Here is a 144,179-nt window from a genome sequence, read left to right on the forward strand (position 1 = left end):
CTGAGACCGGGGAATTGTGAGTTCAAAGCCAACCTCAGGAACTGCAAGGCACTAAGCAACTCAGTAAGACCCCATCTCTAAATAAAATACAAAATAGGGCTGGAGATGTGGTTGAGTGCCCCTGAGTTCAATCCCTGGTACAAACAACAACAACAACAAAATGATGTAAAATAGGCATTGAAAAAGTACAAAAACCATTGGTCAAAATCTATTCAGAACAGACATTGAAAATAGCACCAAGGCTCTGGAACAAAGGAGTTGTTTCCACAGGTGAGCATCATTTTTTTTTATATTTGAAGAAGGCCTTAATGATGCCCATTAATCCCTTTATCAGTTAGCTTCCTGTAGTGGTTGAATGACGCCCATTATCCTGACAGCCTGATCATTCTACTATCTATTCTATCCTCATTCAATACTAATGCTGTTCTTCCAGGAATCACACTGGCAAGAACTACTTCCCAGTGGCTTGTCTTGGAGGCACAGGACTCAGGGATATGTTTCATTTATTCATCACTTTGAGGACAGATGGTCAGCCCTGAGAAGTAGTAATTAGGTTTTCATCTGACATCAAGAGAAGGGTCAAGCGTCAACAAAGAAATTTATTCCAGAATAAATCTAAAAGAAAATAAAGCTTTATGTTTTAACACAGAGGTAGCCACAGTTTCCCAATACTAGATGACCATCTTCAAGACAATGATATACAGACCTTGGGAGCTTGTTTTCTAGAACTATGTTGATGCCAAAAGCATTCTCCTTAGGGTCCAGGTATTGGCTGAGACTCCAGTACAAGTGCAGTGCCTCTGAAGCTTCTCTTCAAGTCTGTTCCTGTTGTCATAGATCTTCCCTAATGTTCTAGTTGTGTGCTAGTTTTAGTAAAAATAAAACTGGGCTGCTCAAATTTATAGAATGAATTCCATTTGGCATCAGTCATAATTATCAATTCATCTATTCAGTCAAATATCTATCTAGTGGTTATTGTCTGTCAATGTCTTAGGTGTTGGGGATACAGCAGTGAAGTCACTATCCTCATTGTGTTTCATTCAAAGAGGAGAGACAGAAAACAGATTGAATGTATATTAAGTATTGAATAAGAATAGTGAATGGGGGCTGGGGATGTGGCTCAGGCCGGTAGCACGCTCGCCTGGCATGCGTGTGGCTGGGGTTCGATCCTCAGCACCACATACAAACAAAGATGTTGTGTTCGCTGAGAACTAAAAAATAAATATTAAAATTCTCTTTAAAAAACTAAAATAAATAAAAAAAAGAATAGTGAATGGTCAGCAATAAGAAGTGCTGGGTCCAGATTGAGGTTTTCTTCAAATGCAGAAACCACACTCTGAGCCTAAGCAGTAGAAATGTTAATGAGCATCTTCAAGGCCTATTTCAAATGTAAAAGATCTTGAGGCTCACCTGTGGGAAAACTCCTGCCAACTCCTTTGTCCCAGATGGGAGGGGGAAGAACCCAGAAGGGAATTACAGGAAGGAGTAAACCTCAGGCTAAAGGACACAATTGAATCTTGAAACTTTTTCAATGACTGTTTAACATAGATTTTGCTCCAAGCTCTTCCCAAAACAATATAGCCCCTAAACCAGCACACCAAAAAGGGTTTTTCTGCTACCAGTCCCCTCCTGCTCTTCTTTAAGTAAATCCTACTCACTTTACTCTTCCCTTCTGTTATTGTCCATGGATTTTATTCTTCAAATTTGGGAGACAAGACCCCAGAACAAAATTGGCAAAGCTATGAATCTAGTCTCATCTCAAAACTCTGGTTTCAGTATGAAACAAAGTATTGATATGGGGAGAATTGTGCTGGATTGCTGCTCAAGTTGCTTTTATTTAAGGTGTTAGGAAAATCCTTTCTAAGGAGGTTACATTTCACCAGTAACCAGCCAGAAGGAAGAGATCCACACCTGACACTCCCTGAGGCTTAAGGCAAACTTTAAAGAAAGATGGGTGGTTACTCACTTTTGTATACTGATGTGAATTAAACCATGTTTATAATTGGGCATACTTATGACCCACTTCTAGGAATTATCTTAAGGACAAACCAGAAATGTGAGCAAAAAGATTCATGCCCAAAGATGTTCATGGCAGATTTACTTATAAAAGAAAAAAAAAATCAAAATTATTGAAAAATGCCCTTTCTTCCTTCCTGAACCTTTCCACCCTCATGGCTCCACTGGGCACCTCCCCCCTCTGATTCCAAAGCCTTAAAAAACTTCTCTGTGATCATGTTTTCATTTACAAAGACTTGCCTGTTTACTCAACTACTCAACTACTTCTCCCTTCTTGGCTCTGAGCTCGGAGAGCAAGCCTACCTTGCTATGAAGCATTTAGTACCTATCATGCATTTGGCACATCATAAGAACTCTATACCTAAAAAAAAGAACTCTATACATGCTTGATCAAAGATTGGCTTAATATCATCTGACATATCTATAGGTGGAATACTATATAGCCATCAGAAATCTTATTACTGAAAAAGGACAATGAGAAGCTAATATCACGCATAAAAATAAAACTATATATACCGAATGACCTTGATTATTAGAGACCCAAACAGTTAAAGGCAGTTTCTGACTGAGATTGGGATCATTCCTGCCTTCTCTTTATATTTTCTGTTTTGTACTTTGGGCACAATATAATAGTAGCTTCACAATCAGAAAAAAATTGAACAAGTGACTGTGTTCTACATTTGAACTTTCTGTATACATCACTCTGGTCAACTAGATGTTTTTAAAAGATGAGAGATTCATTGGTAAGGCTCTTGTTAATAGGCCCATCCTCAGCAATGTGAGGTGTCTGCTATTGACATGAAAGTTGTCACTCTGTTTTGTCTTATCATCCTATCCCAGATTCTCAACACTAGATATATTGCTATGAGAGTAGATAAAATCTACCTCCAGGCCTGAAGCTCCCTTTGATATGGCTCCCTCTTTCAATCCAGGTCCTTCTCATTTCAGATTCACTTCCTCCAAGGAGATCACCCTGATTGAGAAAAAACAATAACATTTTCCAAGTCCCCCTCCCAGGACTCAGGCAGGGGGATGGGTGGCCCTTTCATACAAGTATCTAAAATACCTATTCATCTGTCTCCTTTCAGTATTCAATGGCAGAGCTTCAGCCCCAGCTAAATTATTGGTTCTCCAATTGAGTCTAAGAAATAATCATGAAGCTTAAAAAGAATTATTCCCATTTCTTAAGACAGCTGTTTTTCTTTGGGGGAAATAATCCTAGAAATGTTATTATTTCTTCATGGTTTTTGTTTGTAATCCCAGTGGCTCAAGAGGATGAGGCAGGAGGATCACAAGTTCAAAACCATCCTCAGCAACTTAGTGATGCCCTGAGCAGCTTAATGAGACCCTGTTTCAAAATAAAAAGTATTAAGGCTGGGGATGTAGCTCAATGGGTAAAGCACCCCTGAGTTCATCCTCAGTACCAAAAGAATTGGTTTGCAAACCCCTTAAAACTTATGAAAATATAAACAAAATTTGCACTTTCAAGGCACCATTCTATCACAGAGCTCAAAGCTTGCTAATAAAATTTAATTTTCTGGAGAACTAGGGACATAGATGAAGGTTATTCTATAAGTTAATTAAACTTATTATATTACCCTTTAAAGAAATGGCATCATGAAACTGGTTCATCAGGAATTTAGCTTTTCTTTTTTTCCTCCTCAGAAAACTCTATCTATGACCTACTAGACCACCTTGTTCTATTATTTGGTTGAAATAAGTCATCACCTATTGCTCTAACAAGAAAAAAGGAACAGCACATTTTACTTTGAATTCCAAATTCATGAACATGATAAATACATACTGCTGTTTGCATGAAGGGGCTGCCTCTGTGACCACTTCGCTTTGTAAAAGAGTGAAAAGGCATGAAATAAACCCCCCTCTGGGAAACCTGCATGCTCTGCATGGGTTCTTGTTGGCTTCAGGAGTCACCTAAGCTGCATGGGTTGGGAACCAAGCCTCAGTGACCCTAAGGACGGAACAAGGAAACAGGCAAGGTTCATCCCTTTAAGAGACTTGATCCCCCTTTCAGTCCTTTTGCCACTGACATTTATTTATGGATGGGAGGGTTTTCTCTGCCTTAGCCCTTAACAAACCAAGTTTGGGAATAGCAGCTCAGTTCCCAGCCCTGGTCCTAAGAACCTAGCTTTCCCTCTGTTGGATGCCAAAATCAACCATGCTGAACATCCATCACCCATGCATGTGTCTCTTTGTTCTGTTTCTCATTTGTACAAAATCAAAGGGAAATGCTTTTCACCAAGCCCTCTTGGTGCTGAAACATCTTAATATTAATCTGTGAAAGAAACAACTAGAGGAACAAACCTTAATCTTGGTGTGTGTGTGGGGGTTAGGACCATAATGACCCCAGGTTACAATAAAAAGCCTCTGTGACACCTGAGGATTATTTTTATACAGACCATGGCAACTCTGAACAATAAATTATACACCCTGCAGTTTTCCCATCAAGGAGCTGCTTATGAAAAGAAATAAACCTTGCCATTACTAACCAGAGATACACATGTGATGATAGATACAGGATGTCCTTATGGCAGAAAATGAATCATGTACTTGTGTGTGCTCCCTAGAGGGCCTTACATGAATAAAAGTGGCTTTACACAATTATTTGAATAATGATAATTTAATGATTTTTTACACTAAAAAAGAATGAAAACCTAACTAGCATTTTCTGCTTAGATAGGAATGTAAAATTGAACAATTTAAAAAATGGAATTCATAGGCACAGATTTTAATGGGTTATTTCATGTCTTCTAAGGACATTTCTATAAGAGTAATCAAATTGTGTAAAATGGAGAAAAAGGGTTTATGTTCCAAGAAACCATTCCTCTTGGGCCATGACAGCTTTGAACAAAAATATTTTCACAAAATTTCATTTTAATCATCTTCTTTTACAAAGCACAATACTTAAGACTTTTCTAAATACAACTTTAGAAAATTAAGCAAAAAAATAATCTCCATAGATGCTTGGTTGAGTCCATGCTGAATGCAAAAGAATTTTTTTTTTTCAAAAGTGATACTTTCAAGCTTTTCAATATTCTTGATGGGTCCATTTTGCCAAGAGTAAAGATGGTGGCTGTGTGGGCAGTGGCTCATCCAGTTCCATGATGCAGAATCCTCTTGCTCGTTAGCCCAAGGGGCAGTAATGAAGCTGGATATGCCAACTTCTCTTTCTACAATCGCTTCTCCCTCTCTTTATCCAAAGGAAGCCAATGGCCTCTGTGAGGAGAATACATCAGCTCTCTACATTCCAAGTTGCTAGTGCCCCATGAGGGTGCCCCAACATCTCAATTTAATTACTAACATTCCTATTCTGTATACACATTATATAAAACTATATCATCAGGGATTTTCTTGATGAGTAAATGAAAAATTCAAACATTGAAGAACCCAATCCTCTTTCTTATATTAGGTGGTGGGGAATCTCTGAAGGCTTCAAGTTTAATGCAGAAAAGCTTAGAACAGTCAAGGGGTACAGGAATGTTTTACACTGCCATGAGAAACTTGGTGCTTCTGGCTGCGAGCACACTGAGACCAAGACTGCTAAAAAGGCAATATATCCAGACATGGGAATAAAGGGTGTGAAGTTTCTTTCTTTACACACTCCCTTTCCTTAACTGTGTCCCTTCCCGCTCAGGAAGACCAGGGCATTGGGGCTTTGTAAATACTGAGAGGAAAGTAATGGCCTCAATCAGAATGGATGAGTATCCAGGCAAGAGCAAGGCAAGGGAAGGGAGAGAGAAAGAGAAAGGAAGAGATATTTATGTGTTATACTTCCAATGATGAATAATGTGAGTTTTTGCATCATTCCTTCACTGTTATCAATTTGCATTTATCACAGCTATGTAAAATCTGTTAATGTTTCGTAGTTTCACTATAAAACTCAGGAATTAGGCAAAGCAGCTGCTTAGAAACACATCAAACATCTTTGGGGGCCATTAAGGGACCACATCCTCCATCTCTACCCCTGAACAATTGTGCAATACAGTATGCCCCTTATTTTCAGCTAAGGATGTAAAACAGTTACATATTCTAAGGCTGAACTGTTCATGTGCTACAAAGATAAAGCAGAGAAGCAAACATCACTTTCCTTAGGAAGGAAAAAGCAATTCCATAAATGCAAGAAAGATCCAATGGCTATACTTCAACAAGACCCTCCCTCCCATTCTCTTGGACTTGAGGAAGGGGTTACAAGTGAGCAAGGCAAATGACATTATGTGAATACAGTTTAAACAATAACACACACAGATAACCCAGTGCAGGAAATAATACAACTTTCCCCCCCTTGTTTTCATTTGCATTTTACTTTTATTTATTTTTGCCTTAATAATGCATATTCTGTTCACGCAAAAGGTGCAAAGGACAGGAAGCAGGGGTTTAACTTGGCTGATGAAAAATCAAGCAGGGATGACATTTCTAGTTTCATGAACAACCTAAAAGTAGGAGGAACTGAAAAAGTCACAGCTGGTACCACAGAGCCCAACTTCTCAGCTATCTCCTCTTAGGACCTTTGGCTAGGGTGAGAGAAGCTGTGAAGACAGTGGCCTCTAGTGGACTTAGATAAGTGGCAGATTTTTCTTTCTTTCTTACTTTTTTTTTCTTTTTTTTTGAATCATGGTAGCTGCATCACAAAAGCTCCAATCAAGAGGGTGGTAAAAAGAAGGCACAGATCATTGCAAATACCAGATTCTCTCTCTCTCTCTCTCTCTCTCTCTCTCTCTCTCTCTCTTCTCTCTCTCTTTTTTTTTTGTAAATATACCATCATATATAAGCTAAAATTTCTCTTAGGGTGGCGGGGTCTGCTGGCAGGGGAAGGGATGGGTTGGATCTAAAATTGCATATGTAATAGAATCCTAAAGGGGAACACAAAGCGAGGCAGCTTTCACCTGAAGCCAAAGAATAAGACACTCGCTTCTGACTAGGTGTAGTACAAACACTAGGGGCATCAGTGACAAAACATGATTAAAAACTCATAAAATTATAAAGCTTGTAAACGAATAATCTGAAGTTACATTTTATTAATGGAAAATATCATCAAAATAGTACCACTATGGACTAAACTGCCTGAGTTTTCGTTTCGCATGAGATCTCAAGGTAGAAAAGCCTGTAGCACAATTTGCTCTAAGTCACAACCAGTGCCAGACCCAGGACTACACCATGGGGAAGATTCTCCTCTTGGATGGAATTTGTGTTGTGCTATCAAGACTTTTGTGCTAATCTTTCAAACAGGGACATGTTGAGGCAAACCTTTAATCTTTTGGCACAAGATTATTTTGGCTGGGGCAGAAAATTTGAGTCTTGGACTCAGGATGAATAATGAGACATCTCAGTTATCAAGTATTCATTTTGATTGAAGAGCTTTCTTTATGTCATTCACTTCCATCTATAAAAGGAAAAAAGAATCAAACAAAATTATAATGAATTGGCTGCTTTCATAAAAGTTGAAGACAATCAACCTGCTCAGTGGAAAGAAAATAATCAACCTGAAAATTTCAAAGGTGAAATGATATCTGAATGAAGAATCAATGACAGTGCTAGAAATGACATAAGCCTTAATAACAGGTACACAGGCACAATGCACTAGGAACAAAGTAGATGTTTTAATTCTTAGGCTACTTGGATCCAAAGTTTGTCAAAAGCAGCAAGGATTCCAGTTTCCTGACACACTGGACCATCTTACGGTGTCAGAAGACAGCTGTGATTGGCCCAAGGGGGTATGTGTAAGCACCTCCAAAGTCATGGTGAGTTTACCTATCCTTTCTTTGAATAGCATGTGTCTTCATCACTAAGGGCAACAACTAGATGAAAGTTGAGCATTGACCTTTGGTCAACTGGCATGCCCACATACTCTCCACCATTTGGTCATGGCATAGTTGAATCAGAGGATAGAGCGGGACAGAGCTCAGATACCCTGGCAGGACTGATGTGACCACCAGAGAGAAGTAAAGAGATGAAGAGGAAGTGCCAAGTATGGACAGCTACTGTCTCTGAAGTCCCAGTGACCGTATGATGGAAGCCAGATGGCAACGGGGCCTCCCCAGCTCCATGTCCTCTGGTAGGTACTATGATGAAGTCTTCTGGAAACCAGAGGGAGTTTTTCAGAGAGGAGACATTTAAGATAAATTCCACATGAGAAGCCTCACTGGGGGTATGTTTACTGATGTTTCCCTTCCCCAAGACCTATGGAATCCAGGGAAGGTTGGGTAGTAAGACTATACAATTCTAAGAAGATTGTCACAAAAAGTGCCTCTAAATCTGCAGAAAAGTAACAATCATTTATTTTAAAAATAAGGCCCTGATGGACCCACCTGCAACCGAAGCCGTATTTTCTTCTCTTCATCCAACTCTGACAGTAACTGCTTAATCTCTCGTTTGAAAAGCAGACGGCAATGGAATTAAACAAAAGCCCAATAAGAGACAAGAAACATCTTATTATCATTAAATCCATTTGTTCCTTTTACAAAGAAAATGTGGACCAAACAGATTTTCTTTGCATTATTATTGCTTAAGATTTGTTTCAGACAGAAAGGCTTGACATTATTTTGGGGCCACCAAAATATACAGCCTTCCAACGGTAGGTCTAGAAATGATCTTTGAGATTCCTTAGTCCAACCTTCTCCCAAAAGGAGAAGATGAGGAAACTGAGGCCCAGAGTGCCTAGCCTGACTTGCCCAAAAAACAGACTCCAGGTATCCAGGCTCATATTCTGTCCTCTTCCCTCTAATTATTCCTTTGTAACAGAATACTGGTCTTCAAATATAATTACAAAATACCACTCCATCTCTACTTCCTTCATTTTCTACAGAGTTTTAAATGAATAAAAAGTAACTAGTATGTTTTCACCGAGTTTTACAAAATCCTACAAATAGTAAGATTCAAAAACTTGGAGGTGAAATAACTGAATAAACAATGTGGCAAGCATGTTGGAAAGAAAGCAGACCTGAGTAGGATACATGGCCTATACCTTTTCCAACCTTAAACAATGAAGTAGAACAAAACCAATCATCTTGCAAAGTCATGGCTCTATACATGGGATACTGCAACCATCCAAACACTGGTCTGAGAGCTATGTCCTTTTTAAGATATCAAACACTTAATTTTATATGTACATTTCCATGAGCTGGGTTGAAAACAGCACAGTAACAGTGATACTGCATCTGCTCATTTCAGGTAAATATCACAATGGTCACTGTACTTGGAACAGTACCCCAGCACGGCTGTAACACATTATCTGACATTAACCAGTTGTGACTCACTGCTGTACTTATTCAAGTACACATTATGTATCCATATCTCAGTGGGAACCACCTAGGGCTTAGGAAAGAAGTAGAAGGTGAGATCCTAAATGAATGGCCCAATCTTAGGAAGACCATGTCAGGCAAAGCTAAGTCTGGGTAGGGGAAGTTAGCTGGAGAAATTGGTCCAAAGAAAATGGCTCAGCCTTAAATTAATAAAAGTGGGTCTAGAAGGAAAAAGGAAGATGGGGAGTTGATGAAGAAAAGCCAGGGAAGAGTATGGAAGGTGAGCTTGCCTCTGAACACAGAGCACATTTGGGGATGGAGAGAGGTGGCTATTCACAGACTGCAAAGCATTTCAGCCATGTACATAGTAGCTCCCAGGCATCTCTCATAGGGTACAATGGGCCAAAACCTCGGATACAGGAAAGTCTGACAACCAATGCTCTGGGATGTCTTGGGGCCATGGGGTCATTGCTAGGCAAGGGACACACATTGTCTGGACATGAATGGGGCTTTGGGTACCCAAACCTGTAACCTCCAGAGCCAGATAGGAACTGGGGACTTTACGGAGTTAGGGACAGCCTGGCTGGTCTTAGGAGACTCTCTTAAGTACCAACCTGCCAGTTCTTGATATTTATTGGATGAGTCTCCACTGGGCAGGAAGTTAGTCCAAAAGGCCCCAATTTCAACTGACATTACCCAACCTAAGTGGAACAGAACCTACTTAAAGTCACATTGCTCAAAGTGAGGGCTTTTGCCAGCCCCAGACTCCCTCCAAAGGGTGTGATTTCAGGTGTCTGGCCACATTTGCCCATGCATTTCCTGATCACAAGGTAGCCAGGCACCAGGGGACACATTGGGCTGACCCACTAGGCTGCAATGCATACTCACGAGTCTGCTGTTCCCTCTGCTAGAGTGCTATGCTCTTGGCAATCCTGGATCATTTTTTAAAATCCTACTTGGAAATGCTTCCTTGAGATGCCTGCCCCAGTTCCCTCAAGAAAGAGCAAACTGATCTCTTCTGAGCCTCAGTTGCCTCAGATAAGTGCCCCTATATCTAATCCTTTTACCAGCTTTGTCATTGCAAACAGCATCCTGGGTGATACTGATATATGACACTTTTTTTTGCTCACAGGTCTCTCTCCCCATCCAAGTTCTCCCTGAGGATGAGAGATGTGGCAAGAGAGTCTGTGTAGGCACACACGGAGAAAGTCCCCTCCATCTCATAGTAAAAACATCTTGCTAAGTGAGAAGTCTCAGGTTTAATATTCCCTATATCCTCATATGTCATGGTTCCTCATACAGGCAAACTACTTCATCTGGCAGCTAAGTGAAGAAGTTGCAATTTTTCTGATGCTAGAGGAAAATCTAGCTGTTGGGCTTATTTAATAAGTGGTATATGTACTGCTATAGTTTGCATCTTGAATGTTTCCCAAAGGCCCATGAGTTAAAGGCTTGGTTACCAGCCTGTGGTACTACTGGGAGGGGGTGGAATCTTTTGGAGGTGGGGTCTAATGGAAGGAAGTTAGGTCATTGGGGGTATGCCCTTGAAGGAGATACTAGGACCCTGGCCAACTCTTTTCTTTTGCTTCCTGGATGCCATGAGGTGAGCAGTTTCTTCCATCACATAATGTCATCATGTACTTCCTTGCCACAGGCCTGAAGGCAATGGGACCAAACAACCATGAACTGAAACCTTTGAAACTATGAGCTAAAATAATTCTTTCCTCTTTCTTTTAATTTTACTTTTTAAAATATTTTTGTTAGATATTGATGGACCTTTATTTTTACTCATTTATTTATATGCAGGCTAAGAATCGAACCTAGTGCCTTACACATGCTAGGCAAGTGCTCTACCACTGAGCCACACTTCAGCCCCAAGCCTTTCCTGTGTTAAGGCTGATTTTCTCAGGTATTTTGTCACAGTGATAGAAAGCTGACTAACACAGAAATACTGTATTTTATAGGGGATTTCAAGAATTTTCTTTTTAGGAACCTGCTAAGGGAATCAGTCCTTGCCACAAACTCATTCTGTATACCCCATGGCCAGCCTATGCCCTGCCTACACACAGTAGACTGAACATAAAAACACACAGCATAACTTAAGTATAAATTAAGCCTCTTGGGGTTCACACACACTCCAACCACTGCTGCCATCATCAGGGGGAGATTTGGCTCACTCTTTGGGGCAGGATAGGACCCAGACTTTCAGACCCAGGTCCTGGCCTAGTGGAGGGCCATCTAGAAGCCATGTGCAAAGGGTCTCTGGGCACTCACTTCTGCTGGTCCTTCATGGTCTCAATGATGCTCCTTAGCTCGCGGACCTGTGTCCTTAGCTCCTCCACAGCCGCCTGGCTGCTGGCTACAGGCTCCATCTTTGGTTTTCCTTCTGTGCTGAACAGAGATGGGGAGTTGGCTCTGTGTCCAGCTGTTCCCAAAGAGGATGACAGTGGGGAGGATGCCACCGAGGACAGAGAGGCTGGTCCGCCGCCGCCTGCTGCCATGGTCCCTGGCTTGGGCGGCAGGGATGCCTTGTTGTCAGACACCTGTGATGAGGGAAGGTGAAGAGGCTTCAAAGAAAGGGATTTGTGAACTGCATCTCCTTGTTCTGGTGAGTGAGACCTTCCTTCAACATCCCTGTTCCCACTTCCTTCTGCATACTTCACTTGTTTATTCCTTCATCCAGAAGCCACTAAGGGCTGATTTGGTGCAGGCCTGTCCCCAACCTGAGTGGGGGAATATGGTCTTCTTTATGGATAGATAATTTCTTACTGGTTTCATATACAATATAGAGATACCCAATTGCTTTCCAGGTTCCACAAACTTTGAAAGTGAGGAAGACATTCGCCTGAGAAACCAGTGGAGTGCAGACAGACAAACAAATCAGTACACTGCAGATGAGGGGGAAGACTGCACAAGAAAGAGGAAGCACAGAGAGGTCCAGAAATTCATTTAAGGGGCAACCATCCCAGAAGGAAAGCAGCAGGAAGGAGCAGCTGACAGCCCCATATTGGAGGGGGCAGAAGAAAGAAGAGATGGTTGGAGAACGAAGATGTAGGAGGAGAGAAGGTCCTAGAAAAAGCCTTTCTTGTCTACACACAAGAAAGCAAAATGCATTCATGCTTAGTAGGTCACAGGGTGCAGGAGAGAGCTAGGGAGAGAGAACAAATCTGGAGAGGGAGAAGGTGCTGGCTGAAAGGGAGAAAATGACTGGAGCCTGCTAAAGATTGCTGTGGACACAGAAGGGCCCGAGGGATGGCAGGAGCTGGAGAAAACTGCTGGGAGACTCACACAATGGAAACCAGGAATAGTAAAGTTCTGACCTGGATAGTAGCCAAAAAGAATAGACAGATGTGGTAAAGTCAAGCACATCTAACAAAGCACCTGGTGTTGGGGTGGGTAGTAGGAGAGGCTGATGGAGTCCCAGTCCTCACAGAGGATATGCCCCTTGACCAGGGAGATGAGATACAGCCCAGAGGGTAAAAGAGGAAGTATGGATCAAGGGCCACACGTGGGGAGGGAAGAACCAGGTATCAAGGTTGTATCTTTCATAGAAGGAAGAGCCCGTAGAAAGCCCAGATAATTATTTCTCTTTTAGACACATCGAATTTTAGGAGCCTGAGTGAGGGATGGACACAAGGGGATGGGTCTGGTAGACACAGCCAGCAACTAAAAGACTGAGTTGGGGTAAAGGGAGTAGAAGCCATGGGGACAGATAAAACAGAGTTAGAAGAGAAGAGGCCCAATGGTGAAACCTAGGGAATGCCCAAGGTGAACAGGCAAGGAGAGAAGGGAGAGAGAACCCTTGACAACTGTGAAGAGTAGCAAGAGAGGGGATGAAGCAAGATCAGTAGAGGGACCTGGATGATGGAAATCCCCCGGAGAAGTTTCTGGAAGGGGAAAAAATGATTGAACAGTGCATAAAGAGTGCTGAGAGGAAAACAGGAGAGCCCATTTGGTAGTGCAAGGGAGACAGTAGCACAATGAAGGAGATTAGCTTCTGAACGGGAGGCGAGAAGTTCTGGCCAGCAAATTGAGGATTCTTCCCAGAAATGTGTTTGAAAAAGGAAGATAGGGTGGAGGGAGGAGGGCATAAACTTGTTCAGAAGCCTCAGGAGGAGACATGTTAAAGGAAAGGTTTTGCTTGTTTTCAGATATGGCTAAGACTATGAGCTGCATGATATCTGGGGGGAAGAGTCAATGGAGGGTCAGGCTGAACATGGAGGAGAGAGGTGGGGGAAGCCTGATGGAAAAGTGTCCTGAGAAAGCCAGGAGGGCACAGGACCTGGTACAGTCTTGGGAAGGTGAGGAGAGGAGAGAGGCACCTGGAAGGTCCAGGGTGAAGACACTGGCAAAGGGAAGTGAGTTGGTAGGCAGGTGGGGAGGAAGCAAAGTAAAGGGATAGGATGTTGGTAAGTGATAGAGCAGAAGCTGAGGCTGCTGGTGAAGCTTGGCACCATAGCCACGGGACTCCCTCCAACAGCAGGCACCCAGCCGGCCACCCCAGGGCATGTGCCAAGAAGGGGCTTGGCTGGCATAGCAGTGAGGATGTAGAGTCTGGATTCAGGCTGTGCTAGAGGCAGAGACTGGAAAGAGTGAGCCAAAGCAGATGGGCCATCATTCCCAGCCTCTCTGCTCGCCTTTTCTCTGCCAAGTTACCATTGAGGAAAAGTGCTCTCTGCTGCCAGGCAGAGTGATCCGCCAGCCCGTGCTTTGTTGTTAGTAGGAGTTATAGTACAAGGGAAGAGGAACTGACATTTATGGAGTGCTGATCACATGCCGGACGTTAGCTCTACAATTTAAACAGGGATTAACTGGCACAAGCATTTCACCAAGCAGGAAACTGAGGTTTAGAGAGCTGGATGGGTAATTCCCCAAGTCTCACAGCTAATCACTGGCAGAACTGGGATTCAAGTCTGAAGATTTGTGCTGTCCTATTATTATTTTTTTGTTAACTACCTATTCTTGGGCTCATGCCTTCTCCCATTTCCCATCTTGCATCCTTTCGTACTTCTCACGACCTACCAATGCCCATTGACTTCAGATATTCTTGAATCAATGCTTCTTTTGGCATTTCCTGTATGACTGGCTCTCATGGCCCATTTCAACTAACAAGTGTTTTTAAAGCTCTCACAGAGTATAGATCACCACACTCCCTGATAAAATTAGTTCAAGTGGAATTTCTAGAAGCATTGAAAAATGCAACCTGACAACTCCAGGGAAGTGAAATAGGCTAATGGAATAGAATTGCAAATCAGAAACACAAAAAGCCATTATCCACCACTAGATGTCACTGTAAAGACACCCCAGGGATGTCAGAGAAAACCAGAAAAAAAAAAGGGGGGGTTGGTGATGGTGGTGGGCTCTAAATCCAATTTCAGTACATAGAATTCTTTATAAAGAAAGAATGCTTTGGTTTTGTGGATAGTTAAAATTGATCTGTCTTATAGGATCATGTTTTGCTTACTGTAACAGATTTTAAGGAAAAAAATACATGTAAATTCTTAAATCTATGAAAAGTGGTTAAGTGCCTCTAGGTTCAATCCCTGTACTCCCCCCTACCCCCCCAAAAAAAAATCCATGAGAAGAAAAATCTCACATAATCTTTGACTTCTTGGGCTATTTCCTGCTTCAAAAGACTAGTTCTCTACTTTTAGACAGTAAGAGATTGCTAATGTTCTGAGAAAATAATCCCAAATGACTGTTTTTTTTAAAGTAACAGAAAAAGGAATTTTTAAATCTTGGTTTATATTCATAGGCAGAACAGAGATTGTATAGGGTGCTTACTCTTCAAAAGTTGAATGGAGTAGCTAACAATGTCTTTTTGTGTGTGTGATTCTGGGGATGGAACCCTGAGCCTTGTGTATTCTAGGCAGATGCTCTACCACTGAGTTACACCCTCAGCTATCCCTCTTTTTTTGAGTCGAGGTCTTGCTATGTTGCCCATGCTGGCCTCCAACTCTGAGGCTTAAGTGATCTTCCTGTCATAGCTTCCCAAGATCCTAATACTACAGGCACATACCACTGTGCCTAGCTATGTCATCTTCTTTATTTCTCACAAATAATTTACTGTCCTTACTAATCCCTGGGATCCCTGGGCATGCAATGCATTAAAATATTTTAGATTATAAATGTATTCTAGAACATGAATCAAATCAGCTTTAAGAGGCCATATTATGGCTGGGTACAATGGTGCACGCCTGTAATCCCAGTGGCTTGAGAGGCCGAGACAGAAGGATCACGAGTTCAAAACCAGACTTAGAAACTAAGTGAGGCACTAAGCAACTCAGTGAGACCTTGTCTCTAAATAAAATACAAAATAGGGTTGGGGTTGTGGTTCAGTAGTCAAGTGCCCCTAAATTCAATCCCTGGTACAAAAAAAAAGAGACCCTATATGAACTTCTAATTATAATTTTTGGCCAGCTCTGAACATAAAAGATAAGATCTGTAAGAAGAAGAACACAACATTTAATATTTACTGTAGTCTCTCTAGAAACATGAAGGCTTTTAAAGTTGTTTTGGTTGTAAGGGCATTTGTGATTGTGTGTGTATGACAATTTGAAAAGGGGTTCTGCTACAAGAGAAAATGTAGTAAATAAATCGCTGAATTTGAGCTCACTGATTCTGCCCAGTTGGGACACTTTGTGCAACATGCCTCAGAGACTTTGATGACTATAGTAATCACTGTTACTAAAGAATGACAAAACCTGCAACTGTCTGTTTATCCTGCTTTGGTTTATAACCCATCGTTAGTGCATGCATGAAAGGGCAGGGACACCTCACCCTGGCTGGTCACTCACTTGGGATATGGTAACAGTCTTTGAAGTCTTCTTTGACACGTCTACTCCTCTGTGCACAAGCGAAATGTGTTCCTCTTTATCTTCTTCGGGACTTGGGGAGTCAAAGATATCGGGGCTTGAAAGGGAGGACTGGATAAAGCCAAAAGAAAATGCTTTTGTCAGAATCATACCTTAACTGACAGCTTTTGTTAATATGATGCTGTATGCTTTTCAAAGCACTTGACACTTCTATTTTCTCTGTCTCCCCACTAAAACCCTGTGAGGCAGAGAGTGCTAATATCTGTGTACAAGAGATAATAAGAGCTGATTATTGGCAGGTCTGAGACCAAGAAACAAGATTTCCTAAGCCAGGATCTCTACCCCAATGCCAATCAATCACTTCATCCACACAAGCAGCCATTGTCCATCTTTTCCTGCTCCCTCCTTTCTCCAAACATTTGCTACTGTGTGTCCAGCACAGAGCTAGATACTGTAGACTTAATGGTGACATGGCATACACAATCCCTGCCCTCACAAGGCTCTCAGCCTGGTGGAGAAGAACCCACAGTCAACAGAAGGCTGCCTCTCATGCTTCTCTCCTCCATCTTTTCTTATCCTTTTCCTCAACCCTTTATCAGGTTCACTAAATGTACTACACTGAAGTGCCCTAAAAGACTTATCTGAGAGGAGACCATTTCTAAAGGCAAGGGACCGCCAGGCCTGTGGTCCTGAGTTATGGTTTGAAGGTGTCTCCCAAAAGCTCCTTTGTTAATACAGGAAGATTCAGAGGTTAAAAAGAAGATTAGATCATGAGAGCTATGACCTAATCAGTCTATCCTAGTTTGAAGATACTGACTGGGTGGTTAACTGTAGGCAGATGGGCTGTGACTGGAGGAGGCAGGTTACTGGGGCATGCTCTGCAAGGGTGCATCTCCCTATAGTCCCTCTACTTCCTTTCTACCATGAGATGAACTTTCTTCTGCTGCTTTTCCACCATGATGCTCTTCTTCACCTTGGGCCTAGAACAATGAAGCCGGTCCACCATGGACTAAACCTCTAAAACCATGAGCCAAAATGAAGTTTCCCTCCTCTAAGTTGTTCTTATTGGGTTTGTCACAGTGATGAAAAACTGACTAACACATCCGGTGAGCAGAGTTTCTGCAGGCCTTGAGCACAGCCCTGCCTGCTAGCACAACAAGCCCATTTCTTCTTTGGTAGCTGCAGCTAAATCTTTGCCCTCATTACTGTCACCAGTTGTTATCCATTTTGAAGTCTGTATTTACTAAAGTATGTTTACAGAATGGAGCATCTTTGGGTAAAATATGAGACGACATCCCTGCCCTTTCTGCCTCATTGTGAGGATCACTGTGAAGATCAAAAAGCAGATGAATGGGGGCCAATTCACCAGAATTCACTTAGTTAGAAATGATTCTTGAGCTAGAATTAGTCTATTTTAGAACAAAGCAAATGAAAATAAAAATTCCCATAGCAAGGAATTTTTTAAAATAAAGAATCTTCCAGAGATATCTTGGGGTGAGCTCATATTCAGCCTTATCCCTCTGCCTTCTATCCCTGTGGTAAAAAAATTCCTTTTCAGAATCACCATTTAAAGTCATTATAGAAAAATTATGCCTGTAAATATTGTTTGTTTTCTTCTGTTTACTTACTAAGGCAGAAACTTAATATATTTTAGGGAATTTTTAAGCAAAGTTTGTGCTTTAAGAGATCTTACTTGTTAATCTTCATTTAATCTGAAAATCCAATTACCTAAAATAACACCCCCAACCAAGCTTTCTTATTAATCTAGGCTTAACTGCTTAACTACCACACAATGCCTGGATCCTTTAATTTTGAGATTTTTATTCAAAAAGCCTGTTTCTTCCTATATAACCTGTATTGCACAAGCTGCCAATCAAACCTTGCTCTTTGAATCCTATAAATGTAAATAGCTTTAATTAGGATGAATGGCCGCAGGCTGGGGAATCATGACAGGCACATTTCCTCAATCATTCCCCTAGTGGCATTTTAGCAATATGTCCCTATCCACAGATTCCATTTTGCTATGGAAAACCCACAAGGGCTAACTGTAAGAAGAGTAAATGGGAATTCAATGTATACATCCAAATGGGGGCAGATGGGAATGAAGGGAAGAGAACATGGTCACTATAATTCATTAAAGCACAAATGTATTCTGTTGTCATAAGTCCATAAGCAGAATCACTCCCTATAAAATGTCAAGCTTTGAGTCACTGTGCTATAAGCTTTCTGCAGGTAGTAGCTGTGTAGTTCTCATTCCCAGTTAGATCCTTGGTACCTGGCACAGTATCTGGTCCACATGGAATAGATGTCTATAAACATCTGTTGCATGAATGAACAACTGTATAGTTCAAAAGTGGGAGGGATGAGATGCCTTAACTTTGTCCCAAAAGTACACACAACTCCCAGGCAGAGAATGCATGAACTGAGGTGAGGATGGTAATTAAAATCTGTTATTTAATTCTGGAAGCCACAGGGCTCTCTAGACCTTGAAAAGTTGGAGAGAAATTGGAAAGAAAATAAAAATGATGAAGGATTTATAGAGAAGGTGGAAGAGAGAAGACTGAGAAATTGAAATGGAAAGATGCTAAGAAGCAATGAAATAGACTGTGTGTACGTGCATGTTGAGGTGGGGTGTGAAGAGAGAGAAGGAAAGGAAGAAAGGAGAAGGCGGCATTGCCACAGAACTCTATAGAACAGTGAAAAAGGAAGCCGCTTTTTCAAGTCTTTCTCTCAAAAAGGTGTCAATGCAAAGTTAGGTTTGTTTCATACAAAGAGGACAAATAGGACGATTTAAACCACACTTACAGACTCGGTAGATATGAGAGAAGAGGCTCAAAGGAAGTGGCATTCTTTTTCTTCTAAATGGTGACAGCTTATGAGGGATTAGTGATGAGGTGAGAAGAGAAAGTATCCTGGGAAACCTACGAAAGGTTAATTCCTTGGTGTATCTAGGTGGAGGTTATAAGACCTTAGAGCTGCAAGAACAAGGCAATGTGATAATTAGAGATAGATTAGACAGACAGACAGATAGATAGACAGATGACAGATTGAACGAACACACACACACACACACACACACACACACATACTGCTTACGGAAGGTATTTTAAATCTTTGTGGAGGGGAAATTTACAAACTATGGCAAAAGCAAACTATGCATTTCCTTTTGACCCAATTTCACAAAATTTGTGCCTAATGAATAATTTGGGAGCAGCACCAAGATTATTCCACAGAACCGGAAACAACATACACATCCAGTAATAGTACACTGGTTTAACTGTCATATACTCACACATTAGAAGAGTAGGCAGCCATTAAATGTGCTGTTCTGGAAGAAGGGGCAATGATTGGGGAGAAAGGTGTGCAATTTAAGGTGGGGAAAGCAAGGTCCAAAACAATATATACTATATAATCTCCATTTTTTTTTAGAATTTTTTTTTAATATTTATTTTTAGTTCTCAGCGGACACAACATTTTTGTTGGTATGTGGTGCTGAGGATCGAACCCGGGCTGCACGCATGCCAGGCGAGTGTGCTACCGCTTGAGCTACATCTCCAGCCCATAATCTCCATTTTTGAAGAAATAATTTTATATATACAAAATAGAAATTTAAAAAAATAAGGATATATAGTAAGAGGTTAATAGTTTTTTGTTTTAGGGGAAGGATTACAAGTTTACTCTCTTTATAAATCATGTTCTTAAAAATCTGGTCTAAGTAACAGGTTTGCAATGAGAAGTTATTCCAAATGACTAAAACAAAAAAAATTCTGTGTATTCTGATTGGTGTCTTCTACATAACCAGCTGCCTCATAAGTCTAAAAACAATTTTCTGAAGGTCCACATGCTATTCCATGGAAGGGTGAAGATGACAGAGCTTTGGGAGACAAAGGCTATTGCCTAGCATTGTATAGCCGCAGGTCTTTATTTAGTAAATCTTTTGTCTTGTTTATGAACCACATCAGTCTCATTTTCCTTTTCCCACCATAAAACATGACATTTTTCTTACCAATTTCATTTCAGGTTCAAGCAAGAATCAGTCTAGAAGGAAAGAGAGGGAAGGTGGGAGGGAAGAGGGTGTGCCACTTTGCTGGCAGAAACACAAAGAACAAATAGAAATATTGCTTGATTCAAGAAGACTTTTAAATCACATTTAGTTGGAAGTGTATCCCATGGCCTCCCTTTCCTCGGGTGTCTCCAATCAGCCATTTGCAGAAGAGTCCTTGGCAAGAATCTCTAATGTTTCCTGCTTTTCAGCTGTAGAGAAGCAAGGAGACCTGAGGAGGAAACACTTACAGATGTGAGCGACTGGGATGGGGGCCGCCTCCCTGTAGCTTTTGGTCTGCTTGTGGTTGGGTGACTGAGTTTCTCAGTAGAGGATACCACGGAGTCAAAACCTTCTAGGTCTAAAACAAAAATAAAATCAATTGTTACAGGGAAAAACAGGAGTGAGAAAGGCTTTTACATTATGTCACAAGTACCTCTTTTCTTAATAATCATCCTTTCCATCTGGGTTATCCTTCATCTTTTACAAAGGCCATTTACATCCTTTGGCCATTCAATAAATATGATTCAAACTGAATGAAACAATCATTTCCTTCTTAGTTTCACAAGCTAGTAAGCAGGAGAAAGAAACACGATTTTTCTTTTTCCCTTCAATAACTACATCCATAAATCTTTAAAAAGCTATAAAAAGAAGATTAAAGGAGGAATTCTCTTTTTCCACAAATCCAAGTCCATTTTAGTGGATAAAAACATTCTTGCAGTCTCAACACAAAAGGCAGTTATCACAAGGTACAATAGCCACAGGCAAATGAATGCTGGTCATTGATTCCAAAAGACAAGAGGGGACAGGCTCCTCCTCTGCTTGATAATCAGTAGTGTGATTATCAGCTGTCACCCTGATGTTGGTCTGTAAACTCCTTAGAGAGAAAACCAAACTTCTACTTCTCCAAATAACTCACAGAGCCCAACCCCTTTCTGTTTTCAGAGTCATTATTATCTTCTGCAGTTGTCAGTCTGTTCATCCATTATTCCCTTGTCATTGAGCAACTACTCTGTCACCCAGAGCAAAAGATCCTGAGGCTATACCAGTGAACATGGCAGAAATGGGCCCTGCCTTTGGAGAGCTTACATCCCAGTGACTGATGCTCAGAGAAACAGATCATTCATGTGTCTAACACATGTCTGGAGGGAGGCCTTTGACTAGACTTTGCCAACCTCTTGAATGAATGATCATACCAATGGGTTACGCAGTTCTGTAGAGTTCTGGGGATCTACAAACCAAGTACAGATGTGTGTGGGATGCTCAGAGGAATGGCTAACAGAAAGGGACTGACCCTGAGCACCATTATTGCTGTTGACTAGGACAATACCATTTCTTTGCCACAAGTAGACTGTGTTTTAAATGCTATGGCATACATGACCTTCCCAAACCATTCCCCACTCTCCTTTCTAACACAGCCCCACTTTTGTCTTAGGACAATGTGCCCAGTCCTATGACTGGTCTAGAGACAGCTATGTAGCCCAGTTTGGGTCACTGGGAAATAAAGGTAAGTCTACTGAGCTTCTAGGAAAGAGATTTCCTCTCTGTTTAGAAAGGGATGAGTGAGAAGAAGGTCTTTTGTGTTATATCCCTCTGCCTTCTGACTTGGGAAGCTGTTGGGTGAGGAGAGGATGCCTGGAGTTATAGCAGCCAACTTGGGACCACAAGAGGAGGCATGGCCATGAGGGGAGATCTTGAAGATGGAAGAGTGGAAAAATGGAAAGAGCTTGGGTAACTGACAACCCCAGTGACCTGCCCACCAACCACCAACCATGGAATGACCAAGTGCCTAGACTTCTTGTCATGTGATTTTAACAAACCCCTATTATTTTGGTAATTTTTTTTTTATCAGATAGTCTATATTTGCAGCTGAAAGTATCCTAACTGCCATAACTGCAAATACGCTGGCTCAGGGCAGAGAAGTTAAAAATAAAATTATGTGTGCCCCCCCATATTTGGGGGAGAACTTTTTTGCTCATGGTTATAATAGTTAGGCTGTGTGACAGCTTTACTCTATTAATGAATAGGCAGGTGTTATCTGCAAACTATTTCCTTTAGTGGACTATGCAAAACTAAGCATAAGGCAATGGTCCGGAGAAGCCATTAAAATATACCTGGAATTATATTAAGTGACATTATTCTAGCACCTGGTGAATGAATAATAACTCAAATAATTACTCTTATCAGGGCAAGATAAAAATAATCAAAGGTTAACCACCTGCAAAGACAGTTTGAAGAAAATCATCAGTGGTACCTGGAGGCCAAGCAGAAGCCCATTAGTATTTAGCACCTAGGTGACAGTCATAAAGGGACCCACTTCTCCAGCCAGCTCCATGGGGTGCCATGAAGATCTGGGTCAGGGGAGGAGCTGGCTCACTAGACTAGTCCTTTTCAGGGGCTTTCCCTTTAAACAATCTTATTTTCTTAACAGGTTCTTCTTCAGATTCTACCCTTACCTCTACCAACTCCCTGTTGTCTGAAATGGAAATTTCCCATTACACAGGTGGATTGATGCAAAAGGCCATTAACTGACATTAATATTCCTCAATCTTTCTATTTAGTTAGTTTTTTAATCAGTGCATTATAGTTATACATAATAGTGGGGTTTATTTTGACACAGTTATACATACATGGAATATAATTTGCTCCATTTCAACTCCTAGGACTTCTACACTCCCCCTCCCCCGCCCCTTTCCTCTACTCTATTGAGCTTCCTTCTATTTATTTATTGGTTTGTTTTATTTTCACTTTTAGTGCATTATAATTATACATAATAGTGGGGTTCGTTTAGACACAGTATTGGTGCATTTAGATATACATAAAAGTAGAATTCATTGTGATATATTAATACAAGTACATAGTATAATTTGGTCAATTTCATTCCACAGTTCCTTCTCCTTTCCTATCCTTCCTCTCTTCCCCTCCCTCACTGTTTGAAATTAGTTTTTCTCTGATCACAAAAGTAATAAATACTCAATACCTGATTTTTTAAAAAAAGAAGTGAATTTGTTAACAACAAAAGAAGGTCAACTATAATCGTATCACATTGGGAAAACTACTGTTTTTTTAAAGTCCTATTCCTCTAGGACTTTATAAAATAGAGAGCATAGCTCATATCATATGTAATATTGCATTCTGCTTATTTCACTTACCCTTATATGCTATGTCTCTAAAAAATCTTCACAAATATTTTGATCATTGTAATAATCTATAGCAGTGCCACTCATCATTTATTTACTCAATGCTGCATCGTTGGATAATTAGTGTCCAAATCATTCCCCCTCTTATGTTTTGCTATTACAGAAAAATGCTGCACAAATATCCTTTCATGTACTCTACATACAATGAGTTTAGCAGGTTATCTATGAAGATCCCTGACCGCTCTGGGGAAAAGGGAGTAAGGCCCAAGACAGGGTGGTTTGTTGGTGGGGGTGAAGGTGGTTGGGGATGGCAGGTAGCACAATGGAAAGAGGAAGCCTGGGGCAGGGGAGAGGACAAGATTGAAGAGAAAGCCTGAGGAGCAGTTGCTGAGCAGACAGACAGCAGAGGAGGTAGAAGAAAAGGCTGTATAAAAGTTCCAATGAATAGGTCATAGCCAAGGGCCTTGGCTGGGGGCTCTTGGGACTGAGCTGGACAAGCTAGATCATCACCCTATCCAAGAAACTAAAACAAGCTTTGGAGGCAAATACTGAGCAGGGTAAAGTGATTAAAGAACAATTAAAGATTAATTAACTGTTTTTCCATCTTGACTGCACAGCAGACTTACCTGGACAATTAAACACCCCCCCACACACACATACTCCTTGTCTTTGAATCCTATTCCTCGATTGATTCAACTGGTCTGGTGTACAGCCTGGGAATGGATAGGTTTACATTTCCCCAGGTGATACGAACCATAGCAAAGTGTGAAAAGCACTGCTGTAGCAGAGGTGGAGGTTTAGAGCAGGAAGGGATAAGGAAGGATTTGACCAAGTGGAGGTATGGAGAGGGGAGGCCACCAGGTGAATGGTGGAACATTCTAGGGTGTTCCCAGTGAGTGAAGAGCCTGCTGGGAAAAATTGTAGGGGGTAATCTCATCATTATGATGGGTCTTCCAATGTCAGGCTGAGGAGTGCTGGCCTGATTTGAGGGGTGACATAGTTCCTGGAGCACTGGATGAAAGTGGTGGCTAAAAGCTCAGGTGATTGGCAACAGGTCAGGCACACGGCAGCTGGAGAGAGGAGTAGACCCAGCAAGCAGAATAGCATGAGACAAGGACATTAGAGTGAGGCGAACAGATGGGACAGTCTTAGGCCCACCTTGGGTTGGGCTTGGCATGTCCACTGGCACATAGGGATGGCCAAGTTCACATCAGGAAACTTTTGCTTCAACTCTATGGAGGACAGCCTCTTCACTCTCCACCCACCCTTCTCATCCTACTCAAATAATTAAGTCCACCTGGGAGCTTAGGGTTTGACAATGTTTGAGGTGGCATTCTATAATAAATTATGCTTCCAGAATGACTCAGAGGCATGGTGTCTATCACCCACACTTAAGCTGTGAGCCCCAAGAGTACAGGAACTTATCTTTGCATTCTCAAAGTCTAGCTCATTCCTGAGGGGAAAAACACCCGGATATTCTGTTAGCGAAGGAATGAAAGAATAAATGAACAAACCATCTCAGGGATAGCTCTTAGTCTAGGAGTATAGCTTAGAGAGGTGGCTCCTAGTGGGACATGAGGCAGCAGTGCCAGGGCAGAAGGCAGCATTCTGTGCCACATCTCCAGGGAAAGCTTGGCTGCCCATTTCACTTTATTGGCTAAGGTCTGCACTAAATAGACCCATGCATGTTGGCACCTGGCCACACTTAGCAAGCATCTCCAAGACAGATGGCTGAGATGACTGCCTCATTTCTGTCATTGAGAGTAAGAGGAGGGTCAGACTCCCTCAGGAGGAGCCTCTCTTAGCCTCTTAATGAACATTTCTACCAAGTTTAACTTTCTACATTTTTAGCTTTAAAGAGCACTTTTTTTTGAAACAAGAACCAAACTGAACTGCCATAAAGACAAAGATGTGGGCTGTGGATGTCACTCAGTGGTAGAATTTGCCTGGCATGCATGAGGCTTTGGGTTTGATCCCTAGCCCCACAACAAAATAAAACAAGACAAAAAATCATGCACCACATATGAGGTCACTTGCTGAAAAAGGAACCTCATGTTATACTTCCACAGACCACAAACTGCAACATAATTCTGCTTTCTGACAGTAAAGGGGACAAACTCTTCAATGCTGTCACATAACTTTTCAGTGGCCCAGAGCATGCTCCTCATGACTGCGGCCATGGCAGCTGTGATTAAGGTAGAATTTCCATGACTAACTCATTGTGGTGCGAAGAAAATGTCCCAATTTTCATGGCGGGTTTTGAAATGAATCAAGTTGAAACTTGATATAAGCTTTCTCAGCCTAGCTGGGAATTTTTCCTCCTAATAGAAAATGGTTTTAATGCCCATAAACTAGTCCAAAACTATTAAACTGGCAAGTGCTGGGGCATTTTTTAAAAGTTTCATAAGGATGAGAGGCTCTCGGCTCTTGTGACAGTTGGAAGAAAACCCCTCTACAGACATATGGGGATAATTGATGTTGGACATGATAGAATCAACTTGGAAAAGGCCCTTGACTCTTCATGGCACAAATAATTGCCCATTTTCCAGGAACTTCAGTCACGCCCTTCAATTAGAAAATGTAGCCTCATTTTCCATGGATGGGAGGAATGGTACTAGTGACCACAGGTGACCCAGAGTATATCCACTGAAAACTCAGAGGAGGAACAGTCAAAAGTCTGAGACAAGTCAGCTGTCACCAATGGAACTGTTTGGGAGCTCTTAAATGGCCCTGTTGATTCATCATAGCTCACAGCGCTGGACTTGAAAAGGAGCCCTTGGACGAAGTTTATTACATTTGAACCCTGGCAACATCACTACCTCCCAATAATTCTGGAAGCCATTCTTTGTTCTCCATATCCCTGTCTTAGATCGTTAAAGCTGCCCAAATTTCTTGCCTGGAACCACTGTAATACATTTCTCACTTTAAGCCCCTCACTACTCCATGTACTGCCACCAGAGAAAGATGTATGAAGTGCCTGAGTATGTCTAACTAACTCCTTCTGAGCCACAGAGGCTGGGCACAACTCAGACCTCTTCCAAGAAGCCAAACTGCACCCTAAGGCCTGGAATGAGTGCTTCCCAACTTACCCATCAGTCTGATCTCAGCATTTAGTGCCCTTATTGATTTATCCGACTCCTCCACCAGCCAGGAAATAAACTGTAATGTTCATCTCTGTTTTCCCAGGCCTAATATCATTCCTAGCTTGTGGCAAGTGTTCAATAGATGATTATTGAATAAATTAGCAAACAGCTATTCTGGGCTTCAATTTTTTTCCACCATAAAACAATAAGAATTACCTGAGCCATCAGTTTCACAAGGTTATTCTCTTTATGAATGAGAGATTATGTGAAAACCCTTTCAAATCATCCAGGTAGAATTTTGTTTTCAGACCCCACTAATGGAGTTGTGGGATTTGAGAACATGGATCTAAGAGCAAATCTAGGAATCCTCCTTAAAAAAAAATCCTTTTTTTTAAGATTTAAAGTGAGAAAACCCTAAACCCACAGGGCTGCAGGGTCTTTTTCTTCAATGAAGCAGCATCATAAGGCATTCTGGATAGCAGAAAGAAATCTCACCATGTACATCAGTCATTTGACTAATGTGGAAATCTGTATAGACCACAAATATGGGCCCATTACTAGGGCTTAAATGACTAACTATGCTAGTTGAGTCACCAACAGGAAAATTAGCAATGATTAGAGTCTACAGGAAAATAGACCATCCAAAATGTTTAGGGATAGTGCAGATTAGCTGTTGCATTGGTATTTATGATCCAAATATGAAGTCTGAAGGACATAAGCTGCCAAGAGTAAACAAGTTTTGAAACCTACATGCCAGTCACCCACTACTCCCTGCTTCACACATACACATGCCCATTTCATCCTCACAAAAACCCATGCTGTGTGGGCACTACTCTATTCTATGAAGGGAGAGATGGAAGGTCAGAGGTTAGAAAACACACTTAAGGATGCTGCCAGAAAGTGACAGGGCCCCTACATACAGATTCAAGTCATGGGATCCCTTCTACTACAAAACACTAGACAGATGGCAGGATTTCTGCACTATTCATTCAACTGTGAATTCTGAGAATTGTTTCTACAACAATAATTGTCTTTTGTGGGAAAAAAAACACTCTGTACTCTAATAACAAACTTAGCTTTTTCTCTATTTTATATAAATATGTTTTGAAATGGGCAGAAAAGGGGACTGGCTTCTTTGAGGAAATTTCTGGCAAGAAATGAAAATTAGCAGGCAAGTTAAGGGGAACTGAATGGCTATTTGGTACACATTACTCAAGAAGTCAAAGTTTAATGTTTTCTCTGATATGTGGAAACTAATTCTAAATAAGGGGGGTTGTTTAAAGAAAGCAGAAGAAGAATCAGTGGAATAGATGAAGGGGAATGAAGGGAAGGGAGGAAGGATGGGATAAGGAAAGATAGCACAATGAATCTGACCTAACTTTCCTATGGACATATATGAACAAACCCCAGTGAATTTTACCATTATGTATATCCACAAGACACTAATTAAAAAAAAAAAACGAAAAATAGCAGAAAGATCAGTAGAGTAGAGGGAAGGGTACAGGGGAGGGAACATGGAGAGGGAAAGGGAAAGTACTGGAGACTGAATTAGAGCAAATTATATTCCATGCTTTTATAATTATGTCAAAATGAATCCTAATGTTATGTATAACTAAAAAGAACAAATAGAATTAAAAAAAAAGAATAAGAGAGGGAGATATCTGGTTTATTTACTCATTAATTCAAACTTTTATTAAGTATTTACTTCATGCTGGGCAAAGTGAATAGTTTTGAGAATGAAAGTATAATTGCTCTCTATTAGTGCTTCCCAACAGATTTTGTAGTCATGATGGAAGTCCTCTTTATCTGTACTATCCAATATGGTAGCCACTAGCCCCACATAACTACTGAGCAGATGGGCAAGTACAACTATTTAAATTAAATTTAAATAGTCACGTGTGGCAACAAACATCTATATTATAACCCTGCATCTTGCTATTTCTTCTCATTTACACTCAGTTTATTCATTTATTTGCATATTTACTGAGCATATACTATTAGCCAGGCACTGGACTACGCATATGGAGATTCATGGATAGAACAAATAGCTATGGTACCTGCCCACATATAGTTTAGAACCCTTTGAGACACACTTTTATATGTATAATTACAAATTCTGCTGGTTATCATGAAGAAAAGATAAAATTAGCAATGACGGCACAGGAACCTAATAGGGGTCAGGGAAGGGGGTCACATCTTACTGAGGAGAGGGAGTGATTTTCTCCACTGATGACAAGCAATGTTAAGTGGGAAAAAGTGGGTTTCCACATTTGCATTCCTTTAAAATTGCTCACTACATGCCCAAATTTGCTATGCAAAACATTTTAATAAATTATACACTTCTTTATTGGAAATAATTATTGCACTATTATTCACAGCTATGTAAATGGACACAACTTTTCTGTAATGCCATTTAGCAATACCTATCACAAAATGTAAATACATACACCTCCAGATACATCAATACTACTTCTAGAAGTTAATCCACAGAAATGTTTGTGTAAGCATAAAATGGTATATTTCTGAGGCCAGTGGTTTTCAGACTATTTTGCTTTGTGTACTTCCTAAAATAATTGTGAAAACCCATGTATATCCCCTTACACATCTTAAATTGATATCTAAAATTTTACATAAATTTTAGTTACACAAGATGTAATTTTTGCAGTATGCTAAATGTTGGTATTTCAAAATATAATTTATGCTGCTTGCTTAAATGTATTAATTCAATATATTTTTGAATAACAGCAATTTACCACTATTATCCATTTAAAAATATTACAAGATCTTAACAGTTGGAAATTTTCCATCATTCCTTTTCCTCCTTGAATTCATATTTTCCACCATCTGGTCCTGAATTTTATTCTAATACAATGTGCTTTTAAATCTTTTGTTAATAGTGTTATCTTTTTCTGATATAAAAACATGTATACAAATTAAAATTTATGATTTTTTTCTTTTCTGAAATCATCAGGCTGTAAGTATAAAAATACTTTTTTCTTCTGGATTGAGTTATTAAAATTATTAGCATAAAAACAATCAAAACATATGCATGTATATGTACCATGCATCTTTATACATAATTTTTAAGCATGGAAAAATAGAATTTTATTGGGCTTTTTTCTCCCAAATATTTCATGGTATATGTGGATGATTATTACTTAATATCAGAATGAAATGGCTTTGTGTTGACTGCGTTCTTCATTTTGGAGATATAAGCACCAAGAAACTTTTTTTCACATAAACAGAATTAGGTGTGACAGGAAGAACTTTGTTATTATAATATCACTCAGTTCTCTGATTTCATGAATTATATACTCAAATTCAGTGATCCTGCATCATCAAGAATTATTTTTAACAATGTATTAACAAACAATTCAGTGGGTACCTCCTCCAAATTCATTGGAAGTAAAGAATTAGAAACCAACAGAACTTACAGAGTAAGGATTCAAATCCAAGCATACCTGTCTGAGACTGCTTGATTTATCTGACATATCTCATGCCCTTCTTGATGTCTCAGAACTATGTCCCTCTCTTTCAGGGTTTGCTGTAGTTACTCAAACTTAGGATAGTCAACATCCTATCCTTTTATATTTCTCAGTAAGAATTTGCAATTTAAAAATCAAAATAATTTTTAAAAAGGATGAATAACTTAAAAATCTATAAAAAGTTGTGCTCATACTCCTTAACAGTTACCTGCACTTCAATAGGGCCAGCAAAATTCTTATAAAGAAAAATCAGTAAGCCACAGAAAACCCTCAATTAGACCTTAGATAGGGGCACATTATCAATTCTAGATCAAGAAACTAACACAGAGATGGGCACAGTGGTACACGCCTGTAATCCCAGCGACTCAGGAGGCTAAGGCAGGAGGATCCCAAGTTCAAACCAGCCTCAGCAACAGTGGGGTACTAAGCAATTCAGTGATACCCTGTTGCTAAGTAAAACACAAAATAGGGCTGGGGATATGGCTTAATGGGTAAGCACGCCTGGGTTCAAACCCTGGTACCAAAAAAAAAAAAAAAAAAAAAAAGAAGAAGAAGAAAAAAGGAAAGGAGGGAGGGAGAAATTAACATGAAACTGAGCAGCTCAGAGACAAATGAAAGAACAAACTACATAATTTTAAAGAGGATTCAGAGGCTACTAAGAGAATAGTTTCCTCAATGTCCAAAAAAGTCAGCTAAAAGAAATGGGAATCAGGAGCTGGGGTTGAGGCTCAGTGGTAGAGTGCTTGTCTAGCATGGGTGAGGCACTGGGTTCGATTCTCAGCACTGCATATAAATAAATAAAGTAAAGGCCCATTTAAAAAAAATAAAGGAATCCCTTTAAAAAAAAAGAAGTGGGAATCATAGAAATATGGATTGTGAGGCTGGAGAAGGGCACCTTACAGTCATTTCATTTAAGCCCTTGGTTGAAAGATGAAAACCCAAGGGCTGGGGGTATAGCTCAATGGTAGAGCACTTGCCCCTGGGTCCCATCCCAATATCACAAACAGACAAACAGAAAAGGCATAAAATAAAAGAGACAGAAACAAACCCAAGATCCAGAGAGATGCAATGGTGTGCCAGATGGCCTGCTTTAGCAGGGCAAGCAGCCTCAACCGAGAGTATGTTTGCTTTTTGGACAGCAAGATGTATGTGTCATTTCATCTTATTTAATAGCACTCACTTCGATAAAAGAGAAACAGACACTCATAACATGAAATGTTAATGCATATGTAAAATAGTAATATCCTAACATTCAAAACTACATAGAAGCCAAAATTATGCTGATACAAAACTTGAGGAAGAAAGACCTACTGTCCTGAGGCCCAGAGCTCTTCTTACTCCACTGGGAGGTACAGGAGCAAAGCCTCATCAACTTCTTGGAGAGACTGGAAGGTTCCCACCCGCAGCCTTGGTAACTAAACGAGCTGCTCCTCATCTGTAAAACTTGTGAGAAAAAAGATAACTGGGGTAAAAAGTATTTCAAGTGCTCTTAAAAATCGAATGTTCCGTGGGCTGGGGTTGTGGCTCAGCAGTAGAGAGCTTGCCTAGCATGTGCAAGGCACTGGGTTCGATTCTCAACACTGCAAATAAATAAATAAATAAATAAATAAATAAAATAAAGGTATTGTGTCCATCTGCAACTTACAACAACCACCACCAACAAAAAATAATGTTCTGTGACTGATTTAACTTTGTATGTGTATATGTGTGTGTTTGTGTGTTGGGTTCTGGGGATGGAACACAGGACTTCACAAACGCTAGGCAAGCACTCTATTACTGAGGCACCTCCAACCCCTTCATGACTGATTTTTACAAAATTACAAGCAATCCTCTCTCTCTCTCTGCCCCTCCCCCCATATATATTGAGCTGCTAATGGTATGAGTTTTCACCTGAGTTATACTTCAATACCTGACTCCCTCTGGTTCCTTCCAATTGCCCCACATTTCTTCTCTCCCCTACCTTTCACCTTTGTAGACATGAGCTGGACCTGTGGTTTTCAAATACCAGCCAAGAACTGATGTGTCTATGCTAAAGTTGTCTCCAGTCCATAAAGCACTCAGAAAAAGGTCAGTATGGTGAGTTTCCCATTAAGCTTAATCTATTCAATTTTTAAACTTGGAGATTATATCCTTTCTAATAATAGGAGATAACATTTTTTAAATGTGCTTAAATTATAAAATAAAAATTGGCAATCCCCTCCAATTTTCAGCCTTTTTGTAAATGATCTGTGAAATTCCAAAGAGCACAAACTGTCAGGGAGAGATGACTCAGGCCTGGGGAGGTGAAGAGAATATCACCACAGGTTACTGCAAAGGTCTGTAACAGGCTTCTTTTGGTTCCAAATCAGGGCACCCTGTTAACCTCCAACTCAGCCTGTCACCACCAGATCCAATTACCTTTTAATGGCGCCCACCAACCTCACTCCCCAACTGCTAATCACTTTTCTTATTATCAATCAAAGTTAGCAGCCTGCTAAGCTTGGCCAAGGTTTCCAGACCATACCTTAACAAGAGTCCATGGCAAGAGAAGGATTTTGGTAATTTACTTCATTAAGTGATAATAATAAAATAACATGCTTAATAAATTATAGTTTGTCCATATGGTTTTAGTTTGACAAAGAGGTATGTGAGCATGATTTTCTGGCAGGTTGTGTATCTCTCTGTATATCTGCAAGTAAAACCAAAGCCAGAGCTGGGCTCTGCCAATCCATGAGCCCACAGCTAGTGGGCGGAGAGTGGGGAGCATCCCAAGTCAAATAAATGCCATGTGCAATCTGAGAAATGACTGTCACTTGTTCCCATCTTGCTTTCACATTCACTTGCAACTCACAGGCTTCTGTGGAGTACATGGTGGATATAGAGAAGGCTACTATATAAGTCTCTTTGTTGTATACTAGTCTTCAGATTTGTACCCCAAAAAGGCTGAAAAGCATCTCAGCACATAGCAAAGGTAGAAGCACTCAAGCCATTGGGATGGGTAAAGATTGTGAAGGTCCTATTCACAGAGAGGCAGATGACCAAAATACAAGGGGAATATATGTCATCTTGGCACACAAATGAGCTTTTCTGGGGCTGGCTGCAAGTCCACATGGCTACTAGGCACTATATAATTTATGAAGTATACTATTTTATTATTATCACTTTATGAAGCAAATTGTCAAAATCCTCTTCTAGCCATATTAAGGCATGATCTAGAAACTTTAGACAAGGTTAGAGGCCTGCTAAGTTTGGTTCATCAGCAAAGAGCTATCTTAACTGATGCTCCCCACACCTCATGTATCCCTCCATCCCTCCCCAGATGATTATACTCCTCATTATAGGCTAACAGGTGGAGGTGGCTTGGGCAGGATGCACTGTTCACACTCTCGTGTTTTAGAATAATTCACACCACCAAATATATCACTCTAATGAGGTTAGGCAACATTTGTTATGGTCTCCCCACTATGATTTGTTTGACCTCTCCCTGTGTTTCTATAGTCTTCATGAGACATTTCTTACTGGCATAACCAATGTTTATTGCTTTTATAACTCATCTGATGTGATGGGATAAAAGATGTTTATGGAACCCCCCATAACTAAGCACAGTCCCTAAGATGGACTACTAAGACCAAGACTGCCCTGTTGGGGGTATACAGGTAGAGTGAGTTCCTGGATTCTGATGAAAACCAACATCTCTGACTGTAAAGGTCTGTAATTGGAGATGCTCAGTTTGTATCCAGGATCATGCCCTTTATTTTTATTTATTTACTTTTTGGTACTAGGGATTGAACTCAGAGGTGCTTAACCACTGAGCCATGTCACCAGCCCCTATTATATTTTATTTAGAAACAGGGTCTCGCTGATTTGCTTAGTGCCTTACTAAATTGCCAAGGCTGGCTTTGAACACATGATCCTCCTGCCTCAGCCTTCCAAACTGCAGGGATTACAAGTGTGTGCCACCATGAGGGCTGAATCGGGCCCCTTAAAGAACCCAGAAAGATGAGGCTTCCACATGGGCCCATTTCCTGTATGATTGAAAGACACCTTTTGAAATGAGTGTTGGTGGCCAGCTTGATCTGTTTAATTATTTAGGGGAATACCTACAATGACACCCCTGAGGGGTGGGAACCAAGGAAGGTTCAAGGCACGGCTGGGAGGGGGTCAGGCCTAGCAGCTCTTTTGAATTAAGTCAGTCTCCATAGGCATCAGGAGGAAACAAAAATGTGAGGGTTAACAAGCAATCAATCAGCAGTGCTGCCTGTTTTGCTTCCATGAAATAGTGCCTAGTGCTCAACACGATCTCTTTTCTTTTCGCCACATTAGAGAAATGCAGAGCGCTTCTCAAATATTGCTGATGGAAATTTAAGTTTGATTGTGACTTACGTCCCTTAATAGGAGATAGAACTGCATATATCCACACATGCACACCCCACACTGTCACATGCAGACTTGTACAACAGCAGCAAATGCATCTGCCATTTCTTGGCTTGGGTAATGCTAACCACATCTTTGGTCCCAAAGGCCATGTTTGGATGTCACTGGAAAGGAGACAGTTTCTGTAAAAGCGAGCCATGGCTGCATCTAAAATGTAAGTTCTCCTGTCTGAGTAATTATCCCCAAGAAAGCAGGGAGGTGTTCACACACATGCTTAGCCAGTAGTCTATCTGGAACTCTGCACATGCCACTCATGGGGTTCTTTACATCAGGTTACATTATGTTCTACAAAATCTGAGAAATTGCTCAACAACCTGAAATGCTGCAAAGATCAATAACTGGCTGTCTAGCTCCAAAAGGAGAAGTTTAATATAAACTTTTCTAATGTAATATTATTATATAAGCAGGGCAGAAAAACCAATAATCCAAATCAGGGGATCTAAGACATCACTCAAAATCTGCCCAAGAAACCCCTAGAGATGATTTCTTATAGTAAAAGGTAGAAATTGCACAATAAGAATTTAACCCCCCTATTTTTGCAGATTTGGTATCATGGTAACAAAAATTTTCTGTTAATAGTCACAATTAAATTGCTTTATATATGTCCTTTAGAGCTTTACTATAGAGAATATAGACTTAGAATTTAGCATTGATGACATTTTATTTGTTGTTCTTTTACATCCATTTAAACACCAGCTATTGAACCATTGGAGAATATGTAACCTCAAATACAATGCTCTGTATGGAAACCAAGTTCAAATCCTATCACTGGCTTGGTGCATGGCCCACGTCCCCAGCGACTTGGGAGGCTGATGCATGATCTTGATTTCAAAGCTAGCCTCAGTAGTAAAAGTGAGGTGCTAAGCAACTCAGTGAGACCTTGTCTCTAAATAAAATAAAAATTAGGGCTGGGGATATGACTCAGTGGTTGAGTGTCCCCGAGTTCAATCCCTGGTATCCCTCCAAAAAAATCATATTGATGCTTCTAGGGCAAGTAACTTGCCACAAGATTGCGGAAGAGCTCTCTCTCCAAGGTCATGGCTTTGTCCTTGGTTGAGTGAATTACTTGTTTAAGTGAATTACTTCAAATATATTTACTCTTTTGTACATTAAATCACTAGTTTCCAAAAGCTCTGAAATTATTTTCAAAGTAGGTTTTATATAGATTCTCAGGAAATCGTACAGTCAACAACAGGGAACACAAGGCTGTACTTGGAGTGTGTGTGTGGGGGGTGGAGGGACAGTTCAGATAGTCCCAATTTACCATCAGCTTCTTGACACAGACCAGGATTTCTTGATCTCTGTGCTATCCATATTTGGGGCAGGGTCATTCTTTGTTGCTTATGGGGTTGCCCTGTGCACTGTAAGATGTTTAGTAGTGTTCCTGTCCTCTACCTACTACAAACCAGTAGTCATCCCTACCCCCATGATATAATAACCAAAAATGTTGCAAAATATCCCTTTTAAGGGAGCAGTTGAGGACTGCTGATATAGATCAACCTCTTGCACTGAAGTTTGGACCTAGATTCAATCCCCCAACTCTGCTTTTTACTAGCTGGTTAACCTTGCCCAAGTTACCTGGCTTTCTTTATTCCTGCATATTTACTCTGAAAACACAAGTCATTATACTATTCCCTCACAGGGCAGTGGTGAATGAGAGAAATGTGCTAAACATCTTTCCTTCCTCTTGCTTGTTCCACTGCACTATTTCAACACTAGAAAATATGAATGCTGGGAGAGGGGAGACAAAAACAGAGGATCTTCTCTCCATTGCACTGGAGCAATGATTCCAGTGCCATGCTATCAGAAACATAGCTACATCCCTCAGAGGCAACCATCTATAGCTGCACCTCAAAGGGGAATCAAAGATTTTAAAGGCATGCTCTTCCCCCTAATATGTTTAGAAAACACCCAGAATGTTTTAGGAAAACCTTCTGAACACTGGGGTTGTTCTGTCACCAGAGCTGTAATCAGCTACATATCAACTTCCAGGTGGGCTTCCATTTAAGAAAACCATGTAAAATAATACACAAAGCTCTAGGGACTTATTTTCATCCTCAAATGATTCCTCTACAAGTTTTTGAAGAGCTTTCTTAACATATGTAAAATATAATTTTATGTATAAAGAACTGGTTTACACACAACTCAGAAACACCAATATAGCAGTTATTAGTCACAAATATTTTTGGGCAGTGGGGCAGAAGCACCCTTTTATAAATAATAAACATGGTTTTATTTGTATCATAACTTTTAAAATGTGAATATTCTGTGATTCAGCCACAGTCTTTACTTCCAGGTAACTTCTTCATTGGGCCTCAATTCCCTTCTACACAACATAGTCTTGTTGCAGAAGGTAGACTGTTTTTCATCATTCTTTCTGTCTAGATAACATCCAACAACAAATCCCATAGGGACGAGTACATGAACCTAGTGGTCACACACAATCTGAAGTAAGTTCACCATGACTGCTGCGGCCCTGGCGCTAACAAATGACACCAAAGATCAAGGGAAGAAACAGCCCAGAAACACCCTTTTAACCCCATACATACAGATGAATGCTGTCTATTTATTTATTTATTTATTAACATTGGGACCTTAATGTGTTAGGAAAATTTTAGTGTTCCCTTTTTTCTTTTTAACAGTTTTACTGAGGTATAATTTACATACCGTAAAATTCCCTCATCTTAATAGTTTTTAGTAAATTTATAGTTGTGCAATCATCACCACAATCTGATTTTAGAACTTTTACAATTGATTCCCAAATCAAGTGGCTATTAAAAGAATTCCGGGCTGGGGTTGTGGCTCAAGTGGTAGAGCGCTCGCCTAGCACGTGTGAGGCACTGGATTCGATCCTCAGCACCTCATAAAAATAAAAGCTATTGAATCCACCTAAAAAACTAAAAAATAAATATTTAAAAAATAATAATTCCTAGGGCATAAATACTTTTACTCTTCCTGGTCCAAATGAATCACAGTCCCTAGTCATCCATAAGAGATCTGAGGACAAGTTGCAGTTAGCCTTCATATCTTCTGAACCACATTCATGGCCCAAGTCTAACTTTAAAGGTAGCAACTCTTGGCCCCTAAATTGACTACAGTGTAAACTGTGCTCTGTGGGTCAAGTTGAAGGCAAAGGGGAAATCTTCACCTTCCTCACAGAGGGGGTAGTGTCGACATAAAGAGATAGAAATGGGGCCAGGCATGGTGGCTTATGTGGCTGGAGCAATGATTTCAGTGCCAGGCTATCAGACACATAGCTACATCCCTCAGAGGCAGGAGGATTGTGAGTTCAAAGCCAGCCTCAGCAATTTACTAAGGCCCTAAGTAATTCAGTGAGACCCTGTCTCTAAATAAGGAGGAATGAGAAGAACTTTCTCCAAGTCAGTTAGTTGAAACTAGGTGGCTTACTTCACAGGCTGCTTCCCATCTGGAGACCTGTTGCTATGTGTTCTAGAAGGAAAGGAATTGAAAATCTCTCTGTAGTATTGAAGTATAACAATAAATCCTGCCATGTGGTGGGAACTACAATATACGGCATAATAAAAGTAAATGTTATGGCACTTGACTCTGTGGCCTATAATCTCTCATTCAATCAGAACAGAGATTCTTCTATCAGCAAGAGAAAACTGGACAATTTAATTTTCTTTTCTATTCATGCACAGGCCTATGTTGGAGCTCTTCCATGTTTTCTAATATGTTACTTGAAATATGGCCGTGTAGTTTGATACAAACAATATCTCAAACTGACATCAACAACTTAGTTTTGGACCAATTGATTTCATTCTAAATTATTGCTGGCTGACAGATGCTGGTAGCTGCCCACATGAGATCTGAAAAAGCCATGTTCTCTAATTTAATATTACAATAATTTTAAATTACAGCTTTATTAAGAGGAAACACAGATTTATTTATAGCTAACACTGATGGTTTCCAATGACTTTCAGGACTATATTATGCTATTCACTGCAACCCACATTTGGACAGCTTCAATTGTCTAAAGCACTAACAAAACATTCGGGTACAAATAACTTCCTCCTTGATTCAAAGCAATGAACAAATGCTACAAAAGCAGCCCAAGAGAGCCACCCGCTCTACAGTGCCCTTTTTTCCTTGGTGGATCTACCTACAAAGAACATTTCTGCTGCTGAGCCTAAAGACATTCTGCTTAAAATTTGCTCCGCCTCTGGTCTCTGAGATGTTGCAAAATCTCACTTTTTTCCCTTAAAAATGGACTTCGCTAGGGTTTGATCTTGAGCCCTAAATTCATCTTCCCTTTTTATTCTTTCTTTCCTTTTTTTTTTGTACCAGGGATTGAACCCAGGGGTGCTTAAACACTGAGCTACATCCCTAGCCCTTTTTATATTTTGTTTTGAGACAGGGTCTCGTTAAGTTTCTTAGGGCCTCACTAAATTGCTGAGGTTAGCTTTGAACTCACAATCCTCCTGCCTCAGCCTCCCAAACTACTGGGATTAGAGGTGTGCACTGCTATGCGCAGCTTCATCACCTCCCCCCTTTTTTTTGGTACTGGGGATTAAACCCAGGGACACTCGACCACTGAGCCACATCCCCAGCCCTATTTTGTATTTTATTTAGAGACAGGGTCTCACTGAGTTGCTTAGTGCCTCGCCATTGCTGAGGCTGGCTTTGAACTCCTCCTGCCTCAGTCTCCCCAGCCGCTAGGATTACAGGCATGCGCCACTGCGCCTGGCTTCATCTTCACCTTTCCTATGGTAAAGATTATCTTCTTCCTGACCCAGCAGCCACTTCTAAGCAAACAACGTTAATGATAAGCATTTCTACTATGTGTTTTTTTTTTTTTTTTGGCAGCCCAACAAGTGATTTGCAGAATTCTGGAAGACAAGACAAATACAGGTAAGGAAGTAGAAGCTCAGAGAATCTGTAAATTAGAGAAGGCCATCTAGCCTGGAAATTGAAGATTCAATACTCAAACCCAGGTCTGCAGATGCCAATTCTGAAATGTTTGCTCTTGCCACAGCTTCCAGGGAACTACTAATCTCTATCTGCAATCCCTACCAGTCTCTGGAGCCCCAGACCTCTATTTTCAGACTCCATCCAGCACTGATATGGGGATGTCTGTCCAAATCTCAAAGTAAACATGCTTAACTAAATCCATCAAATGCCCCCCTCCCAAACCAGCATCTTTTGCTGACATGCTCATTTCCACTCAGGTCATTGTTACCCCAGTCATTCAACCCTAAAAACCTCACAGCTAACCTATCATTCTCTCTTCCTCCCTGCTCCCACTTCCAAGTTGTTATTAAGGTCTAGCAATAATTCTCCTGTATTGCTGCTTTTACATCCTTTCTTTTGTCCCCAATCCTTTTGTGAGCAGCTTAATCTTGGCTCTATCTCTCACCTCAACTATCAAAAAACCTGACTCCCTGACACCTACCTTTCTTTCCTCTAATTGGTCCCGCAAAGCTCTCTATCCTAATTTTTAGATGTGATCATGTCACACTTCAGTGTCAGCCATCAATGGCGCCCACTACAAAATAAACCACAAATCTATCCCCTATAAACACTATCTGGCTCCCACTTATATTTCCAGGTCAACTCTCCTCCTTCCCAGGACAAACACTACTGCAGCCAGGCTGGTTTACACATAACTGTCAACATTTCCCATGTGACTTCCCTGCCCACCTTCTCCCCTGCCTAATAAAAATCCAATTTCAAGGAATGGATAAGTCCATCCTCTTTTATGGAGCCTATCCTAGCACACCAGTCCTGGGGAACATGCTTTCTGTTGATCAGCTTACTTTCTACCACCCAGTCATCATTTGCTACTTTAAGGGCTCAAGTAGATCTAATGCCAATAGAAGGCAGGGTCTATATGAGGGCCTCAGTACCCAGGCAGCCTTGCATTTAAGTAGGAGGTACTCAAGTATTTATTGGTTGATTATATAGTTTCCAATTATCATTTTGTGTGATGCAAATAATACACACACACACACACATACATAAATTAAGTGGTTAATTTGAGGTATTATAGTCTTTGGGAACTAATGTTTTCTTGGCAAAAATGAAAGAACCAAACCTCAGCATCATTTTTCTGAATTCCCAAATACATACATCTGGTGCTTAGTTTTCACAGTATGAAAAGCTTCTATAGATTTACCCTTCCCACATCAATGCCTCCAACATTTCCAAACTAGCTGGTTAGACTGGAAAATATACTATTCATGTTTGACGCTAGCCTTGTTAGGTATCTTTAAACCCAAAGAAAACAAGGGTCAATGCTCCTCACAAGAAAGACATATGGCTCCATATACTCTAGAGGTAGAATACCTCCCTTCCTGTGTTACGCCCCACCTGACCTTCACCAATGCCCCACCTGACCTTCCAGCATCATCTGTGTTGGCCACTCAACATTTAGAAACAGTTCAGCAGTTGGCTGAACTTTGCCCACCAGTCACTCTGGAGCCCAAACACTGACCCCAGTGGTAGAACTGGAACTTAATTTGGCTCACTTTGATGATTCTCTTTCATTCACAGATGATCACTGCTCTGCTTCTCCCTGTCTTTTCACCAGATCAAATGCTATAGCAGGCCAGAGTTCCTGCTGTTATTGCATCAGCCCAAGCTGTAAGGTTATGCTGTCTGACTGGGCTTCTCAAAGGCTAGCTGAGGATGTAAACCAGCTTTTGGAAACAGGGCAAATACTTTTGGTATTTACAGTCATGACCACACATCTACCCGCAAGCCTTCAAGAGGTCAGGCCAGAGATTGCAGGTCAGCAGTTTGCAAAGATGCAATTCTATTAGCAGATTCATAAGAAAACAGCACCCAAAAAGGGGATGAAAACCAGGCAAGGAGAACATTCATGTCAAGCATTCTAGTGCTCTTATAAGGCCTGCCAACTGGTGAACTGTTTCTAAATATTGAGTGGCCAACACAGATGATGCTGGAAATGTATATTCCATGAAAAATCAATCCCCGATAGTGACTGCCAGAGGCTGGGGGTGGGGTGTGTGCAGGAGGGAGGTGGGTGTGGCCAGAAAAGAGCAATGTGAGGAATCCCAGCGGTGATACACTAAGCCACACATATGAAAAAAACTGTGGCAAACTCAACATACACACACAGTTATTAGCAAAACAGGGCAATGTGAGTAAAATTGACAGATTGCATCAACATCAATGACCTGTTGCAATATTATGCTATAATATTGTAATATCTGGAAGATATTACAATGCAGAGGTGGGACTGGGTAAAGGAAATATAGAGTACTACCATTTCTTACATGTCTGAATCTATAATTACCTCACAACATAAAGTCAAATTAAAATAAGGTAAAGTTCAAAATGTAGCCCTCTACAATATACAGAATATGAAAGAATGCTGACTTATGACCACAGTAGTTACAAATAAAAGATGTAAAGCTAAAAAAGTTTGATCCCTGAATCTGGATTTCCTAACAGAGCTATCATTCAGGTGAGACCACTAAGAGCCTCATATCTACCCAAGGATACCCCCAAATGAACCTCTGACTTATGTTTACCCAGAGAGATTTTAGCCCCCTTCCTGTTAATCACATGGTGGTATCCTGTCCTTGAGAAAACTCAGTAGTATAGGAGACCAACTGGCAATTACCATACCAAAGCTCATTTTAAACTCAGAGTCCAAATACTTAGTGCTGGATCTACAATGATCTCTGCCATTTTGTATTTGCACCCATTTACTCTATGCTAAATACACATATCACTGGAAAAATGTGCTCATGCCCACTTTCACAAAAAGGTTTATTCATCATTTCTTTTCATTAGACTTTGCAAGGAGTTTCTGCTAAGGCCAGAAAGGGTAAAAATCCTAGGTACTCTGTTTTCATGCAGAAGGTACCATCCCTTCCCTTCTTTACAAAACTGTGACATCTAAAGCCAAGCAAGGGCTGGCAGACTGGCATTTCAATTATCATGTAAGTTCTCATCACACTGCTTGAAGGGGGGAAATAAGGAACTGTAATTCCTTTCCAACTCTGCAATGAAAGCAGAACAATGTCTTTACTCACCAATGTCATTGCTGTGATCCGAGAGATCCTTGTCCAGGATGCTGGCTAGCGTACTGCCCGTCAATTCAATCTTTGGACCGTCACCCCTACGTTAAAAACACAAGTCCAGACATTTAATAATCGGTATGTGTTCTCGTCATTCTGTGAGCTTTCTTGCTGGATACATGTTAAGGAGGGTGCTGTGCATGGGGCAAGTGGCACTGTTGCCTGTGACGGAGCCACAGGGAGCCAATGAGCTGTCCAGCCACATGGGCCGTGGTACAATCTGGGAATGGAATGGATAACCCCCTCTCCTGCACATAGACTCGAAGATGGCTGTTTTAATGACTGCTCCCCAACGCACCTTCAGCCACAAACCCTCCCTCTGGATACACAGGGTAAAACAGAGGCCCGCTCCCTCCCCATGGCCAAATAAGCACTGGCAAACTGGGAGCTTCCCTTTTAAGGAACATGGAATTTAGCCAATGCTGCTTGTCAAAGGTCAGCTACTTTTAACCTTGAAGAAAAGGTTCTCTGGCCTGAGGCTGAGGCACCAGCCAGGCTGTTGACAGGCACAAGGTGTCGAGTTGAGATCTGGCAGCCTGAAAGCTGGCATCAGGGCATAAGTCTGTAAAATTAGATGGCTCCTGGGTGGGTGCCCCTGTGCCCATCAGGACACGAGTGATTTCCTGTATCTGGGCTGGAAGCAGCACATGTTTGGGATGGGAACAGGCTTTCAAGACAATGAGAAAGAAACCCAGCTTCCTCATACACTAGCACAAGGTTCTTCCAAATTCCTCTAAAAGGGCAGTTCTTTGGCCCTCTCAGGGAGATGAGCCCTGAACAAGATTATCCAAGGGCTGTGATGGCAGTGAAACAGGAAAAGATTCTTGCCCATAAAATGAGAAGGAGAAGCCGAGCAGTTGTTCCCAGGAAAGCAACAGAAATAGTCCATCTCATAGCTCCTGAAGGTCACGCCTGAAGCTCAACTACACAAGGAGGAACAATCACTCAACAAGCACTTGACAAATACCTACTGTGCTGGGGGTTTGGAGAGGGCCAAGTCAGGTGGTACCTACTCTGGAAAGGAGCATGGTCTAAATGGGAGAGACAGACAAACAACCACAAGCCCATATGGTATAGGCATGCACAATACAGATATGCCACAGTCCTGGGTTTGTTCAGAGGATCTGTATGGCCCCAGATAGAGGGCATACAAAAGAGACAGCATTATATCTGGGCCTTGGAGAAAAAGGGAAAGAGGACATATTTGTAAAAGGCATAACTGAGCAGGGACTCAAAGGTAGATGAGGGTACACCTGTGCCCAGGGGTCCTTAGAAGCAAGAGGAAAAAAGCTGGCAAGGTTGGAGAGGGCCAGGCTGTGCTGGGTGGGTGTGATAGAGTCTGGTGTGTCTGGTATGTCCTGGTGTATCTGGCGAGTCCTGGAAGTAGTGGGTGGTGGAGGGAAGGCTGCAGCAGAAGACCTGTAAATCTGGAGGGCAAGGAGGGTGGTGGGAGCAGGGCTGGGCCCAAGGGCATGGTCTCTATTAAGAGCAATATCACCGGAATACTATTCAATGAGTGTGCACTATGGGACTTACTGGGCCTTTCAGAGCTAGGTTGAAATACAAGTTTAGGCAGAGAATGATCTACTGAACTTGAAAAGGAGAAATAACCTGGGCTTCATAAAAGGACCTTTGTTTCTTGCCTCACCCAATTTCCTTTGACTGTGGAGCCCCCCAAAAATGGTTCTGTTGCAGGCTCTTTCTTCATTCCCCTGGGCACTACAGCTCAGGGCCACTGAATCAAAGAGATCCTGAGCCAACTGAAGGGGTAGGAAGGAGAAATACATTTCAATGCATTTTATTGTCAGGGCTCTGGCATCCAGTAATTTGAAGGTCCAGTCAATCCCCTATATGAGTGTGTTCTGCATCTATGGATTCAACCAATCTAAGACTGTATAACTCAACAGCAATAAAACAAATAATCTGATTTTTTAAATGAATGAATGAACGACCTGAATAGAGATTTCTCAAAAGAGGAAAAATGACCAACAAGCTTATGAGAAAGATATTCAGCATCATTAATTGTTAGGGAAATGCAAATCAAAACCATAATATCTCATCCTATCTCAGTTAGAATGGCTATTATCAAAAAAACAAAAAATAAGAAATGCTGGCATAGACATGGAGAAAGAGGAACTGTCATATACTATTGATGGGAATGTAAATTAGTGCAGTCACCATGGAAAACAGTACAGAGGTTTCTCAAAAAACTAGAAGTAGAACTATCATATATACAGCCAAGTGGAATGAAACTGGTATGTCAAAGAGACATCTGTATTTGCATGTCTATTGAAACACTATTCATAATCAAGATATGTAATCAACCTTTGTGCCCATTGATGGATGAATATATAAAGTATATGTGGTAAACACACACACACACACACACACACACACACACTTGTATACAATGGAGTATTATTCAATCATAAGAGGAATGAAATTCTGTTTTCCAGCCTGCGAAGGGTGTGGAGGGGGCAGAGGTGGGAAGAGGAGGATTAACAGAGTACAGGAGTGCAGTTAGATAAGAGGAATTACTTCTAATGTCTTTTTTTGTGTGTGATGGGGATTGAACCCAGGGGCACTCAACCACTGAGCCACATCCCCAGCACCACCCCCTTTTTTTTTTTAAGATACTGGAGATTGAACTCAGGGGCACTCAACCACCGAACCACATTCCATAGCCCTATTTTGGATTTCATTTAGAGACAGGGTCTCACTGAGTTACTTAGAGCCTCACCATTGCTGAGACTGGCTTTGAACTTGAGATCCTCCTGCCTCGGCCTCCTGAGCAGCTGAGATTATAGGCGTGTGCTACCGTTCTTGGCTCCCAGTTCATTTTTATATTCTATTTAGAGGATCTCACTGAGTTGCTTAGGGCCTTGCTAAGTTGCTGAAGCTGGCTTTGAACTCGCAATCTTCTTGCCTTAGCCTCCCAAGCCTCTGAGATTATAGGCATGCACCACTGCACCCAGAACTTCTAATGTTCTATAGCATAGTAGGATAACTAAAGTTGACAGAAATTAATTGAATGTTTCAAAATAGCTAATAGATTTTTAATGCTTTCAACACAAAAAATTGATAAACGCCTGAGGTGGTAGATATGCCAATTACTGTGATCTGATCATTACACCTTTTATATGTGTATTGAAATATTGCACTGCACCCCATAAATATATAAAATTATGACTTGTCAATTAAAAACAAAAATATTGAAAAAAGAAAAAATATTCAGTATAAAATTGCATCTGTATTGAACACAAACTTTTTTGTCTTATCATTCATTATTCCTTAAACAACACAATTTAACACCTATTTTCATGGAATTTACATTATATCAGTTATTATAAATAATCTAGATATGATTTAAACTACAAAAGAGGATATACATAGGTTAAATGGAAATAGAATACCATTTTATATAAGTGACTTAAGCATCCAAGAATTTTGGTATCCTTGGAGGGGGTTCTTAGAAATGATCCCCCCACAGGTACTCAGGGATAAAATATTTTTAAAATGCAGAATTATTAGTAGGAAAGGATCATTATCCTTTTAAAATGTCTTTCTTTCCCCAAATAGAATAGAATAATTTCTTGAGAGTCCTTAAATATTATTATCTGTTAGCCACAGGGCTTGATGGATTTGGTGGTTTCATCCTCCAAACTCACAGACTCAACTCAAGTTATACTCACAGCTAGACAGTCCTAACCATTTTGGAACACACCAAGAACCAGAACTTACACATATCCTGCCTGGGGAGAAAGGTCATTCAGGCAGTGGGACTAGTTAATTCCACTAGGCTGGGTTTGTTGTTGTTGTTGTTGTTTTCCTTGTTTGTGTTTGTTTTTTGCTTGCTTTATCTGGTCAAGAGGAAAGATGGTTTGAGGTGACATCCTGGTGGGAGGCTCAGCAGTAAATAAGAGGGACTATCGGAGAGAAGGAATTTTGCTCCTACGTTAATCACATACATCTCAGAACAACGCAGCTGCTTCTGAATGTGTGGTTTAGTTGTGTATTCTGGTAACCATGGATCTTGAAGAAGCTGTGTTTCTCTTTGATTTGACAGCTGAAACCTTCCAGTCCAACATGAGCCTGTCTTGAGGGGTTGTTGGAAGACTCTGTTATGTATTACTGTGCTCATCATATCTTGGATTTTATTACTTTTCTGCCCTTATTTCCCTTTTACTGTCACTCTCAACTATTTTGTTCTTTTATATGTATTTGTTTTTCTTTGGGATCTGGCTTTTAATTTATTTTCAAATATTATTTTATTTAACTGACAACAATCATACATATTTATGGTATACAATGTGACGTTTCAATACACACATGTTGTAGAATGATCAATCACACTAATTAGCATACCCATCACCTCAACTGTTTATCATCTTTTTGTGGTGAGAACATTTATAATCCTTTCTTTAGCTGTTCTGAGATTGCAACACATTATTATTAATTTTAGTCACCATGCTGTGTAATTGATTACTAGAATTTATTCTTCCTCCCTGACTGAAACTTGTGCCTATTGACCAATGTCTCCTCTTTCCCTGTCTACCTGCCCTCTCTACCAGCCACTGGTAACTGTCATTCTACTCTCTATTTCTGAGTTTGACTTTTTTAGATTCCATATATGAGATCTATGTACCTAGTGATCTTCTTCACTTAATCTTCAGAAGTGGGCTTTGTCATTTATCCCCTACCAGTTCAATGCTTTGTACATGTAGGTATGCCAAAAAGGTTCCTGTAAATGAATAGGCAGACATTATGATCTGTCTGGACCTTGTATACCTTAGACAATAACCTGTGGATAAGTTGTATTCTGGGTTTTTTTTTTTTTTTGGTATCAGGGATTGAACCCAGGGGTACTTGACCACCGAGCCACATCCCCAGCCCTTTTTTATATTTTATTTAGAGACAAGGTCTCACTGAGTTGCTTAGAGCCTTACTAAATTGCTGAGGCTGGCTTTGAACTTCAACTTGTGATTCTTCTGCTTCAGCCTCCCAAGCCATTGGGATTATAGGCATGTGCCATCAGGTCCAGGTGCATTCTTGATTTCCTAACCTATCTTAGTTCTTCTAGGCTGACAAAACACTGTAAACTGGGCTGGGAATACAGCTCAGTTGGTAGAGTGTTTACCTAGTATGCACAAAGCTCTGGGGTCAATCCCCAGCACCACCAAAAACAACAAACCACTGTAAACTGGTAGCTTGGCTTATAAACAAACATTTATTGCTCTCAGTTCTGAGCCTAGAAGACCAACATGAAGGTGTTGGCAGATTCAGGGTTTGGTGAGGGCTGCTCCCTGATTCATAGATGGTATCTTTTCACCCCATCCTCAAGTGGTAAAAGCTGAAAGGTTTCTTATAAGGGCACTAATGCCATTTGTAAGGGCTCTACCTTTGTGACCTAATCACCTTCTAAAGGTCCCACCTCCTAATGCAACACCCTGGGGGTTAGGATCTCAATAGGTGAATTGGAGGATGACAGGCATTCAGACCACAGCACCTTCATTCTCAAATCACTTCTCACACTTGAGTAACGTATCAACACTTTTTAAATGAAAAACAAATTCTTGGAGATCCCCTAGATTATGTCTGTTATTGGTTGAATTGTGTCCTCTCCAAATTCAAATGTTGAAGCCCTAACCCCCCCAATACCTCAGAATGTGACTGCATTTGGAGACAGGGCCTTTAAGTTAAAATGTGGTCCTTAGGGTGAGCCATAAACTAATTAGTGTTTTTATAAGAGGAGGAGTTTGGATACACAGAGAAAAGACCCTGTGAGGACCCAGAGGGAAGGCAGCCACCTGTAAGCCAAGAAGAGAGGCCTCAAAAGAAACCAATCCTGCTGACACCTTGATCTTAGTGTGATCTTGTGCTTACAACCATGAGAAAATAAATTTCTGCTGTGTAAGCCACCCAGTCTGTGGTATTTTGTTATGGTAGCCTAAGCAAATAACAACTCTGAGAACTCCAAAGAAAGTAAAAAAAAAAAAAATCTGGATTGTGGCTGTCAATGGACAACTATTGCTATACGGGCATTTTGTCTTTACAACTATTAGAATTATAAAGAACATAGTGTAAATGTAAAACTAAACTGTAAACTGATTATAGCTACTAGAGGCTCGATCCCAAATTTGGGGAGTGCTGTTCTGGTGGTACTGAATAAAAAGGAAAAGTCATTGTACTAGAAGTTGGCCAAAGTGGCTGCTCTTCAATTGGCATTTGGTGTGTCCTGGGTGAGCCAGGGAAGAGTTTCATATCTCTGGGATTAGCCTGCAGGCTCTGTACAGATGGTCTGATATCCTGAACCATGAAGGACCACCCTGAAGAAAAAAGAACTAATCATCCCCTAGTGACTCCTCCCCAGATTCTAAAGCACCAGCCACATTCTGACAGGAAAGAGATTGAGATCTTGCTCATATATAACTGAGCCCTGATCCTTCATGCCAAGAGCCAGACACAAGCTTCAGTGGAAATGATCTATGTAGGGCCAGAAGCTAGCCTATTTTGAAAACACAGTAGGTGTAGTTTAAAAAAGGTTCTGATCCTTCCAAGTAGGGGAGCTGCAGCTGGTGTTTTGACAGTGCTCAGACTGTGGGTGTGTAAGCATTTTACAATGTCTATTTGTAAATGCCTTTCACTGTATTTATAGCCTCTTTACAACAATGCTAATGAACTTCAGTTCTAAAAAATACCAGAATTTCTGAAATTCACAGAAGCACATGTCTGGAGTGGCTGCCATCCAATGAGGATACAGCCCCCCATAGTGCCCATTCTCCCCCAGTCTGCCCAACACAAGGGTTCTTTTTGGCAAAACAGGGTGTTGTTGAACTCCAAGAAAGAGGAAAAAGCCCATCCTTCTATCATTTACCAGTTCCTATAAGTGTTTTTGTTTGATGGGTTTTATGGTCACAGCTGTTAAATAAAAGAACATAGTAGAAGGCTGGCAATACCTAGCACCATCTATCCAAAGGCTTCAGAACAAAGTTATCCTGGCTCATTTCTGATTTTGAAATTAAAATAAAGCTATTTTGTATATTTTTCTTAGCAGCTTTAGTTACAGACACTTAAAACACGTGGCTTGAATAGACAACTCGCAGCTAAGAGTCTCCTTACTTTTCTGTACAGGGAGGCTAAATTGCAGAGAAGGGACTGAACAGTTGAGGGAACTGAGGAAGGAAAAGTACAACCCATGGATATAACAACAGCAGCTACTGCTTGCTGAATGTTTACCATATGTCAGGCACTAGAAGAGCATCCTTCAGGTATTAAGTATTCCATCCTCACTACCACCCCTGGAAGTATCCACTATATCCCGAACCCCTTCAGGGGTGGGTTCCTCACTGGAATGCTGTCACTGGGTGGCTTCCAGTTACTGGCCCCTCCAGGGACTCTCTCAACTATAGAGAGCCTCCTTGTAGGGCAGCTCACACCCCACCGTATAAAAGTCTCAGCAATTTCAGCACAATGTGGGACAATTCAGATGGACCATTTTAGTTCCAAAGCTCCTTTTGGATTTGGCAGATGCTTTTTGAGCAAGTATCACAATTTGACTTCTCCCTCTGCCCAATCATGTTTCCTTCTCCCTTACATGGGTATGGAATCCTAAAACAAATCTTCATATTCTGCTGGCTCTGGGTCTGCTTCCTGGGGAACTGTACCTGTGACATCCAGATTTTCATTTTATAGGAAAGACAACTGTCAGGAAGGTTAAGTCACTTGGCAATAAGGATTGAGCCTAAGTCTAATTGCAGAGCCAAGGCTTCTGACCACTTCTTGAAGCTGCTGTATTAATCAGCCTCCTGGTCTTCCAGGCTAAGGATATGGCCATGGGGACAGTGAGTCATCAATGATGCCAGGCAGCCTGTGTCACCTCAGTTCACTGCCAGCTGGGTAAATTATCTTTGCTCCCCGAGTTAAGAAGTCCTAATAATAAACAAAAATCATGCATCCAGAGGGGCCTGTTCTTCCCACTTAGATCTGAGACCCAAGATGGGGCTTGCATACTGACGGGAATGTGGAAGATGCAGTGTGTATCCCTTGAGAATGTGAACTCAGCCAGTGGCATGGCCCAATTTAGCCCAAGTTGGGACAGTTAAGCCAAGACATGTGGCATGGAAAAGGTGTTGAAGTATGCAAGAAGCCAAGGCAAGCAAGCAAACAAATTTGCTGCAGCACAAACAGCAGCAGCAACAACAAATCCTACAAAGGATCCACAAACCTTCTGAAGGTGAGTAGAGGAGATGGCAGAAAGAATGGCTCCACCCTTCTCACTGAATAAGATTCCAAGTCCATATGGTAACTCTTTTCTGCAGTTCCTCTTTCCCTGAAAAGGATGTACTACCATAATGCAAATGTTTAGGCTTTAACTGCCTAAAACATTTTATGGAGGAGGGGAAGAAGTTGGAAAGAAAGGAAAAGAAATAGAAAAGCCCCATTGTCTATGTGCAGGCAACCACTGTCGCACACGCTATGCATCCACTAACTTTTTACCACTTCTCATCCTCCCCAGGAGCTGTTCACTCATATAGACAATGGCAGAGGTCAAATGTCAGACCACAGAGAAACCACCTGAATCACCCTGTCTTCTTTCTCTCTTCCACTCAGCAAACTTACTTATCACCCTATTCTAATGTAAAGTCAGGAGGAATCACTGCTCACCTCCAAGGTCTCAGTCCAATAATGAACCTGAAGATTTACAGTCAATGCAAGTGAGCACTCCTCTTTGCTGCCCTCTCTGGAATATCAGACCTCGGCTCCATGAAGCTGGGCAGAGCCCTACCCAGATCAAGCCCCACTCTGTTACAGACAAGGGTCCTATGCTCGGTGGAGGGAAGGGATGTGCCCAGGGCTATGAGCTGATTGGTGGCAGAGCTGAAACCAGATGGAAGGTTTCTGATGCCCAAGCCAATCTTTCCCCACTATACTTGGGATGGCAATAATAAAGACAAGCATCCACATGCACATGTTCTGTGCTCCAAGAGATTTTTTTTTCCTCTCAAAATAACAACTACAAGAGGCTTTGGACCATCTGTGAAGACGGCAGATGTGAAGTCAGTCTTTCAGAAGCGTTCTGCCCCGGGATGCATGTGACTTTTGTGGAGGTTGGATCTTTCCATCAGGAAAGAACAAAATAGGAGCAGCAGGAACTCCAGTTTTCTTTACTCATCAGATGGAGGGCCTCCCTCCCCTTTCCCAGAAATATAGATCCAAAGGCCCTGCTGAGATCTGTGGAGTCCCTATGTGCCCATCTGGTGGCCAAAAATGTCTCCAGGCATCAAAAGCACTTTGGGATTGCAAAAGCGGTCCCACTTAAGTTGGGACAACCTGAGTGAGGCCAGAGGCACAAGAAACAGGAATCAGTGGTTTTCCTGGCAGCTGTCCCTTTGCATTGCATGTCCTTGTCCAGATGAGCACAAACAAGCTCTCTATTTATAGATGGTGAAGACATGTTGGAAGGTGATGGGCATTGCTCACTCAATTCCTCTCCAAATTTCTGTTCTTTATGTACACTCTTTAAGTATACATGGAAGAAGGCTTCCCTCCAGAGCCCATGCAGGGCACAACAAGCCCCAATAACCCTCTAAGGCAAAAAGAGGATGCTGTCTGTAGACCTCATCTGCAATGCCTCAGCTTGGAAGCTCAAAGAGGTTCAAAGGGCTTTAAAGAGGTTGAGCCCAACTCCTGACCTGTGTCTGGACAAAGAAGAACCTATCATTTTACAACTCTGAAAACAGTTTGTGGGTTGCAGCTTGGAGAAAGAGTATTTAGAGAAATAGTCCATGAAAGAAGTGTGACAGAAATCAAATGGTACTGTGCTGTGTGGGTGTCAAGGTGTTAATACTTCCTAGTGTTTCACTGCCTCATTATGGTCATCAGTAGCAGGAAAATCAATGTCACTCGGGGCTAAATCCTGTCAATACTGTCGGTTCTTTTTGCAACAAATAGGATTCAGTCTACATGTGGGTAGAAAGAAAGAAGATTATACATACAAATGAAATCATGTCAGTAAGTAATATAGAAAACCCTAAAATATGAAAAGGTGCTTCCCCCAACCTTTTGGGATTTCTGTGCTCCATAATTCAACTCCCCTCCCTCAGGTCCCAGCCTCCCCAGAGTGCCAAACCTGTTGCTGCTTCTAGGGGTGGCTGCTCCTGATATGCTGTCTGGTATCTATATCTCTACTCTCTTGGGGCTCCAGAGCATGACCTGCTTGCCATTGTGTTGGAACCCCTCTTCCATCAAAGTTATCCGCTGAGCTCTTTCAAAGGAGATAAAAAGGAGCAAGGTAGCCTTCCAGTGTCATTAAAAAAAATTTTTTTATTAGTTGTTCATGGACCTTTATTTATTTATATGTGGTGCTGAGAATTGAACCCAGTGCCTTGCACATGCTAGGCAAGTGCTCTGCCACTGAGCCACAACCCCAGCCCCTCCAGTGTCATTTTGCAGAGGGGGAAACAGACTCAAGGAAGTGAGCACCTTGCCCAAGGTCAAAGGCTATGTAAGAAGAAGTGTGGGGTTTCTATTCTGTTGTGCCAGGCTCCAAAGCCCAAGCAAGCAGTGGGTGGGCAGGAGCTATGTCTGGCCTGGCCAAGTGACTTTTCCATCTCTTAGAAGGGGACTTGGCCAAATGTAGGCATTTGACGAATATCTGAAATAAATGAACTAAAACCATACAAACACACAGAGAAAGCTTTTCTTATCACTGAATTCACATCAAGCATCTATTTTCTGTTCTTTTGTCTAGTTAATTTCTTACAAGGTAAGTTCGCACATGCTTGGCTTCATGCCAACTTTTCAACTCACCCCACATGATTCGATGCATGCCCAGGCATGAGAACCACTGATCAGTTGTTGCTACACACTCTCTTCTTCTAACTTCCATGAAAACCTGCTTTCCCTACCCTTCTGACAGCTTCTAATTCTTTCTCTACCCTATAAATAGTCACCTCTACTCTCCCCATCTCTTCCTCTCCATAATTTCCTAGAGTGATTTCATCCATTCCATGCTTTTACTGCCATCTATGAATCAAAGATACCCACCCTCCATAATTTCTAGCCTAGACCTCCCTCCCGAATTCTCCAAAGACATGTCTTCATTCCTGACATGTAGAAAAGGGAACACTCCAAAAAAAAATCATACAAGGCATTACTAGGAATCTTTGAAAAAAAGTTTGGAGCACTCTAGTAATCCAAATTCAAATGACGGCCTAAAGCGGCCAAGCACACATCTTACCTTCCAATTCAGGGAACATTTGCAAGGCTCACTCACCAGTTTTTCCTTCCCTTTTAAAATTCATCAATTGATTATTTTATACCTAAGAAGAGCAAAGGTCTATTTTATTAATGCTTTCTTTTGTGGATGCGGGAGCTATTCACCTCAGGGACATCATAACCTGGACATATATTTCCTGCTGAGTTGTAACCTTTGGTGAATAAGTAGTCAGGTTTCCTTGGTCAATCTAAAGAAAAACTTAACTCCCATACTGGTAAGATGGTCTCAAGAGAGACATCTATTAAAAAAATGTGTGAGTGTGTGTGTGTGTATGGCTAGGAACCAGGAAGGTCTGCCCTTCCCTAAGCACTTCATTGATGCTTGGCATATAAGTATCTACTTAATCTTTGTCTCAAGCTAAAATGCCTCTGAGCTCATTAGTGACTTACCTCCCTGTGTTTCTCTGAAATCAGAGAAAGCTAGTGTGGAAGTACATGCAAATGTTCCCTGAGTTGGCAGGTGAAACGTGATCTTGGATGCTCAGGCCTTCATTTTGAGTTTGAATTATGCGATTGCTCTAAATTTCTTTTCAAAGATTCCTAGTGATGCCTTGTGTGATTTTTAAATTTTCTTAAAAGTACTTCCCTTCCTTTCTACAAAACAGGATGAAGACAGGGCTCCAGCATCACTTGGTGTGGAAAAAAATGCAACTCCATTGCACTGCACCTTCCCATGCACTGTACCTTCTTGCCATGGCCTCTAGCTCTTCACAGGAAAAGTACATGTGATGTGATTAACATTTAAAGCAACAGGTCATCTCCAAGGGGCATAGGAAGAGGTCACTGGGCCTCTTTCCCATATCCTCAGGCCTTCCTACCATCCAACTACCCCTCTTCTAGAATTACCTCTTCTTTTTTAAGTTATTGTATTTGTTCTTTTTAGATATATATGACAGTGGAATGTATTTTGACATATTATACATACATGGAATTAGGATCCCATTCTTGTGTGGTTGTACATGATATGGAGTTTCACTGTGCTGTACTCATATGTGAACATAGGAAAATTATGTCCAGTTCATTCCACTGTCTTTTAGAATTACCTTTTCTGATGCCAGCTTCCATATCCAAAGTCAATGGACAATGCCCTCTGGGAGGTTTGAGCCCTGGTAACCAACTCTCCTCAACAAATGGCCCACTTCCATCTTGATGCTCTCAGCCACCAGCCAATATGAGGACTACTTACTAACTTGGCTCTGCCCAACACAGGGTGGAACAATTCTGCTACTACAACATCAAGGTCACATCCCCCATCCACTTCAAGAACACTCTCTTTTGAGGCTCATACCACCTGCTACACATGGTTGAATCTTCTTATTACGAAGTGTCATCAACTCCCTGATCACAATGGGAGGACACTGCATTGAAGAACATTGGCTTTCTCCTCCAGCTCTTGCCATCTTCCTGAGCATATCTATGATGATCACATGGAAATCGCTCCCCATCCCTTCAGCCCTTATGACCTTCATTCATTCACCTTCAGCTGCCCACATTCATGCCCTCCCCTGCTGGGGATAGGCCCATCTTTGGAACAGCCGCATCTATAAAGTTATAAGCAACAACCTCCCCTTCTGATCACCAGCTCCTGTACTTCCTTCTGATCAGCAACTTCTCCCACTCCAGCCTGGCCTGCTTGGCTTCCTCCTCACATTCCTGTTTGCACTTCCTTCCCCTTCATCCCACACTCTCTGTCTAACAGTTACAACCCTGGATACCAAATCCTATCAGTTGCCTGCCCCTCAGAACACATGAGCTTGCAGCAGGCAACAGGCAAAGCTCCCCCACCCCAATTCAGGGCCAACGTCCTGCTCCAACTTCCCTGTTCTTTGGGAAGAAAAAGAAATATAATTATAACTTGGGATGTCTGAGTTGGGGAAGATTAACAAATCTGTTTCTTTTCCTTTGAGGCCACACACCTGCTCTGCCCTCAGGTTTCTGGCTTGCCACGTCCCACTGTAGGCACTAACTAGAGCTGAGGGCAACCTGCTTCTCTCCACCATTTCATTAGTTTTTCTTTTTGTTTTCTAAAGTACCCTTCTCCCAAATCTCAAGAGCTCTTTTCACAAAGGTGTCTGAACTTATTTTTCATTAAGTTTTATACACATTATGACTGTGGCAGAGCACTTGCCTAGCACGTGTGAGTGGTGGGTTCAATCCTTAGCACTGCATAAAAAATAAACACATTAAATAAAGGCATTCTAAAAAAAACACCCTTAAAAAGTTTTTTTAATATGTATTTTTTAGTTATAGGTGGACACAATCTTTATTTTTTTAATTTAAAAAAATTTTTTTAGTTGTAGATGGACACAATATCTTTATTTATTTATTTTTATATGGTGCTGAGGGATTGAACCCAGTGCCTCACACATGCAAGGCAGGTGCTCTACCACTCAGCTATAGCTCCAACCGTCTTTATTTTATTTTAATGTGGTGCTGAGGAGAGAACCCAGTGCCTCACACATGCCAGGTGAGTGCTCTATCTCTGAGCCACAACCTCAGCCCCCCAAAAGTTTTATACACATTATTAAACACATAACCTCATAAATTCATCTGTGAATAGGCACACAGATTTAGGTATGGACAGTTATTTGTAATATATTCATGTTCAAATAGCAAAATGAGTAAGTTTTATATTTCTGAGCCCCCATCTTCTCAAGGGGTAGAAAGAATGCTCTTTGCACCCCAAACACCTTAGTTATGTGGTGGGCTAGATAAGTACAGCCTACTTTTATATACTATGAAATAATAACTAAGACATCCCCAAGGCCCAGACTATAATTATGGCCTAGGGGAATATCCATTTTATTATTATTGAATTTTTAAATCAATTCTTATAATAATTTTTGAAGTATCTTATCCCTGTTTAAATTCCATACTAACTTACTTTTCTAGAAATTGAAGGAACATTCTTACTAGTGGTCAAGGATGTAAACATCTGAGGGTCCTTAATGTGTGCTTCCACTTGCTCAAACTGGACATAAACTGCTGGCTGGTGTCCTTCTGATCTTCCTAGATGAAATTCCTAAAAAGTGAACTGGGCCATCTGAGCAGGGGCTGGCACACGGTAGCCCCTCAATACCTTTGTGTTAAGTGAATCTATCTTAAAAAGACTATAGTCTTCCTAAACTTACATATTCCTTTTTTCCCTCAGGGATGCTTGTTCCTGTTTAAAGAGAAAGTGACAGTCTCTTCTAAAATACCACGTGGTAGCAAGCTTGCTGGCTGGTGAGGAGGTGCTCAGGCCCAGACACGGCAGCTGGAGCTGATGCCTAGTTCCCAGCAAGAGCTGCCAATTTGACTGTGTGTCCTTCTGTTCAAGCATCTTTCTGTCTGTGCATCCATCCATCCAGCCCAGCAAATTCTGGCAAAGATTTGGGTTCACATAGCACACAATACCCTTTCTTCAGAGGATCTGTTACATAAATCTGAATTCAGTTTATGTTCCTACATCAACTAATTTGGCAGAAGAAAACAAGTTCATTAACAGGTAAGTGTATATATCAGTTGTCCAATGTAGCAAAAAAAAAAATTAAAGTGTATTAAGTACTAAGAAATAATAAGCATTTCTTTGATTTAAATTTTTTTTTTTTTTTGCCTGTTGAAATCGATCACACTAGGTTTCTTAGAATGTAAGACACACATGCTAAGGAGCCTGTACAGAGGCTGGGAAGGAAGACAGAAGAGAGGCAAAATAGAACAAAATATAAGCACTGGCACCTCCTCCCCTTTAAGGAACCATGGCATCCAACAAGTGTTTGTTAAATGAGCCACTACCATATGCTCGACACTGTAAGGCATGTGGAGATGACAAAACACACTCTTGATCTGCTTTAAATCTGGTAAAGGAGTCCGGGGGTGTGCACATCCCAAGTGGCACAGCATGGCGCCCAGCACTAGGCTAAACATGGTGTCAGGCATTTGAAGGAGAGAGGAATCATGAGAGATAAGAGAAGGCTTCCACAGGGGGGCGTGCTGATTGGGCACAGAAGTCATGGAGCATTAGCAGGTGTGTGAGAGGTGGCCAAGGAAGAAAGGGAAAGCACCATCACCAACTTGGGAGAAACCAGAACAGTGGTTCTCATAGTCTTGACTTCATTAGCAGCAATAGCAGCCGTGAGCTTATAAGAAACACAAATTCCCAGGCCCACCCTGAACCTACTGAGTCAGCAACTGCATTGTGGGGTCCAGCGATCTGCTTTGAACAGGTCGCCAGTTGGTTCTGAGGCCTACCCTAGACTGAGAACCACTGAGTTAGAGAAGGCACTGCCTTTCCTTCAGCCAGCTGTGCAGGAATCCCAGGTCTTTTCTCCCTCTCCAGGCCTTTTTGCAAACTAGTGCACTGGCAGCTGGCAGCCAGAAGATGAGTGGTGGGGCTGGGAGCTGGCTTCCCTCTCCCACACTGCTCAGATGACATATACAACATTAAGAAGTTGCATTTCCCACTGACTTCTGTACAAAGCCCTCTTGTATATCTTCCTTGGTGGTCCATACTCCTGACAACTGGAGTTAGGAAAACAAGATAAGAGGAGAGCTAGGTAGAGGCAGGAAGTAAATGGGGCCTCTGAGAGCTCACAAGTTCGGTCAGGATGACACATTTCCCCTAGCTTACAAAGCTATACCTATCCCATAACCTGAGGGCCAAGGGAAACTCTAGAATGCAAATGATCTTTCATTCAAATCTTTAGAAGGTGCAGCAGGAATATTTTGGAAATTGTTATTAAGTTCATTGAAATGTGTGCAGCCCCCAAAGGCTAACCCAATTTGGCAGCATAGAGCTTCAGCTCTCCTTGCACCAGCTGTAGTGAATTTGACCTTTCTTGTTCCACATCTTTTCCCTGATTGAATAGCTCATATTCTTCTCGGAAGCACTTAGGTTTATTAAACCTTTCCCGTCTGCTGTGCTAGCTTCTGGGCCAACCACACTACTAATATGACTCTTGCTCTAGTCACTGGGACTGTGAAGTGGCCTCATCATGCACATGTGCAAAGAGCCTTCTACTATCAGCCAGTAGAAGAGAGCATGACTATAGGGCTGTGACCAGCTCAAAAAAGGAGCCAAGACTCATTCCTTTCCCCAAAGGCCATTGCCAGGAATAGTTGTTTCATTGGACCTTGGTAGACACCTGAAGAATGACACAGATAAACCTGTTGCTACTTAAGTGGGCTCACATGTCACTGAGATGACCACAGCTCTGTGCTCAATTGGGCAGGGGGCTCCATTGCACATAGGCATGTGTGCAACCACCACTGTTGGTTGATTTTGACATCTTTCAACCATCCACATTGTGATCTGCCTCCATATTTGGACAGCGGGGGAGGGGTGCATTTCTGTTGTTGTTATTAAAAGTAAAGGAAGGGCTGGGGCTGTAGCTCAGTGGTAGAGCACTTGCCTAGCACATGTGAGGCACTGGGTTCAATCCTGAGCACCACATAAAAATAAACAAATAAATAAAATAAAGGCATGCTGTCCATCTACAACTACAAAACAAAATTTTAATAAAAAAGTAAATAAGCCATGTTGTAACACAGATGAGCATTGAGGACATGATGCAAAGTGAAAGAAGCCAGTCATAAAAAGACATAAAAATACTGTCTGATTTCACTTATATGAGGTACCTACAAGGAGTCAAATTCATAGAGGTGGGAAAAAGAACAGTGCTTGTCCAGGCTGTGTGGAAGAGAAATTGGGGAGTTGTTGTTTAATGGGTATAGAATTGTGGATTTACAAGATGAAAAGAGTTCTTGAAATGGTTATGCAACAATGTGAAAGTACTTAATGCTGTTGAACAGAGCACTTAAAATGGTTAAGATGGTACATTTAATGTTATGTGCATTTTACCACAATTTAAAAAAAAAACATTTTTAAAGTAAACAAGCTCTTTTTGTCTTACTGAAGGTTAGCCCAGTTCAATAGGCAACAATAAAAATGACATTGAAAATATTGTTGATTTACAGGCATGAGGCTTCATATTTGGGGATTATTTAGGTGCATTCCATTATCATCCTCAATCTACAGATAGGGAAGTGAGGCGAGAGGGAAATGACTTGCTGAGACTCACACTTCACCTATGAGGAAGGCTGAGATTCCAGCCTCGAGGCCTGACTCAAATGTGAGAGCTCAGAAGCCCCATACAACTCTCAACATGCAAATTTAGTTTATAAGAACAAAACCCCAATGTGTTGACAGTGCACAAGAAGACATCTGGGTCACTGACTTGCTCTGGTGTATTATACCAACATGTATAATACACATATACAATGGTAGAAAGTTTTGGCAATAAACCTATGAAGAGAATTCAACAATTCCTTGATCTGTGGTAGGCACCTCAGTTCTGGAATGCACACAAACTCTGATCTCACATAACTAAAATATGCATTCAGTCAGTCAGTGAAGGAATTTTCATCTCAAATATGTCCCTTAAGAAGGCATTTCCCAAGACTTTGAGGGTCTTAGAGCTCAGAGACATGTATACTAGGAAGATTTCTGCCATGCCAGCTTCTGGGTTCTACAACAGGCCATGTAGTGAAGAGCAGAAGGAGGTTGGGGTATGGAATGGGGCCCCACAGAATAGTGACAGGGTCAGTGGACACAGCTGTAAGGGAGCTATGCATACCCGAGGCTAGCTTGACACCCAGGGGATGAAGGTGGGTGTGCTACCCACGTCTCCAGTCTGCAGGACAGCTTGCCTTATTCTAACAAAGCCAGGGAAATCCCTGTGTGTAGGAAGGGCCTAGATGCTGTGTGCCTGAGCCTCACCTGCTAATCCTAAATCCCACACTGTGCCCCAAACCTTGCACCCACTTTTTCAGCACTGGACAGAAGTGGCCAGCATCTTCATGCAATTTTGCTACAAAGTAGAAAAGTGAAGTTTGATCCCCTTTTCTCTTTCCTTCTCTCTCCCTCTGCAGGTCTGTAGCACCTCATTGTGTCCTGTACCCATCACATGCCCACCCCTTGGTGAGAGAGAAGCAGTACCTGGTATGAGTCAGTGGGCCCACTGGTCGCTCTGGCCTTCTTGGGGGCAGTGCACCAGGTCTGTTGAGAGAATTGGTCTTAGGTGGCCGAGGCTTTTTTGGTGGGATGGCAGGAACGGAGGGCTTCTGTAAGTCCAGTTTTGGCTCTCTCTCTGGTCTTTCTTTAAGTCATTGTTTAACAAAGAATAAAGAAAACAGATGGATCTAGTGTAAGTAACAGTACTTTGATGCAGATTGCTTATTTCCTGCTATAAAAAAAATCACTGATGCCATTTCTGAAGGTGGAATTGGTAGCAAAGAGTATCACTTATTCCTTGTCAAGTGAGAAAAAGCCCTACAAAGCCATGTAATCTCCCTGTTCCCTTCTCTCCAGGCTTTTGTTCGTGCTGGTCCCTCTGCCTGGAGTGTCCTTTTGGCTACTGCCCACCCTCAGCAAGCTCCTATTCACCCATCAAAACCTAGCTGAAACGTGACACCATCATGCTCCCAACTCAACAGCTGGACCCACACTCCAAAGAAGACTTATTCCTTCCTCACCTAAGCATTAAAGGCAGCCCTTTATAAACAGGCTCCACTGGGACATTTTATGGGTGTTTGCATGCTTGGCACAGCCCTAGGCTGTGGGCCTCTCCCACATCTGCTCATCTCCCTAGGAGGCCTGTGCTGCTAGCATATAGCTGATACTCAGTAGGTGTTTGATGGGTTTGATAAATGACCTACAGGACCTGCTTCTGGGTGTGGGGAGAGATAAGGCCTGAAACCTCTCGGGTCTGCTTCTAAAAAGGACTATGAGACAGTAAAAGGGGGAAACATTTGGGAGAACAATTCTTCTAGATTCTCTTTGTGTACAGTTTGAACTTGGACAGTAAACTGGGATTTCTCAAGATATATGGCTTCCAAAGCTCTTTGGAGTCAGGGCTATTGGGATGAAGTTGAAACCCGATTTGGTGGCCAGACTGGGCAGTGTTCAATGACAGCTTCAAGTTTTCTTTTCCCAACTAGCCTTGCCCCAAGTATGTGCAAAAAGCATATATCCACATTCTTGTTGATAAATACAGAACTTGAGAGTTGCCCACTAGATCATAGGTAGGTTCCCTGGGTTGACTTAGACTCCATGTTTGGGTGCCCAGGCTGCCTGGCACCTCATCAGATATTGTGTAGCTCTCATCTTGCTCACCCCCTCAATGTTTCTTTAGGGAAACACCCTCCAACCAGGAATGCTAGGAACTCACTTTTTGGCATTCTGGTGCCAGAGGAAGGCTCATCTGACATGTTAAGCAGGGGTATGACTCCTCTTGGGCAACAGGACTAGGATAAGGACAGGAACTCTAATAGCCAGCAGGACGAATGGGAGAGAGGGTGTGTGCTGCCCTAATGAACATACCTAGTTTCGAGACAGGGCTGATTTCCTGGCTTCCCTATTGCTTTTGACGGAGACTTCTGCCTCTTTGACCCACTGTGGCATAGAACAAGGACTCATGAGAGGAAAGGGACCAGGGGTGTGCAGCCATTTGGCCAGCCAAGGAAAGTGGTTGCTCACAAGTTAGCCCATAAGTAAGTCAGCGTGGGCCACTGTAGGAAGATGTCCTCATCATGGAGCCTGGCTATCACCTAGACACAAGTCATGTATCCTCCATGAGGACAGGGGATGGTTTGGTTATTTCACCACACATGATTTTGTTAGTATACATTCAATGGCTATTTTTTTCAGTGATGTGTGATACAGATGTGGCTTTCACAATGAGGTTCCATGACTCAAATTCTACCAGTTCACTGTGAAAGCAAGAGGTATAGATCCTTAATAGCTTGCAATGTTGGTAAAACTTAGAGGGCTGATATAAAATATTAAATTTCACAATAAAATTTCATGAGGCTGCCAAGGAGCACCTCCAAATAATTGTATTCATTAATTTAGCATTTCTCTTATGACTTCAAAATAACTACTTTTTAAAATGGAATTTGCTTGCCTCCTTTATACAGAATAATAACAGCACTTTTCCCATAAAAATGTATGATCAATCAAATATTAGGCACCTAATAAAAGGAGTTCTTTCACAGCATGCAGATTTTTTGGGGAGATACACTCGACATAGTGGGAATCAAACACATTTGTAAACCTGTGTAAGATGTGTTGAGCCACTTCCCTGCCAATGATATTTCTGACCACCTTTAGAAAAGTGAGCACTAAGCTGCTTTCCCCAGAACTCCTGTGTCACTCGCTATCTGACTCCCAATATTCTGGGCCAAGGACATATGTCTGCAACATTGTTAAGCCAGAATCAAGAGCCCAGCAGTGACCAAGGAAGAAAGTTTTCATTTGTTTGGATGGGAATTTCACTAAGCCAAGTCTACCCATCAAGAGTAAATGAGCAGGAGCAGGCTGGGGTTGTGGCTCAGAGGCAGAGTGCTCACCTAGCATGTGTGAGGCTCTGGGTTTCATCTCAGCACCACATAAAGTAAAATAAAGACAGTGTGTCCACCTATAACTAAAAAATATTTTTTTTTAAAAAAAAGGGTGAATGAGCACTCTGGGCACTAAGCACAGGGAAGACGATGAATAGATACTGTCAGATATACTCTGATAGTCCACTGACTTCAGGGCATGGGCAGGGTGGTGATGGCAAAAATATTACAGAAGAATCCCAATATGTTAAGTGACTGGTCTGATTAGTTTTCATTTGATGAAAAATTTTGGCCCTATGGAGTGCCATACAGCCATCTCCTGTTTCCTTAGAAATGGGATGTTAGGGCTGGGGTTATGGCTTAGTGGTAGAGTACTTGCCTAGCATGTGTGAGGCACTGGGTTCCATCATCAGCACCATATAAAAATAAATTAATTAAATAAAGGTATTTTGTCCATTTGCAACTAAAAATATTTTTTAAAAAAGAAATGGGATACTTAAAAGCAATCAAAACAAACTCAAAATTACCATATTTCAAAGAAAAAGCAAATTCTATGGGTAATACAAACTAGTGCTATGACAGACAGCCTTGTCTCTTGCTGTTATAGAAGTGCCAATGAAGAATTAATTCCATACCTTTTTCTTCTGTTCTGTTTGGCAGCGTTTCTGGTCTTTCAGGAGGTATCTTTTTAAGTTCATGTTTTCTCTCTGTTGTACCTGGGAGGGAAAGGACAAGAGTTATCAGAAAATATTTTCTCTATTCATTTATAAGACACACCAGCATTTCAGTATTTATCAGGTATAGGAAAGTCAATTGATTTTTTTCCTCTTGAGTGGATGCTGGCATAACTTGGCTAACATGAGTTGCTTAGAAACAGAGCAAAAGTCATTTCTAGCCCATTTCATTATGTTTGCTTGCCTATACATTCTCTATTCATAAGAACACCACTAACATTTTCTGATATTAAACCTGGCTTCCTTAGGCATAAAAATAGTCACTAAGTAGGGATGGGGAACATATAGAGTCACTCCTCAAAATTCAAAAATAAGGGGTCACTGGATATTGTGCTCTATAATAATAAGTGATTTCACAGGGAACTGGATTCCATCTTGTAGTAGTTTTAAAACATGGCTTGGAATTGTTTGATAAACCTCCCATTAAGAGGCGAGATCTATATCTCTTTTCCAGGAATGTGGACAGGTTTGTAACTGCTTTGGCCAGTGGTTGAAGTGATACTATGTAATTTCCAAAGCAACTCATAAAAGTCCATGTAGCTAATACTTTGTTAGAATACTAGTCTGTCTCCATGTAAGAAGACAACTATCCTGCAGAAGCCATACATAGATATGGCTTACAAGCTCAGCTGAGCCCAGTCTTCCAGGTACCCCTGCCATGGGAAGCCAGATATGTGAGTGAAGTAGCCAACTTCCAGGTGGATCCTCCAGCCTCAGCTAGTCCAGCTTTTCCAACTGAGGCCCAGACCTGATGGAACAGTCATGCAGGCCATACCCCATTCACACTCTTGACCCACAGTATCTGTGAGCATAAGAAGATTCTTATTTTCTGCCACTAAAATTGGAGTGGCTTGTAATACAGCAGTAGTACCTACAACAAAATTTTAAGTTGAAGGATGTGCAGAGATGTTACATTGCTTCTCTCTACATCTCTTCTCTTTCTGCTGAATCTCTCAAGTATTACATTTTCCTAAATGCACCACTTTGCATTTCATCTTTACCCATGCAGACTGCAGTTGCTCCCTTACCTGAGCACCACAGAAAGTAAAATAAAGACCATGTGTGCCATTAGCCTTACTGGTGCCATTAGCCTCAGGCATATAAGAGAACTTCAGAAATAACTAGAGCACAAACCAATCAAAAATATTTCTCTTATTTATAGACATGGTTGAGTGCCTGACAGCCTTTTCACATGACCAGCTCTAAAATGGGTGCTTGGTATTAAAATCTCAATTACACAGCCTCTGAGGCCAAGAGAACCTTAAAAAAATATTCACAACTGGTTGCTATGGCACATGCTTATAATCCCAGTTACTCAGGAGGCTGAGGAAGGAGGATCACAAGTTCAAGGCCAGCCCAGGCAACTTAGAGAGAATCCTGTCTTAAAATTAAAAAAATAATAATAAAAGGTTCTGGGAGTGTAGTACAATGGTAGAAATTCCAGGACCTACAAGGAAGAATCTACTGAACACATACTTCATCTGAATCCCTTTAATAACTCTCTACCTCCTAACCTCAAATAAGTTCCCAAGATCCTTCATAAATTAGCAGAAGTAGTCTAGGAAGATGAAATGCCATTTTGCTTTGCCCCCCCAGAGTCCCTTCACAATATTGGTGAAATTGTTTCAAAAGGATAAGAATTTGCCTACCATGCTACCAATGTAGTCTCCTAATGCTAATAAAGAAGTTCACTGTCATTCTTAGAGATACAGAAAAAATCAACAATTGGACCATCTTGAAGAATCCAATCTTAGTTAACTACATTCTAGGCTGCCTTAGCTGTGGACCACTTGATCTATCTCCTTAGTCTCCAATGGTTACCAAGGCCTCCAGGAGAAAGGGTTCTCAGAGAAAAACACATAAATAGCCTGTTTTAATCTCAACACAATAAAATATTTATATAGCCAGAACCACTAGGTGGCAAAATGGAACTGTTCAATGCCAGCACAGATGAAGGCCAAGCAGGAGATGTAATTAACATCCCATTTCAGGGCTTAATCTCTGTAATTCTCAATTATGCCTGAGGGAACGGCAAAGGAATCTGGGGTCAAGTTAATTTTTTCTCCCCAACTTGGTGGGTCAAAAATCATTTAAAAAAATTCTTAATAAATGTATAAACAATCTGGAAATTTACTCATACTTTAAATGCTATAGAAATATCATAACTGTGAGTTTATAGAACTAAAAATACCCCTACTATTCTGTTTTAGTTGTTACTTTTTAAAATGCCACTTACCTAGCTAGTTACTCATGGAGGAATTTCTCCCCATAATTTACTGTAACAATTTTAAAGAGGAGTTCTGTTGGGAAATATGAACTATTCTCTTTATGTATGAAAATCTCATGTGCAATGAGTTACCAAAAGTCTAATAACATCAATTCTTGCTATATTATTCAATCTTAATATCTGAATTATACAGAAAAAGTGAATTAGACTCTTCAAGTTTAAAAAAGAATGGGGAATTAAAAGTATTCATGGCTAAAAACAACCATCTTTTTGTTGGGGGATGGATAAGTGAGGGAAGTACAAATTTTGGTTAACCACAGAGGACAGACACTGAAAATCCAGCAAGGCCATATGTGTGCAATGACACTATGGCCCATGGGAAACAATCTTCCCTAGGCTGACTCTCTCCATTAGGCACAGGGGAAGCAGGACAATATTAGGTTCTTTCTTCAAAAGGAGTTTATTAAAAACAAAACACAAAACTCATTTATTTTGAAGTTCTTTTGACCATTCTCTTGGGGAGTTCCCATTTTTGCACAGTATCAGGGCCATGTTTTAGTGATTTTAGTTTGTTTGTTTAGGAAAAGCAGCAGTATATTTGAAACCTGCCTGCTGAGACCAAATCATAATTTCCCAATGTGGCAATCTGTGGCATTTGAATCCAGGAATCTTGAGTTCTACCATAGACAATTTGAATATATGCAAAAGAAAGATGTGTAACTTTATTTTATTGAATTGAAAGGTATATTTATTACCTGCGCCTTGTTTGATGACAGGAGCAGACGGAGGTGGTGGTTTCTTGGGTCTCTGAAAAAATAATCAAAATTAGACCAGATAAGACTGTTGGCAAATTGTCCTCTCACAGAAGGACCACAGACAATATTTTCTATGCACAGCGTGGACAATTTGGAGAATCTCTCCAAAAACAAAAAAATGAGCAATTCTCTCTCCAGGGATGTCAGATTTGGCACCTCTAAACAAATACTAGAATAAATTCATTTGGCATAATAAAATTCTGATCGACAAATGAAACACTATTTCCCCCTTTCTAAATTTGTAACAGCCTTCTGGAAAAGCACAGCTCAGCAAAAATGGCCTGAAACCAGCAAGCACAATGGTACTCCTACGCTGAAACCACATTTGCAATTAAGATTTAATCTGCTGAATAACTAAGTGATTTGAAGAGAGTCACTATGAAGACAAAAAAATCAGATCTGCTGCCGGTGAGAGATCTCAACAAAATGTTGGCTGAGGGTCTGCTGCAGCCAGTTCAGGTTCTATACCTTCTTCTACCCGTTTCTATGCTGAGGCTGGCAGACCATTTTTGAGGTCCCTCATGGATCAGATGTACCATGTCACATGTGATAAACTGGAATAGAGGTTTTTTGTTTTGTTTTGCAAATTGGCTACTATTTATTTATCTCTCACACACTGTCACTCTGTAGATGATGGAGGCAACAATATAATCAACTGTAATCAATGGCATTTATTCCTGATCTGTTTCCAGATAGCCAGGCATTTCCTTGTCATCCAGGATTGACTGTAGAAGGGAGATGGATGGGCTCAACTTGGTGAATTAATAAGTAGTTGGGGAATCCGGCAAGGGTATCATCTTAGTTATGCCAAGGGCAAAAGGGTGAGGGCCAAGGGCAAGGTAAAACCATCTCAATGTTAAAATCATTAAGGATAGATAGGAATGGGGAGCGTTGGAACACATGATCCATATTGCTGTTGATACCTCCTCTCCTCACTTTCTCTGGGCATCATATATTTGTGATTCTAGGAAAGCTCCAGAGACTCTTCTGGTCTTTGAAAACATATTACTGTGTCATTACCACAGGGACCAGCAAACACACATGCCCAGTCCTGGCTCTGACTCACCAGTACTAAATGTAGTACAGGGCCACAGGAAGAAATGGTTTTAAGTAAAACTCAGACAATAGCAGACCTACAGGAATTTTTGGAGGGCTCTCATAGCATATAGGTTCTGGATTCAGTAAATTTTCAGCACTGCTTTTCAGTAGCTGGGTGAGCCAGCCATTTTCCTCTGAGTTAAACAGTATAGCATGGTCGGCAAGAGGTGGGGATTCTAATATCTGTCACTACGAATCTCTTGCCATCCTTAGCTGTGGACACTAGGCAAGCAACCTTACCAAACTGTTCTCTCTCATCTATAAATGCTGAATTAATATTCTTTTTCTTAGGAGGAAGTGATTTCACAAACAGAAGGAGTAATTTCTGACTTTATTTAATCCTTACAAAAACTCTATGAGGTGGTGATATTAGTATGCCCATTCTGCCATTGAAATAATTGAGGCTTAGAGATATAAAGGCATTTCCCAAGGTCACCAGGCTATCAAGTGAGGCAGGAGATGGGAGTCAGGCCCAAGGCTATCTGACCCGCAACATGTTCTTAACCAGCATGAGAGATCCATCCTGCCAGACAAAATGGGTATCAAATTGCAGCTACAGTATGAGCTTACCATGCTACAACCTTTACAGAAAAAGACTAGAAAGCAATAAATTTAAAGTGGTGACCTCTGACTAGTAAAATTATGAGTATATACATGTGTTTCTTTCTTAATGTTTTTCTGTATTGTCTATATGAGTACTGACAAACTTTTATCATAAAAAAGCAGGCTGCTGCTGGGTGCAGTGGCATATGCCTATAATCTCGGCAACTTGGGAGGCTGAGGCAGGAAGATTGCAAGTTTGAGGCAGCCTTGGCAACTTACCCAGTCCCTAAGCAATTTAGTGAGACCCTGTCTCAAAATAAAAAGGGCTTCCTATGTAGTTCAGTGGTAAAGTATCTCTGGGTTCAATCCTAGTATCAAAAAATAAAAAAAGAAGGCAAGCTGCTCTAAGGGCCACCTCCCCTTGCATACAGGCCCTCTACTGAGTGTATAGATTTGGGAATGGGTTTCTGGCTCAGGGTTTACCACTCCTCTATCCCCTGTGTCAGTCCCTTCCAGCTCTCCACCAACTCCTTCCTTTTCTTTCCTCCCTTCTCTGTCTTTATGTAAATTATACTGGGGACAGATGTATGTTTACTTAATGAAGTCATCACTGAAACTCTGCCAATTAACCTTCCTGTACCTCAGAATCAGAGTAATTTCTTATTCATGAAACTGCCAACACCCTGTGGCCTAATTCTTTCCAGTTAAATCCCAACAACGCCTACCCCTGGATGTCTTGGTCACTCCTTGTTGGTCTGAAACTTTCTATAACCAATTTCACATGAGTTTCTTCTAGTGGAGGACATTACCCCAGCAACCTTACCTCAAACCACATGGCCCCAAATTAAAAAAAAAAAAAGACAATTACAAGTCATAGTATTTTCCAAGATTACTGGGCAAAGAAAAATACATCCCTTAATGTTGTACTAGCTTGGCATGTAGCAGATACATAAAATGTGACAGAGCACAGCAGGGGGTGGGGAGAGGGAGAGAAGGAAGAAGGGAGGTGGGGAGGGAAGACAGAAAATGTTGCATTAACAGGCAATGTATGAAAAGTGTGGTCCCTGTATGGATGTGGAAAGGGAGGAGGCAGAGGTGTGTGTTTGTGTCTGGAGCAGCGGCCATCATGAAGGTGGTTCCCTTTTGAAAGAAAGGGAAAGTTTGTGAGCTGTCTTGCATCTACCATACTGGATCAGCACTGGTCAGGTGCTTCCTTTGCTAACTTATTAGCAGAGGGGAATTTTCTTTTTTTCTTTTCTTCTCTTGAATGACTTCACTTTCTCTGGTTCCACCAATCTCAACAGTCTTTATGTTTCTTTAGATGAGAAAAGATGCTCCATTTCTAAATAATACTTTTTTTTAACCACTGAGCCACATCCCCAGTCCTTTTTTTTTTTTATATTTTATTTAGAGACAGTGTCTCGCTGAGTTACTTAGAGTCTTGCTAAATTGCTGAGGCTGCCTTTGAACTCCCAATCCTCCTGCCTTAGCCTCCCTAGCCACTGGGATTACAAGAGAGCACCACAGTACCTGGCTCAAATAAGACATCTTTTAAGGCAACTCTAAACAAAATTCATAGCCAAGGGCCCATGTAGTTCTAGAACAGCCCCCAAAAGAGTCATAGTGCATTGCACATGGGCCTACTTTTAAAAAAAAAAAATTCAGCCAGAAGACAGGGCAGTAAGAACTGAGAAGGGAGACTGGGTAAATTTCTAAAAAAAAATGTGATGGTAAAAAAATATACCACAGGAGTTCATGATTGTCAAAGAAAAAGGCATGAGGAGATTGCTGGGTTGATTTTTCTCAAAATGTCCAATTGTGGCTGAATAAAAGAGCAGGACTGGGAGTTCTCCAGGTTGCGCAGTAGGCCAAGGTGCCCCTATGGAGTTTGACAGCCACAAGATATTAACTAATACCTGAGGATTTAAAGTCCTGAATTTTTAGAGGCACGTGTTCTATTTATTTTTGTATCCCTCCCTCCAGGGTGAAAATAAAATGCCCAGCCCCAAGCTCAGGTATCTTTGGCTGGCTCAATTCTCAGTGCTTAAAAAAAAGCAATAGGGCTGGCATTGTGGCTCAGCAGTAGAGTGCTCGCCTAGCACACATGAGGCTCTGGGATCTATCCTAAGCACCACATAAAAATAAAATAAAGGTATTGTATCCACTTACAACTAAAATAAAAATAATAAAAAAAGCAATGTATGTTAGAGCCACAAGTCATCAGAGGAGTCTCCTTACAGCTGAGAAAATCGAGGCCCAGAGGGGCTGTGACAACAGCTAGGTGGTAACCACAGGGGGCCTAGACTAATCCCTCAATGTTCAGACTGTGGAAATTCATTTAAAAAGAGCCAAAATGAAAATGTCATTAACAAAAGCAATGAGCCAACATTTCCTGATTTCTGAGAGAGTTGAATGCCTTTCATGGTCTTCATGTACACAGGGCACATAGACCTAAGTGTGTGCGTGTGCACATCTGCCTGCATATGGAGTTGTTGGCTTGGATGGAGACACCAACATTATCCTTCAAAGGACAAAGTATCTAAATTTGACTTTTTTGGTACCATTATACCACCAGGAAGGAAATAGATCTGAATGTTCTGGAGTAAGGATGACAGGAAGGCAAGCTTTGCTTCCTGCTAAAGGATTACAGAACTGACTCTGCCCTTTGTTTGACAAGACTGCCAGCTCTAAGTAAGAGTTCATCAGCTGGCTCAACTGCTCTCCCAGGAAGGAATTCTAACCTGAGCCAGTTTGCCTTCAGACCTCCAGCCCCCAAGATGTGCTCTGATGAAAATAACTAGAGAAATATACCCTGATGACTGGGTACACTTTATGCGATATCTCAGTCTGTTTACTATTGCTATAACAGAATCCTTGAGACTGGGAAATTCATAAAAACAAGAGGTTTATTGTGGCTCGAGGTTCTGGAAGTCTAAGTGCATGATGCCAGCATATACTTAGCTTCTGATGAGGGCTTCATGCTGCTTCAACTTGTGGCAGAAAGTAGATGGGGAAGCAAAGGCAGGCAAAGAGCATGTGTACAAGAGAGATCAAGGGACTGTGGCTGGCTTGTTTGTAACAATCTATTCTTGTGAGAATGAAACTAGTCTCAAGAGAAGTAACCCAGTCTCTCCAGAAATGCATTAATCCATTCATTAGGGTGGTATCCCCATGACCTAACTATCTCTTTAAAAACCTACCTCTTCTCAACACTGTTATGTTAGGGACTGAGCCCCAACATAAGTTTGGGTGGGAATGAACCATATTCAAATCATAGCAGGGGGTTTCCTCAGGGAAATATAAGGTTCTGGAAGAAAACCTCAGCTTGATTTAGAGCAACTCAGGGCCTTGGGAAGCCCTACAATGCACTGAGCAAAGTTATCTGGAGGCTGGAGGAGAGACACAAGTACACGATTCCTGACCAGGGCACGCTTCACAATTCTAGAACACATGGGAGGCGCCCGCCCTGCCCTTTCCTCCTTGCCCCTGGAGGAACAGCCACACTTTTGAAGAGTGCAGCTAGGGCTATGCTTGGGGTAATGACAGTGTGTATAACTGTCCCTATGCACCCTTCAGAGTCCCAGCAACACCTGCCCTGTCACCTGCATAGGAGATTCCTAGGAACCACTGTACAACCTGCTCTTTAGAGGGTCTCTCTATTGTTTCCTGCCCTCAGCTTCTAGCCTTATAATCTATATCCATGGTTTCCCTCTTGGCTGGGTGCATCCAAATTGATGGTCTATTGGGTGGTTAGCTAGACTTGGGTGTTCTGTTTCCCCCTAAAATACTCTCTCAGTTCATCTCCTTGACTCCTTCACTCCATCCATCCCACCCCAGAAGTGATGCCTCAATTATATGCCCAGATCCTTTGTCTGGAATAAAGGGCCTGGATCCTCTTCATCTTGGAAGGGGAATAGGACAGGAGCCCAGCTGCCCCCAATCCTCCATTCATTCTTCTTCCTCTTTTATATGAGTATAAGAGGGAGCAGCAAGAAGGAGAAGAGGGGCAGAAAGAAGAGCTGGTATGCCTTGCCACCATAAGATCAGAGAACAAGGGGGTCCTGACTGCCAACCATGTTCTGTGCATGCTGTTAGGCCCCATAAAGGGGACTCTTGGTATGTGGGCCCTGCCTTCAAAGAGATTACAGTTCAGACTGAGTGATCCGAGATAAGCACTTCAGGTGCTTATATTGAGTGAGATGCTCAACTGGAAGAATACAGGCTACAAGTATCATCAGAAAAGAGAGAGGAAGCATCACCTGGGTGACCTAGGGAAAGCCCACAGGTATTGTATCAACAGGCCATATATGGGTGACATTAATGCATTGACAAGCCTTATTCCTCTGCATGTGAGACCGCTCAGAAAATTAAATGTGCAAGATTATGTTGCAGGTGGATTATTTCGCTAAGGCTGCTTATTGGTAGTACACATTTATCTCTTTTTAAATAATTTACTGGGCATCTTTAAAAATTAGAAAGAACTACAGTAGATTTCAAAAGGCTAAAGAACATGACAAGGAACAAAGAAAATTTTGGCTAAGAGCAGATTTTATAAACGAGGTTTTCAGAAGATCAGAGCAAAAAGTCAGGGGCCTCCTGAGAACTTGGTAAAGAGAAGGTGGACAGAGTTAAAGCAGCAAAACTCACCTACGACAGATTAGCCATTGTGGGTAGCCAGCAAGGTTTGGCTTGTTTTTTTTTTTCCTGTAAAGTTTGGAACCTGCAAAAGTGCTGCTGGATGATCTACAATAATTTTAAAAGGCTAGATTGGCATACAACTGTAAATGGGAAAGTCGGAAATCTAATTAATGATGTTGCAATGTGTCTGGTGACTGATATGAATAGAAAGGATCCAGTCAATTAAAAGAATGCAGAAAAATAGAGTAGCTGAAGCTGGGCTTAGCTAAGAATACATATGGCTTCCTTGGCAAACCTTTTCCTTCTGGTGTGTGAGGAGGGTCTTAAGTGATACCCGCCAGGTACTTTGCAAGAACAACTAACTCCTCTCATTTTGATTTCTTTTTTAAAATTTTTAAATTATATATGGACAATATACCTTTTTATATTTTTACATGGTGCTGAGGATCGAACCCAGTGCCTCACACATGCAAGACCAGCACTCTACCACTGAGTCACAACCCCAGCCCCTCATTTTGATTTCTTGTCCTGCAGGACAAAGTGTAGTTTCTGATGAAACCTGATTCCTTTTATTTAAATTGTTTTAGTTGTAGATGGACACAATATCTTTATTTTATTTATTTATGTGGAGCTGAGGATCGAACCCAGTGCCTCACATGTGCTAGGCAAGTGCTTTACCACTGAGCCCCAGCGCCAAAACCTGATTCTTAAGGAATCAGGCCCATAGAGGGTGAATGCTCAGGGAAGGCAGACCCACATGCTCCAGATGATGGACATCTCGGGTCTTGTTATGGTTTGAAGGCTTATAGCCTGCATCACAATTGTAGGTACAGTCCTTATAGCTGAGAGGCAGACCCTCCACTGTGGGGATATTCACTAGGGAAACACCTAGGGGCACCTTAGCAATGCCCATTTGTAACATGGCACAAACTCTGAAAAGCCCTCCCAATCAATGCATGCTGGCACAGTAATTCCACTTCTGATGATCTGACCTGTTTTCCTTACAAGAGTCATGGCCTGAGACTTTCTTAAAACACTACCTATAGGAATATATATTTCATATTTTCTTTTTCTAACAACAGTGAGAAGTTGTTTTTGCTTTTCTTGAGAGTCAAGTTCCCCGTTATCCTTCAGTAACAATGACAGGACACACATGTCACTTCATTAGAACTCAGAATATTAAATTTATCCAATATGATGTTTAATTTTACTTTCAAAGTTCAAAATAAACAGACAGCCATTGAATCTAGGTTCTCTCATAAATAGGTTACATAATTGCTCTAAAATATGCATCAAGAGATCAACGGGTGCTCTCCCAGAATATCTTGAGCTAAAGCCCCAAGCGTATGTCACCCTAGAGAGAGAACCTGCTGAGTGCTCTCAGGAAGAAAGACCACGAGGAATTCCAGAAGGCTTCGTGGTAACCAACAGAATCCACGTCCCTGCAAAAAATATCCAGCCCCGTCATTATACTTGGTGATACCTACTGAGTCAAAAGATCTGCTATTAAAGAAATGCCATTTGCTTCTGTTGACCCTAATCATCACAGACTGTCCTCTTTTCTGGGTGAGTGATTATAGCCCCAGCCACTGGCAAGACAAGATGACATCTGCTGAAACCAGTGGCAGAATGTTTTAGACTCTGTCATTCACGTAGTGCCTTCATGTTAATGATTCTAATCATATTTACACCATCAACTCAGCAAATGACAGCCCCATCTCTAATCACATTGTCACCACCTCACCAATGCTCAGGGTACAGCAATGAAGGCTGGCATAACAACTAACACAAAGCTGGTTGGCTGGTTTTATAGGCCAAAGGGGATGAAAAAGGATGTTATACTTTGAATTTTTTCAAAGCTAAGTGTCATATTATTCAATACTTTTCAGCGGTAGGTTTTACTTTATCTGACAGGTATGACTATTGTTTCCCTAAAATTGGGTTTTCTGCTTCATGGGGACAAGGTTAAAAGACTTATCAAGGAGGTGGTAGCTGTTTGTGTAGGGTTAGAGAAAGGCCCATGGGGCTCTAAAAAGCATACATGCCCCAACAAGCAAGCTGAGCTAAGTCCACTCATCACTGACAACTTCACTCTCCCGGTGAAAGTGCTTCCCTTAATAGCTTATGTAACACAGAGCTTCTAAAAATGTACACTGTGGAGTCCATCTCACCTAAGTGAATTTATTGCCCCACTAAAATAAGAACAGCAACTAAAAGGCAGGGGCCACAGTGGAGGCAACTGCACACTTGCTCATTGGCTTAAAAACAGATCCAGATTTTACCTTAGTCATACCACTTATCACCATAAAAATGATAACTAGACAAACAATGCATGTTAATTAACTAGATTTAGTCGTGTATACATTCACAATGTATACATACAGTCAGTCATTGCTTGGAATCTGTGGGAGATTGGTTTCAGGACCCCTTGAGGATACCAAAATCCACTGATGTTCAAGTTCCTTATATAAAATGTTATAGAATTTGCATATAACCCAAGCACATCCTCCTGTATACCTTAAATCATCTTAATCTTTTTTTAAACAATTAACACAATATAGGCGCCATGTAGTATAGTTGTTGTACTGTATTTTTAGGGAAGGACAATTTTAAAAGTGTATACATGTTCAGTACAGATGGAAAGTTTTTGAAGATTTTCAATCTATGCTTGCTTGAATCCCACTGTGCTTAAAACACTATGTTGTACATGGTAAATATGCAATTTTATCTTTCATATTTAAAAAAGTGAACCATATTGGCTCAATCAGAACCAATAAGGCAGCAAATGTCTATCTAGCAGAATAGCGAGCTTGCTAAGACTCCTTTTTAAATTTATACTAGAGATTGAACCCAGGGGTACATGACCATAGAATGCCATCCCCAGCCCTTTTTAATATTTTATTTGGAGACAGAGTCTTGCTGAGTTGTTTAGGGCCTCACTAAATTGTTGAGGCAGGCTTAGAACTTGCAATCCTCCCAGCCTCCTGAGCCGCTGGGATTACAGGCGTGTGCCGCCACACCTGGCTTGCTAAGATTCCTTGGCCAATGTGCTCTCCTTCAAAGTTATATGAAGGTTTTGGTATCCCAGTGCTTTAGGACATAGCTGGCTTTTAGTAGCCTCACAAACATGGGCAAGAAGGAGAGGCAGCCTAGATGGTCCCTGGCCTCCACTCATTCTGGCTACCATGAGTATCCTTTCAGAAAGCTCTGGCAGGCACCTGTGTCTTTCAATACCAGATTTGCAGCCAAACTAAGCCCAATCGAGCAGCAGTCATGAGTATGCTTTACTTCCAATCAACAGCCATGATAGCCAGCCCAGGAAAGGACTTGTTACATGTTGAACAAAATGAAAACAGAATTGTAAAGCAGCAGATCCAGAAAATATATGCGAAGTAACATGAAGATTATGTCACCCTGTTCTTGCTTATCTCTATAAGTGTGTTTTATACCTCACTGGCTGTCTTTTTTAACGACTGTTGAGTACAAGTTTTAGATGTAGCTAGATTCCCAGGGAAGGTAAGCAAGATACCAAGTTAACAGGGCTGATTTGATCAGCTGATGCAAAAAGAACCAGAGTCCCAGAATCGGCCTTATAACATTACTTCACAATTCTGGTTGGAGTCTTTTGCCACTCTTGTGGCAATAGTAAGTATGTGACTGGAATGCTTAATCTGCAGGGTGCATTAACAGACACTGTGCTGAGGAATTCATATACATCATCTCACTCAGTCTTCTTAACTATTCAGTAAGGTAAGTATGAATATTCCCATTATTTTATGGATGAAAATAGTGAGGCTTAGAGCTGTTCAAAAACTTGGCCATAGCTATAGAACAAATAAGTGGCAGGGGACGGATTTGAACTCAGGTCTATCTGATGGCATAGCCTAGAGTCACAACCACTATACTCTATAAATATTTTCTAAATCTCATTTTGGGGTCCTGTTATCCTAAAACATTTCATATCCAGTCATTATAAGTGTTTAGGATCTGTTTTTCTCAGTAATCAATTTTTCTGTCAAGTGACAATCCAACATTGCTAGTCATTAGTAAAAATGTTTCAAGCGATTTTGCCTGGTGGACAATATCCTTACTGAATGATGAGTTCTTTGATGTATGAATTCTCTCCTAAAATATGGGGGAAAGTGGAAGGTGGGATTGTCATCACTTAGATATCTGCTTCCATACCTACATTTCCCAAAATGTAATATGCAAACAGATCACCTAAGAATTTTGTGAAAAATGTTGATTCTAATGCATCAGACCTAAGATAGGGCCTGAGCAGCTCTAACAAGCTCCCAGGTGATGCTGATGTTGCTGGTCCATGAATTTGACTTCAAGTGTCAAGGACTTAGAAAATATTAGGAAGCTGAATCCATATTATGCAGAACCCAAACTCAGATTCCAAGAGAGAATAGCAAGTGTAGAATAGAACACTCTTCACCCAAACAATACAAGAAAGCAAGCTATTGAAAAGCCTTTAGGCTTTGGACTTCAAACCCATTTAATAATCTACAGGGTACAATCTTGGCAGATGCCAGCACTATCTCACTTCTTAAACAATTATGTCCATTCATCTAAGTAGCACTTTCACCATGAAATGATGGTTTAGTATCCTTGGCAACCAATTTACCAATATTGTAGCTAACCTTACTGTACCTCACCTCAGTTCTACTAGAATGGTGATATGTCAAAGTCAGGTTCAGCCTGGTTCAGTAACAGGGCCCCCATGGGCATGAAGAGGATTCTAGCCAGGAGAGGTGGGCAGAGGTCACATAAAAGCCTGAGCAAAGAACCCTGAGGTATAGAACAGGATCGATAAGACCAAATTGCAATTCCTCCATATACTGTAGGGTGCTTCTAGCTTTTCAACATTTCTTGTTACATCATTGGAAGAGAAAAACAACATGTGGAATAAGGCAACAAAAATGGACTGGCTTGTTTGGACAGCAGCATCATCAAATGGGTTCCCACAAAGGAAAACATAAATGAGAGGTGTATATGCACACATATGGATATGTGTACACAAACATGCATATACAGTATAGGAAGATTTGTAGGTCTTGCTCTGCATCCTTAGCTTCATAATGTGTCAGCCATTTGCATAATATTGGTTACTTCACTACCCTCAAGGAACGTACCATGCAGGATGCAGGCAGTACACTTACCAAACCGAGCACCCATGGTCCTCACAGTTTATTTGGGCACTCAAATGTGCCAGGTACTGTGCTAAGTGCCTTACACACATTATCCTATTTATACATGAAACTATGGAATTGGGATCACTATCACCAAGGTAGTAGCTGAGTTCTAAAATAGACTTGTTATAGGTATAGGCAGCCAAGGGCTTAGAACCCAAGCCCATCAAACATTCAAATGCCAGTGCTCTTTAACATTATACCAAACGGTCTCAATCCTATATCCCAAGTCCCATGACAGGAAGCCACAATTCTGACAGTGTATGGTGCACTGAGATCAAAGCCGTGGAGACTTACATTCCCCTCCTTGTCAAAGTCCGGTGGAAGTAACTTCACGAAGTTATCAGGGAACACGCCTCGTCTGCCATTGAGCTCTCCTTCCCACCAGCCAACATCGATGCAGTCCTAGAAACGAGGCAGGAAAGAGTGAGAAATGGGGGCAAGCATGCTCCAGAGAGGTCTTCCATCCTTTCATGGGAGAACAGAAGCCCTCTTCTTGACGCTGATATCAATGTAACAATGGTTATTAAGTCAGCACAACCCCAAAGTCAGAGTAGAGCTTCCAGCAGGGACTCAAAGCCCAATGTTGCTTTTAGATACCCTGAATCATGAAGTATTTTTAAATTTTTTTTCTTATAGATGGGAGGAGATGTATGGGCTTCTTTTTAAGTTTACTGAAATAAAAGTATTTTATTAACTGCAAAGGAAGCTTAGAAAATATCTTGTGCAAAAATGTCCTCTTTTGGATAACTTGTTACTAAGCTTGTCAGAATTAAAAAGGGCTTTGCAACAGTAAGCCAAGCATAAGAAAAAAATCACTTCATACAAACTCATTAACATGCTGCTCTCCTTCACCTTCTCCTTTTGATGTTGGTGGAGCACAGTTGTCACCATGAAAAGCCCTTTATTCCCCTTACAGAACTCAACATTTGCTTACTAAATGAATAAATAAACCTAGTTATTCTTCCCGATCAAACCTGCTTTCCTTTCAATAATTTCTATTCTCTTCTTTCATTTATTGAATGTTTCTTGAGCACCTACTACATCAGGCACTACTGAGCCAGGTGCTAGATAGAGGACCAGGAGCAAGACTGGAAAAACCCTAAGCTTCTTCAAGCTTCCATCCTAAACCTAATGGCCCCATGGTTCTCCTAAGCACTTAACCTCAGCACACAAAGCTACTTATAGTTTTTTTCCTTTTCAATTGGATGGAAACCAATTCATTTTAATATATTTTGCATTCATCCACTGGGTGCTCGGGGTTCAATTCTACTTCTAACACCCAATCCAGGACTCACCTGGCCAACTATAAACTTCCTCCCTTGGGCATTTCTTCCTCCACAGTATGTGTATAATACACACCCAACTGTCAAGTCCAGAGTTCTTGAGTTAAAACCCAAGCCTCACTCAGACTTGTGATCAACAACTTCTAGCTGAAGCCCAAAACAAATGAAGGCTTTCCAAAAACAAACAAACAAACAAACAAACAAAAAACTGGCAGCACAGTCATTTTAAAGTTACATGTGAAACAAGAAGATAATTAATCAAGAAAGAGAGGACATCATGCTCAGGGCCCATGGACTGATGTGTTGAGGAAGAGACCAGGAGGGCTCAAGCATCAGTTGTAGGCTCCAAGTGTACCAGGGCTTATATATGGTACATTTGGACTTCGCTAGATCAGAATTCCAGCAAGGTGAGTTATACATCTGATTTGTTTCACCAATACACCCTTAGTCCTTCACACAATATACCATATAATAAATAAGAATCAACAAAGATTCTTTCTGAGATCTATAATCTCCAGCAGTCCAATATTTGAATATTTGGACAAGATGTCTTCTAGAAGTAAATCATGATCCATCTTCCCCTCTCCCAGAGGTATGTTACAAAGATAAATTAACGCCTTAGAAAAGCATGCAGATGTTAGAGATTAATCCTTTGTGACACACTGTAAATTTTAGTCCTAACCAATACTCAAAACAAATTACAGTTGGAGCAACAATTTCAAATTTACCCAGAACAAGAGTTCAAAAAACTTCTAAATGAGAGAATGCTTATTTTTCTAGAAAAAATGACAATAAATCTAGAAAACAATATGGTCCTGTCGTTGTTACATTACCCCCTAAACAATCTAGCATGGGTGCCCAAAGAAGGGATCTACAAACAGAAGTGGTAATGGCAGGATTTGGTGGGGTTTTTATGATACTGAGGATTGAACCCAGGGGTGCTTCCCATTGAGCCATACCCAAGTCATTTTTATTTTGAGACAAGGTCTTGCAAAGTTGCTTAGGGTCTTACTAAATTGCCAAGGCTGGCCTCAAACTTGCAATCCTCCTGCCTTAGCCTCCTGAGTCGCTGGAATTATGGCATGTGCCCCATACCTGGCATAATTTGTTGGCTTCTAAGGTTCTGACAAATGCCATCAATGATTCTAGAAAAACTTATAAAGGAGGCAGGGAGGAGTGGAATTTCTTTACCCTTAATCCTTAGAAATTAAGTCTTTCAATCTAGAAAATTCTGGCACATTTTTCCCCCTCCTCTTTCTGCATGTGTCTTTGTTATCTTCAAAACCCAACTTGAAACTCACTTTTAGGAAAGTGACTATCATGAATGCCTTCTTTTCTCTAACATTCAGCACTATGCTAATTTGCACTTCATGATTTTTAATTCTACAAATATCTAATAAGTGCAAAATATGTTCAAGTTCTGTACGTACTGAACATTAAACATGCAGAAAACATGGTCCTACCCCCTAGGAGCTTAGAGATGTATGAGAGACAGACACACAATATTCTGCAGGATTCTTTTGGGGAACAGGTATTAACCAAATGTTCTGGTATCAAAAGAAAAGCTGTCAGTAACAGCTTTTTGAATAATCTTAAATCTTCTCGTGTGAGAAGGGTTTGCTTATGTAAGGACTGGACCTTCCTCCACAATCATTTTGGATCACCTGATACAATGTCCACAAAGGCATGCAAATATTGTTTAGTGCTACCTTTCTAAATGATGCAAAGCTATGCTTCACCTCAGCCTTATGCAAACAATAGCCCAAGAACCATTTTGCTTCATGTGTGAGAAAAACAATAAAGAAAATTTTAATAAGCAGGAACCTTAGCAGAGTAACTTGTGAACTTATGCATATCTACAGGGGAAAAGTGTCCATAAGCACATTATATTCATCATATCTCCCATTAGCGATGACTGGCTTGGATGGCTCTTCTATACTCTGCTCCTTGAGGAAAACACTAACAGTGCTAAGCACTGCTGTAATTCAAAGCAACAGAGGGAAAGCACAAAGAGAGAATACAATATGTCTAATTGTTCTGATTAGTATAAGAATAAACACAAGGCCCATGGATGAGATAAGCACAGTCAAAAAAGAAAACTGTCAGTGTGGTTGAGAATACTAAGAGCAGCCAAAGAGAAAAGCCGGTACAGGACAAAAACCAGGCACGGGGTTGGGATGCCTGGAGTGGGATAGATTTACAGAAAAACCAATGCAATAGAAGATTTACAGAAAATCTCAGCAATAGAAGCTAATTTAAGAGAAACAGGAATGATTTTGACAGCATAATAAGAAGCAAATGTAACTCCTCTTAAACCAAACAAAGGAACAAGGCTTTTGATGGCAGAGATGAAGAGAGAATTATTCATCTAAGGGCTGTTCTTCCAGAAGTGTAAACTACCAGCAAATTCAATTTATTTCTCAAGGGCCTAAAATATACAGAATAAGACAGGAATCCAGGGTGGAAAGAAAATCATCATGTCCTTGCGGGGGCTCCCAAGATCGGAGCCTCATAGGCAGATGCAGTGAATCAAAATGGCATGGAAACACCACAGGAGTGTCAAGTTAGATTTAAAAAACAAGTGAACCAAGAGAAGCCAGGCAGCCAGGAAGAGAAGGACACCAAGAACAGAGGCAATGAGAAAGTCAAGGGCAGGATCACTGAATGAGAGGGAAGGAAAGTGGGAGGGTGGGAACCCATGTCATTCAAGAACTGGGGTTTAGAGCAAAGGCAGCCCCCAAATGTCTACTGAATAGTGACATGAGGTGTGAGGCAAGATGGCACCCATGAATAAAACAAAGGGAAGAATGGAGGAATGAGTGGCCAATGATTTGTGAGGCCAGAATGTCACCAGGGTGAAAGTGGATACCGCCAAAGCAGTTGTTGAGTGAAAGGGGTCTATGAGGCAGTAGGTGACCCCTGAGGAGAGAGGTAGTGTGGCCAACATACAATTATTTCTTTCCAATCCTGGGATGCTATTAGAATGAAGCAGGAGGTAGAAATGAATTAAAGAGCAGCAGGCAGACGAAAGCTTCTGGAAAAAAAATAATGTCTAGAAATAAGCTCTATTGAAAGCAAAAGAAAACAGACCTGGAGTCTTATCGAGAGTTAAGAGTATGGAAAGAAATTATATTTCTGACAGAGTGTTCACTCTTCCATGATCAAGTCCTCACAATAGCCAAAATGGTTTGTGTATGTCTCATCACCAGGCAGATATTAGAATAAAAGAAAATATTCTTCCTTATAAAATACAAATGCTGTTTTTCCTTTAAAGGAATACATTAACAGAGCCTTAGGTGTGCTATCATCTAACCTCTATGTTCAGCACTATCTTAGGTTATCTACTCTCTTCTAGCTTAAGGGAGGACTCACTATGGCACAAGGTAGCCATTGCTTATTTTGCCTGAACTCAGAGAAGGAAGAATACAAATGTTGGCCATGGGGTACTTAAACCATTGCCAGAGATGAAAATTCTCTGGATCTCACTTTTTTTCATACCCATGAAAATCACTGCAAGGTGTAGAGAAGGACACAACTGCTGATTGTTGCTATTGTCATTACTGGAATTACATGGATTGGCCCCAGAGTCCCTGAGGGATGATGTGGTCAGGAAAGTTTTTTTATTAAGCTCCTATGCATTTGTCATGTGGTCCAGTGCCATCTTTGGGTACTGGTGGGCCATTTCTACTCCTTGCTGCCTTAGGGAAGCCAATTCTAGCCCCTGGCAGCAACTCAAACACTTTGAGAGGGGCTGAGGGGAGGAATGCTAAGGCCTGGGTGTGTCTGAAGGAGGGGGCCATGCCTAGACTTCAACATTGTGCCACAGTCTGTACAATCCTGCCAGCACTGCCCCAGGTAACCTGGCTGAAGCACTTCAGTGCTCGATACAGCTATTGCAATAGGGACCAGCTGAGAGAACTCCTTTACAGATAACCTGTTGGCATGGTGAGGGCCAAATGTGCTAGGAGTCACCAGTGAAGCCTGGTATGTTTACCTCTAAGGTAGACACTTCAAATTTTGAGAAGAGACAAACTTATCACCTGGATAGTAAATTGGCTAAAAGAATGAGCCACAACCCTCATCATGGGCTGTTTTGTCAAGAGTGCAGAGCAATATATTAGATAAGTAACTATCAAACCTGGCTGCACTTTTAAAATCACCTAGGAAGTTTTAAAAATCCCAATGCCTAAGCGAGACCCCACACCAATTAAAATCACAATTGGTGGGGGGCGGGGCGGGGGGGGTGAGAAGTGAAGGAAATCAGTGCTTTTAACAGTCCCTAGGTCATTCCAACGTGCAAGTTATGAATAGGTTCGATTTAGATCAGTGCTGCTCAAACGTTAATGTGCATACTTCTCATTTGGGGATCTTGTAAAAATGCCAATTAGGATTCAATAAGTCTGGAACACGTCTGAGATTCAGCATTTCTAAGAGTTTCCCAAGCAATGACAATACTGCTGCTCTGTGTACCATACTTGGTGTAGCAAAGGTATTAAAAAGGGTAAACTCCTTAGCTGGGCAAGCTGGTGCACACCTGTAATCCCCGCAATTCTAAGGCTGAGGCAGAAAGATGGCAAGTTCAAAGCCAGCCTCAGCAACTTAGCAAGGCCTTAAGAAGTCAATGAGACCCTATTTCAAAATAAAAAAAATAAAAAGGGTTGGGGATGTGGCTCAGTAGTTAAGCACTGCTGGGTTCAATCCCTGGTACCAAAAAGAAAAATAAATAAATAAAAGAAAGCTCCTTGAAAACAAGGATCTTATTCTCATACCTTTATATCCATTTAATAACTTGTACAGTGCCTGGGACATACCAGTTCTGACAAGATGCTGGCTGAATGGATGAGTACATGAATGGCCCAAACTTCCCCCAGACTGTTATTCTACATTTTCCCATATTCAAACAGTAAAAGTGGGGCTGGGATTATGGCTCAGCAGTAGAGCGCTCACCTAGCATGCGCAGGGGGCCCTGGGTTTCATCCTCAGCACCACATAAAAAAAATAAATGAATGGAATAAAGGTATTATGTCCAACTACAACTAAAAAAATAAATATTAAAAAAAGAAACAGTAAAAGTAAGGTCAAGTTGAAAAGGAAAAGGCAAAGTAAGCTTCTTCTATACAGTCAGGGTTACCTGCTGATCTGTACTGAATTTGTTATTTGTTCATAATTGTGATAAAAACTTTAAAAAGTACCCCCAAAAGGACCTATCTTTTTTGAGTCCAAAAGATGGAAATGTCAAGCCCAAACTAAGAAAAGATAAGAATGGGTTCACCACCTAGCCTAAATGAAAGTCAAATGTACTCTGCTCAGTTACTTCTTTGGGTGGTCAGTTGTCCCCACTCTCCTTAGGGCCAATTTCCTAGAAGGACCCAGCACAGCTACCTTTCATGACCTTCCTCGATGACTGAGATATCATTTGAGGAGAAAGTGAGTGTTGAAAAATTTTATCGTGGCTGTTAAGTGAGCTTCAGATTGCCTCAAGGGATCCTCGCACCCCCAGCATCCACCAGCAGTATGGAAAATACTGTTTAATATTTACTAATGAACGCCTTCTGTATGAAGCTGGGGGGGGTGCCATGTTGAGCAAATGCTCCACAGAAGCTGAAGCCCAGGAGCACTCTGCTGTGCTTCTGCTTGTTAACACCTTCCCCAAGAGATGCAATTATGCTGTATGGCTGGGGCTGGCATTGCTGTTTAGAACTTCCATACCCCCATAAGTCAGTTATTAAAGCAGGCTCGTCCACATCATGGTTTATGAGGTAACTGGAAAAAAGAGCTCTGGTTAAGGAGTGTTAAGGAGGGAAGTTCAGGGACACAGTCTTAAAGACAAGTCCATTCAGGAAAATACCACATTCCAAATGGCAACACACAGGGATGACTGAGGCATAGGCAGTGATTCACTCTTGTAATAATAAGAAGTCATGATCCAGGGTTCAACTTCTTATAAAAAATCCTAGCTTCTTATTGGACAACAATTGATATGCTTTTCTATACTGACATCTGATTTATCCATTTGACATATGTTAAATTAAATTATTTATTTATTCTAATTTGTTATACATGATGGCAGAATGCAATTCATTTCATATTACACATATAGAGCACAATTTCTCAAGTCACTGATTATACACAAAGTAGAGTCACACCATTCATGTCTTCATACATGTACTTAGGGTAATGATGTCTAACTCATTCCACCATCATTTCTACCCCCTTGCTCCCTCCCTTCCCCTCCCTCCCCTTTGCTTTATCTAAAGTTCCTCCATTCCTCCCACTGTCCCCATCGCCATTATGAGTCAGCATCCTCATGTCAAAGAAAACATTTGGCTTTTGTTTTTTTGGGATTGGCTTGCTTCACTTAGCATTATATTCTCCAACTTCATCCACTTACCTGCAAATGCCATGATTTTACTCTCTTTTAATCCCGAGTAATATTCCATTGTGTATATACACCACATTTTTTTTTATCCCATTCATCTACTGAAGGGCATCTAGGTTGGTTCCACAATTTAGCTATTGTGAATTGTGCTGCTATGAACACTGATGTAGCTGCATCACTGTAGTAGGCTATTTTTAAGAAAGAAATAAAGAATGTGCATACTTCTCATTTGGGGATCTTGTAAAAATGCCAATTAGGATTCAATAAGTCTGGAACACCTTTGGGTATAAACCCAGGAGTGGGATAACTGGGTCAAATGGTGGTTCAATTACAAGTTTTCTAAGGAATTTCCATACTGCTTTCCATATTGGCTGCACTAATTTACAGTTCCACCAGCAATGTATGAGTGTGCCTTTCTCCCACATCCTTGCCAACACTTATTGTTTGTATTCTTAATAGCTGCCATTCTGATTGGAGTGAGATGAAGTCTTAAGAGTAGTTTTGATTTGCATTTCTCTAATTGCTAGAGATGTTGAACATTTTTTCATATATTTGTTGATTGATTGTATTATCATCTTCTGAGAAGTGTCTGTTCAGTTCCTTAGCCCATTTATTGATTGGGTTATTTATTTTTTGGGGGGGGGCGTTTTTGAGTGCCTTATATATCCTAGAGATTAGGGCTCTATCTGATGTGCTTGTGGTAAAGATTTGCTCCCATTCTGTAGGCTCTCTATTCACCTCACTGATTGATTATTTTGCTAAGAAGAAGCTTTTTAGTTTGAATCCATCCTGCCTGCCTGCCCAGTGCCACCACATCCTGGACTTCCATTTGACATATTATAAAAATAGTTAACAAAAAACTAGGTGGGTAACACATCAAAAGTAAGCACACTTCCTGTTAGCCATGCCAGTTTTTTGGTTTTTTTTTTGTTTTTTCTTGAGACAGTCTCACAATGTTGCCCAGGCTGCCTCAAACTCCTGGACTCAAGCAACCAATCCTCCTGCCTCAGCCTCCCAAATAGCTGGGACTACAGGTATGCACCACTGTGCCCAGCTTGGCTATGCCAATATTAACTGAAGCAAGTATTGATGCCATGTCTTTTACAAGCTACCCATATCATACGTCACATTTTCCTGCTTCTTCTTTGATCTAGTCATGTGTGATTACACGCTCTCAACACCTGGCTACCTTGTTCAGAGACTGGATTTTGTTGTCTTTCTTGTGAGGGTATTGAGTTTTGTTACTATGGAAAAGTTGCTTTCAGATAAGATTGACTTAGGGGCTGGGGTTGTGGCTCAGTGGTATTGCATTCATCTGGAATGTGTGAGGCACTGGGTTCGTTCCTCAGCATCACATAAAAATAAATAGAACAAAATAAAGGTATTGTTTCCATCTACAACTAAAAAAATGTTTTTTTTGTTTTTTTTTAAAAGATTGACCTAACAAGGCTTGTTTTTTTAGTCTTTGTTAGGGTGGGTCTAAGGTAGCACTATATCTATGGTTGACTTTTCTGGGTTCTCAATTGGATGCCTGGAGTGTTCAGCATTCCTCATTTTTCTACTCTGCTTGACCAGAACTCCAGCACCCCCCATCACTGATGAACTCTGGGATATCCACTCAGCTTCTGAAACTCTTTTTCGGCATAACTCATTCCCCTCTACAGTTTCCTGCCTGCAAACTCAAGCCACCCCAGCAGCCTAAATTACAATTTGTTCCCTCTATCCCATAAATCTGCTGCTCTTTGTTTGGGCTCCACTGCCCCTACAATTTGCAAAGTTCCCCCCAGGCAAAAAGCCAGAGTTGATGTAAAACTCATTTTTATGCTTCCCCTCTCTCCAGCACCACATTTTGGTACTATATATTGTCCAGTGCTAGAAACAGATGCTTCCTATACTTTGTTGAATTTTAGAGTTGTCTCTGGCAGGAGAGTTAAGGCTAAAACTCATTACTCTACCATAGCTTCAACCAGAAATCATATACTCCTTTGAAGATTGTTTCTTTAATTAGAGTGAATTTATTTTATTTTAGATAAGAGAACTTTAAGCTCTATCTTTTTTTGTTTGTTTTAATATTTTTTTAGTTGTTGATAGACCTTTATTTTATTTATTTATTTTTATGTGGTCCTGAGGATTGAACCCAGTGCCTCACACATGCTAGGCAAGCACTTTACCACTGAGCCACAAGCCCAGCCCTAAGCTCTATCTTTAAAAGTCTAAGCTATTTCAAGGTCTAATTGACAAAAAAAAAAAAAAAAAAAGAAGAAAGAGAGAAATGATATCTGAAATAAAGGTACACAACTTAAAAAAAAAACCCTGTATGTACCTTTAAGTTGTGGGTGAACCTCTATTTTTATTTATATATTTTTATGTGGTACTAAGGATCCAATGCAGTGCCTTACACACGCTAGGCAAGCGCTGTACCACTGAGCCACAACCCTAGCACCAAGGGTTTTTAATTTTCATGTAGTTTCTATTGTTAGCATATGTACTTCTCTCTAATAAGAAAATTAAAGCATTCCCTAACATAAAGTAGAGCCATTGTTAAGCATCTTTATATGGGAAGATAAATACATGCCACCCAATCTTTTTCAGAAAATGGCACACATAAAATATTTTATTAATTCTTATAATTTTATTAATAATAATTCATTCTACTAGAGGCCAAGAATATTTGGAGGTCATCATCCTTGATGGAATTCTAACCACCTAAGGCCCTTTCCATCTACTCTGGGACACTGAGGAGGTCACTTTTCTAACTCTATAATCTGCTGATAACACATGGGTTAAGAAATACTACAGGAGAAAAAAAAAACTTTTGAGTGCAGATGTCACTAAGAAATGAGAAAAAAAGCTTAAACCAAACCTCAGTCTTCATACAAAAAAATAGAACTATCATAGGCACTGAGAATCAGAGACCAGAATCAGGAAAGGTGTGGTGGGTAGGGTGGAAGGTGGGGGGTGCACACAATAGAGGACAACCAAGGACAGAAACCTCAAAGGCCTCTATGCTCACAGTCAGTTTCCCTCTTAGAAAAAGATGTTTCTGTCTGGAGCCTCTTCAGAGACTAGAACTCATGTTGGCCCAACTCCAGGGTCACCATTCATATTGGGTATCTCCTGGAGTTGTGGGGCATGGCTGTATAGTTTGTACATGACAAATATATATAAATTGCTTCTTGATTTTATTTGTGGTATACATGATCTTAAGTCTTCTCAGAAAAAGGATATACTTTAACTTTTTTTCTAATAGCAGAATGAAAGACTTTCTGCTTCCATAAATCCACTTCAAAAGTCAGTAAGTAGTATTTCTTTTCCCTGTAGTAATGAGAAAAGGAAATACTTATATAGACAGGGGCCTTTCAGTGTCCTTGTAACCTGGCTTAAAGCACAAGAAACATTAACTGTATCTGAAGACATGTAAATCATACACAGAATATAAATCATTAATAAGATAGCACTTTTACATTTTTTTTCTGCTCATTCAAACATAATCAAATATTTGAACTTATATTTCAAAATGTTTTCATAGAAACTCCCTATTTTCTCCTTGCTAGGTCTTTTACAGTGAGATGACCACTCCATGCTAAAGCTTAAAAGCTATTTCTGATGGCGCCTTTGGCTTATCCATAGCACATGGCTAAATGTACAGTTTACTTCTCAAGGACATGCGTCCTGTAGCTGAGTTTTCATTTTCATTTTATATTTAGGGAACTATGTGGGCTCTGCATCCAAATACATACTTTTCTTCTATTAAAAGGAGAGCAGGGATGACAGAACATCAATTTGCTTCATTGATAAAGATAGTGGCATTCAAAGAGCATCTTTCATTATGTTTTCAGATATTTTTCCTTAGCTCCTGCACCACCTCTAAGAGATATAAATAGGGCAGTGAAGAAGGGGGAGGAGGTGGTAATCTTCATTTCACAGATAAAGGCTAGGAACACTTAAGAGGTGAAGGGCACAGTCATACTCATTTTGAAGGTCAAGCATAATGAGATAGGGCTGGGTTGTAGCTCAGTGGTAGAACATTTGCCTAGCACATGTGAGACACTGGGTTGGATCCTTAGCACCACATAAAATAAACAAAATAAAGGTACTGTGTGCATCTATAATTTAAAAAATATATTTTAAAAAAAGAATATCATAGACAGCTGCAGGAGCTATTAGTAAATTTCTACCTTCTACTTCCATTCTTCACCAGGATAAACCTATATTCTTTTAAGAAATTTCTCCATTAGGAAAACATTTCTTGGCCTAAAATTTTGTTTGGGGCCTTTTTATCTATACCTAGCCAATTTTGCTTCTAGGCCAGGGAAGTGAGTGAAAAATATACTTCTCAGGCCAAATCCAGGCCCTCAGGCTGCTCAGCTGAGTCCCAGTCAGACCAGTGGAGTATGGCTACATCTGTCCATGGCTCTGGGGAACAAGAGTCACAGGGGCAAGGAAAGTTTCCAATATAGAAGATCCATGGCCTTATATTATAAAAGATATTTTTGGAAAGTCTCAGAATAAAAACAAGGACCTTGAAATTCATGCAATTATTTACCAGGTGATTACTAATTAAATATTGGGGCTCAGATGGGCTTGTAGGAGAACAGGGTGGGCAACAACATTCTCTGAATAGTGTTTTTGTAGAGCAAAAGTTTTGAATTTTGTTCAAGTCCAAATTGACAGTTATTTTTTATGGATTGTGCTTTTAGTATCATGTCTAACAACTCTTTTCTTCTTTGTTTTCATAAGTAACTTTTCATGTTTTGTGTTTTCACATACATCTATGGTATGGTATGTTGAGTTAATCTTTGCATAATGTGTTAGATTTAGATTGGAGTTCACGTTTTGCCTATGTACGTCCAATTATACCAGTACCATTTCTTGAAAAGATCATCTTTTTTCTCTTAAATGATCTTTGCGCGTGCGCACACACACACACACACACATACACACACACACACACACACACACACACACACACACACACACACATATATATATATATATTTTTTTTTTTTTTAAGGGGAATTGAACTCAGGAGGTGCTCTACCACTGAGCCACATCCCCAGCCCTTTTTACTTTTTATTTTGAGACAGGGTCTCACTAAGTTGCCCAGGCTGACCTGGAACTTGTGATCCTCCTGCCTCAACCACCTGAATTACTGGGATTACAGGTGACCATGCCCAGCATGCCTTTGCACTTTTGCTGAAAATTAACCAGCTGGATTTTTATGGTCTATTTCCAGATATTTCATTTCAGGGGTCAGCAAACTACAACCTAAGGGCCAAAAGCTAAGAATAAGTTTTGCATTTTAAAATATTTTTTAAAAAAAAGTCAAAAGAAGGATAATATTTCAATGAATAGGAAAATTTCATGATATTCAAATTTAAGCATCCAGGACTGCGATTGTGGCTCAGTGGTAGAGCACTTGCCTAGCATGTGTGAGGCACTGGGTTCGATCCTCAGAGCCAAATAAAAATAAATAAAGGTATTGTGTCCATCTGCAATTTAAAAATTAAGCATCCATAAATAAAGTTTCATTGAAATTCAACCATGTCCATTAATTTACCTCTATGGCCATTTTCCCTCTACAACAGTAGAGTAGTAATTCTGACCAAGACTGAATGGTCCACAAACCCTAAAATGCCTTCTGACCCTTTATAGAAGATGTTTGCCAAGCCCAGTTTTAGGATATGAGGATCCTTATAAGCATCCATGCAGAACCTCAGGGCTCTCTCAATGCCACTATAAAAAAAAATACTGAAAGGACAGAAGCTTTAAATAGAACCTCTGAAAGCCCTGAGGAAGGCAGAAAAGGAATGCATTTAATAGCCGGCTACCCTTTCCAACTAGGACTAAAATAAAAAGCCTTAAGTAAAGCTATTCTTGAAAGGATGGATCTTGCCGCACTATACAGTTAACTATGAAATGAAGAAATTTTAAGACTAAATGGTTTAAATGGCTTTTTTTCTTGAATATCTCTGTGAGTCACAAACTAAGAAAAAAATGTTTGTAATATAAAGAATGACAGGTTAAGGACATGAATATGGGATATTTTTATAAAAATCAATTGGAAAATGATGCATTAATTTTTCAAATTTGGTTCTTTCTAAAATGCAGAATTAGCAGAGATTAAATCATATTAGCAGAGACTGAAAAGGAGGAAAATATTCAGGTATGAGAATGGTTGGGAAACACATTCTCATATGCTCCTGTGGGGAGACTAAACTGGCACAGTCTTTCAGAACATCATTTAAATGCCCTCAAAATGCAGTGATGCAGTAGCACATTTGGCAATTTTATCTTCAGGAAATAATAACAACTAACATTCATATAGCACTTTTTATGAGCCAGGTTTTCTAAGTGCTTTACCTACTGTCTTAGTCTGTTTTGTGATGCTATAATAGAATATCCAAGACTGAGTAATTTATAAAACACAGATTTGTTTCTTATAGTTCTGGAGGCTTCCAAGGTCAAGAGGCCTGTATCTGCATCATTCCATGGTGGAAGGTGGAAAGGCAAGAAAGCATGCATAAAAGAAAGGGGAAAGGGGCCAAACTTACGCTTTCAGGATTGCCAGAACATACTCTGGCAATAATGTACCCATTCCCATGATAATACTGGTAACCCATTTATGAGAGCAGAACCCTCTTGACCTAATTACCTCTTAAAGGTCCCACATCCCAACACTGTTGCACTGGAAATTAAGTTTCCCACATATGAACTTTGACGGACACATTCAATCCATAATACCTGCTTTAATTCATTTAATCTTTACAACACCCGGAGATAGGTGTTATTATTACCCCATTTCACAGATGTGGAAACTGAGGCACAGAACGATGGGCAACCTGACCAAGGTTACACAGTTCATAGACAATAACAGAAATAATTATGGGCATCAAGACTTATATGGGCAAGGTGATGATTGTGTGAAAAATGGCCTAAAATAGAGAAAAATGAAATAGGTAAATATAAAAAAGATCATAGTATTCCCTCCATACATTAGGACACTAAGGACTTGTTAGTATGTTGCCAAAAATAATCATGATATATTCTGGACAATAAGGGTGAATAATATGATCTTATTTTTACTTTAAACTGTAGTTATGTGCATGTATAGGCAAAGTCTGAAAGAATATCTGCTAAAATATTAAGGTATGAGAAGGTAGTAAGGTCATGGGTAATTTAGAATTTTCATTGTATTTATCTTTTTTTTTGTTTTAATTTTTTTCCAAGAGTAAGTATTTTAAAATTTTAATACATTACTGAAAAGCATATTCCATGCCACTTTTGATCTCAGAAAACATGTTTTAATAAAATATGTATGGGAATGTAAAGAGCTTTGAGATACTTAATAAGACAGGGGCCATACAACTATAACAAATGACTTGTATCCTAAGAAAAGTTAAAATAAATAATGAAAAAGAATTTCAGGGAAAGTACTGACATTAATTTAAGGACAGTTCAATACACTAAGAAAAAATATTAAGTCACCAGGCATTTTTTTTCTTCTTCTTATAATAACTTATCATAGCAGTAATAATGATTCAACTTTGATGATTCTAAAGCACTTTCAGCCACACATCTCAGTTAAACCTCACAAGACCTGTCTTAGGATAATACAAATAGAAAGGTTGGAAATAGAAAACAAAAAAAGGGGGAGTTTCTCCAATTCCTTAAGATACCTGCAGAATTTTCTGTGTGTTGTGGTGGGCGGGGAGGTATGCTTCAAGATGCTGTCATCAGGATTACTGATGCCCTGCTACTTAAGCATAGCACTCTGGAGTAATAAGACAATTAAGACTGAACAAATATAGAACAGCCCCTTTAGACAGTGTCATGTAATTTGTGGAGACACATGAACCTAGGAATTTGCATCAAATGCAAACTCATCTGTCCATGATACAAAGGAAAATTCTGTAATAATGAGCATCAAAATTTTGGAATGGCACTGTTTTGACTATCTACTGTTAAAGTAAAAAGAAATTTCTTCCCATCTCAGGCCCTATATTTACCATCTTCATCTAATTCAAAATCGTGTGTTTGTGAAAGTAAACAAGCTTGGTGAAGAAGAGTTCTAATCAAATGCACTCAGGATGTCATGTTTTTCTTTCCTACCACAGTATCTTGGCTGCTTTTAAGAGGAAGACAAACCAGCAGCCAACTGTAATCCCTTGGGCTTCTAATCCCTTGAGGAGGAGCTATATTGTGACTTCTCGATTGAATAAGGACATATGCAGTCTAACAAGACAGGCCATACTGCAGGAAACACATTCTATGACATAAATGACTCATTTGCTGAACACTGACATTTTTCAAATGTGTACAAACTGAGATGATCCCAGACCTGTGCTTAACTTTTTTCATTCACTCATAAAACATGTCCTTCTAATGGGTCTGTCAGCATGTCATCACATTCAGGGTGACACCTGCTAATTTACTCCTCACCCTTGAAACCACATTTAATCCTAGCATTTTAGCTCTGCTAAAAGCTTCAGCAGTTCAGAGAGAAGGGGTCAAGGCCAGCAATCTAACTAGCCAATTGGCTTTCTTATACCAAGCTAAAGATCTTTCTTGAGATGCCCAAATCACTTCTCTTGGTGGAGGCAACCTTACTTCCTGGGGAGTGGGAAGCAAGGAAGTCTGAAATATTTTTCCCATAAATGTTTCAATGAATTGATGAGAAAGAGGCAGGAAGGGGAAATAAACACGAGAACAAACAAACAAACAAACAAACAAAAACATATAGTCATAGGACTTAGGAAGTAGCTCAGGACTCTTGCCTTTCTTTTTTGTCATAGTAACAGCAAGCAGAAACCTAAGTGATACCTGGGCCTTGAAGAAAAGAAGAAAGTAAAACACACTAGATATGGGAAGAATGTGGAAAACAGCCATGAGAGAGGGGGGCTTCAGGCACAAACAGAACTGCACTTAGTCCTGGGCTGGGCTTGTCATTTCCTTTTCATTGGGTATCATTTCATTTCTGGGCAGGTGACCATGGAATCAGAAAGTCATGGATGATGTAGAAAGCATTATAAACGTGCAGAAACAGAGGCACTGGGGACTGAATTAGAAGAAGATATATTCCATGCTTTTATAATTATGTCAAAATGGATTCTACTCTCACATATAACTAAAAAAAAATAAAATAAAAAGGAGAAGAAGCATGACATTCAAAATGCAAGACTCAAACCAATGGATGGGGGTAATGGCATGCTAATGTTGTTCTACAAGTAATAATGATAATGTCACTAATTTAGAAAGGAAACTCCACCAACAGTTGCCCTGGATATCCAGCAACAACAGGCAAGTCTCAAAGAGTGGATAACAGTCACCTCTGGGAGTGACTGAGCCCCATCTACTACAAATATCCAATGTCCTGCTCAGCTCTCAAGTCCCACAAGCACTCAAACAAGGAGTCAGGAGACCTCTGCCCTGGCTCTGCCACAGACTTGCTGGGAGTCCTTTGAGAGAGCTGCTTCCGTGCTCTGGCTCTCTTGTTGCTCCTTTGTGATCTGGAGACAACGTTCATGGTCCCATGTGACCCCCCAGCACTGTTGTGAGGAAAAGGCAAGATGCTAAGCTCCTGAGATACTTGTGAAGAGAAAATGATGATGCCAAAGGACCTGGGCTGTGTTGACAGCACCCAGAATCCTACACTGGGAAGATCTAGTTAGTATTCAGCTAAATACTTTCAGCCATTATCTGGGAAAGGAGGGAGGAAAACATGTTGAGGTAGAGATGAAAGAAGCTGGGTGAGTTTTACCATTCAGTTCTACTCTGCCCCCACAGCAGAGTAACTAACTCCAAATATTTGGAACTGGGAAAAGACAAACCTCTCAGTTTGCAGTTTTTGTTTCACCACTGCATTCCAAGCATCCAGCATAAACTCCTAGCACACCATAAACCGCTTTTAGCAAATCAGTGAATGAATGAATGCAGAAACATTGAGAGGGGAAGAAAACAGGGTACAAATTAAAATTGCTGCCAATAATCCCCAGTGTAGAACAGGTCCAATCCCCAGTGTAGGTCCAAAGAAAAATGACTATTAGAGGTGTTGCTAACTATCTTTAGTAAGTCTCTGGGTCCCACTCCTTCCTTAGGGTGTATCTATTGTTTCCCTTTCATGAACATTGGTGGTAGATTATGTCATCTCAATCCCCTTCCTTCCATTTCCATCACTCCATGATTTTAGTCAATACTATAATCTTTCTAAGCATGGATCCTGATGTTATCAAACAAGCGTGTAACAAGGAAGACATAAGGGTAGTGCATATTTTTAAGAGTCAAAGACACAGCTAACCAAGGAAGATAATTTTATAAGCAAGACCTAAAGATTTTTGTTTACAAAGGGGCCAATAGGAATTCCTTCCTCCTGGTTAGAAAGGACCATAAACAAAGGTCCAATGCTCTGAGGCTGGGAGGCTGTTGACCAAGAGAAGGTATACTGCCTCTCCACATCTGGGCTCATTCTGTCCCAAGTGGCAAGGGTCCCATTCAGTACAGCCTCTAAGGGCTGACAGTCTCAGAGCTAAGCCTTGACCTGGCTCCCACCAAGCAGCCCTGAGTCCTCCTCCAGGGATCTTCTCTATTTTGAAACCAGACTCAGAGGCTTCTGAACTTTCCCAAACATCCTCTGAGCACAAATCAGGAAGGCAGGGATGGGGGCGGCAGGAATACAGACGCAAGAGCTATTTTTGAGTGACTGGAAATAAAAGCTAAACACAGGTGTGTTCCGCACAAGTGGAAATGTTCCCAAATCCACAAGAATTCTTTATAAATAAACTAAAAAACAAATCATTCAGCTCTCCACATCTCAGTTTTCAGGGACACACACAAATAGTTTAGGTCTTTGCACATTATTTCAGGAACCATAGAGGGCTTATAGACTCCCACTAAAGGTGTCTGACTCATTTTCTAGAAAGCCACAAGAACTGACAATCTAGGGCTAAATATGAGGGCAACTCCAGCTCTGTGACTCCTGCCACAGCATGGAAAAGCAGGACAAAGGGAAACCCACCCCAACTGACTACAAAAGGCAGTATCAGCAGAATTCAAGGCCAATGGAGAATCTCACAGCAAATGCAATTGAATTTAGAGAACAGCAATTCAGGTCTTTTACCTCAAAACTCAAACGTACAACACATACGCATATCAAAATGCACATTAAGCCGGGCACGCTGGTGTATGACTGTAACACCAGTTACTTGGGAGGCTGAGGCAGGAGGATCACAAGTCGCAGGACAGCCTCAGAAATTTAGTGAGACCCTGTCTTAAAATAAAAAATAAAATGGTCTGGAGATGTAGCCCAGTGGCAGAGCACCCCTGGGTTGAATCCTGAGTAGCCCAAAAATGCGTATTAAACAAAGCAGGGTGAATGTATTTATAATAGTATATAATCATCTAAATTAACTTCTGGGTGACTCCTGAATTTAGAGGAAGAAGTAAGTATATTCTAGAATGTCGCCAGGGTTATAGGCTCAGACTCCATTTTTACAGCTTTCAGCAAGCTAAATATTTAGGGCATGTTTTCCTTCCAAATTCTTGCTAAAATTGTACCCACTGTGAATTCTTAATTATTTTAAGTGGATTTCTTCTCTCTCTCTCTCTCCCCCCTCCCTCTACCATTTTTACCTACTTAATGTCATAGTACTCCAGCCCTAGCAGCTAAGCCCAGACACAAGAGCCCTTGATTCCCATCTCTGAAGTCCAAGAAATAGCAGTTGAAGTTGAATTAACAATTCTTAGGCTTATGGGTACCACTGGCAGAATACTTCCTGCAAGAGGTGTTTTGAACATAGTGTCTTAGTAATTCCCTACAGCAGCCCTGTGAAGTCAGCTCTGTGGCCTTTACACTATGGCTGAGGACACTGAGGCTCAGAGGGGTTAAGTTTCAAGCCCCAAAACACACAGCCAGGAACTATGGAGCTGAGATTCAAATCCTGGTTTCTCTGAGCTGGTAGCCTACATGACTTGTATCTTAACATGCCGTTTCCGACAAACTAGAATGCTAGGTCAAGGATGGCAGGAATTTTATGGGAATAAAAATAAAACCTGCACCAGTACAGGACGCAAGAGACCCGATTTCCCAGAAGATCATATAAAATAATAATAAAAACATAATGTTAGAACACTAGGAATTTTTGTTAAATAAGCTCAAAATGGGCTCAAGTACATGAGTGAAGACTGGCTGTTATTAGCTCTCAAAGAGACAGTTCAGCAGGTAGGCAGAGGACAGCCCAGGAAGCAGGAACACACATGCTTTTTAGGATCAGATTTCTGAGGACACAAGAGCAGGATGGGGACACAGGAGGTTCCTGCAGAACAGTCACAAGGACCAAGGCCAGAAAGGGACTGTGGCAGAATGCCTGAGGAAAGGAGTGTCAGCAATCATTGTCTTGATTTTTCCAAAAAGGAAAGAGAAACTACCCAAGATTGGTTGGTGCACAGAGGTCATGTGAGCACAGCATTGTTACAGGATGACAAGAAGAAGGGGCTGAAGTGCTACTGATGAGGCAGATAGAGCATGAATGGAGTTGGAAAAAGCATCCTTTACCACCCTAGGGCTTTCCTCTGGACCAGGCACAGAGAAGGAGGCTGGACCACTGCTTATTGGGCCTACAGGCCTGGGCTGTGTCTACATGGACAGGAAGGGGCAGGGATACCGGTAAACAGCTTGGGGGAGGGGGCAGTGTATAACCAGGGGACCAAGTGTCAAAACAATACATGCACTCTAGGACCAGTGTGTAAGTCAGGTTGAGGGACTAAGTGTACACAGGAGATGACAGCAGCACATTTTGCAAATGTAGTATCAAACTCCTTCTGAATACATTAAATAAAATCAATGAAAGCAGAGAAATGGGATGCAACAACCCTCTGGATACTCTTGAAAGTAGCCTGCTACTCTGGCCTATTCATGTTTCCCTACTGGGTGACTTAGACTGGTAGATGTTCCCCGCAAGGTCTTCGGAAAAATCTGATTCCTTTTATCAGACTAGATCTTTATTTTTTAAATATTTATTTTTTGTTGTTGTAGTTGGACACAATACCTTTATTTTATTATGTGGTGCTGAGGATCGAACCCAGGGCCTCACATGTGCTAGGCAAGCGCTCTACCGCTGAGCCACAACCCCAGCCCTCAGACTGGATCTTAAACTATGAGGTTAAGGACAAAATCATCAAGATGAATATGTTCTTGTTGGGTGTGGTGATGCATACCTGTAATCCCAATAGCTCTGGAGGCTGAGGCATGAGGATCACAAGTTTAAATCCAGCCTTAGCCACTTTGAGAGGCCCTAACCAACTTAGTGAGACCCTCTCTCTAAATAAACTACAAAAAAGGGCTAGGAATGTTGCTCAATGGTTAAGTGCCCTAGGTTCAATCCCTGGTACAAAAAAAAAAAAGAAGATGAATATGTTCTCATCATGACATGGACTCAAATGGCAAGGAAGGACTGGGTTATGATGTGTTAAGATACAAATCAACATGTTCAGGTAAGAGATTAACCATGGTGTTTTTTTCTTTTCTCAAACCCTATTAAATTTTATGGGCACAACAGATTTAAAATTAAAAAGAAGAATAAAAAAGAGCAGACTGGGTTGGGCATGGTGGCACATGTCTGTAATCCCAGCAGTTTGGAAGGCTGAGACAGGAGGATTTTGAGTTCATAGCCAGACTCAGCACTTAGTGAGGCCCTGTCTCTAAATAAAGTATAAAAAAGAGCTGGGATGTAGCTTAGTGGATAAGCACCTCTGGGTTCAATCCCCAGTACCAAGAAAAAAATGGGGGGGGGGCTATCCCCTCCTCTAAAAACAAAACAAAAATAGGGCAATGAGCCCCACCTGCCTTCAAAAAATGGCATCTATTTAATTCTCTGGTTGCTTTATCATTATGGGGGGTGGGGGAACACTCCATCCCTTTCCCTGTATTACTAAAATCAATTATTGGTGCTAATTATTAAAGCATTTGTATTATGCTTCATGCCTGTTTAACAACTTCCTTATCCTGTTTGTTTGGTTACAGGTCTGATTAAAAACAGGAATGCACAATGCATAAGAGAGCAGCCCAAAGGAGGCCAGCAGAAGGATGAGGGGAGGGGTGGTTAAAAAAAAAAGGAAGAACTGTTCCTGCTTCACTTGCAGAAAGGAACTAACAGCAAGGCAAGCATCTTCCCCTCCTCTCATTTCCTCCTGCCACATTCAACACCCACAGAACTATACTGAAATAACTTAAGGGTAGAATATTTCACAGGTAAAAAGATGGACGAGTTTTTAGGTAATCTGCAAAATGGAATAATTTTGCTATTCCAGATAGGTGTCTGCAAAGCTCCACTTTGATACTGAGTCCTTGAAAGGACCAGCTCTTCCCCTAAAATACATCTGACCTTTGGCAAGCTACTTAACCTCTGGGATCCTCGATTCCCTCGCATTTTTGGAATAGGCTCTTCAAACACAATCTCCAAAGCTATTTCCTAGAAGTAGCTGACCTTAATCATAAAGGCAAATCCCACTGACCATCATAAAACTCTGTACATCAGAGAAAAGACCAAAGAGTTCTAGGAATCACTTGAATAATATGACTCAACTAGTGACTTAGTGAGGAGTGCTGTATGAATGCAGAAATGGTATGTGGTCAAGACCCGGCAAACCGCATGGCTTCACTCGGATTTTATAGCTCTCCTGGTGTTTACAGGGCTCTGGCTGTAATGATAATAAAATTGTCCAACCTTCTTAGTCCAAACAAGACAAGCAAAATTCTCTCAGGCACTTTACCTGTCTTTAATCTGTAAAGCAAACATTCTTTAAGGGTTTTCTGCCTGTGAGGCATGACCAGTCTTTTTAAAGCCCCTCTTGGGTCCTTCATGACGCAGAGCTTTGCAGCCCAGCTGCTGTAGAGGGCAAAACCTATAGCCAAGCAGGCTGCTTCCTGAGCTATTCCTTCTGGGACAGACTTTTTCTACAGGGCCGTGCAAATCTACAACTGGTCCTAAGGCAAACAGAAACCCATTCTATTCTCAAGTTCATTCATTCACCTAGACTTAATCTGATCAAAGGAAAAAATACAAATTCTTTCTCCCAAGGTCAGGATCATGAAAACTAGGAGCTTCAAAGGCTAAAGCAAAACTTTGTATTATTCCATGGACACACCAAAACACTCCACAGTTTAGAAGGCAAGAGAGAACCTTCATTTACCTTATTGATGAGAGTTACTATATCTCCTTCTTTGATTGTCAATTCATCGTCATTCTGTGCCTCATATGGAAATATTACTTTGCAGTAATCTTTGCCTGTAAGAAGAAAAGAAAACACAACCTTTAAGGTGTTTTATCTAATGAGCTGCCCCAGGAGAAGGCGCTCTCTGTCACATTAACATCAGAGAAAGGCACACTTAATAGGTAGGCTACTACAACTGCATAAAGCTAGCGCCACCCTAAGAAAATTCCCGAAGAGTGTTCATTGTAGGCTTCATATTTATTCTCTGCATTCTTCCCCTCACAGATTGTGAACTGCCACTGGCTACTTTGCAGGAAAGAAAGCAAAAAGTCATTCTTGGTTTCAGGAAAACAGATGTGTACCATTTTTTAAACTCTTTAGGTGCATGCATAAGCACACATCTACAGAGAGCAAAAAGCTTACATGTTGTCCTATTGCCTTCTTTCACACATTACAAAATCAGAAAAAGGATATTTATATATTATATAAAGCCAACATGGTACATAGAACAATGAAAAATTACATCATTATGGTATGTCTTAAGAGATAAATGTTGATATATTTGTATGTGTATGTGTGTCAACCACAACAGCCAATGAATGCTGACAGAATATTCTTTATGCATATATGTGTGGGAAGGGATGAACCTGTTCCAATACATCCCATGGTCTCTATGTGGGAACCTGCTTATTCACTGATGGGACTGTTGATTAGCCAGGAAACACATAATCCTCAAAGAGGGAAAAATACTAAGGCCACTCAAAATCAATTCAAGTATGTCCTGAATTATATGCTTTTGGAAATTTGTCTGACATCATATTATACCTGAAAGCACTGGTAAAGACAATGAAAACATGTGTAGGGGATTTGAGAAGTGAAGACTTAGAAAACTCAGCTTTTATGACTTAGGACAAGAGTTAGAAAGAAAAATTCAAGAACTAGTATCTACTAGAACAGGCATTTATTATTCTTGACCAGAGTCAATAAGTCTAATGGCTTTGAATATCCTTAGATATTTCCCAAGGCTTAGGCCAGTTCCTGCAGATAGATAATAACCTAAAGCTATATACATAAGTATCAATTATACTGTCCCTTTTATACTTTATGTCACTGAAATGCAGTTCTTTATTTTGGTGAACATCTCATCAATCAAAGATAATGATACATAAAATAAATGCAATTTAAAATCCATAATACAGACACACTGTGGTCTATGGTTGAGTTATGACAAAGAGGGAGAGGAAAAAGGAAGGGAAAGGAGAGACAGAGGGCGAGGGGAAGAGAGAGGAAAAGGAAAGGGAGAAGGAGAAGGGATCACTTAGTTCTTTGCAGATGTCTTTGTTTTCTGTGCAGTGGCTTAAAGATATCAGTCATATTCCCTATCCTCATGTTGAACCCTGGACTTACGATGGCTTTTGCTCATTAACCTGTATTGAGGGACACTAATTCTAAATCCCATCACGACCATTTTCCTAAACCCACATAGTTACAAATGTTCCATCTCTTTTTGATTAGGAGTAGCAAAAGCTTCCCTTATCTGAATTGGTCAAATGTTCTTTTCCTATTGACTGTGCTTGTGAAATATGACTACCTGACCTCAAAACTTAAAACAACACAAACACATACAGTATTACCAAAGAACTGCCCTGCAGGGTCCTTGCTTTAACAGTAATTCTTTGGATGGAAATCAGGGGACATCTCACAAAGAATTATCAGATGCCCATGGACAACAAAGAAAGAAGGGACAGGTCATACTTTATTCCTTTCAGTCAAAAAAGTTAGCAGCCCACTTCCTGGTTCACAGAAGCCTAATTCATTCAGGCATTATATTCTGGAATGGAGAAGCCTTCCACAGCTCTAGGGAAGAGTAAAATCTGTCCAGGCAAGTAATTTTAACCTCACTTGCCTTTCTTGGTGATTGATCTAGGGTTAGACATGTGATCTACTTACAGCCAATGAAATGTGAGAGATACTCTGCTTGGGGTGGGGCGATTAGATTTTGTTTCCTGGTTAAAAGAGGGAAAAAAGACTTGGAAATAGCTGCCTCTGCCTTTTTGCTTTAAACATTGTTTTATCTTTGTTGGAAGGCAGGGCAATGTTTGCTCTGTTGCAATCATGCTTCAATTGTGAGAAGAAAGCCAAGAATTTGACACTGAGCTCTGACACTGCTGAGATGTCTTTCAAATGCACCAGCTTCAGGGGACCTGTCTCTGGATCTCTTGTTAGAGGACTTAATAAACTGATTGTTGCTGGGTTGTGGCTCAGCGGTAGAGTGCTCACCTAGCACATGCCTAGCACATGCGAGGTGCTGGGTTCGATCCTCAGCACCACATAAAAATAAGTAAATAAAATAAAGGTATTGTGTCCAACTACAACTAACAAAAAATAAATAAACTGATTGTTTACCACAACTTTGGGGTTGGGTAGGTATTCACTATTCAAAGCAGAAGGCACCCTGACATGAAGAAACTCCATAGAAGAGGAGAGAAATTTCCAGTTCACACTTTCAAAATACTTGGCATTATATTATATATAAGGCTCTTCCTATGTATCTCTGTCATCCTTTTCCTATGTTTTGGTGCCTATGAGGATCGATAAATGGCTGTGGAATTGACTGGTAGTAACAGTGGGAAAATACTGCCAAGTGCTAACATGCTTTTAAAATGTTTCACAGGGCCACTTTGCTTTATGCTTACAGTTTCCCTATAAGCTAAGAAGGGTAGGTGTCTCCTGCTTTACTGAAAAACAGTTTTAATGAAGGACAATTTAAATGCCATAAAATGCATCCATTTTAACTACACAGTTTGGTGTGTTTTGAAATATTTATGCAGTTGTGTGACCATCACCATATTGTAGTTTGGAACACTTCTACCCCACAGCTATGTTGTTTTGTGTGAGAGGCATTAGACAGAGAATTATCTAGAAAGTTTCATTTTTAGATAAAAGGAGGAGATAGTACTGCTAGTGGCTACTACCTACTACCTACTACCACTCTCCATGAAGCAAGTTGCTGCTGCATGTCTTGCCCCTCTTTGCATCCCTAGAACCCCACAGAACTCTCATTTCTTGATTCTCAAATGATTCCTATAAAGTATTTCTGAGGGGCAGAAAGTAGGAGAAGAGGATTCTGGGCCAGGAATTAGGACACTCAGGACTGGGTTCCATCCCCATGGACCTTCTGGAGCACATGACCCATGCAGTCATACATTGTCCTCAGGTATAAAATCAGGGATCAGCCACAGAGGGACAAGAGGAGGGTTTGGTCAATTTTAGCAGAACACTTTTAGCACATTAAATCTCCCTCCAGACCTCAAATATTAAACAACTAATAAAGAGCTGCTCTGATTAGTTCTTTATAGCTGAACCATAAAGAAGAATGAAATTATGTTACACGCAAGAAAACAGATGGAACTTGAGAACATTATGTTAAGTGAAATAAGTTAATCTCAGAAAGTCAAGGGTTGTATGTTTTCTCTTACATTTGAAAGCTAGAGAGGAAAAAGGAAAAGAAAGGTGGTGGGGGAAATCTCATGAAAACCCAAGGGAGAGCAATAGAATAGAGGAAAGGGACCAGAGGGAGGGAAAAAGGAAAGGAAAGGAGAAGTACTGGGGAATAATATTGGTCAAATCATATTGTTATCTTGTGTACATGAATGAAAATGTAACAACAAATCCCACCATTATGTACAACTATAATATACCAATAAAAATATGGGAAAAAAGAGAGTAGGACTGTACCATCTCCCACTCAGGTCCCCCAAAGCATGTCAATGATGCTCTGGGGGCTCCAACAAGCACACTGGGCAATAACTAAGTTCCTCATACAAGTTATCAAAAATAAATGTAAACATGAAAGTTTATTAACTCCAATATTGTGATTGTAGTTTCATAATATATGTTTCCTGTTTCAATTCAAATATTTACTGAACCACCGCCAAGAAGATACTGTGAGCTCTTGAGCCTGTGATATATGAGTAAGCCCTGCCACTCCCTCCTGTCCTTGCATGGAATTGACAATTTAATGCCTAGAGAAAAGTAAGGGAAGGGGAGTGACAAAAAGAGATGAACACATACATAAACTGATTATGTTATATTGTTGTGTTTCAGAGAAATGCAAGATTACACGCAGGACAGAGTTCACAAAAGAGGAAGCATTTGGTATATCTTAAGAATACAATCCCAAATCAATTTTGGATGTGGAAAGATTATAATAAAGATTATGAATAGGGGCCAGAAATTGAGAAGGTAATGAAATTAATTTTTGGAGGCAGGAATTTTCCATCTATTCATCAATTTGATGGATTTAATTAGCCTTGGATCAAACAGGAATGAATTCATAGGCACACATAAAGAAAAAAGGCACAATTTATCCGGTGACTGAGCCAATTGTCTCTTTTTTTTCCTTAGGAAGATTTTAAAATACTAATGAATTAACATAAGACTGAAATCCTGAATTAGTTCTATAGCTTTTTTTTTTGTCTTAGAGTCCTTTAGAATTTTATAAAAAGAAATGACTATCTCTTTTCAGGAACAAAACACAACAAACTATACAATGAATGGAGAAAATGTATATAGTATAAAAAGGTACAAGGATCCTGATGACATTACCTAAGTCTCAGATCAAGAGCCCCTGTACTGATTATCAGCTTTCAAATTTTAAGAAATTTGCTCAATTAAAAATCACCAAGAAATTCTGTCATGATTCACACCCTCCCAAATCATTATTTCAAATCTCTAGACTTAGAAATTTACATGATATTATAAAGATGGTTGAAGGAATTGAACTCACATGCCCATATCACATAATTCCTTTTAAGTGATTTTATGATCTAGTCAATAAAAAGTTCAACAAGAAAAAAAAATCCCTCAGCTTAAACTATAAGCAGAATAAATAATTAACAAGTTGAACATACACACAAAGGACATAACATTAAATCCAGAAGAATTCTCTGAGCTCAGTCAGCTTTGGGATACAAAGATCAAAGTTCCATGTGCCACATTCAGAGTCTAGTAGGAAGCCTTCCAGAGCCATCAGCAATGGTGGAAAGCATAAGGATACACCTGGAAATAGTGTTTTCTTTTTCTTTGGGTCACAAGAACAAGAGTATCAAGTTCAGTGATATTTAATTTCACCAACATCATAATCAGAATTTCTCCCATTCAACTGTTATCTGAGACATTATTACTTTGTAATCCCTTATACAAAACCCCTGGGGACAGAATTTTTCAGGTTTTAGAAAGGAAATACACTGAACATACCATATAACATATAACACCCCCCTACACACACACACACACACACACACACACACACACACACACCTGGAACTATTAAAGTTCTGCAGCAAATGGATGACTAGTCACCCCAAGCGACCAATAAAAGATGCATGTCAATCCATCCAGGCAAATTTTTTTTTCACCCAATGAGCACTAAAACCTTTGAATTTCCAGAGCTTTTTGTATTTAGGCATTGCATGTAAGGGCATGGAATTCTATCATGTCCTGGAGAAGATGGAATAAAGTAAATAAGACTAGTATATGGTTGTCAGGGAGCTTATAATCAAGTAGAGGACATGAGGCATGCATATACACAGTTCTCCACAGGACAACATTGAGGAGAGGACATGAGACATGCATCTAGTTGAAAGCATTCAAGTGTTAGAAGTGGGGAAATAACTTTAAAAATAAAAGAGGATCCCACTTGAGAGGACTAACATGGAAGTGGGCTTTGTACAATGGTCTAGGAAACATCCTAGAAGAGTAAGACCGAGGTGTGCTTCTCAGTCATTCCTGATAAGAATTACGTGGCGCACCTAGTCATTCTATAGCTTCCCAGACCTCTTTCCTGGGGCTCTGAATCTTCAAGTCTAAGGTAGGACCAGGAATCCTTCTAGTAACTCTCTGTGATTCTCATTATCAGGGAATCTTAAAAACAAACAAACAAACAAATAAACAAACAAACAAACTAGGTTTAGGTCTGTGGCTCTCATGCTTGAGTGGGCACTGACACTAGGTGGAGGACTAGCCAAAACCGATAGCTGGGCCCCACCCCCAGGGCTTCTGATTGGGTAGGGCTGGGGTGGGATCTGGGGATTTGCTGGCTCTGGGAACACACAGTGAAACTCATCTTGGCAATGGATATTAGCCAAGATTCAATGGTAGCAAGGAGCCAAGCAACAGCAAGGACTGGGAGTGTGGTGGTGGGTTCTGGGATCAGGTGTGCTACATGCTCAATCTAGATAAGAACTCCAAATATGGGTCCTATTCTAAGAATCTGGGCTAGTGGGAGGGGAATGAAATATATACTAGGCTTGCCATCTACTCAATAGATATCTGAGGATCCACTGTGAATCATATGGTAATGATGCCACAGTGCCCTAATGGAGCTTAGGGCAGAATACACTAGCAGTTCAAAACTGGCTCTACTACAGTTTGAATGTGTTCCCCAAAGCTCATGTGTTAGAACTTGACTCCCCAATGCCATTGTGTTGGGAGGTGGGGCCTGAAGGGAAGTGTTAAGTCATAAAAACTCCACCCTCAAGAATGGATAATGCTGACCATAAAAGGGCTTGAGGCTGTGAGTTCAATATCTTGTTCTCTCCTGTCCATGTGATGTCTTCCACTACATCAGAACACAGCAGGAACTGTTTGTTCATAATGATTTCAAGGCTGATAGTTTCTGTTAGCACCAGATCAGGGCCCAGTGTGTACATTTTTTTTTGACACCAGGTAATGTTAGTTTTCTGGCTGATACAGGGTGGGTAAGCAAATATTGGGCAGATGGCATGTTGAGATGTAGCTCCTGGATCTTGGATATCCCAACTTCCAGAACCATGAACCAAAGAGATTTCTATCGGTAATAAATTGCTCAGTCTATGGTATTCTGTTATAATAGCACAGAATGGACTGAGACATGCTCCCAAGGGACTTTGGCAATACTTTGAGACATTTTTGGTTGTTACAATTAGGGCTAGGAGTACTACTGGCATCTACTGGATACAGGCTAGGGATGCTGCTAAAAGTTCTGTGATGCATGCAAGACAGTTTCCACAACAGAGAATGGTCCAGTCCAAATGTCAATAGTGGCCTGTCTACATTGAAACTTGGGGAAATAAAGCCCAATGTAGACTTCACTATGTATGTCAACTCTAACTCAGCACCTTTCTTTATGAAGTTGACTGTAAACCCCAAGTCACAGCAACCACCTTTGGTCTCAAACACTGCTGGAAAATTGGCTTTCCTATTACTTTCCAGGTATTAACTATAATACATTTTACTCTCTTGTAAAAGGAGAAGGCTTCTTTTTATTTTTTAAGAAGAAATGAAAATCTGAGAAACAAAGCCATCCTGTTCTCTACTATAGAACAGAGGTCAGATCACCTCTCCTCTCAGGGGCAGTTTCTTCTGCTCAGATGAGAAGCTTAGAGATTCTGGGAGAAAGGCTATCCACCAAGAAAACACAAAATCTTCCCCAAGAGAACTGTATTTGAAATGCAGATCTTAAGCAATATGGGTAGGACAGGTACTCTCACAGGATGGCCCTCACTATCATCCAGATAGCAAGGTCTGTGTTGGGGACATTTGATGAAAGGTATTTCCTAAGAAGAGGAGGGATTTCTGGGACCTCGAACTCTAGGGCTTTTGTACACATCAGGTGTGTAGAAAACATGTTTCATACTGAATGTGACCCCAAGCCCAAGAATGAGTGAGCTTTGTGGTAGATAAGTGGGCAGAAAGATCCAGCATGGAAAAAAGGGTCCAAGGCTTCCCAACAGTAGAGAGTTGGCCCTTTTTTTCTCCTGTTTCAACATGTAGTGAGAAAGCAACAATCAGCTCAGACCAAGAGAGTAATAATGTGCCCATCATTCATCAGGCAGGGGTAAGAGACCAATGCTGCTGCAGAACAGGCAACAGTCTCTCCCAAGCATGTGCTACAGGTATAAAGTGTAACAACCCTCATTTTTGAGCAACTATTGTTTTCTTATTCCCCCAAGAAAAAATTTCCCCTAAAACCACAGACTATCAGAAAGCTGCTTTTAAAAACTGTTTCAGTAAGAATGAAACATTCCAATTTTGCTTTAAGGAACTAAGTGACTTTGACCCAAAGAAGCAACCTGTCTACCACCACAAGTGCAGAGCCTTAGTATAAGGGTTTCTGGATATAGCATTGCACCTCAAGCTTCACTCCATAACTGCTGAAGAAATAGGACCTGGGTCCACCTTCCAGTCTAAAGGGATGCTTACTATGTTGCCACAGAGCCCTGTGTTGTTTGTACCTATAAAAATACAGCTTCATTTACATTTCACTAAATTCACTAAAAAAAATTTTTTTTCTTTGTACTCAGGGTCTCCTCCAAGGTGTACTCTCAGTACTTTAAACAAGTTTTTTTTTAAGATAATATCTCACTAAGTTGTCAAAGCTAAACTGGAACTTGCAATCATTCTGCTTCAGCCTCCTGAGTCACTGGGATTATAGGCATACACCACCACACTGGCTTTTTTTCTCTTTTGTTTAATGTGATAGACACTGGCCCTCTGTTGTGCAGTCTCCTTCACTGCCATGAGCCAATCAACTTCACTTTGACTACATCAGACTACAGGTTAGTTCCTGGTAGTCTGAGGCTAATTGGGTGAAAGCAGTGGCAAGAAAGAGTAAAGGGTCTGTCAGTCCCAAGGAACACTGATAATCTCTGCTAACTACTCAGAAGATGGGTCTTAATAAACATATGTATCCTTTTCCTACTGGTGACTACATGGTTAGGAAAGGGGCCCATGGCTATTAGCTTTTAAAAGACCCTGTGTTCAATTCAAAGCCCAGTAAGTCCTAAGTCATTCATAACTTTCCATTTGCTCAACCACCATTTATTATATGCCCACTGAGCCCCTGGCACTTTTCTAGGGTACATGGTAAGGAATATCCATGGTAAGGGATATACATCTTTGATTTAGAGGGACCAATGATTTAACGATAGGAGCAAGGCACCATGTGTCATCATCATGGTGGACAACTCTTTAAGAAGCAAATCAATGAACAGGGTGATCATACAGGTGGTACAAATGTGCAGTTATAAAGTGAGTGAGGTTGGGCAGGGAAAACCTGGCCTCTGTCCCACCAGCCATCATTTATTCAGAAGCCAGATCTGCCTTTGTACAAATTCTGTCAAGGACTTTTATTTTTCAAACCCACCTGATAACCTGGTCTTCTGAATCTATAAAACTAAACCATTAGTTCAGAGAGATGTTGAACTGCCCTTTTGGGGGGCTATTTTTCCTATCCCGGGGGGCTACAAATCTACATCAATTGTAATAAAAAAAAAGAGAAAGAAAGTCCAGATGTGATGAGCTGGAGGCACCTCAGGGAACTTCATTATGAATATTTAGACAGTTTTTCCTCTTGTTATGAAAATTATAGCAATCTGTTCCCAAGCAAGAGCTTCCCATGAATTTCAATGCCATAAAAGTTTTTTGTTTGTGGGAGGGGGATGGGGATAATGCTAGTTGTTTAAATCCTGATCAGCTGAGTTTCACCTTCACTCAGAAAATACTCACATGAACATTTTTTGAATCATTGTAACTCAGAATTCTGATGTGAGCTCATAGTTGAGCATGCTAAGACAGCTTTATAGGAAGAAGCTGCCCTCCTCTGTGCTGCAGGGCAAGTTTCATCAGAGGTTTGTCTTCAGAGCAGAAGGAAGAAGGAAAAAGAGTGCTCAGGTGGCAAGCTCAGAGTTGTTTCTAATAACTAGTCAGTACTCTGCACCTTCCACCTGAACAGAAATGTGGCCTCAAAATGCAAAAGCAGGGAAATGATCCAAATGAAGGGGGATTTTTAGTAGACTAGGGAGCCACTAAATGGAAATCATGGAAGAATAATTACTATAGAATTTGCTCTTGGCAATGAAAGCCAGAGGTAGTGTGTGCAGGGTAAGATTAAACTACAAAATTCATGCCCTGAAGTCCATAAATAATGTCCATCAGTAAACATCCCTCAAGGCTTTGCTGACAGTGATAATCATCCTTTCTTACCACTACTCACTTACAGTAATATTAACATGTATGCCTAGGACATCTTCCCATATTCTCAAATTGCTCACATCTTCCTTTTGTCTCTCCCATCTGGCTGTTCAACACTTTGAATATGAAAACTTTCACAGTGAGTCCTAAAGCTTTTAAAATTGAGTCAGAGGATTAAGATGTGGGGGGAAAAAATCTGAGGGGTCTTCTCAAGTACAACCCCTGATTTCATAGACAAGGTAGACAATAAAGAGGAAGGCCTGAGAAATCAAATTATTTCTCCAAAGAAAATCACACCTCTAGCTAATAATAATGGAACTGTCTTAGGACTCTAAGACAAAACACTCCACCCTGCCTCTGTAAATCTATTCCTCATTAGTAACCCATTCCCCTGCCATGATGCTTCTAGAGAGCTGGGTACATGGAGATAGTTAATAGATACTTGTAGGAACAAATAAGATGTGGTGGGTTAGAACCAGTATTCTTTTACATGCTTAAGGGAGCTGAACATTGCAACTGTACTCATTTCCAGGCCCAGGAAACCCATCTTAGGTCACAGAATTACTATAAAACTACCCTTTCCAACATGGTCACCAATAGGCACATGTGGCTATTGAGCACTTGAAATGTGGTTACTCCAAACTGAGATATGCAACACCTATAAAACACATAAGGTATTATAAAGATATCACATGAACAATGAGGGTACTTCATTTAATAATTTTATATAAATTAATGTTGAAATGATACTATTTAGATATATTGAATTAAATAAAACATATTAAATTCAGTTCAGCTGTTTCTTTTCTTTTTAATGTGGCCACTAGAAAAATTTAAATTATAAATATGGCTATTGGCTAGCACTGTTCCAAAACACGGCTAATACCCTCTATCCACTCACTTAATCTTTCCAAAAAGACTTGAGCCTCTTGCCTGCAGACATTCCAGAAGTATCTAGAATAATTTAAGCAGAAATGTGTTGAGGAGGCTGGTGGGAGGATAAGGTTGGGTAGTTCTGGCTAAGTGGTTAGGCTAAAAGGGGTGACCTGAAGGTCTGTGAATCCCTATAGTGTTCGAGCTGCCATTTCTAGAATATTTATGCCACCTAAAGTATGCAAAGTACTCTGTAAACATGGATAAATGTTAGCTCTGCACATGGGTAAGACACATATGGCAGGAAAAAAAAACATGTTTTAGAAAGAAAACAAAAAACAAAACAAAACAAAAAAACAAAGTTCTGAATCTAACTCATGGGGGATCTAATCAAACACATTTGTGTGGATTTTTTCTGACATGTTTGAAAAAGCTATGGAGATTACGTAAGGATTTTTTAAAATAGGGAAACTCACTCTTTGTCCTGCTGTCCATTTCTGTTTTCGATGGGTCTGGAGTCACTGTAGCTGGAGACAATTTCTTCCCAATAGTCTGAGGGGGGAAAAACAATTTAACACATCAAGACAATTCTCTTCATCAAGCAAAGGAACAAAATCCAGATCATAGTGACAAAATGCTCAAAACTGGTTCTAAAAACCACTCCCTTAAGTTTATGCTCTGCTCTGTGTACTGGTTGCCACTCTTTAATAGCTCTGATCTTCAATGACAAACAAGGGGAAGCCTCATAAAAACAGCTTCATCTTTGAAAGCACTCAGTACCTTTTATTTTCTTTCTTCCCTGATGGTCTTTAAGAATTTATTATTTTCCCCATATTTTTTATTAGTACATTATAGTTGTACACAATGATGAGATTTGTTGTTACATATTTGTACATGCACACAACATCTCGATATTTGGCCAATATCATTCCCCGGGTACAGTTTCCTTCATTTTATGAGACATTAACTAAATCTATGGAGGGACAGTACCTGGCCCAATGGCAGTATTCCAAAATAACTGTGAGTGGAAGAATGGAAAAAAAGGGAAGAAATAAAAGGGATGAAATAAAGGAATGGAGGGCTAGAAGGACAGAAAGATGAATAGGCAGGTGGATGGGCAGGCAGAAGCCAGGTGTCCCAGGCAACTGGGCCTTGTTATGACTCCTTCTCATCATCTAACATTCTAACTGCTTCACAGGGGTACGTTCTTGTTCTTTAGCTGTCCCCAAAATGAAAAACAAGGAGGCCCAGCAGCTCCTTTTCCACTAGTCTTTTAATGCTCCACGGCCTTAAAAAGGTCCATTGCCTTGGACCATATGTGCCTATTAACTAGTTAAAAAGAGAAAAAAGTATAGTCTGCCTTGACTTCACTTTCTTTCCTTCATTTGAAGTTAATGCTATTACCATCCATTATTTATGAATCATCCATAGAAAAGATTGGATATTGCCTCTGCCTAAAGATGTTCTTGAAAGCACAGGCTACTGAGCAGCCCCAACAAAAACACCAATACACAAACCAACAAGCCAATGGTTCCAGAGGTAAGAGCTGTCCCCACTCTTTCTCCTTTGCTACTGCACTTGTCTAACCATGATTAATACCTGAGGAAAGTGTCTATTGATACCAGAGAAGCAGCTGTCACAACCAAGTAGCTGGGTAAATTTCACTCCCTAAGGAAGGGCTTCACTAGTGAGAATCCCAGCCACTAGGAAGCCCAAACATCTTGAACACAAGAAGAGGAACAAGCTGCATAATTCAAAAACCAGCAGGGTGGAATTTTTCTTCAAATAAAACTGATTCACCATAGATTTTAATTTGAAAAAGTTCTTCATGCTTCAAACGTTGAACCTAACATTAAATATGAATAAATCACAGAAAGAGGATAAGATAAATCAAATCTTCAGCCCTTCATGAATTTTTAAAAACATTTGTGACAGAAAGCCTTTGCATTTTACACGGTGACATTTTTATTTAGTGCCGAGAGGCTTTCTATATTGGATAAAAAAAATGAAACCCCCAATAGTATGCCACCCCTCAACTGCTACTAAGTACTCAAACTAATAACATTTTATGACTCCAAGGAAACATCAGGGAAGGAAAAAAGTTTGATGTTCTTCTGTCATAAGGTCAAATTTGATGAAGAACTGTTCTTGGGATTATCTTGAAAAATCAGGTATTGGTAGTAAAACTAGAAGCTCTCAAAGTATCATTTCATTAATATTCCAGTTCACACTTCCAGCAGCTTGACTGTCAATCTGTTTTCCCTTTGGGGGACTCAGTAAAGCATCACTACTGTTAACACATTAAGAAGAAGGAAACAAAAACAATTAAAACTTCAGTCATCACTGACAGTGGAAGGAAGAAAGGCAAACATGTAAATAGTATAAACACAATTCTCAGTCCTGTTTACTTTCCTGAAAATGAGACAAGCAATGGTTTGAGCTTTAAACCAGATGTCTTGCTTTGGAGAAACCTTGGCAGGTTTTATATTCTTACAACTTTGGTAACAAAAAAACTGTCCTCATGTCTGATGTCTGGTTTACCAGAATGTCCAAGTTTATAGACATCAAGAAAGACCACTGGTTAAATACCCTTACTTCAGTACTAAAAGACATGAAAATAGCAATGCTTACAGTAGTTGTCTTTCTATTTCAGAAAATACAGCACACTAGCCTCTGTGATGGTGACCTTGATATTATACTCATCTTCTAAAGGTGTTCAGTACCTTAAGCCTTCCTTCTCCTTTGTGGGCCATGATTAAAAGTCTAGAGTAAGGCCAGATCCTCCCCTATCAGCTGGTCTAGTAGGTGTTCCAGAGACAGAAAGTTTCCTAGTGTTTCTGTCTTCTCTAGAGCGTAGACCTAGGGAAGTGTGGCCTGAGACCAGCAGTACTTGAGAACTTGTTAGCAAAGTAAATTCCCAGGCCACGCCCCAGACTTTCTCAATCAGAAACTCTGGGGATGGTGCCAGCAGTCTCAGAGGGGACACACCCTCCATGGGATTCTGATGCACACTCAAACTTGAGAAGCATGGACCTAGCTGTAGCAGAGGTTCTATTAATATGAATCAAACGCCCTTTCATGGATTCAACACTCAAGTGCCTATTTTCATACCTCAATATAGTATAAAACATCTTTTCTACTCTTATTCCTCTCCTTTTCTACCCAATGCCTTCTATCTTCTGTATTCTTACTGGCATAATACCTTATCATTGCTACTAATTACACATACACATTGAAGGCTCTATAGACTATCACTATGGATCTGCTTTAAGACACAGTGATCACCAGGTTGGCTTCACTTTTGTATCTCTTGTTACAGTCCAATATCCACTTAAAAACCTAAGTTTTAAAAATAAACAAAATTCAGAAAATTCATTCCCTTGAACATTTAATAATATTAGTCCCTCTCCCCTTTGGCTCTTTCACCAAAAGTACTAACTAAACTTTTTGGAGTTTTTGTGTACAGTGGGAGTTTCATATATACTCCTGGCTCCACAAGATTCAGTAACACAGTATCAGAATACATAACTATCACATGATTTTGGTTAGTAGAGCAAGTGATTTTTTTTTTCTTTTCTAGTCAAAATGAAGAAACGGATGCTTCCAGGAAGACAATCACTGGATTTGAGTCCAGATGAATCCAGCTCCCCAAATGATGAATGTATGTTTCTCTGTGACAATGGAAAATGAGACCAGAATAACACTCAAATCAATAGTATAAAATCACTCCTCCAACTGGACTGTAATTCAGGTGCAAACTCCTTTGGGTGTAAAAAGAAGTTTCTAATTATAGAACAATGTTGAGGAGAAGGTTTAAATCCATTTCTAATGTTCTCTCAAAATACCACACACAAATTCTGCATCCAAAGGCAGCCAGCTGAATGGGTATGAGGGAGGAGAGAGCTGTAAAGTTGCCTACCCACCCCATCCTGACCATAGGCCAGACTTTCTGTCACCTATTTTAGATGTGGATGATGTTCTGAGAAGCTACATGTAGACATCACTCAAGTGCTCACACAAAACCAAACATAAGAGATGACCTTTCAAATAGCTGGTAAAAATCCAAGTTAAAGGTACCTCTTTGATGGCAGTCCTTTTACAACACTAGCATCTGACAGTACTCCTTCCCCTTCTGTCCAGTACAGATTTATTAGGTACCCATTTAACACGAGACAAGAAAGCAGACAAGAAGGCAGAAGGATGCTGAGCATCACCACAAACATTGCAACAACTATTTGTGAGGCTGGTTCTCTATAGTGGTGTGTTGAGGGGTTTCCAAGCATGCAGCATGATTATCCCAAATCCTGCTCATCTATAGCATATAGAGATATATAAGATACCAGTAATGGTGACAAAATAATATCTATATATGACTATTTTTAGTTTCCTTTCCACCATAACTCAGAAGGATCCCCAAACTGCTAGAAAACTCTCTGGAAACTTTTAATATTTATATTTGTTTTTACATGCTTGCTTCATGAACACCTATGACTGAAAGTGTAATGAAGTCTTCTTGGCTCTCAACAGGGAGCAGTAGGAATAGAGTCAAAGTCCAGTGAAGCAGCTCATGTCAACACAAAAGCACAAAGATGTATCCTTAAAATGCAGCACCTTATGTACTCTACTCTCACTGAAAGGCTTTCATTTACCCCAGCAACTGTCCATGTGCCTGTATTTGGTGGGTCCAGCTTAAACTGTAAGCCATCAACAGAAGACATGCCAGAACAAGATACAACTCAAAATTCTAAAAATAATGGACATGGTCCATCAAAGGGAATCTACATTTGTAGTTCCATTCAAGGGACAGAGTTTACCTCTGAAACACCTCCCATACTATTATGTCAATTCTGATTTCTCAAAGGGCCCTGCTTTGTGGTCTATTTTAAAACTTGGTTGAAGAAAAAAGTAAACATTTTCTGTTTATGAAACTGGGTGTAAGGCTTAGAGTTATTCATATGATGCTCATTTCTGTCCCCAAAAGTTAGAATTAAAATTATACTAAACCTCTTTGCTTAATCACAGTTAAAGACCTTGTCAGATTCATCGTTGCTTTTGAAGCATCTGTCAAGTATACCACATTTAGCAGTTTAACTACTTTTATCTTCAGAAATAGTGCCCTCCTTGAGATCAGGACCTGGGTGTTCATTATTCTCTTATACCCACAAAGTGAGAGGTCTATAAGACTCTTGTTGCTGGGTTAAATGGGGAGCTTGGGGATGACATCTACTCCCACTCTGCCCTAGCATAAGCAATCCTATCACAACAGGTACAAAGACAGGAGACTCCTTCCCTGACATCAGAAGGCCTCTGTACCTCTTGGAACCCCAATGTTTCAGTCACACTGTTCAGAATGTCTTCCTACACTGTTGCCCTTGCTTTACTTCCTTTTGTTTCCAAACACACATATCCTGCCTCCTATTAACTGTTGGCTGCCTTAAAGAAGAATCCAATCTCAGAAGTAGAGGTGTCTGGTGGACACCTCTCTGCCTATGACTTCCAAATACTCATACTAGCCTGCTCCCTCACATTCTTTACAGTTTCATATCTATTTATCAAAAGACTAGATGGATCATTATCACTCAGGTACATGCAGACAGACATCATTTCCTGAAGTGTGTTCCCCCATGATGTTCCATTGGCACATCCACCAACCTACAACCTAATCTCATCATTTGGTCCATTTGAGAAGCACTGAATACTATATCTAATCAAAGCAACATAACATATTAAAGGGTCTGAGATGTCCTGTGGTTATTGTTTAACTATACCCATGTTTAACTTAGTGTATTCCAAATTTTTCTAAGTATAGAAATTCTATTTCTGTGACACCACTAATTTATCCCAAGAATGAGTATTCTATGAAAGAATAAGATGAACATCCTCCGTCCCCTTCCTAAATTCTCTTGCCTATCGTCTCTGTCTCCTAGGCTCATGACATGGGACTTAACTTTGATTACCATCTTATTGTACTCCCTGTATCTAATCCATCATCAAAGCTCTGCTGCAGGGCAAACAGAATTTTGGAAAGGGTATTCAAGCTGAAGAAAAGCAGAGAAGCAAGGCAAGAATGCGAATGGGTGCTGGGCATGATTACTCACACCTTCAGTCCCAGCACTTGGGAGACTAAGCCCTGGGGTTCAAGGCCACCCAGGGCAACTCACTGAAGCCCAGACTTTTAAAAAAAAAAAGGAGGAGGAGGAAAAATGTGTACAGGAAGTGAGGACTCTCAGACACAGGATGGTAGTGGCAAGAGATCACAGCAGGGTGAGAGTTGGGCTCAGAGACCTGCAAGGTAAATAGGGCCACTGTTACAGTACTTTGTGCTTTATCCTCAAGGTACCTGATGATGATAACCAGGTCATTCTGAAAAATAAGTAGAGGTATGGCATGATTAAATATGTGACTTTAAGAAGGATGAAGAAAGGAAAGGACATAAGAAAGCTAAGTAGATAATGGGGAGGTTGACACAATAATCCAACTAAGAAAGTGAACTGTGGTTGTAGAAAAGAGGTTTGAGAAATATTTAGACTGTGTGTGTGTGGGGTGGGGGGGCGCCTGGGATAGTGGTTCAGCAGTACAGCGCTCACCTAGTACGTGGGATGTCCTGGGTTTGATCCTCAGCACCACATAAAAATAAATAAGTAAAATAAAGATATCATGTCCAGTTACAACCAAAAATAAATATTAAAAAAAATTTAAAAATAAATATTTAGACTGTCTACGTGGCCATAGTTCATAGTTACCACAGGCATAAAGCAGTGATTGTGAACTGGTTTGAATATGATGGGAAAATTCCCAATTCTGTTATGCTCTTGAGTCTACATATATGCATGTCACATAGTTAGAGTGCCAACCACATGCAAAGACTCTGATTAAAGGAGTCAAAGAGATGGATCTGGTGGCTCAGGGAAGCATTGTAAAAAAATTATCCTAATGGGAAAAAAAATCACAGAGAACGTGTTTCTCAGTGCTCTGATGGTGGTACAGAAACCTTCAGTAGAAAAGTAATAGGTCTGCAATAGTTTTGATTTAGCTTTTTATTAAAGCATCAATTAATCTACCATTTGAACAGCAAAATTTTTTTTTAAAAATTAAGACATGAGAAACTTTTGATACATACAAAAACCATCTTTCTAATCTGACAAATGTAACTAGTTTAGTCAAGTGTGTCTTCAAAAATGTCTTTACCCAAAGAAAAAAATGGAAAATTTCTTTCTCCAGAAGAATTTTCCAAAGAAAGTTTTCTGTCCTTCAGAGTAGGAAAGGGAAATGAAGTTGTTTCAATTAGAAAAGAGGTAATATTGGGAACAAATTTTCCTGATTTTTCAAGGAAAATCACTACTTAAAAGGCTTTAGGTATATAATGGAATGTTATTCAACCTTAAGGAAATTCTGACACATGCTAAAACATGGATGAACCCAGAGGACATTAAGCTAGGTGAAGGAAGTCAGTCACAGAACGACAAATATAGTCAGCCCTCCCTCCATATCCATGTATTCAATCGATCTCAGATTTAAAACATTTGTGGAAAACACTGTGTCCATACTAAACATGTAAAGACTTTGTTCTTATCATTATCATCTAAATAATACAACTATTTACATAGCATTTTACATTGTATTTAGTATTCCAAGTAATCTAGAGATGACTTGAAATACAGGGAACATGTGTGTGGTTTCTATGCAAATTCTACATCATAATAGACTGGAGCATCATAGATTTTGGTATCCACAGGGGGTCCTGGAATCAATCCCCTATAAAGGACAACTGTTTATATAGTTCCATTCTTATGAGGCCCCTAGAGTAGTCAAATTTATAAAAACAGAAAAACTATGGTCACCATAGGCAGGGAGTGAGTGTTTAATGGGCATAGAGCTTCACCTTTTCAAGATAAAAAAAAAAGTTCTGGGATGATTAGTGGTGATGGTTGCGCAATAATGAGAATGTACTGAACAGCACTGAGTTGTACATTTAAAAATGGTTTCAATTGTAGATTTTATGTCATGCTAGGACATGTTCCTCTTTCCCTGCCTCTTTCTTCCTATGGATGCTGACTAGAATGGCAAAAGAATTGCTCATAAGGCTCTGATATCCTGATACTTAATATTCAACTACAAAATAATCAGGGGTATAGATAACATCTAATGAGGTAAGTTAGAGAACAAATCTGTGTCCAGAAGCTTCCTGCCCAGAGATGCCTGCTATAGCATTCATTCACTTCAGTCTTATCTGCAACACTCCTTTCTACCACTATGAAAGATAAGGTATTGATTCTATAAAACCAATCTCTAAATCTGGCTAACATTAAGTGGCTCCAGCTTTAATATTATAAAACTCATTCTTCACTTTCATCATCTACTCTATAAACTCTTTTTTTAAAGAGAGATTGAGAGAGGAGAGAGAGAGAGAGAGAGAATTTTTAATATTTATTTATTTTAGTTCTCGGCAGGCACAACATAAGTGTTGGTATGTGGTGCTGAGGATCGAACCCGGGCCGCACGCATGCCAGACGAGCACGCTACCGCCTGAGCCACATTCCCAGCCCCATCTATAGACTCTTAAATAACATCACTTACTCCTTTTTATAATCATTGGGGCTCCCTTTCTGTACAGAAGAGCAGAGAATATCACATCAAGTTACCTGAGAAATAGTGATGCTGCTGTTGTTGTTGTTGTTGTTATTATTATTTGCTACTGGGGATTGAATTCCGGGGCACTTGGCCACTGAGCCACATCCCCAGTCCTATTTTGTATTTTATTTAGAGACAGGGTCTCACTGCATTGCTTAGTACCTCTTTTTTGCTGAGGCTGGCTTTGAACTCGCAATTCTGCTGCCTCAGCCTCCCGAGCTGCTGGGATTACAGGCATGTGCCACAGCACCTGGCATGATGATATTATTTTTGTTTTGTTTTTATTATAAAGAATGAGTTCAGTTCACCTACTTCTTCAAAATAGGAGCTTGTTAAATATATCTGGAAGTCAGGTATACACCTGATACATCTTCTAGATGCAGAGTGGTATATTTAGATAATCCAAGATGCTTCAAGAATAGAGATCCACAAAGAGACAAAATTAAGCTCAGAGCACTCTAGTCACTAGTCAGAAAGACATCTTCAACAATGGGGCAAATCCATATTATATGTCTTCAAAGAAAATATTATAGATAACAATGGCTGGAATTCTCTCTTACCTCATATGTCCTCACTTTCCTCTGTTTTGGATTTCTGACTCTTTCTATATGTGAATCACTAACTGGTGAGGACTGTGTCCTGGTCATTATACAATCCTTCCAGGTGCCTTACATATTAGAGGTACTAAATTTTCAGGATTTACTTTAGTCCAAAAGAAACTTAACATTCACCAGAAAATGTGAATACTTAACGGAGAATCTACTGTGTGCAATGCATTTTTGAGGTGCTATGAGTACAACAATGGAACAAATAAACCTGTCCTTCTTTTCAGTGTCTCCTAGTGAATTAGTATTGAATAGAAATGGTCTTAAAAAGCCTCACTAGCTATGAGATCTCAGACAAGTTACTTAATCTCTCTATACTTCAGCTTTCTCTTCTGAAATAGCAATAATAATTCATATATTCTAGATTTTATAGGAGACTTAAATGAAAAAGATATGTAAGGTACTCATTGTTATTGAATTTTACTAAATTAAAAAATCAATCATCGTAATGCCTCTTTATGAATTCTAGTTACAAAGAATGACTGTTTGACTGTAACAGGTTTTTTTTAAATTTAATAAATAGCAGGTTAACAGCTCCATTCCTTTACTTGGGGTCTGGAGAACATGAAGTAACTTTTACAAGACACTCACACAGCAGAGAGGTGCTTGGAGGAAAGTGATAAATCTGAAAAAATGAGAAGGGATGAAAAGCAACAGCCATTACCTTATAGTCATTGCCTGTAAGGAAAAGTAGATAGAACAAAGAAGATAGGAGAACTGAGGAGGGTCAGAGCCGACAACCCACAGAGCTTTCGGGTCAATAAAGCTTCAGTTAAGGTGTCCCCTACAGTGAACTGCCAGAAGACCATCCTAGGAGCCCCTCAAGTGTGGGCACATGCCAACTGCTTCTGGCTACATCCAAACTGTTATCCACTTTTAACGATGGAAAAACAACAAGGCGTGTGTCTGGGAAAAACAGCCTGTTGTCAGAGAACAGAAAGCCTTTTATTGCGAATTTTGATACTCAGGAGCAAACATACCACTATAGAAAATTACCCCAAGCCATCTTTTACAAAGCTTGGCGTCCATTCAATAATGAACGAAGAAATCCTAAACCACTGGACCAAACAGATACTCCTCCCAAGGCAGTTAAGAAACAGGGGCCAAATGAGACCATAAATTCTTGTGGTACAGATATCTAAAGCTGCTAGTGGAAATTGGTGACAGATTCTTAGATGTGAAAAGCTGAATTCACAACCCTCTACCTGGAAGTGGCCAGGCCTCCTGCCAAAGGCTGCTCTCAAAGGCTTCTTTCAAGATTAGTGAGGAAGAGAGAATCAAAATCTTGTTCAGATCCTATATGGAGATAATTAAATTCAACACACCTTTGTGGAGCACCTACCACTATACAGGCCACAAACACAAACTGCTTTCCTACATTATTTTTACTTTCATGTTGTCAAGAGAATATTGTGTTCTCAGTTATAATCTGGGAGATTTAAACATAGTATTTGAAGAGAATCAATGAAACCATCAAGTTCCAGTTCTCCCAGATCTTCTATGTATCTAGATGTTTAAAATAGAGCCTTAGATATTAGGGGTTTACCTCAGTGGTATAGCACATGTTTAGCATACACAAGGCCCTGGGATCAATCCCCAAAACCATCAAAAAAGAAAAAAAAAACTGGGCCTTACACACAACCTTTTAAAAAGTTGTTTACAAAAAGTTTGTAATGACATGGGAAATTTCATATAATGCTAAGTGAAAAAGATACAAAATTATGTGTGTGGAAAAAAATTGTGTATGTGGTATGATCTCAACCAGTTGAAAATGTATGGCAAAATGACTGAAAGTTAATATTAAAAAATGTTAACAGTGGTTGCCCCATGAGGGTTAAATTATCACCGCTTTTTTTTTTTACTTTCTTTTTTCTCCAGTGTTTAAAAAAAAGCACTTTTATAATCAGAAAAGAATAAAGTTTTAAAAAAATAAAGTACACTAAGGTAGCTATAAGGGATGGTCTATCTCTCCACACTACTGATGTCTGTTCAAAGATCTGATTTGATTTGCAACATCTCCTAACTAGAAATCACATGCAGCTTTCATTCTTGTCATTGTATTTCCTTTTCCAAGCCATTAGTAAGGATGTGAAGAACATTAGTTGTAAAATGAGTCATGACAGTAATTTGTAAGGCACCACCCATATAGAACATTCTCCATCCACCATTTATTATCATTCTTTACTTATAGTTATTCATCAGTTTATATCTTCAGTGACTAAGTACATGATGTGGAGTCATTTCCAATTAATGTTGTTCCTAATAAAGTATTGAGACATTTTATCAAATGTTTCCAAAGTCAAAACATACTTCTTGCTCTTTTAATTAAACCCATGAAACCCTTATTCATACAGCCAAAAGGGACTAAAAAAAGGAGTTAATAACTTCTTTATAACTGTTTTTTATGTATGATCAAAGACAATGTTTACAGATTCCTCATCTTTGAAGAAGTATGGATTTAAGGGGTGGAATCTATTTGCATAAGGTCCATACTTAAGTCATCTTCAGTTTTCTAGACATTCTGTAGGTTTTCATAAGTAAAAACATTTTTAAAACAAAGTAATAACCAAAGTGTTTCTCAAATGGCAGAAAAACAAGCATGATGAAACTCTGCCCTATACCGCCCTGCAAATTTTGAGATTTCACTTTTTTCCTGCTACTCTTAGGACTACTATATTTATATTTACTGAAGAATATCACAAATTTTAAATTACCCAGATTTCACAGATATTTTCATTTCTCAGTTATTTGGTGAACATCTCCACTTAATGTGAACATACTGCTGACTTGAAAATTAAGATTGACTTTTTAAAAAATGGGATTCAAGATTTGGAGTGTGAACAGATTGAATAAATTCACTTATTTTGGACTGGGGATTGAACCCAGGATTGCTTTAATCACTAAACTATATCCTCATTCCTTTTTATTTTGAGACAGGATTTCACTAAATTGCTTAGGACCTCACTAAATTGCTGGGAGACTGACCTTGAACTTGGAATCCTCCTGCCTCAGCCTCCTGAGTCTCTAGAATTACAGAGCACACCTGGCTGAGTAAATGCATTTTTAAAAGAAATGTTTTTGTAATTTCTAGTCTAATGGAGCCAAAGTTCAAAATGGTCTCTACTTGGCTGTCATTTGTATCCATTCACCCTCTCATTCATTTTAACTTCAATTTAATGGCAAGTCTGAGGGGGGAAAGGAGAGTTCTCTTAGGGCTGGAAATTCTCTTGAGTCTTAGGCAAATTATATCTTCATCATATGAACAAAGTAAGTCTTTCCTTACTCATTTTGCATGTTCTCATTTTCCTATACTAAAATAGTTCTCCATTCTTCTCCTTTCTCTGTAATATATACAAAGACACTAAACAAAAAATTTTCATTTAAATCAGAAAACATGAAATCACCTATTTTACCCTTGTGCTGTTTTAAATTGCCCTTTTTGTGGTTATATGTTACTTTTTTATGGTATATTTTGGTTTATTTAGGGAAGAAGGCAAGATATCGTACTCAGTAAAATATCCCAATTGACACATTTTCTTGTCTTAAATTCCTTGTCTTTTTCTATTATAATAGAGAATGTTCATTTCAATGTTCTCCATTTTTAGACTCCAGAAAGCAGCAATCCCTCTTTGTGCTTTCCACAAAGACTTGCTATAGGCTGCATGCAGGAAAAACACAATGCAGATTCATGGAAGATGTGACAAAGGAGGACAAAAAGAAGGAATGGTGCTTTTGTAGTAAATAAAGCCTTCGTTACTCCTGAGTTATTATATTTCATCCATTTCAGATAGATGAGTTCAGATTGGTCATCTCCCCAAATTGACAGGGATTTTCCATAGAAGATTTTCATATCCTGGTCCCCATAGGACAATTAAGAATTATCAGCCCTCAGTACTGACTATTTCTCCCTTATTCCCACCTATGTCACCATGCCTCAAGTTAACTAGAGCTCTCCTTTTTTGCAGTCATCGCTGGGACTAGAAAACAGTCACCCCATCAAACCCTGTTTAATTCTTCATTTCCTCACGGCCTCTGTTTGATCATCTCTCTTTGCTGCAATGATCACTATTTCTCCACAACTCCTGATTTCCAGTTTCTTGACCATCTTCATTCACTGCCTTGTGTCATTACCTCCTAGAATATCTCTGCTTCTTTCTAGCCATTCAATTTCACATCAAGAAAATCAACTACCATTAGAACTTTCATTTCATATAGAGTTGGGCTAGATAAAAGTATTGCTTTATGGTTTCACAGATCCATTTTTTTATTACTTGGAAATTCAGCAATCCTGCTCTGATCCAGCTCTCTCTCTCTTTGTGACACAACAGTATCTATATTCCTATCACTTGAAAAAAACAGGATTCTAGTTGGGAGCAGTGGTGCACACCTGTAACCCCAGTGACTAAGGAGGCTGAGGCAGGAGGACCATAAGTTCCAGCCCAGCCTGAGTGACTTCATAAGACCCCATCTCAAAAGAAAAAGTGAAGGGCTGGGGATGTAGCTCAGTGGTAGAATGCCCTGGGTTCAATCCCTAGCACCTCAAAAAAAAAAAAAAAACAAAAACAAAAACAGGATTCTAAATTTTAAGTAAGTAGTCCACTTTCACTGCTTCTAAAAATGCTTAAATGTAGAGGGGGGCATTAGGGCTGGAAAGAAAAGAAATTTAGACACACAGACCTGTATAACATCCAGCTCTCCGAGTATAGTAACTAGATAGTGCCAAGCACTGTATCAAGAGGATAAATGTGGACTGTTCTAGGGTCTAAAATGTTGACAGGTTTGATATTATTACTTCACTAACTATCAGAGTCTAGAAAAGGTACCCACAAAATTTTAGAAAAGCTGCCTCTAGTGGAAAGAGAAAATGAACACCTGAACTAAGAAGTCAAAATAAAAGGAATGACAGTGCAGATGCTACCAAAACAAATGGAGCAAAACATATTGAAATCACTGGAGGGTGAAAATGCTTAGCTAGTAAAAGAAGAAAAAGAAAATGAGGCAATAAATCCATCTTTACCACTTCTAACTTCTTTATTTTAAATGAGCAAAACAGAAATACAACTTCTATGTGAGACAGACCTCAATTTTCTGCTTCCCCTTTTCCAAACCCTGACTATTGGATCCCTAAAAGTTCAAGGATAAGTTTAATTGAGCTGACACTTCTGAATCATAAGGCCATTTGTCGGATGGCTTTTTGATGAAGAAGTGCCTATTAAGGTTATTCTGATATGCTCTTAATTGTGAATTGTTCATTTTATAGCCCACGTTTTAAAAGACAGAAATAACTATTAGAGGTAAAAGAAGGGCTCATTATGCTTGTGTTTTCATTTGTTTCTACAGCATTTATGGGTATATATTTATTTGAGGATCTGGCCTCCAAAATTAAGAGTCTGAGTTGGAAATAAGTTTGTCATCTTGTACCAATTAAATGGTCTGCAATGCCACAGAGAAGTACCAAAGAAGTTGCTGACTGAGCTCTGCAATCCACATTCTTTAAATGTGAGAAAAGACACATCACCATGCCTCTGGATAGCTTGTTTTAAAGTTGCCAGTTTTCATATAGCATTAAATTCATTCCATCCCACTGAAACCCAGTTGGCCAGAATATCATTTTACAACTAGTGAAAATATCAGAGAGAAAAAGACAAGTTAAGTACAAAGGCATGATCATTTTAATGGCCACTTGGGAATTTATAAAACCTTGAATTTCAGAAACCAAAAACATCTGCAAATTCCAGGATATAAATATTGTGAAATAATTATTAGTATCAGGAAAGAGAAAAAGAGGGACAATTAAATACTTACAGAAAATTCTGTATGTCCTACTGAAGGATATTAATCAAACAACTCAGCAAATAACTTATAAAAGGAAGAACTTTCATTTCCTGTCCCCAAGCAATTCCAGAGTAGAAGGTGACAAGAGAAAACCAATCATAAAACTAGCCTTCCCCACTCCATAAAATCAATCAAGTACTATCACTTCAAATTAACAATAGCATCAAGGAGAAATCCATCTTTTCTCAAAAGAACTATTTTGAATCTATTCTCCATAAAACTTCCAACTACAGATTCAAGTAAGGGGACAAGGTTATGGGAAAAGCAGGAAATCAACCAACCACCAGGACACTCCACTTAGTTTTTCTTCAGGGACTGTGGAAAATGGGAACCTAGTTCTTCCTTTAAGTAATTTGAAATCTTGTGGGATTATGCAACTGGTTAATGGTGATCCTCAGAGAGAAGATCTTTTCCCTAACTCTTCATTCTAAGATGAAAAGAATGATATCCTTCTCCCTTAGTGCTAGGCAACATGAACACACATTAAACGCCAATTCTAACCTTAATAAGATGCTACTTCACATCCATTAGGATAGCTACTATCAAACAGAAAATAGCAAGTACTGGTGAGGATGTAGAGAAATTAGAACACTTGTGCATTGCTGATGGGAATATGGTACAAACTATGAAGTTTCCTCAAAAAATTAAAATTAGAATTATTGTATGATCCAACCATTCCAATTCTGGAGATATACCTAAAAAAATTGAAAGCAAGAACAAGCATTGGTATGTCAATGTTCATTGCAGCATTACACACAATAGGCAAAAGGGGAAAACAACTCAAATATCAATTGACAGATGAATGGTCCAACAAAATGTGGTCTATCCATACTACTTAGAAAGAAAAGAAATTCTGACACAAGCTACAACATGAACAATCATGAAATAAGCCAGCCATGAAAACACAAATCTGTATGATTCCACATACTCGAATTCAGACACAAAACATAGAATGGTAGTTGCCAGGGGCAGTGGCGGGGGTCCTCTGGGGACTTACTGTTGAATGGGTACAGAGTTTCAGTTTTGCAAGATCAAAAAGTTCTGGAGATGAATGGTGATGATGGCTGCACTAAACTGGATGCTTAAAAATGTTTAAGACTGTAAATTTTAAATTATGTAATTTAAAATTAAACAATTACACATTTCTATAGGAATACCTAGAAAGCTTGAATGGGGATTGCCACTGGGAAGTAAAAGTGAGTATATAGGATTAAGAGAATCTTGTTTTTATTCTGTTGGTATTTTTTTCTTTTACCATATACTTGGGTTATTTTAAACAAAAAAGAAACCAACCAAAATTAAGTCAGCCTTTAACCTGGAAATTCCTCGTTAAAAATTCAGCTTAAGGGCTGGGGCTGGAGCTCAGTGGCAGAGTGTCTAGCATGTGTGAGGCATTGAATTCGATCCTTAGCACCACATGATAAAAACAACTAAATAAATAAAAATTCAGCTTAAGGGAATACTCAGGGAAGGAACAATGATACACATACAAGAATGATTTTTTAATATTTAAAGTGTGAGCTGGGCACAGTGGTACATGCTTGTAATTTCAGCAACTCAGGAGGCTGGGGCAGAAGGATCCCAAGTTTGAGGCCAGACTCAGCACCTCAGAAAGGCCTTAAGCAGCTTAGTGAGATCCTGTCTCAAAATAAAAAGGGGAAAAAGAATTTTAAAGGATAATTTTTTATAATTTTATTTATTTATTTTATGTAGTGCTGAAGATCAACTCAGTTCCTCACATGTACTAGGCAACCACTCACCCACTGAGCCACAACCCCAATCTCCCAAAAAGGAAAAAATTTTAAATAAAAAAAAAGCTTTTAATATGTGGAAGCAACCTAGGTCATTATCATTTAGGGATTGGTTCAATAAATGGTGTTGTATCTCTACAATGAATGGAGACCCTGAAGATACCATGTGACTATATGACAGAAAAAGAGGGCCCATAATGTGCTAAGATTTTTAAAACAGGCAATATTTACAATAACCCATTAGTGTATGAAGAGTGACAGGTGTGCACTGCATGCATAGTCAGGCTCAGGGGAAAAAATCTAGAAGGATAAATATAAAATGTTAACTATAGTTCCTCAATAAGAAGACTATGGAAATTTTCTACTTATTTCTTCAACTTTGAGTTTTTATTATTTTTCTAATTATTACAAAGAATTCTTGTCATGGGATAAGTAACAGTTATTACCATTTCTGAGAAACAAACAAGCAAAGGGTTCAAGAAGCCCCTCGCAGTCTTAGGGGCTAAAAAAAGTGAGGTAGGGTAGCACTACTGCTGAGAATTTTCCACAGGTCACAACTTGCTACCCATCATGTTCCCTCTCATTTCTCCAATGAAGTCACCCTCTTAATTTTGCACACAAATACCTAATTCTGAGTTCTACTTCTCAGAACTCAGAATGATGACATCAGCAATAAGATCAGCAAATTTCAGATCTCTTTCCCTAGGAAAATCCTCTCAAGCCACGGCAGAAGAACTTATTTTTATTTTAGTCAACCCCTACTGAGACTCCCCTCATAGATCTGCCTTTGTCTTCCTTCTAGGCAAGCAACAGACGCCATTTAAAAACCTTTCAAGAAGTTGTCTTACTCTTGAAATAATGTTAGAAGAACATGTTTCTTTTTTGCTGTGGTATTTCCCTTTTGGGGGGTAATTTTGAAAATATTATAATTTAAAGTCAACAGAAAAAGACATAAAGAGAAATACTTTATAGACCTCGGCTCTCCCCTTCAAATTTTTTTTTCAATGAGAGACAGGGATATAGAAGACATATGACACACTGTAAACCTCACTTATCCTGTGGCTTATTTAGGGAATTTTATTTTGTGTTTGGAAAATGACAGACTTCTGCTTTTAGGTAGACAAATATGAACAACTCACAGAAAGAAACATAACCACTTATTACTAGTAAACTTTTAGAAAAGCAAATAGTTCAGTTTCTCTATTTTACTCTATATGAGTATATGAAAATAAATACTCAGCCCTAAAAAAATAGGCAAATATCTTTACCTCCATAAAGAACAGTTCAAATGTACCCAGAAGTCACTACTCACAGCTTCTCCATTCACAAGGAAAACTCCAAGTGTCCGTGCCCCCCAAGAAGGAAATGCCCCATAGCTGACTTGCTCTGTGTGGACATATTCTTCTCTCTTAAACTAACCTGAAAAGCAAGCTGGATTTGTTTACTGCACAAACATCTGTAATTGCTAAACAGCTAGCTCTGTGACATGGTGTAACAGTTACTGCTTGTGCAAACTGCCCATCTAAATTACTCTCTGCAGTATGAGCACATGAAAAGTAACACACAGAAATTGGAAACATCTGTACAAATTAATGGCAGAATTGACCAAAGCATCGGAGGTGAGGGTAGAGGATTAAAACAGTTGAATAGCTTCAGTGCAATATCTGATTTTAGAAAAGAATTCTTACATTTGATATAGGCTCTTCCTTAGTATAACCAGAGCTCCTCCTCCGTTGTGAGAGTCTAGCTAGCACATACAGATTTTAACCCACCCATGTAAATCCAGTATAAGTCCTGCTACAAAATGGTCAGGGCTTGGGGAGAGAAAAAGAGAAGCCTGTTTCAAAGGTGTGCGGCTTCGTTTTGGGGTGGTGAGAATGTTTCAAGGTGGTGGGTTTAGAGCCAGATGTCACTGGGGCGTGCAGGTTAGAGTGTTAATTTTATGTTACGTGAATTTTACTTCGATTTGAAAACCTTGGCAAATCATTGTGCCAGCAAGCATAAAGTTTGCTAAGTGCTTGAAGGAAATAAAATGAGGTGACGGATGGTAAGGGGGGTGGGAGCCGGGGTGGTGCATACAGGGCTGGGGAAGGCACAGGGGTTCTGTAGAGAAGGCAAGGGGAGAACCTTCTTCAGCAGAGACATGGAGAATTTCTGCACCAGTGCTAAGGAAAATGAAAAGTGGTTGGGGAAGAGAGAAAGGGAACAGATTTGGGGTGGGAGGAGGGGGATTTACTTTTCATTTCTGTGGAAATAAAGGGAATTTTTATTTAAAGGGAATTGTTTATTTTGAAAAAAATATTAAATTCCTACAAAAATAATAGAGTCCTGTGGACCCTGGGCACAACCACCCAGCTCTAGTAGAATTCCCTCTTCACCACCACCCCCTCACCTACGTCCCCCCCAGCCAAGGTCGTGCACTTGGATATTTTGAAGCTAAACCTGCCTTGCCTACACTCATTCTCTTGATTCCCTTAAAATACTTGAAGACAATAATGGTATGGTTAACAAGAATCTTACTTGTTAATGTCTAGACATTTTCAATGTTATTGTCTAAATAAGAGTTCTTTTAGTATTTAGTTTTTTGAAAAAGGTGATGGGATTCTCCTTGGCCCTTTGACTCTTTCTACCCTGTGTGAGTTGCTAAGAGGCTGAACATACATTTTAGTTGCTGCTTCACCCCTCCGGCTGCTCATTTCAATACCCCAGGAGGTCACAGGCTTAACCTATGGATCTGTGGGGTTCAAATCCCATCTCTTCCATGTGTTTTTTTCTCTGACCTCAGACAAAATACTTTTCCTCATATACAGTGGGTATAATGAACATCTAGCTCGTTAGGTTAACTGTGAGATTAAATAAAGTTTTAATCATTTAAAATTTAAAACTTAATCACTTAACATCCACCTAGGTGAGAATACCAGCCTTTGGTATGGTGGTGAGTCTTAATAGACACTCCCCAAATATTGGATTTTATTTGTGTTCTTATTTTTCTTCTGTGGAAGGGATCATAAGAAGTGAATGGCAGTTTCCTTTGGGGAAGTTTTGCTCACTTTATCATATAATTCTGTCCCATCTGTAACATTTTGGTAGTCAAGAGCCCATAGCCATTTATTAGCCGGGCACTCTTTGCTTGAAAGTGTTTTAAAAAATACTTATAAAGTATTCATCTCCCAATAGGGCAGCTGTAATGATTTCCATCATTTAGTATCAGCTTTGTATCTGAAGAGCATAGATGTTCCCTAGTTCAGGATGGAAGAGCTCAAGGTTCCTACAAGATGTTGAGGTTCAATTCTCACAAATAGCATTGTCGGAGTGAAAAATAAGAACACACGTTCACTCTTGACTGGAGTCTATGCTTGAACTCTTAGAGATATGAGAGAAGAGAGGTCAGGCTGACTCCCACAGCATCCTAACCAGCTCCCCTTTCCCTCGGGGAAGGGTCAGTCCAGGCTGTAAATGAAAGAATCTTTTTTTCTGTACCTTTGATGTGCAAAGACTGGGAGTGATGCTCTAGGGGTGAAGATTCTGAAATTCTGTTGAACAGTGAACTTTGGGGAAAAGTTATCTTTTTTTCTGTCTTCAAGCATCCTTTGAGCTGGAGGGCTGCCTGCCAGATGGGCGATAATAGCATCACCCATCACATCTTTCAGTGAAGATGCACAAGATCACTTGGCACTGTGCCTGATGTGGCATGCTCAAACAGAAAAAAGCTAGTATTTCTGGTGTGCCTGCCATCGCCATTGTGATCATCACTGATGTGTGGGTAACTCTGATACAAGGCAGAGGATGTCACATCTTAGGACTATGCAAATGAGATGGGATAGTAGAGAAGAGTGGCCTTGCTCTCCAGATATATGTTCAAGGCAAGGGTCTTGAGGAAAGGAAAGGGAAGCTACTTTGTGCAGGTAGGATGTCAAGTGGCCCTTGAATGATAGGCAGTATTTGAAAGTGTGATAAAGAGAAGCGGAAGCAGTTGTTGTGCGCAGAGGCAGTCTGGGGTGTATATAAGAATTTCAACGTGGCTGGAATGTGGATTCCATGAGACAGAATTGCAAGGGTTAAAGGTTGTATCTGAGCCAGGGAGGGCCTTGAATGAAATTCTGAGAAACATGAGATTTAATCCCTGGGTCAGTGGTTACAAATGTCTTCTGTTTTGACACATCTGATGGATGGTCTTCATATACACAGCCCATCTCTGTGGGTCGACCTCGCCTTCTGCACAACCCGATGTCATTCCAGTCCTTTTGCTCCCATTTGAGAGAGCACTACTAGAAACAAATGAGAATGACATGTTCATAGTGGTAGATCCCATTTGGTTCACTATGAACAAATCCATCGTTCTCAAACTTTGAGCCTTCAGTTACAATGTAGATGAAGGGAATCATGTAGACACACGTTATCTCAGGGGCCAGGTTGGCTGGGTCTGCTTCCTAACTCAATTCCCCTCTTCACCTCCTTTGGCACATTATGTAGTCCAACCGTGTCCCCATGTCCTCCTCTTTCAAATGGGGGAGAACATGTCTGATACGGTTTGGATATGTGTTATCACCCCAAAGTGCATGTGTGAGACAATGTAAGAGATTCAAAGGGGAAATGATTAGGTGATATGAGGTGTCACACAATCAATGACATTAATTCCCAGAAATGAGTTAGCTTGGCAGTAACTGTAGGCAGCTAGGGTGTGGCTGGAAGAGGTAGGTCACTGGGGGCATGCCTTTGGGGTTTTTATTTTGTCACTGGTGAGCAAAATTCTCTCTCTGCCTCCTGACTGTCATGTCCCAAGCTCCTGTCCTCTGCTGCACCCTTCCACCATGACACCTAGCCTCACTTTGGGCCTAGAGCTCTGAAGCTGGCTGTCTATGGATTAAGACCTCTGAAACTGAGCCAAATAGACTTTTCTTCCTTTAATTGTTCTTGTCAGGTCTCTTGGTCATAAGCTGACAAGAACAACATCATAGGGTTGTTGGGGAAGATGAAATATTATGTGTTACATGCTCAGAGTAGAGTAAGTGCTACAGAAATGTAGCTGTTTGAATTTGTAACACATTGAGACTTCACAGGTGTTGGAAGTCATTGCTCTTAGCAGAGAGGAAGCCACTGAAGCCCCTTTGATGACAAGATCAAAAGGGCAGAATGGGCAAATTTATCAAGAACAGGTGAGAAGAGGGAATCTGGAGTCAGCCTGTATTTGCATTTTGACTTTGCCATTTACTGATTGTATGTCATTGGGTAGGTAGAATAAATCTCTGCCTCAGTCCCTTCCTTATCTATAAAATGATTAAGAAAATACTGATGCCTATCTCATGGGCTGGTTGTGAGGATTTAAGGCGATGGTGCACCTATCATTGCCGCTGATAATTGTGTTGGTTGTCAATTGCCATCTAACAAATTACCACAATCTTTGCAGTTTAAAAGAAACACAATGAGCAGCTTAAAGCAACAGTTATTATCCAATGCTTTCTACTGGTACCAACTCCACAGATCCTCTGCAAAAAAGTGATCAAGTTGCTAGCCAGGCCTGGGTTTTTATCTGCAACCTTGGCTGAAGAAGGACCCCCTTCCAGGCTTGTATGATCATTGGCAGAGTTCAGTTTGTTGCTGCCTGTCAGAAGGGGGGCACCCTAAGCTCCTAGGCTGCCCTTAGTGACCTGGCACATGGGTCTTTCTCAAAATGACCTCCATCAAAGCAGCAGAGGAGGTAGTTTCTACCCAAAGAGGGCTTCACCATCTTATACAGCAAAATAACCCACAGGTCTTTCCTGCCCTGTAAGGCAGGGATCACATTATGGTATGAGTTTCAGAAGGCTGGGATCAAAGGGGCCTGCCTTAGAGTCTCTCCACCACAACACAAGTACTTCATATGCTTATCCTTTAGGAAATTAGCTTGACAAGCAGAGTATCTGGAGGAGGAGTGTTAGCTCATCTCATCTTTGTGTCCTGTGGCACAGTGCCTCACATGGGGGAGGTTCTTACTGTATCTCATTTGGGTCAATGACAAATGTAAATTTCCAAGAGTGCTTTCTCTTTCCAATAACTAGGCAAGTGGGGTTCCAGACAGGGTTATGTAAGTTAGTATAGTTTCAGCATGCTGTCATAACAAGACAACCTTAAATATCTCAGTGGCTTAAATGCTAGCAATTTATTTCTTGCTTGGTCTATGTATCCTTTGAGGGATGTTTGGGTGAGATGCCTACGGTCATCACTTGGGCCTTTGTAGGGTAGCCAATGTCTGGAACATGGCTGGTGACTAAGATGGGGTAAAGGGAGCTTTGGAAGGTCTTAACTGAACCTATAAGTAATTGCCTACAAATTGTCTCAGATTACCCCTATTCATGCTCATTGGCTAGAACTAAACCCATGGTCCCATTGACACCAGGAGACAGGACAGTGAAATCCCATCTAGTGTTCATAAGGGAGGGATCCAGGGATATTTGGTGACTGTCACTCTGGACCACGCATATGGATCATGTACAGATAAATTAAAGAGCAGTAGCTGTAACTGCTCAGAGTTACTCCTGACCTGGACACTCTCCATTGGTGATGCCAGGAAGACTCACTCCCTACTCTTCCCCTTTGCTCCAAGCCTTAGAGCACGTCTTACAGAGAATACATTACCCAGAATCCACCTAAATTTTAGTTTCTAGTTGAGTTCACCTGAAAGAGGCATCTGTAGGAGATGAGGAGGAGAAAGAACTGTGGGCTGAGGATCATCCCTGCTTCCTTCTCCTCCATCTCCGCCCATGGCTCGTGTCTGGCAGCCCCTCTCCCACAGCCAGGGCATCAGGTGGGTTCTGTAAATGCTTTCCACATATTCCCCTTCCATCTTCAGGTGGCCCAGCCCTACCTACTCTGCTGAACCTGGGGCTTCACGACCCGTGGTCCTTCTGAGAAGCCCGCCCACAGCTTTGTAGATGGTCTCCTCATGGAATTCACTTCCCTTGTTCCTGTGACCAGGATGCCCTCTGCCAGAGCCCTGAACATAACTCTGACTTACCTTTGGGCAACACATAATGAAGGGAGCCCTCCAAAACTTCCGTGCAGTTGCATTCTGTGCAAGGGATTTGCTACAGAATTTGAGGGAGAAGACTAGAAAATGGTATGCCAAAGATATTCCAGAAGACACAGAGTTTAGAAACTGGTTCAGTCAGTGTTAGATCAAGATTTTGTTTAGTGGGATAATTGCTGATGAGCAAACTCATTCACAAACTTATCTGTTTCTATGAAGCGTCTCTTGTCTTCGCAGGAAACTAAATATTATACATCTGGACTATGTGTCTGACTTCTCTGAGCTTGGAGTCAATAGGAAAGAACCAGGATCAAATGAAAAACTGTTCCTGGTCCTTCTTTACCCTGAATTCATGCTTTCTTGTGCAACATTGCAGTCTCTTCTCCAAAGGGACAGAACACATTTTCTTTCCCCTGGACCTCAGGTCGGAGTATGTGATTTGTTTTGGTTAATAAAATATTTGCATTCATAATGCATGTGAAGTCTTAAAGATGCCTATGTGATTTGACTTGTCCTCCTGAACCTCAGCATTGCCATGAAAACACATGCATGGTGGTATTGACACCAAAATAGACTGTTAGACCAATGGAACAGAATAGAGGCCACAGAGACAAACCCACATAATTACAGTTGTCTTATATTAGACAAAGGCTCCAAAAACATATATTGGTGAAAAAGTAGCCTCTTCAACAAATGGTGCTGGGAAAACTGGAAATTCATATGCAACAAAATGAAATTTAGCCTTTATCTCTCCCATGCACAAAATTCAACTCAGAGTAGATCAAGGACCTAGGAATTAAACCAGAGACTCTGTGCCTAATAGAAGACAAAGTAGGCCCAAATCTCCATCATGTCAGATTAGGCACCGACTTCCTTAATAATACTTCTGTAGTGCAAGAAATAAAATCAGGAATCAATAAATGGGATGGATTCAAACTAAAAAGAGTTGGAGAATATCATGCTAAGTGAAGTAAGCCAATCTCAAAAAACTAAATGCTGAATGTTTTCTCTGATATGAGGATGCTGATCCATAATGGTGATAGCGGGGAGCATGCAAGGGATGGAGGAACTTTAGATAGACGAAGTGGAGTGAGGGGAAGGGAGGGAGCATGGGAGTAGAAAAGACGGTGGAATGAGATGGACATCATTACCCCAAGTACATGTATGAAGACACGAATGGTGTGACTCCATTTTGTGTACAACCAGAGGCATGGAAAATTGTGCTCCACATGTGTACTATGAATTGAAGTGCATTCTGATGTTATATATAATAAATTAGAATAAATAAATTAAAACAAATAACTTGTATGGGTGCCCTGTTGTCCTGCGAGGAAGGAAACACCTGGAGCGCAGTCACATTCCCCTTCTCTTCCTCAGACCCCACACACGCAGGAGAGCTTAGCAGGTGGGTGGAGGCGCCTGGCAGAGCCCTACCCTGTGAAACTGGGTTCTGGCCTCCTGTCTCCCAGCCTCAGCTTGCTCACCTCCATTAAGATGTGGCTCAGCACCACCAGGGAAGCCACCAACGCTTGTGTGGCATTGCCTCGGCCACCCTGCCCTTTCCCAGTGTGGCTGCATTTAATTATTTTTTTGAAAGTGAAAGCAACCCAGTCCAGTTAACTGAAGGGGAAAGGAGGCTTATTGACGCACGTAAATGAGAAGACTAAAAACAGACGGTGAAAGACCCGGCTGGGTTCAAGTGCCACAAAGACCCCGTCTAGGACACGTGTGCAGCCTGCCTTCTTCTCGGCTGTTCATCATTTTCAGGTTGGCTCCGTTTCCAGGGAGACATTTAGTACCTCATTTCTGCACTAATAACTCCCACAAAAGTCTTGTCACTGGATAAATATGTCACCTGCTCCTCTCAAAATGAATCTGAGGTTGATGGCAATGCCTGGGACATTTGTGCATTCTTAGAGGCTGGGCAGGGTGGTGGAGCCACCAAGCTGCATCATCTAACTGTCGGTGAGATGGGTTTACCATAAAGAAGAAGAAAAGGGAGGAGCAGAGAACCCAGATGCTGGAGTTGCAAAAGCCGTAGAAGCCCACTAAGTGGGGCATGCCACAGACTTACTTACACAGTGATTTATGTCCCCTTCCTTGTGTCTGTCTTTACCACTGAGTCTGCAGGCTCCATAAAGGGCAGTATAAGCATCTACTTCACTCAGGGACAGATTCCCAGTGTCCTGTACAAGCTGTGCATAATAGGAGATCGATAAATAGGTTTCGAATGAGAAAGTCAAACTCACAGCTTGTTGGGAGGAGACGAAGGCAAAATATGGTCAAGCCCAATGAGTTAACTCAGATTTTAAATGGCAAGAAAGGCAGAAAATTGTTTATTATCATTAAAACACCAGAGTGGGATCAGATTTAGCAATCTACAAACCTGGGCAAAAAGTCCAGCAGCATCAGAAAAGATGCCCCAATATCTCACTCTGCTTCTTGATAAGATAACTTGTGGTGTAGACAAAATGAGGATTCTGAGACCAGCACACACATCTTTGCACAAAGGCACCAGAACCAGTGGCGGATTCAATCACGTCTCATCTACTCCTTTCACCTGCTCTTGTTTATTACATCCACTGGGATGTGCCAGTATTACGCATTTTAAGAAGAGCAAACAACCATCCTGACCATCATGAGAACCTGGCTATCAGCTGAATTATAGAGAGCATGGCTTCAAGGATGTGGAGAATAACAGGCATCAGAAGAGCTGAGGTTGGGAGGGAAAGCCTGCCCTCTGCACCGGAGAGGCTAATATGCGTGAAGGGCTGGGCTTTCTTGTACAGAGGATTGTTGGAGTGCACTGCCTTCAAGGTCACAGTGCTTGGTCAGTCATCTTCCAGGGCAAACAGAGTGGGTGGGGTGAGGCATCACAAATGATCTCCAATTTTACTCCTTGCAGCCGTCCTGCTAAGACTAGATGAGTCTCAGCAGAACACAGACCATGTAGTTCACAGTTTACTACAAATAATCCCCAAAGGGAAATCATATTGACTGCACAGCACTTTAAAAAGAATATTCTACCTTAAAAATGGCCCACTTCCCCTTGAAGATGAATGTCACACATTGTATCCAAGGATTGCAGCAAGAGACACTGTAGGGTGAGGCCAAGAGAGAAAGTTCTAAATGGACACTTCCTCAAAGAAGATACTCAATGGCCAACAGGTGTGCAAAACCACTTAACTTCACAAACTTCAAGGAAAGACAGCTCAAAACCACAGTAAGATCATCTCATGCAAGTAAGAATGACTTGTATAAGAAAAGCAAAAAAAAAAATAGCAAATGCTGACAATGATTTGGATAGAAGGGGACTCTTGGACACCACTGGTGAGAATGTAGGTTTGTCCAGCCACTGGGGAGAGCAGTGTGGAGGTTATTCAAAATCTAAAAGTAGAACCACCATATAATACAACTCTTCCACTACAGAGTATATATCCAAAGGAAATCAAATCAGCATATCAAAGAGATACCTACACCCTATGTTTATTGCAGCACTATTCACAGTAGCCAAGATATGGTATCAACTTAGGTGATGGATCCAAAGGAAAATGTTACATATATAGTTTATCTCAAAGCAAAAGACAATAGAATAGTATTTATTAGAATGTAGGAAGGGTAGAGGGTGGGGAGAGTAGAGAGAGATTCGGTAATGGAAGATGGAAATACTAATTATCTTGATTTGATCAGTACATATTGTAAATGTGTTGAAATATCATGCTGCACCCATAAATATGTACGACTATTACATGTTTGTTATTTCTTAGGTCTAGGGATATTCCCTGAATAGCTTCTGTCTTGGAAGCAGTATCTCCATTCAGCAGGGTTCAGAAGTGGACTTTTAGACAGTGATTAGGGACCTTATCAGCAGATCACTCCTTTCGATGGATTAATAATTTGAAGGGACGACTGGGTGGTCACTGCAGGCAGGTGGGCATGGCTGGAGGAAGTAGGTCACTGAGGCCTTCTGGGACTATATCTTGTCCCCGGCTCCTCTTGCTCTCTCTGCTTCCTGGCTGCCATGAGCTGAACAGCTTTCCTCTACCATGCCCTCCACCATAATGTTCTACTTCCCCTCAGGCCTAGAGCAAGGAGTCAGCCAATCATGGACTGAGGTTTCTGAAGCCATGAGCCAAAATAAACTGTTTTCTTTTTAAGTTGTTCTTGTCAGGTATTTTGGTCACAGTGAAGAAAACCTGACACGATGCTAAAAGAAAACAACGCATGAGATAGCAGGCGTGAAACTAGTGTCAACCCAGCTTTCCTTTGTGCTCAATGTAGGACCTGGGCCAGCTACTCAACCTCTCATGCCTCTCATCTGCAGGAGAGCACTAGTGCTAGTGAATCTGTCACAGAGTCATCGTAAGGAATAGTGAGTTTACGAGCGTGGCACTGCTAACAGCACTGGGCAAAGAGGTGGCACGCAGGGCAGCTTTGCTCTTCCATCAGTGCCCGTCATGGAGGGAAACACTGGGACTTCCCCCACTGCTCCTTTGCTCGGTTTTGGCCAACTCTTCCTCAAATACAAGAATAGAAGAAAAAGTGGGTCAATGTGAGGAGGCCCTGCTGAACATTATTTGTACAGAGAAATGAATGAATCCATCCCTTTATTCCCATCCTTTTATTTCCATTTATTTCTTCATGGTCTGGGCAGTCATGCCACTCATCCCATCTGTGGCAGTGGCCACCTAACCAGAATCCTCATTTCCAAACTTCTCCTCCTATTTTGATCTTTTACCTTTGGCGATGTTTTTACCTATCCAAAATCATCATTGTAGCACTCACTGCTTTAAACAGTGAATATTTCCCCAGTGCCCATCAGTTGGAATTCAAACTCCATCACCTGGCATTCAACAACCTTCGCAAAATGGACCCAGCCTCTTTCTTCTTCTCGTCCTGACTCCTGTCATCCATCTTCAAGCTTCAAACATTCTCATTGTGCTAGAAATACGAGACCCTTCCTGAAATGCATAAGCCTTTATTCTTCCATGTCATTGCCCTCACTGTTGCTTTTGGCTAGAAGGAAAAATAAAACCTACAACAAAACAGCTATAACACACCCATCCTTATAAAATATAACCTGGTGTCTTCTGAGATTAGCCTGAACCATGCATAGAGTCTGTACGTTGCCTTTATCTAAATGAATTCTGTTATTGTTTCAGGTTGGTATTTCTTTGTCTGAAACAGAAAACTGATTAGTGGAAAGAATTTTTTTTTTTTTTACTCAGGTTTGAGAGGGTGCTTGTCTGGTGACATCACTACTCCTTTCACAAGTGAATATGCTGTGGTCAGGTTAAGCCTCTGGCCTTCAAAACTCCAGAAAAAAGACTAGAATCCAGGTCTTATTCCTGGTCCAGTGCACTTTCCACTCGTCAGCCTGGAATAGAGGTTATGGAATCTTCCAGAAACTAGGAAATGTAACAGGACAGGAGTGCTGCTCAACTGTCTTGGCCACTGGGTATCGAGGGTCTGTAGTGTCCTCTGTTCTCCAGAGTTTATAGCCTATAAGGGATCAAGTCACCCAAATGTGTGGGACAGAAACATACCTTCAAGACCAACCATAGAGAGAAGTAAGAATCAGTCCTTGCTTATTCCCAGGTCCACAGATCCTAACATTTTTATTCAAATCCAACCTTTTCAGGAACCAGAACATACATAAACAACTGGGAAAAGTGGTATTGGACGAGTGGTCCAGAATAAGGGCCCTGGGCAGACAGGTCTCACTTTAACTCTCAGCTTCAACGCTCTGTCTCCATTGCATGTCTCCATTGAAGTGGATTCAACATCACTGAACACAGAAGCTGGTTTTCAGGGGCGAATAAAGAGTTCATGTTTGGCCTTTACAATATAAAGACAGTAGTTCTCATGATCTCTCTTCTTCCCGGAGTTTTTGAGTCATGAAGCATCTTAAGTATCTCAAATTCATTCTCAGTAAAAATTATACAATCTACATAGTCACCCATTCATTTCAGAAGAGGCTACTTGACTGAGATTTGTATAACATTTGTCTGGTCATTTCCATAACTGCCAATCATTGCAGGTGAAGGCTCACAAGTCAAATCAATTTCATTATCTTAACATGGCTGAATTCTACTTTCTTTTTAGGTTGAAAAAAATATAGGACCTGGCAAGAATCTGGGAAGTCTGAAATGGAACACTGAAATCTTGCTTACATTCTGACTCCATCGTCCACTCGCTAGTGGGGCAACCAGGGCCACTCTAATGGAACCTAAGGTGGTGGTCAAAGAAACTCTCAGTCCAATCCAAGTGCGGGAGCTCAGTGCTGTCCAAGCCATCAATAACTCACCATTGCGTTCTTTTCTGGAACTGAATGCCAGGGGGGGCCTCTTAGCGGGGGCTGATAGCTCCTGAGTCAGGAAGGGCCAAGACAAATGTTGGCTATGATTTTATTCATTAAAAGTCCAAGAACTTGGGCCAAGTTCTTTCCCTTAGACACATTTTAGAAAGTCATTGAATGAAGTCACTTAACTTCACTGACCTCTCCAAGGTCCTGAGGATATTCTACAATAATATCCTGTAGCCATGGTTCCCAAACTTGCCACAACACTGAAGGTCCCTGCAGGGAACTCTCAGGGGAATTTGCAGCATGTTTTAAAGGTTGTCACCAAGCAAATTACAAGCCTGAGTTAGATCATGGTTTCAACCTCAGGTTGTGCTACCTTTCTTTCTAGAACATCACATCTTTGTGGAGCTGGGGTTTTGGCAGTTTCTGAGATAAGAAAGAAGTATTGTGCACAAAAGAACATGTCACAGGAAATGAGGACAGCAGGTTCAATCTGATTCCAAGGCTTGAGATGGTGTGGGGTTCCCAATAGGCACAGACAGCCCATGAGCAAGCAATGTGGTCACTTAAAATAAAGCAATTACTTTCAAATTTCAAGTTGTGTGCATTATTTTCTTCAAATGGCTACTAGGGTTGTAGGACATAAATAGTTACTAATTTGCTTGGACCAAACTACTTAATGAGTAGAACCATTTGGTTTTCCTTTGGGCTGAAGCTCACTGTGAAAAAAACTCAGTGAGACCCAAGGGAAGGTGCCTTTATCCTGCAATGGGTCAAGGGCAGCCTGAGATTAGCTGCCTCGTCCCTTTGCTGCTCCCCATGGCTTCCCATTGCCCCTGCCCTGTCCTGCAGTCCTCCCTCAGCCCACAGGACTAGTTGTTGCTTCTCTTTCCATGAGCACCCTAAACCTGGCATCGCTGACTTCCCTTTGGTCCTTGGATAGATCAAGCTTCTTCCTAGGAAACACTCTCCTCCTCTTAGGGCCCAAAGTCTGCTCCCCGTCCATCTCCTCTAGGGGGAAGCCCCAGTCCTCCCTGACTTTCTATAATGCACACTGCTGATTACCTTTCAGCCTTTAACGACACTTCTAATTTATTTGCTCATGTGTTTTCCCCACACTGGGGACAGGCTCATGAAAGTGATGTTCATGATGGTCTTCTTCCATTCCTTGCCTAGCCAGGGCTTTGTTCATTGTACATGTTCAATATATGTTTGTCCAATGAATGTCCAAGGTGGCACGAGGCTCACCATTCTACCCTACAGAAACACAGCCGCACCAGGTTTTTAAATTTTACTACTTTAAAGATTTTTATATGGGATCTGGTCACTGAAGAATGAGGACTGCCTCAAAGCAAGTCTGCAGCATTTAGTTAGGTCTTGGGCCTTTGACAAGTAAAATGTCTGTATCTCATTTGGAGTTAAATAATTTGGGGTTAAATTATAATTCAATCTTGTCTTAATTATTGAAGCTCTTACTTTAGAAGAATGAGGAAAGATGGCCCTCCTCGCCTCTTTGCTCCACCATGAACATGGGTGTGCTCCTGCTTTCCACCCTTGGCTCCCTCTGCCTGAGACGCTCTTCGTCAGGCATCCTTACCAGAGTTAGGAGTCAATGGCAGAGCAGTGTGATCTGTTTCTAGGTCCTTGGGTGCGATGCTTAAGATTAGGACCACATCAGAGGCAGAAGAACAGCCAGGCAGAGAGAGCATTGAGATCAGGGCTCCTGCCAACGAAGGAAAGGCAGGAGGAAATGGGGGCCACCCTGGAGGGTAGGGGCAGAGGAGAGGCTAGTGGCCCCAATGTGCAGGATGGTTAGGATTCTTGCTTCTGTTTGTTGTAGCAGTGTGAAGACTTGGTCAGGCCTCTGTGCTTCCTGCAGCTCTTGTCGGCTCCAGGAGGTCACAGGCCGAGGCTATGTGAAAACTGCCCTTTCTGGCCTACCCACCTGCAGAAGGTTGCATAACAATCACCTCACCCTTGGAGTGGCTTGTGGGCGCATGTGTGACCTTGGAAACATGACGTTTGCCCAAGCCTATGGAGGAGAGTGCTGGGCTTCTTTCTGAA

At 40.6% G+C, this 144,179-nt stretch overlaps 1 protein-coding gene and 1 pseudogene across 1 annotated transcript; both read right to left on the reverse strand.

The window, feature by feature from the left end:
- Positions 1–7,029: 7,029 nt before the first annotated feature.
- Positions 7,030–114,736, reverse strand: LOC144374522 (SH3 domain-containing kinase-binding protein 1-like). The gene is made up of 13 exons (XM_078037305.1): positions 114,707–114,736; positions 112,460–112,535; positions 101,076–101,170; positions 78,522–78,629; positions 66,691–66,742; positions 63,610–63,690; positions 60,573–60,732; positions 42,275–42,360; positions 20,381–20,490; positions 16,070–16,198; positions 11,549–11,815; positions 8,340–8,405; positions 7,030–7,414 (listed from the first exon to the last, which is right to left on the reverse strand). Exons 1-13 carry the CDS (start codon positions 114,734–114,736, stop codon positions 7,373–7,375), a joined length of 1,302 nt encoding a protein of 433 aa, XP_077893431.1. The 3' UTR covers positions 7,030–7,372.
- LOC144374534 (NADH dehydrogenase [ubiquinone] 1 beta subcomplex subunit 1 pseudogene) lies at positions 36,460–36,734 on the reverse strand (annotated as a pseudogene).
- Positions 114,737–144,179: the final 29,443 nt, after the last annotated feature.

This window comes from Ictidomys tridecemlineatus, unplaced genomic scaffold (assembly GCF_052094955.1).
Source record: "Ictidomys tridecemlineatus isolate mIctTri1 unplaced genomic scaffold, mIctTri1.hap1 Scaffold_73, whole genome shotgun sequence".
In the NCBI taxonomy this organism is placed as follows: domain Eukaryota; kingdom Metazoa; phylum Chordata; class Mammalia; order Rodentia; family Sciuridae; genus Ictidomys; species Ictidomys tridecemlineatus.

Excerpts from the sequence above, each read along its gene's own strand:
- LOC144374522 (XM_078037305.1), bottom strand. The coding sequence starts at position 114,736 with ATGGCCCACAAAGGAGAAGGAAGGCTTAAG. Across the intron at positions 101,171-112,459 it reads AATGGACAGCAGGACAAAGA|GCAAAGATTACTGCAAAGTA; the intron begins GTGAGTTTCCCT and ends TTCTTCTTACAG. Across the intron at positions 66,743-78,521 it reads ACTTTGACAAGGAGGGGAAT|AGACCCAAGAAACCACCACC; the intron begins GTAAGTCTCCAC and ends TTATTTTTTCAG.